The sequence below is a fragment of the Trifolium pratense genome, linkage group LG5 (assembly GCF_020283565.1).
Source record: "Trifolium pratense cultivar HEN17-A07 linkage group LG5, ARS_RC_1.1, whole genome shotgun sequence".
In the NCBI taxonomy this organism is placed as follows: domain Eukaryota; kingdom Viridiplantae; phylum Streptophyta; class Magnoliopsida; order Fabales; family Fabaceae; genus Trifolium; species Trifolium pratense.
The window spans coordinates 11,670,745-11,814,923 of record NC_060063.1 but is presented as its reverse complement, the minus strand read 5'-3'; the positions used below and the strand labels follow the sequence as shown (position 1 = coordinate 11,814,923).

Below are 144,179 nucleotides of genomic sequence, written 5' to 3'. Positions count from 1 at the left end.
CACTATTTTTCTGTTTTTAGTTTTTACAAAGGAAAAGGTAAAAATTTATTTGAGTATATATTTTAGGGTTTTTTTTTTTAAAAAAAATCATGTCATTCTAGTACGTCAACATGTCTAATTTTAGGTTGTTTTTAGGTGAACTAAAATTGTAATGCCGACACTCTTCAAAAGTAAAAGTTTATGATCTTTTTATTGTTACAACTAAGATAGTGACATAATCTATGTCATCTGACAGAAATAATATAAAACAGATGTGCCTCAAAACTAAACTCGTTCATTTTTCATTCTTTCAGTCAAATTGACTTTGACATCGATCAAGTCACCGTCTTAGTCGGAAGAATAAGAAAGACCATTAACTTTCTACTTTTAAAAATCATACACAATGAAGCCTATGAAATCAATTCCATCAATCAGAGCTCAACCATACACAATCATAATGCAGTGACAAAATGTATACCTTCAAAACAGTTTATTCATTTCATAGCACACAAAAATAACAGCCATACATTAATGTATTATTACCCTACTGTGCAAAAATGTTCCAAAAATATATACTCTATAGTATATAGTTACTATTTAACTTTTTCCCTTAACTCAGCTACTGGTACATAAATAATAGATGGCTCATTCAAATAAACTTCATCTGAACCCTTTGATCTGGAATTTTGAACTTGACTTAATTTTTGCTTCAATCTATCTAGTTTCATCTTTACTTTGCTGAGTCTTTCGAATTCTATCTCGGCTGCCTCAGAGTTTCCTTCGAATGCAAAACCTACCTTCTTTTTCCTTTCTTTCAACAGTTTCATCAAGCTAACATCTTCGTTGAAATCATCATTGACCTCCATTGATTCCTGAAAATAAAACGTTAAAGTGTCACGATTCAAATAAAACATCATCACCATTGTTCCCGCTCTATTCACGAAATGTCGGCAAATTTTAATGTCTGATTTCTATACATGTAGTCGTCTTTTTATACAAATAAATCTCCAACCAACCAAAGTACTAACTTCTCTAACAACTCTTAACCTATGAAGCACAGACACAGACAGTACACTGGACACTGATAATAATTTAAGAAAACCACATAATTCATTGTAATTATAAGTGTCGGTGTCATGTTGGTATCAGACACCGCATGTGTCCGACACCGCGACACTCCTAATCCTAGGAGTGTCCGTGCATCATGACTCTTAACTACTCTAATTCTCCTTTATTCTATATCCTTACATATCCCGAAACCGAAAGGTTATAAACTATTAGGTTAAAAAACGTTAATAGTCTTTATACATTTCTATTTCTAATAGAAGGGTGCAACAAATTATCAATAAAGCTTTCAATAATGTATTCCACCTCTCGAGCCAGTTCTACGGTGGATCTGTACTTAAAAATCGTCTGAAAAACCAATGATGGTTGATGTCAATAGAAGTTACAGTCCTCCGTTATAACGTTTGAGACGGTGACTTGATCATTGTCGGTTTGGCAAAATTAAAGAGGATTGTAAGTTTCTACTTCTCGAGGACGCAATGTGTTTTCGACAATTATCAGATACCGGTCCATGGTGATCCACCTATCAAAAGGTGGTCCACCGTAGAACTTGCGCACCTCTCATATCAACTGCAAGAAATATTCTCGTTTCTATGGAAAAGTTTATGCAGAAATGTTCGTTTACACAGAATATGACATTTGGATTAGAAAAGCACCTTGTTGCCATTTTCACTCAAGGGTGGAGGTATTTCGGGTCGCTTTCGCTTTTTCTTCAAGGGACTGCTGGATGCCTTTGTTTTCTCTTTGTCAGTGACATTTTCAATCTTCTTCTGAGAATGAACCACGGTAATTTTTGAGACTTCCGGTTTCAAAATCTCATCTTTCTGCACATGTTGTGACGTAGAATCCTTTGAGGTCTTAGAAGCGAGACTTTGAGGCTGTTCTTCTCCTTCTCGATGCTGAACAAAACCCACTTATGTCAGAGTTTATTGCAAATTCCAAGAACAAAACAATTTATAAATTTCTGACGTAAAAATACACCTTATTATAATAGGATTTAAAACTAGCATAAGTTTGCATCTAATTAAACAACTCGTACAAATGGTTACTATTTGAATAATAACTTAGAGATATTGTGAAAAAGATCAAAACAAACAATATTAGTAAAGGAGAGAACAAAAGTATAGCGCCGAAGCTTACCTTTCTCATTTTAAGTGCCATGTAACGTGCATTTTTGAACCATTTGTTAACCTGCATTTTCAAAATGTTAATAAAAGGAAGTTTGAACAGAAAAAGAACTGTTTGATTCGAATAAAGTGCAAAAAGCAATGCAAAAAACTCCGTGGAGATGGATGCAATAAAACTTGCAGTGAAATATACAAATGCTTACTAAATGGTGATGCAGTTTCATACGAAAAATTCAGATTAAAATAGTAACAAAATATGATTCAAAATTGTACCTTTGCAGCATCAATTCCCAATTCTTGCGAAAGGGCATCCTTCACAGATTTTGGAGGAAGCTCATTCTCTGCAAAAACCTGGCGAAGCTTCTGGAACATTTCATAATGGGACACGAATTAGAGCGCATATATAACTATTTATATATTATATTTTATTTTTTTTCAGTTGAAACTTCGAGAGATAACAAGAAAGAGAGTAGCTATCAATTAATACCTGAACTGCATCATGTGGAAGCCTGAAACAAGGTCTTTTTATGCCTGAAGAATCCCCTCTTATTCTATCTTTCTTCTCTTTATTCGGATGTTTATTTTCACTTTCATGCAGAGTCATAAGAGTATTAACTGCATCAGATTCCTTTTCTCTTCGCCGTCTTTTTCCAGGACCCCAATCTTCGTCTTCACTCACTTGTTCATATGGAAGAGCATCCTTCCCAAACATTTCCTGAAAAGATAGGAACTCAAATGAAACTTTGGCTCTATTTGGATTGATTTATTTGATCTTATCTACTGACACAAGTACTTGTGATACTGTTTGAGGGAACTTATAGAAATAGCTTATGACATGTCCATAAGCCGTTTTCAGCTTATTTTCACAAGCACTCCAGATAGGTTATGAAAACAGCTAATATCTTATAAGCATGTAAGAAAACATTTTGAATTTATTTTACCTTTTGTTATACAAATAGCTTATAGCTTATACATAAGCACTTATGCTATAAGCGCTCAATTAAACTATTTATCCAAACATAACTTTATTTACATGGTCATAATAACTATACTTCATATGTGGTTTTTTAGTACTATACAAGTGAATTCCATGCTACCGCTAAAGTTGTCAATTTTAGATGATATACTCACATCATAAAGCTGCTTGTAGTCAACAGCTCTTCGCTGCCTACGGCCGCATGCTATTTCCCCGGATTCATCAGAATCTACGTGGCCGTTAACAGAATAATATTCAAGGTTGATGCCTTCATCTAACAGAGAACATTCTCCATTTAAAGACCACATACTGCCAGAACTACTTGAATCATCAGATGCATTTTCATCATTTCCTTCTGTGTTGATGCCGTCGTGGCTGTCTTCTTTCCCCTCTGGATTATAGTCATCGTCTTCAGGATCATCTGACGGCCATTCTTCTTCTTGATTTAGTAATGCATCATCTCCGTCAGGAATAGCAGCCTCTTCCTTGAATACATCCTTCATTTTTACGAGAAAAAAGTCATTTGTTATTTTTGGACCAATTGAAGGATAAAAGCCATTTTTTATAAATAGATAAAAACCTGCCAAGTACTGTCTAAGGAGAAACGAGTCCCGAGATGCGCATTTGTTGCCTCTAGTATTTCTATCTTACATTCACAAAACTTGCAAAACCAGCCTTGGTCTCCAGGAGGAACTGGAATTTATAAATAAACAATATATGTTTTCATATGAAAAGCCGACACATTAAAGGTTGACAAGTTGAGAGAGAAGAATGAATCAGAACTCACTGTTTTCAGTATCCAAAGGAGGATCAAGACATCTCTGGTGAAACGCACGATTACATGTGCCATCACAGAGTATAATATCATTATCTGGAAAAGCTTCGTTCATCTTGCAATTTGCACAGAATATCTAAAAGAGGTGAAAAAACAGAAAATTAGTTGAGGTTTCAACACGGTGAACCATCTCGTAAAAAATACATAATATTCAATGATAAGGTGCGAAAACGTTATTATGACAAGTGTTGAACAGAAAATAACAATGCAGAGAAGCATTATAGTTTCAATACTTGCTCACATGTTCATGAGAAACAGATCCATCCTTAGCAATGACAGAACCTTCAATGCTACCAACTGAACTAAGAGAATCCAGCTGGCGAATGGCATCACGGATACTAAGCTTGCATTTTAAAATCTGCTTCTTTGCTCTTTGTAGCTCCATTTCTGGCCTAATCTTCTCTCGACTGTGACATGAATTTCGGTATAAACAAAATAGATTAATGATCAGTTACAGACAATCTTTCAAGAGAATGTTTTGACTTTTGAGTTCTAAACTTGCATATTGTTTATCGAATATGTGAAAAAATATAAAAATCCGAATTTTGTATCCTCGTACCTTTGACCTTTCCAACCTTCTCCGGAGTAAGCATCAATAAGGTTCTGCTCTTGCTTCATTCTGATTAAGAGATTCCTTGTTCTTCTTTGGAGGCGTGAAGTATCATCAAGATCTACATTTTGTTTTTGTTTTTTCTTCTTTCTCCTTCTCTTACGTTTTTGAATATTTGCCTCCTCATCAACATGTTTCTCACGTTTCCTAGGATTATTAAGAGAAATTTGTCCTCCTTGTATTTTTGTTGACGGCTGCACCGGTGAAGAATTCCGATCAGTTTTATGAAGATTTTTTCTAATAATCAATCTTTTATTTGAAGAATCGTTCTTCTTGTTTGGTGCCTTGTTAGAAGAATCATTAGTAGCTGTCCTCTCTGGCGCATTTGTGCAGCCACTGAGTTTATGAGATTTTGATTTCAGTTTGTGTTTCTTCTCTTGGAGTTTTGTGCTACTTTTTTTGAGTCGCGGCGAATCTACCTTCAACTCAATATGTTCCTTTGAGTTATTGGATTTTGTAGATCCTTTGTTATTTAACTTCTCAATATCCGGCATATTAATCTATTTACGTATCACCCCTGAAACAAGCATAATAGTAACACAGTGATCAAGATATACCGTTCAAAAAGATTTATAATGTGCACATTTTAACAATTCTTAATAGTAAAAAAACATGAACAACACAATGAAATAAATCATTGATACTTCAATATATAAGTAGTTCTTTGACTTATGGATCAATGATAGAAAATAATAAGATAATGGAAAAGATAATCGTAAGTGAATTCGCACAATTTTTTTTTCAAATGAAAGTATAATTGAGGAAGGGGGTAACCTAAGCATCATAATTTTTAATTCAAAATTGAGACGAAATTCCCATGCAGAAAGCCAAGACCAACACATTTAACCAAATTACGAGAAAAAATAATCAATAATAAACGAAAAATGTTAAAATTCTTAAGTAACAATTGATAACATTGTCATTAACTTGAATACCAGACTAAAATGTTCATGTGCTATAATCTCATATGCAATCAGTGTGTATCGAGCTTACTTGGAAGGAAAAAAAACGCTAAAGATTATCTACAGCTGAATTTGTACCATAAAGTTCTGTAAGTCTATCTCTACTATTTCATCAAATGCAGATCCACTAAATTGAAAGGAAGTAATGAAGAATCATATAGAACGGTGGCAAAACTAAGTTCAATCACGTATTTGAAGTGTGATTTGAAGACTCGCTTTCTCTTACTTGTGCTATTTAATATGCACATATATGAATTTATACATGATTTTCATGAATTTTTTGTATAATCTTATATGATTCTACATTTTACGAATATACACTCCCTTTCCAATATTGTGTAAAATCTCGATTCTAACTACCATGGTGATGGTAATTAGTGACTACGACTCGATCTATAATCCCCCAAGAAATCAAGAAACAATCATAAATATCATAAAAAAATTTACAATTCTAACATGTTTAGATCAAAGAAGAATATATCAAACACATACATATAATCCCAAATGCCACATCACTAAGAACACATAAGAATCACTTCACTAATTTAGTGGAGAACAAAACTTCAAAAGACTAGAAAAACACAACATAAGTTTCATCAATCTATTCCACAACAATGATTCAATTTCAAAATCAAGAACTAACATGATTAAAAAAAACAACTAATTACTATAACAAATTGATAAAAACAATGATAAAAAACAAAAACATTCATAATTCATGTCCCAAACGACCTTGACTTTGATAAGCCCCGCACACAAGGATTAAAACCAAAACAAAACAAACCCACATGAGTTTAACACCAATGAAAGAAAACTAACCTGAAATTGAAGAGAAAATATGGTTAAAGATCTGAACTTTGAATAGTTGTGAACTAGTATAAAATGAAGAAAAAAGCTATATTTATATACAAGCTTAGAACTTTATGAATGAATAAGTAACCCTTTTGATTGAACGATTTGAAATTGAAATTGGGTCTTAGATTCCCAATGTTGATGATAAATGTATATTTTTCTCGAAACACAACAATCTTTAAGGTTCTTGTTATGTTTCTTCTTCTTGTTCTTCTTTTTTTACTGTTCTCTATTAGTCTTTTTTTCTTGTGTGAAATCGAAAAGTGTTTGTTACCTTTGTTTTGTTTTTGTATTGCCCCCCTTCTGATTTAAGTAAAAATTGCAACTTTACCACAAAATTAAACAATTTTGCTATTTGAGGTTACTCAATTTCTTGCTGAATCTTATGTTGTTGGTTGTGTTGTCTGTTGGAGATTGCAATATTTTTCTCTAATTATGATATAATTACTCAACTAAGATAAGTATTAAGAAGGTTTATTTTGCAAGATAAAAAATGTTGATTGAGGGTATAGTAGTGACCAAATTTATTTTGGGAAAAAATATTTGAAGTTTTCTTTTGCTCCAAATATTTGTGGTTGTTTAGATGTAGAGAATATTTGAGGGTATAGTAGTGATTTACTAAAAGTAAAAAGAGAAGGGAAAATATAATTTAAATATTTGATATGACATGGAATATATGTAGCACAATGTAGAATCTCTTCTTTCTTTTTTATTTTTTTGGTAAGGAAGCTAACAAGAAAAGGATAAAAGAAAAATTATTCACGAAGAAATAAGGTTTCCATTGCATCGTTTCTGATGAGATCACGAACGCCTTCTGGGTGGAAAAGCATGAGTCAAGAAGTCGACATGTGAGAGGCTCCAAGTTTAGCGAAGAAATCTGCATATTGATTCCCCTCTCTATGTGTGTGATGAAGAGAAACATTGATTTGAGAGAGCACCTCATTTATATCTTGGATCAACACAGTATGAATATGATATTTAACTTGAGGACTTTTGATGAGGTTGACACAGTGTAAAGAGTCAGAGTAACAAACAAGCTCATCAATACTCATATATTTGGCCAGCAGGAGGCCCTCGTAGATAGCATACAGTTCAGCGAGCAAAATGTTAGATGATCTGGAATGAAGCCTGAGAAGCCTGCAAGATAGTGGCCAAAGGTGTTTCTAATAATGCCATCAAATCCAGATCGAACGGGAGAATCGAGGCAACTTTCATCCACATTAAGAATGACACAAGAATAATTATTATTGTTCCACTTAATATATCTGTCAACTAGCCCGACGTTAGAAGCAGGGGAGAAGCAGTTTTTGAAGGTTTCGACCATAATAGGATAGATCAAGTTAATTACCTCATTTCATTATTTAACAAATGGGAAAAAAACATAAAAATATATTTTGGTTTATGCTACTAATTCGAATTTTATGAGCTTGTTTATAGATTTATTCTTTTTAGTTTTAAAACATGAATATCGTTATTTTTTAGTAGAAAAAAAATCATAAAAAATATAATTACCAACATACAATTTCACTTAGCTGTAAACAATTTTATCAGTTTGTCTCCAAATAAAAGTGATCCTAAAACCAATCTGATGAAATAAAAATCCCTACAATGTTTCACAATACTCCCAAACTCATATCATTATTTATTATGTTGTTTTCTGAATTTTCTTATAATATTAAATTTATTTTAAAATACATATTTGTCTCTTTAAACCTAATAATTTTTTTATAAGACTCTAAAAGAAATGTCAGACGGAGTCGATTATATTTAAAATAGATTTTAAATAAGCGTATGATTCAGTGGAATGAGACTTTTGGACTTTTTGATGTGTAGAATAAATTTTCCTTATCTTTGGAGGCAGTGGATGCATCAACTTCAGCATCGATCTTGATTAATGAGAGTCTTACCGATATCTAGTTCTTCTTTTTTATTCTTGATTGTGGCAAAGAGGTATAATTTCTTTTCCTGTTAGAAGTTATTATCTTTTTGTCATTGTACATATTTATATGATTAGCTTTAGAAGTTTTTTTAATTTTCCATTTTTCTATTTTCGTGTTTTTGTTTCTCGTGTCTTTCTATTGTTAAGGCAACATGTTAAAAGAATAATCCGTCGGATGTGCATACACATTTATGCCATGGTTTTGAAGATGCGATGAAATGGTACAAAAAAAATCTTACTACTCATATACATAGTATGGGTGCTAGTGCTAAGTTTGAACAACTTGCTATGGAATATTTGAATAAAACCAGTAGAACAAATTTAAGCTAAAATCTATCTAATAGGCAGCAACAAGAGGATATAAGCAAATTTTACCTCACCCTTCTACATTAGAAGGGTATATATAGTCCACAGTGCGGAGTCAAGCCCATTAATGTGAGGCCGAATCTAACGTTCTCAACATACCGTCAAAATAATGGCTAAAAAGTCATGATTGACTGTAAATGTTCATTATTCTGATGTCAGCCTGGCCGTTGGATAGAAAAGCGTGGTCGTTGGACATGAAAGCTCGGCCTTGGGCCAACATGTTGTTGGGCCGAGCTCGATGCCTAAGTGGACCGAGCTCGACTTTAAGTTGGGCTTCGGCCCAGTCCAAAAAACTTAGTTTTCTTGATAGGTCTCTTGTTCACCCAAAGGGAAGAATTGATGATATCTTGAGTTTGAAACCGATGATGATGATATATCCCTAATCCCTATTTTATAAGGAAGACCTTTCCTTGCCACAAAGAGAACCATTATTGACATGTACAAATGTGAGCCTACATAGTGAGAATGATTGATGAAGACATTACTTTCAACATATCAAAAGCTACGAATTTCCCAAATGAAGGTCTAGAGGAGTAATCAATGATCAAATTAGTACTCCAAATGAGATGAATCAATTACAAAATGAGGCTGCTGATTGAAATAGAATATAGATGTCATTTATATAGACAGAGAAATAAGTGCAATGTTTGCTTTGTTGTTTTCCTTCCAGCTAACAATTTTTATATCCGAAGCATTAGCAGATGAATCTAATAAATAAAAAAGAACATGAAATCTTAGTCTAAATATCAATAACCATTTGTCTCATAATTCACATGAGACAATAACATGCAAATTTGATGCATGAATTAAGTTAATAATCTCTGAACCAACTTAACAACCACATGAGATCGAGCACCCACACTTAAACCATTTTTTCTGTCTCCCCTTACCAATGATAGATAGGTTTACATTGGGTGGATACCAAATTTAGCAAATTTTTCCAAAACATAATCCCATACATATTTTCAGTTGTGTGAACCTATGAATCACTTACCCACTATAAGCAATAGAAAAATGCAAACCGGTTTGCATTCAGCAATATAAATAATAAAATGCAAACAAAACCGCAAACCAGTATGTAGTTAGTACCAAACCAGATATATAAAGCCATTATTTAAGTTATAGAGAAACAATTTGTCGTGTGTTCTCAGCAGAACAATACTATTTTAAAAAGAGAACAAGGGTTCAATAAAAGAAGGTCCACATGAGACTCCACCATAATCCCAATAGAAGAAGGGTTCGTGGGGGATCGTCATCAATCTAGTCCAGGACTCAACAACTCCATATGTTTTCATCAACCAAAAATCCCAATTAGTTTTGTTGGATGAAAAACACACACAAATACAGTCACTCCAAACACCAAGTCTAGCATTGCGAATTTCATCGCGATCATGTTCAGGTAGCAACACTTCTTTATAAGTCTCATTGACGAGATCAAAAGAAAGAAACACACCTTGGTTAGAACTAACACTAACACCACTTTTAACAATTACCCAATTTAAAGTACCACTGTCACTCACAAATTTTCCATCGAAACTAGTGGCAGAAGGGAAATTCTGAATAGTTGTCCAAGAATTAGTTCCACCAAAAGTATAAATCTGTCAATTTTCCAGAATCATAAGAAGCTACAAGCAGTTTGTACTTGTCATTAATATGATCATAGCCAAAGCCATGATATGGGACCAACATACGTTTATTACAAGAATCAAGGGTTGGGGATTTTTTGGATTTAAATCTAATAGAAGGGTTCCACAATTGAACATAACCTTCATCAAAATCAAACAAACATAGGAACTCATTGCATGATCCAAAAATAAAGAACCTATTTTCCATGCAGAACTCAATAGGTTTGATAGGATTTTCGAGCAATGGCTTCACAGGGAAAGACACTATTTTACGCGGCGAATCGAAAAAACGAGAAGAGAATATATGTTGGTATATGCTTGGGTTCACCATTAAGATATGAAGTTGTCTCTTTGCGAATTTGGGATCAGAGATTAGGGTTTTCCATGATTTGCAAATGCATTTGTACTCAAGAAGCGATCTCACTGGTAGCCTCAAGAGTATCCGAATTTTCTCCGGCAAGAACGGTGGTGGTTGTTGGAAGCACTTGGCGGTGCTGCTTTGGTAGTTGTCGCTCATTGAAACTGGGATTTAGATCCTCTCCAATTTTCTCTCATGTTTTCAACATCATGTTTATACATTGGACAAAACTTAGGTGCACTACCCTAAGTCATGTTTCTACTGTTCCAAATTAAAAATCTACAGGTCCAAAAGAAAACCACAGTTCGAATGCAAATATTAAGAAACCAAAGGCATTCGATTTTAGTTTGAAAAACATTGATGAAATCGTACAACTAAATGAGCAGTTGCAAGATGAAATCGTTAAATCACTAGGACCAAAGTGAACAAGTATGTTTTTCACACATTCAACAACATTAAAAGTACAAGAAATTTGAATGTATGTATCAAATAGAACTTATTTTAGACGATGAAATACATTGAAGCTGACAGTAACTCTCTGCCTTCATTTTTCAATTTTTAAAACAAAAAGATCGAGCAAACCAACCATCTCCAAACAAACAATCAGGATCCTGCCAACAAAAAAAAAAAAAAATGCACATCAACAACCAAATGATGAAACACAATTTGAAACAGCAAACATAAATAACATTAAGTAATTCCAGAGGGTATTTGAAACAGCAAAAATAAATAACATTAAGTAATTCCAAAAGGTTAAGAACTACTCCCTCTGTCCCAATTTGATCGACATTGTTGACTGTTTCACGCATGCCGATGCATAATATTTATTTTTGTTTATTGGTAGAAAAATAAGGTCAAAGCAATATGTGTGAATAGTACACAACAGTCAACTGTGTCAATCAGATTGAGACGGAGGGAGTAGTACAATTATTGTGCAATAACAATAGTCATGCTCATGGTAATGTTACATTAGTCATCATTGACCTAAAATATGTTTGCATAGAATGTCTTTTGAAAGAGTAGCATTACAAGTTTTAAAATCTACTCCATTGATTTTTTAATCAAATTTATAAATATACGACATCCAATCCACTGTAATGCAACCCCCTTCACATGGGAGATCCCAAGTCCTAGTGTGTTACTTATTCCTGACACCCTTTTGGAAAATATAGATACAAGAGTGCTAAATTGTTCTCAGAGCCCGATACTAATTATAACTTTTACCCGACTATCCAGACATGTCAAACAAAACAAAGGATATCTAATGTCAAATGATAGAACTACAGAAACATTAAGAACATGTAGATCATGCTTCCAATCCAACAAATAAATTAAATAATTTCATGCCTTCATCAGATCACAAAAAGATTCCAGTCAAAATGAGATCAGCAGAAAAACCAAAACCTTCATGTTTTCATTTCAAAAATTGAAACAGCCACATTCTTAGGATAAAACCTAAAGCTCAGCAGCAATGGAAGGAAAAACAAAAATTTTAATCAGATTGCCTTTAATTTCAGTGTATTTGCAGCTAGTTTTGAAATTGAGTCAGATGCATCAAAATTACTGTATCCAAGTTGGAAAGTTACAGCAATCAAGATAATGTGCTCAAACAGATTTGTGGCAGCAATACATAGATTCAAACTGCCAAATTAAAGAAATATAAACTAGGAGAAGCATCATGCCATTATGTAAATCAAGGTTTTTCATTTCTCCATGACTGCATTGCAACCACAATTGTGGCTACATCAGTGGTAAAACGCAATTTTGATTATTATATAGAATTCCACAAGATATTTCAATAACAGTGTGTTAATTAAAAAAAAAAACAAGCGCAAACAAAAAGCACCAGAAGTTTAACATCAAGAAGTTGAAAAGGATGGCTTGTCACAGATCAAGCATAAAAATAAAATTCTTATACAAACATAAAAATTGGTACCATTTAGCAATAGCATTAATCAATTCTAATCAGAAACCCGAACATACTAAATCACTTTTGGCTCTCCCAAAATTGAATACAAATAGATAAACTTTAGGGTATTTTTGGATTGGTAGTATAGGGTGGAATGGAGCCGAGTAGAACGAAATAGACTAGTTTTTATAAAATATAGATGTTATCACATTCCATTTCCATCCATCATATACTACCAACTGACATCAATCCAAACATACCCTAAAGATATATGAACAAGGAGAAGCATCTTGTCAATATCCCTGTGAAACCATGACATCAACGTCAATTTGACATAAGCAGTATTTCATTGCAATTTTTCACAACATCATGGATTGCGACTTTAAAATCTCACTCTGAATAACAAGAATTTCACAAGATTTTCAACGAAGGTTAATCAAAACACAAACAAAAATAAAAATCACCAGATTTCATTTATCTAAAATATGCTAGCCAACAATTTCAGTACTCAAAGAGTCACAGCCACAAACAAAACACGTTTCTAAATGCTTCATTCAAATCAAATTTCTCTTCAAAACACTAACACCATATATCAATCAATACCAAGCATCTTTAGCACACTAAGATCAAACAAAAATGAAATCACCATAGGATTAATTCAATAAATCAAATCACTATCAATAAAAAAAAAAATGCAATTTTTACCATAGGATTAATCCAATTCAATCAAATTGAATAGATCAAACCACAATTGGATTGAAATTAAATTAGAAAATAAAAATAGGGGCGTAAGAAAATAACCCTAACCTGAATCAATGATGAGATTCAGCATGCTCTTTATGAGCAAGATGACGACGCTCATTAGGAAGAGCAACAAGGTAAGAGAAGATCATACCACCATAACAGACATGGAGAAGAGGTTGAGGAGAACCAGTTTCGATGTACTTTTCAGCGTAATTATCCAAACCTCTTTTGATTGAATTCTTTATGTAATCGAATGAAAGCATTGGTTTCACATGTTCAGGAACCTCTGTTACCTTCTTTCCTTTGATTTCGTTGTAGAATCTTCTCAACGCCATTGTTGATTCGAGATTTCTTGATTCGAGAGAGATTGTGACTGAATAGATCAAACCCTAGAATTGAAATTCTCACGCTGTTTTTCGATTCATATATTTTTTTCACACGGGTGGTATGGTTGGTTGAAAATGGTTTATAGAATATTGGATTTTACTATAATACCCCCATTCATATGACCCGGCCCAAATAAGATGACCCACTTGCTCTTCACCTATGAAGCCCACGGATACGCAAGGTCGGTCCTGAGTTTTTGGAGGTCATATGCAAATATAAAAAGTGGCATTTTAACAAATAAAAATGTAATTTTTTTTTATTTTTCTACTTTTTTTTTTTACTAAATAAAAGGTATTCATTCATTCAAAATGATAAGAGTACATCGATGTAATACAAATTTAAAATCGCTAAAAACAAAAATGATGAATATGCGAACAAACTCACAACATCCGTGTTAATAGCATAAAATGGCATATTGCATAAGCCTACATATTTGACTATATTGAAGTTTCCGGAATATCCATACCTCCGGATCTGTAGCGTTGACGACACAAAAGTCATTGATTGGATCTGCACTGAATCAACCTTAATCCTTCAACCTTAAACAAATACTCTGCACTAAGACGAACAAAACAAAACAAAAGATGATGAAATCACAAAAACAAACAAAAGAAAATATATATATATATGGAAATCACACTTATTTAATTAAAATAGAAAGAAAAAATATTCGGAGGGGGTGATTTTAGGCCTAAATTGACCCTAAATCACCCCTCTCTAGTATATAATGTGATTTTTCTATAAACTATATGATTTAACCGCTTTTCTTGATTTATCTGATGCAATTTTTTTTAAAAAAAATATTATCCTTAATTTAAATTACAAATAGTACAAAAAAATAATCATCAATGTAATTAACGTAAAATGAGTCATAGTTTAATTAATAATAATAAAATATTTTCTAACTACTTAAAACGAGTCATTTTTTCTCTATAAAAAAAAATAAAAAAAGTTGCAGTTTGCTTTATAATATATTAATTTTTGCACCCCTAATTTACTAATACTACTACACTTAAAAAAAATTGAGGCCTTCATTTTTAGGAGGCCCGATGCCACAACACATGTTGCACATATGTCTGGGTCGGGCCTGCCGATACGTGACACGATACAGATACGATACGGCGATACGGCGATACGGCGATACGGGAAAATTTTCAAAATTCTCGATACGATACGGCCGCGATGTAACGACCCAATTTCCAAATTATTAATTTTTGTGTGTTAAAATATTTTATTAACGTAGAATTTTAATTCAGTTAATAACTTGAGTTATTTATCGAGTACTTTAGTTATTAAGCGAGTAGAGTGAGTTAACGTGTTATTGGGCCAAGCCAATTGGGCTTGAGGCCCAATGGGCCTTGTGAGCTTAGTGGGGGGCGCCATATGGCCATAAGAGGGAGAGAGAATTCATTATTCTCTTTTGTTCTTGTGAGTTCTAGAGAGAAGGGAGAGCTCAAGTGAAGCTAGGGCAAGAGGAAACTAGAGATTCGAGATCTTTTGTCGTGTTTTCTTCGAATCCAGGTATGAGAGTAGGTTCCATAATCGTGGGTGACCCGAGGAAGGGGAGAATGTCGATTTCTCCTCACCCGAACTTCCTCCACCCCATTTTCGTTTTAGCTTGGAATGGATTTTCTTAATGGAAATCGTTCCTAAGGTTCTTAATATGCTTAACATGCTTTAACATGATTAATGAACAGATTTAATGATTAAAAACGAGTTGTATGAAAGATTAAACTCAAGAACTTTGTGTTCTTGAGAGTTTTGATGAAGAAGTGTTCAATCTTTACTTTTTCGATGTTTATGATGTAGATCTATGAAATGAACTGTCCTTTTGTGTTTATCCATGTTTGTTATGCTTGAATACAAACTCATTTGGGATTTACAACATGAAAAATGGGATTTTTGGGTGATTGGAGTGGAAAAACGCAGGTTTTGAGCTTTCCTGTCAGGAAGCGCTCGCTAGGCCTTCGCTCAGCGAACGTGTGGCGAACAGCTCGCCACAGCTCGCTGCAGCTCGCCACGAGCAGGTAATCCACTGGTGTGGTTCGCTGAGGCTCGCTAAGCCTTCGCTAAGCGAACAGTTCGCTGATGTTCGCTACTGCTCGCTAAGAGTCAGTATTTCTCTGGTAGTGTTCGCTGATGCTCGCTACCCTTCGCTTAGCGAATAGTACTGGACTGCAACTTTTTGTTGATGATTGTAAGTGTAATTAGACACTTGTAACATGGTTTAATGGTATTCTTACATGATTGTTGATGCTTGTTGATACTTATAATGATTGTTAATCATGTATGATGTTGTAAATGAAGAATATTAAGGTTTTGTTAATCTTAATGATGACGTATGTTGGATAGTGTTCCACATAGTATATGACGAGCTTTATGCTATATAATTGTGAGTGAATTCATGAAAAACATATACATGCATTCATGAATTGTTGTTGTATATTGGATATTCCAATAAAGACGGATATCAGATTGTATTTATCCGATAAAGACGAATATTAGAGGTGAGATACTCTAATAAAGACGAAACGGTACCACATGCATTAGATATGTCTAAGGTGACATTGCATGAAGTTGAAGCATTAAAATGCATTAGGTTATGTGTACATTTATGTGATAAGTGATATGTGACACATGTTTGGCTAATTGTGATAATTGATAATTGATTGTTGAGTATTCGATTATATGTGTTTTTAAGAACTTATAATTGAATGATAGATGGTGATGAATATGTATAAATGTATGATATATGCATGAATATTGAAGAAGTGTTTAAGTACCCTTTTACTTGCACTTGTATTTTGATTATGTGATCTAACTCTCATGCTTTGTGTTATGTGCTGGACCGTTGGGGGTTCAGATTCTCAGGTTGAGGATCCCGATCAGAGTTAGAGGGCTTGCTCGTGCTTGTGATAGTGCGCTTTTTGGTGAGGAGTTTAGCGTAGACTACTCCTTAGATATATTTTGTATATCTTTTTGATTGGGTTGTATAGAATTGCTCTGATTAGGTATTTACCGTGTCGGGGTATTCGATTGAATTGTATTAAGCCGTGATGGCATATTTGACCTTGCTAATCCTTACTCTTTTGTTGTAAACATAATATCCTTGTTGTCGATATGACCTAGAGCCTAGGGATATTATGTGAACAATTTGGATGTTGTATGACATGCACTATGATAAATATTTGTTTTTAATCTTCGCTGTGCTAGCATGATTTTAATTACGCCGTGATTTTGTATTATAACATGTGACGCCTAGATTTTCTTAAGTGTTTGATTTATTTATATTCAATAAATTCGCGTTAAGGGGTTTGGGTGTTACAATAGTGGTATCAGAGCAAGGTCGGTTCATGTGGAACCAATTAGGATTAGTTGCCCATATATTCAACTTGTGTAGAGATAACATTGTTGATATTACCTTTCTAAGTCTGTTCTTGGATTGGTTGGTTGTTCAGGATCATGGCTGGAAGAGGTAATGGAAGGGGTCACAATCAGATGGCAGATGCGATAGCTACTTTGACCAACATCGTGGCTAGAGATCATCAACCTGGGAGGGAAGATGAGATGAGGTTGGAGCGGTTCATGAAGCATAATCCGAAGCTTTTCACTGGAGGCTATGCTCCGGAAGCTGCTGTCAAGTGGATAGAGGAAGTTGAGATTGTCTTTGAGGCTATGAGGTGTACCGAGGAGAGTAAGTTAACCTTGGGTACCTATGTACTTCGTGAGGAAGCTAACAAGTGGTGGAAGAATGCTAAGCTAAGAATGGGAGTTGGTGGTGTGGTAATCACTTGGGAGATGTTCAAGGGAGAGTTCTTGAGGAAGTACTTTCCGGCTGATATTAGGAACAAGAATGTGGTGGAGTTCTTGGAGCTCAAGCAAGGGAACATGTCTGTGGCGGAGTATTCCGTGAAGTTTGAAGAGCTATGTGCGTTTAGTCCACACTACAACACCGTGGAAGCTGAGAATGACAAGTGTGTCAAGTTTGAAAGTGGGTTGCGCCCGGACATCAAGCATCTTATTGGATTTTCTCAAATCCGAGACTTTGCGACTTTGGTGGACAAGTGTAGAATTTGTGATGATGATGGAAAGACCAAGACTAACTACTACAAGGCTATGAGTGACAAAAGAGGAAGAGGTCAAGACCGTGGGAAGCCCTATGGTGACAAGGGAAAGAAAGTTGCCGAAACTAGTGGTGGAAAGAAGAGAGGTAGCCGTCAATGCTATAGGTGTGGAGAAGTGGGCCATAAGTCTTATGAATGCCCAAGGAAAGGAGACAAGTGTTTCAATTGTGGAAAGTGGGGACATAGGTCCGATGTTTGTCAAGTGAAGGTGACTTGCTTCAATTGTGGTGAAGAAGGTCACAAGAGTCCTATGTGCAAGAAGCCGAAGAAGACTATATGGGTAAGGTGTTTGTTTTGAGTGGAGATGATGCGGATCAGGGGGATAATCTCATTAGAGGTACGTGTTTCATCTATAACACTCCTTTAATTGCGATTATTGATACGGGAGCAACACATTCTTTTATATCTGTTGATTGCATGAAGCGTCTTAGTATACCTGTGTCTGAAATGTCTGGTCGTATGGAAATAGAAACTCCTACTAATGGTTCTGTAACTACCCGTCTCGTATGTCGTGACTGTCCCGTAACAGTGTTTGGTAGACACTTTGGTATGGACCTAGTGTGTATCCAACTTAGTGGAATAGATGTGATCTTTGGTATGAACTGGTTAATATTTAATCGAGTCCATATCAATTGTTGCGAGAAGACCGTTGTGTTTCCAAAACCGGAGGAGAGTTTGCATTTGATGAGTAAGAAGGAAGTAGTAGAATCGTTGAAGGAACCTGTAGAGGTGTATGCGTTGTTTGCATCCTTGAAACTGGAAGGTGAAGTTAAGATGGAAGAGTTACCGGTTGTTTGTGAATTTCCCGATGTATTTCCGGATGATGTGTCAGATGTACCTCCGAAAAGAGAAGTAGAGTTTACGATTGATTTGGTACCTGGTACTAGTCCGATATCTATGGCACCGTATCGAATGTCAGCGTCAGAGTTGAATGAGTTGAAGAAGCAACTAGAGGAACTACTTGAGAAGAAGTTTATTCGACCTAGTGTATCGCCGTGGGGTGCACCTGTGTTGTTGGTTAAGAAGAAAGAAGGGAGTATGATGTTGTGTATTGACTACCGACAGTTGAACAAAGTGACGATCAAGAACAAGTATCCACTTCCGAGGATAGATGATTTAATGGATCAATTGGTTGGAGCTTGCGTGTTTAGTAAGATTGATTTGAGATCCGGATACCATCAGATTAGAGTGAAAACAGAAGATATACCAAAGACTGCTTTCAGGACGAGGTATGGTCATTACGAGTATTCAGTGATGCCTTTCGGTGTGACCAATGCACTTGGTGTTTTTATGGAGTACATGAATAGGATTTTTCATTCATTCTTGGATAAGTTTGTTGTAGTATTCATCGATGATATTTTAGTTTACTCGAAATCCGAAGAAGAACATAAGGAGCATTTGCGGATTGTTTTACAAGTTTTGAAAGAGAAGAAGTTGTATGCCAAATTGTCGAAGTGTGAATTTTGGTTGAAAGAAGTAAGTTTTCTTGGTCATGTGATTTCAAGTGGAGGAATAGCGGTTGACCCAGCGAAAGTGGATGCCGTCTTGCAATGGGGAACGCCGGAGTCTGTTTCTGAGATAAGAAGTTTTCTTGGATTGGCCGGTTATTATAGGAGATTCATTGAAGGATTTTCGAAGTTGGCTTTGCCTTTGACGCAGTTGACTCGGAAGGATCAAGCGTTTGTCTGGGATGTGAAGTGTGAAGAAAGTTTTCAAGAGCTTAAGAAGAGGTTGACTACCGCGCCTGTATTGATTCTACCGGATGCTAAAGAGTATTTCGTTGTGTATTGTGATGCTTCGAAGATGGGACTAGGAGGCGTGCTTATGCAAAAAGGTCAAGTTATAGCGTATGCGTCGAGACAACTGAAGGTTCATGAGAGGAACTATCCGACACACGATCTTGAGTTAGCCGCGGTTGTGTTTTCATTGAAGGTGTGGAGGCATTATTTGTATGGATCTAAGTTTGAAGTCTTTAGTGATCACAAGAGTTTGAAGTACCTATTCGATCAGAAGGAGTTGAATATGAGACAAAGAAGATGGCTCGAATTTTTGAAGGACTATGACTTTGATTTGAGTTATCACCCCGGAAAAGCTAATGTGCACATCTAGAAAACTCGCTTTTAGCGACTGATTTAGAGACCGATTTTCATCCAAATCGGTCTCTAAATCCAAATCCGTTGAGTAGGAAATCATTGCACATGTCATCACTTATGGTGAAAGAGTTGGAGTTGGTTGAAGAGTTCCGAGACTTGAGTCTAGTGTGTGAAGTGACTCCTAAGAGTGTGAAATTGGGAATGTTGAAGTTGACGAATCCTTTTCTAGAGAATATCAAAGAATGTCAAAAGACGGATAAGAAGTTAATGGAGAAGTTGGCACTAGTAGTTGAGGAAGGAAAAGAAGCTAATTTCAAAGTTGACGAGAATTGAGTTATAAGGTTTCATGGAAGAGTGTGCGTACCCGACGTACCCGAGATGAAGAAAATGATTCTTGTGAAGAAGGTCATAAGAGTGGAATGAGTATTCACCCGGGAGTAACCAAGATGTATCAAGATTTGAAGAAGTTGTTTTGGTGGCCAGGAATGAAGAGGCAAATTTCTGAGTATGTTTACGCTTGTATAGTTTGTCAGAAGTCGAAGATTGAACATCAGAAACCGTCTGGTTTGTTGCAACCCTTGTTTATACCGGAATGGAAGTGGGATAGTATTGCGATGGATTTTGTGGGAGGTTTACCCAAGACTACTAAAGGGTATGAAGTGATTTGGGTGGTAGTAGATCGTTTGACGAAGTGTGCGCATTTTATTGCCATTAAGAAAGGCACCTTGGTGCCTAAGTTGGCCGAGATCTATGTGGAGCAAATTATGAAGTTGCATGGTATTCCGTCGAGTATTGTTTCGGATCGAGATCCGAGGTTTACTTCGAGATTTTGGGAAAGTTTGCAAGAGGCTTTAGGGACTAAGTTGAGGTTGAGTTCGGCTTATCATCCTCAGACAGATGGTCAGTCGGAAAGGACGATACAATCTTTGGAAGATTTGTTGAGAGCTTGTGTTTTGGAGCAAGGAGTAAGTTGGAATTCGTGTTTGTCGTTGATCGAGTTCACGTACAACAATAGTTTTCATTCGAGTATTGGAATGACACCTTTTGAAGCTTTGTATGGGAGGAGGTGTAGAACACCGCTTTGTTGGTTTGAATCCGGAGAGAGTGTGATTCTTGGTCCGGAGATTAATTGTGCAAGAGACTACGGAAAAGATTAGAATGATTCAAGAGAAGATGAAAGCGTCTCAGAGTCGTCAAAAGAGTTATCATGACAAGAGGAGGAAAGACATTGAATTTCAAGAAGGTGATCATGTTTTCTTAAGAGTTACATCGACTACCGGAATCGGACGTGCTTTGAAGTCGAGGAAATTGACGTCGAAGTTTATTGGTCCTTATCAGATTCTGAAAAGAGTGGGGAAGGTGGCGTATAGGATTGATTTGCCGCCATCAATGGCGAATTTGCACGATGTGTTTCACGTGTCACAATTGAGGAAGTATGTTAGAGACCCGTCACATGTGATTGAATCAGATGATGTTCAAGTGAGGGATGATTTAACCGTCGAGACTATGCCGTTGAGAATTGAAGGAAGAGAAGTGAAAAAGTTAAGAAACAAAGATATCGCCTCGGTGAAGGTGGTATGGGGAGGACCCGCTGGTGAGAATGCGACTTGGGAATTGGAGAGCAAGATGATGAGTTCGTATCCAGAGTTATTTCCAGGTAATTTTCGAGGGCGAAAATTCTTTAAGGAGGGTAGAGTTGTAATGACCCAATTTTCAAATTATTAATTTTTGTGTGTTAAAATATTTTATTAACGTAGAATTTTAATTAAGTTAATAACTTGAGTTATTTATCGAGTACTTTAGTTATTAAGCGAGTAGAGTGAGTTAACGTGTTATTGGGCCAAGCCAATTGGGCTTGAGACCCAATGGGCCTTGTGAGCTTAGTGGGGGGCGCCATATGGCCATAAGAGGAAGAGAGAATTCATTATTCTCTTTTGTTCTTGTGAGTTCTAGAGAGAAGGGAGAGCTCAAGTGAAGCTAGGGCAAGAGGAAACTAGAGATTCGAGATCTTTCGTCGTGTTTTCTTCGAATCCAGGTATGAGAGTAGGTTCCATAATCGTGGGTGACCCGAGGAAGGGGAGAATGTCGATTTCTCCTCACCCGAACTTCCTCCACCCCATTTTTGTTTTAGCTTGGAATGGATTTTCTTAATGGAAATCGTTCCTAAGGTTCTTAATATGCTTAACATGCTTTAACATGATTAATGAACGGATTTAATGATTAAAAACGAGTTGTATGAAAGATTAAACTCAAGAACTTTGTGTTCTTGAGAGTTTTGATGAAGAAGTGTTCAATCTTTACTTTTTCGATGTTTATGATGTAGATCTATGAAATGAACTGTCCTTTTGTGTTTATCCATGTTTGTTATGCTTGAATACAAACTCATTTGGGATTTATAACATGAAAAATGGGATTTTTGGGTGATTGGAGTGGAAAAACGCAGGTTTTGAGCTTTCCTGTCAGGAGGCGCTCGCTAGGCCTTCGCTCAGCGAACGTGTGGCGAACAGCTCGCCACGAGCAGGTAATCCACTGGTGTGGTTCGCTGAGGCTCGTTAAGCCTTCGCTAAGCGAACAGTTCGCTGATGTTCGCTACTGCTCGCTAAGAGTCAGTATTTCTCTGGTAGTGTTCGCTGATGCTCGCTACCCTTTGCTTAGCGAATAGTACTGGACTGCAACTTTTTGTTGATGATTGTAAGTGTAATTAGACACTTGTAACATGGTTTAATGGTATTCTTACATGATTGTTGATGCTTGTTGATACTTATAATGATTGTTAATCATGTATGAAGTTGTAAATGAAGAATATTAAGGTTTTGTTAATCTTAATGATGACGTATGTTGGATAGTGTTTCACATAGTAAATGACGAGCTTTATGCTAAATAATTGTGAGTGAATTCATGAAAAACATATACATGCATTCATGAATTGTTGTTGTATATTGGATATTCCAATAAAGACGGATATCGGATTATATTTATCCGATAAAGACGAATATTAGAGGTGAGATACTCTAATAAAGACGAAACGGTACCACATGCATTAGATATGTCTAGGGTGACATTGCATGAAGTTGAAGCATTAGAATGCATTAGGTTATGTGTACATTTATGTGATAAGTGATATGTGACACATGTTTGGCTAATTGTGATAATTGATAATTGATTGTTGAGTATTCGATTATATGTGTTTTTAAGAACTTATAATTGAATGATAGATGTTGATGAATATGTATAAATGTATGATATATGCATGAATATTGAAGAAGTGTTTAAGTACCCTTTTACTTGTACTTGTATTTTGATTATGTTATCTAACTCTCATGCTTTGTGTTATGTGCTGGACCGTTGGGGGTTCAGATTCTCAGGTTGAGGATCCCGATCAGAGTTAGAGGGCTTGCTCGTGCTTGTGATAGTGCGCTTTTTGGTGAGGAGTTTAGCGTAGACTACTCCTTAGATATATTTTGTATATCTTTTTGATTGGGTTGTATAGAATTGCTCTGATTAGGTATTTACCGTGTCGGGGTATTCGATTGAATTGTATTAAGCCGTGATGGCATATTTGACCTTGCTAATCCTTACTCTTTTGTTGTAAACATAATATCCTTGTTGTCGATATGGCCTAGAGCCTAGGGATATTATGTGAACAATTTGGATATTGTATGACATGCACTATGATAAATATTTGTTTTTAATCTCCGCTGTGCTAGCATGATTTTAATTACGCCGTGATTTTGTATTATAACATGTGACGCCTAGATTTTCTTAAGTGTTTGATTTATTTATATTCAATAAATTCGCGTTAAGTGGTTTGGGTGTTACACGCGATACGTTATTTAATAGAACAATATGAAAACAATCCACAAATTCTATAGCTCAACTAGCAAAATTGTTGAAATTGCGAGTATCGGACGCTATGATCGGGATTCGAAAACCTCATACTATGAACACAAAATTAAGTTGCACATCAACATTCAAAAAAACCCCTTGATTGAACTACCATATATATTACCTTAATAAGCACCCGAAAATTATACCAAGCATAAGAAAGTCCACACCCATTTTACCTTCATCATCCCGCACAACACCACCACAACTAACTCCACCATTGATGATAATCATGTTATAGATACAAAATATTTATTATTTTGTAGTGACTAATCTTTGTTGCGATATATATTAATCACACAGGATAAGTCTTCTCTTTTAACCAAGTTTTTATCATATGCAAGAATCATAGATCAAATGCTGACCACTTAAAATACTCGAATCCTTATAACTCGACCCAACCACATATTGGTATGATGACATGTGATATCATAGTTAGTCTTCGTAATTCTATAAAAATTACAAAGTAATTTTACAATTACAAAGTAATTTTACAAAATCATCGTAATACCAAATCTACACTAAAAAAAAATATATCCATATTTAATGTAGGATTTCTTAAATAGAATTAGAGAGTGACGCATGGTTTCTTCCAAATAATAAAAATAAGCAAGTATACATTTGAGTCTCATTACCAAAGAAAACTTGATCACAATGTAATTTTAAAATCAAATCAATTGAATGATGAAATAAAAAAAGAAAAAGGAAATGATTATACTTTTATCTTGAATTTCAATAGTTATTGTCAAATTGAAATTCAATAAATTTTCAAATTATCCTTCTATCAAGGTGAAATCTAATAATAGGTATTTTGGTAAAAGTTTAGTTGCAAAAAAAACAGAATCCGCTATTTACTATTCTTAGAAATCAACCATTTGATTCTAAAGAACTATTCATAGGATGTAACCTGATTCTCTCATCAAAATTCATAAATTAGTTAAGCCTAACACAATGTGAAATTACCAAAATACCCTTTACATAGATAGAACAAAAAAACAAAGACACAATTGTTTCTTCTTTCTCTCTTTCCTTCATCAAAATCATCATAAAAACAATCACATTTTATGGGAACATTTACAAGCTTTAGAAAAGCCTATGGAGCTCTCAAGGACTCCACCAAGGTTGGCCTTGCCAAAGTCAATAGTGAATACAAGGTAATCTCATTTCCCCATTTTCACATATACATCTACATGAAAATATTGTTAAGGATTTAAATAAACGTCGGCGACCTTGATCTGAGTCGTGACATCATAGTTTAATTTCCTCATTTTTCACATATATACATATGCATGAAAATATTGTTAAGGTTTTAAATAAATATCTGCAACCACAATCTTGGTCATTGACATCATAACTTTTTATGTTACCACGATCACAATTGACATTTCAGTTGTATTTTACCACAATTCTTTGGCCGTGACCAATATTTAAAACAATGCATATATTTGTGTATGTATATGAATCTCTAGCTATTTTTTTTAAGGATTTCAATATCTTTTCATATATTTCCATCAATTTTTTTTTTCTTTTTTCATTTTTTTTTGAAGGAGTTGGATATTGCCATTGTGAAAGCTACCAATCATGTTGAATATCCTCCAAAGGAACGCCATGTTAGAAGTAAGTTGATATGATACCACATTATTCATTCTCAATTTCTTCTATGAATACAAATGATGCTATATATATATATATATATATATATATATATATATATATATATTTTATTTCATCATGAAATTTGTTTAACACAAGTTTTCATGCTATATAGATGTATAAGGTTGTAAATATAAAAACAATTTCCATATAATGATAAATTATAAGATTTAGATCATATTTGATTTTAATATATACAATGTGCCTTATGAATTGTTCATTGTTGCAGAAATTTTCTATGCAACATCAGCACACCAACCACGCGCGGACGTGGCATATTGCATTCATAAACTTTCCAAGAGACTTGCAAAGACACGAAGTTGGATAGTAAGAACTTATTAAATGAAATTAAGAACTCGATAATTTTAATGTCATGGCAGAAAATTTGATGTGTTTCAATATTTATGCCAAATATTTTGTTACATATGCTTCATTTTGTTCATTCGATTAAATTTTAGTCGTTGGATATTGATTATGGTTCAAATTTTCAATCCAACGAATGAGATTTCACCGGAGACTACAAAGGATACGAGCTAGTTACTCACCTAGTGTGAATCGTGCAAAACTAATCAAATATGACATGTTTATTAATCATCATATCGCCCTATATGATTTAGAGAGAGATATTATGCACAAATTTTGCTTAGAGATTGAATATTATTCACCCTATAACATTCATTTGTAACCGAATAATGAATCTATAGGTTGCTATAAAGACATTGATAGTGATTCATAGGACTTTGAGAGAAGGCGATCCTACTTTTCGAGAAGAGCTTGTGAACTACGCGCGCAGGGGACATATTCTCCAAATATCTAATTTCAAAGATGACTCAAGCCCTCAAGGTAAGTTCTTCGGAATATTCATTGCAACTATTTTACTTGTTCCATATTAACCGCTTGATTTCTTAATCGGTTGAATTTCATTGTGCAGCTTGGGATTGTTCTGCATGGGTTCGAACCTACGCACTATTTTTAGAAGAAAGACTCGAATGTTTTAGAGTCCTTAAATATGACATTGAATCCGAGCGTTTAGTAAAATCATCGCCAGCTGCAACTAAAGTTTGTGCTTTACCTTATTATATTTACATCCAAATTTTTCAAAAAATCGTGTTTAGAATATCGCTAACTTTCCGGTTTGACAGGCACATAGTAGAACTCGATCATTGGCTAATGACGATCTCTTGGAGCAACTACCTGCTTTGCAACAACTTTTATTTCGTCTTATTGCTTGTCAGGTATGAGCCAATCAAAACAACTTGAATTTGGTATGTGCAATTTAACATATCGCGCATAATCTCAAGAAATCGAAATTGTTATATTTTCGTGAATTTAAGGTAACATTTGATTTTCTTTTGGCATTTTGCAGCCAGAGGGATGTGCTTATACCAATTATCTAGTACAATATGCATTGGCTTTGGTATGCATATTTGTTAATCTTGTGTCTTATCATTACTTAATCTTGCGTTTAATTTTGTTAATATTTTTGTTACTCTTGGCAATGTTATTTAGGTATTGAAAGAAAGCTTCAAAATATATTGTGCACTCAATGATGGAATCATTAATCTTGTGGACATGGTAATGCTCTATTTTAGTTTAATTTTCTATTTTCTTAGTTTAGTTTAATTTTGAAATTGTACTTATGAAAATTGCAGTTTTTTGAAACTTCAAGACATGAAGCAGTGAAGGCTTTAAATGTATATAAACGAGCCGGCCAACAGGTTCGTAATGATGATTTTCCTTAAACAGAGGCTTTATTTGGATAAACAACTTTAATTTACAGTTTATAGCATAAGCACTTAACATGATAAAGGCTTTTTGTATAAGCTATTTATATAACAAAAGGTGAAATAAAGTTAAATTATTTTTGTATAAGTTATAAGCTATTTTCATGAGCTATTTTGGAAGGTTTTTGAAAATAAGTTGAAAACAGCTTCTGAAAATGTCATAAGTTGTTTTCATAAGTTATCGCAAATAGTCTTCCAAGTGCATCCAAACATGCTCATATTCTTATAGTTGTCCATTATGGATCGAATCTTTTTTCTCAATGAGATTCTCTTAAAGAATAATCCTTGAACTTATGATTTTTCTCTCTTATGCTATGTAGGCTGAAAATCTTGCCGAATTTTATGAATACTGCAAAGGCTTGGACCTTGCTAAGAATTTTCAGTTTCCAACCCTAAGACAGGTTCATTTGCTTCTTATGGTCCGTTTAATTTGCAATAGAATAAGTACACGACAAACCTTTAAGTTACTGGACAACTTTTTATCTTGTACCGTGTTTGATGGACAAATTTGTTTGAGGTTTTGTTTGGTCTTGTGGTCACTTTTCAAATCAAACTTCAAACATCTTTTTGTCATGTCTAGTACCTTCATTTTTTTGCGAATCAAACAGACTCTTAGCATATACTTCATGTGATACCATGATCCGAAGAAACTCATGAAGCTCTTTAATTCAATTAACAGCCACCTCCATCTTTTCTTGCCACAATGGAAGAATATATCAAAGAAGCACCTCAATCAGGATCTATGCATAAGAGATTGGTAAGAAAAAAAAGTGATAATCAAATCAATATTCTTGTACAATACTTGTGCATTATATTGCATTAGTACTCATGTTTGAATATGAACTTCAATGAATCAATATGTAACTTTTTGTAACATAGGAGTATGAGCAAAATGATGAATCTCCTGAGGAAGAACCGGAGCCAAAAGAACCCGAAGAGCCACAAGAAACCGAGAAACAAGAAGAGGAAGTCAAAGAGGAAGAAGAATCACCTGAGGAAGAAACACAGCCTAGCGAAGAAGAAGTTGAGCCTCCTCCACTTATATCAACTGACAACGGTACCGATGACTTGCTGGTATGTTTTATTATCGTCTTTATATGACTAACAGCGTGTTCACGATTGTGATGTTATCCTGACGGAATATATATTGGTCTATCCACTGTAGGGTCTGAGTGAAATAAATCCTAGAGCTATAGAGTTGGAGGAAAACAATGCCATGGCTCTTGCAATCATACCGCCCGGTGGTAAGGCCTAGAGTAACTGTCTGACATTGATCAAGGAATAAAAATTGTTTTAGTCATTAATACATTTTGTCTTGTAGATGCTGATAGTTTAAAATTGCAGACTGCATCACGTTGCAACCACTATATTGTGGTTGACACGGTGTTGGTGATCACATCATAATGCAATTGTAATGTTTTGAAAAACACGTAAAAAACCGCAACAAATTCATGCTGCAATGACCTCACACAATGTAGCATCTGCAATATTTTCTATCGCAACGATTGCAACTGAAATTTACAATTAATTACGGTATACTTATTGTTTGATACTTGATTTAATTCTAAGGTTTTGAAAATTTTATGTAGGAAATAATAATTCAAACAATCTTGCTTTGAGTAACATTGGTGGAACCACTGGTTGGGAACTCGCATTGGTTACGACACCAAGTAACCATACCAGTCAAGCACCGGATCGCAGAATGGTTTGTCTCTTTAATATACAAATTTCAATCACTTAATAAGATTTGATTCACGATTCAGAAAAAAGGTCTTCGACTTCACAATTTAAATCTTACAATGACATATTTTGACGACAATGTATCAGGCCGGCGGTTTTGACAAACTATTACTAGACAGCTTATACGAAGATGAAAGCGCGCGGAGACAACTTCAACTTCAAAATGCAGGCTATGGACATGAAGAAATAACTGTACAAAATCCATTTGATCATTATAATCAACATGATCCATTTGCAATGTCTAAGAACATAGCACCTCCAACAAATGTTCAATTGGCATTGTTGAATCAACAACAACAGCAACATCAAATGATGTTCCAACAACAACAAATGATGTATCCACAACAACAACAACAACAACAAAATTATAACATGGCTATGGTTCCTCATCAGCAACAACCTCATTCTCAACAATTGCAAATTATGGGAAATCATAATCCATTTGGTGATCCTTTACCTGTGGCTAGTTATCCTCATAACTCCTTGCCTCCACAAGGAAATTACAATTTAATGTAGAGTTTGTCTCTTTTTTCTTTTTGGAATTCTTTAATTCACTGTGGACTAGTGAATATACTATTTAATTTTTTTAGTTATCAATAATTTGTTTAGATAAAATATTATTTACCTAGATATATCCTACTCTTAGTATACATAGGTTAAATTTGAATTTTGTCTTAGATAAAGTATTCCCTGTTACAAACCATTGTTCTTTTGTACACTAGTCATATATAGTTTGGTGAAGGATGTTGAGAATTTGAATGAGTTTGAAGGGGAGGAATTAATCTATGGAATTTGTGCTATGATGACACAAAATCATAAAAATTTATTTGGAACTTCAGTGGAGTTGCAGTTGCTAATGCAGGATTTTACCGTGTTTGTAAAAATCTTTTGAGCTTCTGGTTTTTATAGTTATATTTACCGACGAATCTATCGGATATCGAGAGTGCAAATACAACTTATACGCAACACTGTCGTTATATTGGTGATGGTAAGACTAATAATGTTGATGTTTGGAAGGAGGATAAATGAATTGACCTGAATATTGGAAGGCCTGTGACATGGTGGATAACAATGGTGGTTGCAGAGTGAGTGATTTTGGTAGCTTGGTTCCTAGAGAAAGCTTAAAAAAGATCCTAGCTATTCTTGCTCCTCATTTGGATGATACAAGATTTTGGTCTAGCAACAAGATGGGTGAATTTAGTGTGACTAGTGCTTAAAACTTAATTTGTGATTTTATTAACTTCTTAGTGATAATAGGCCTTTGGAAGAAGCTTGGCAAGCTGCAAGCTGTGCTCTAAAATGGAGGGCAGGGTCTGTTTCATCACATTTACCATGTAGCCAATAGGAGTACAGACAAAATAGCAAACTTAACTTCTGGTCATATTGATTGCTTAAGGTTGCCGCCACAGCCAAACTCCCCACCTAACAATGTCTTCCGCCCGGATTGACCAACCGAAGTTGATCTTAGGTCCAAAAAGAGGGTAACGCCCCACCCCCCGATTCACGGAATAAGTAAAATAAGTTAAAAGTAGTGGTATTTCACTTTTGTTGTTTCCATCTCCCACTTATCCTACACATCTGTCATTTCACAAAGTCGGACTAGAGTCAAGCTCAACAGGGTCTTCTTTCCCCGCTGATTCCATCAATCCCGTTCCCTTGACTATTGTTTCACTGGATAGTAGACAGGGACAGTGGGAATCGTTAATCCATTCAGATAATATACCCTAATTTTGTTTTTGCAGGATTTGCTGTGGTTTCAGTATTAGTCCTTAACATAAAATTCAATTTTTGTGACGAAATCATAGTTTATGTTAAGAACCATACCAAAAGCACCTAAAAATGCACCTAAAGTTTATCCTAAAACCTCAAAAATTGCATTATTATCAATTAAATTAGCCCAAGTATCATTTTTTTTTTAATATATCTACTCAATCACTGTAATGTACCAAACCAGAGAAGTGTTTACTTAATTCACTTTTCCTCACATTTTTAAAAGAACCATCGTATGATCCATACACATAACATTCTGCAACTTTGACAAGAACACTCTATATCAGATTGGTATTATCTTAAGAGACAAAATAATCCTACTGAACAAGCATAGTTCAAATAACCCCATTTCGCACTTAATTACGTTAACCAAACATGTTTGCTTTCTGTATATCCTTTCAATGGAAAACTAACTCCTTAACACACATACACCCTATCTAAAAATAGTGCAAGTCAATCAATTGTAGGAACAAGTAACCAAAGAAATGTTTATTAGTAATAGATATATTTACAACATAATATATGTACTAAACTGAGGGTGTGCTTGCTAGTTCCGAGAAATACTCCAACAAGCTTTAACTTTATTAGTTCCATAAAATACATACATTTCACCCTACAATGATTCAACATAATAACAACATTGCAAATATTCAACATATACTGATTAAACAGATCAAAGTCGAGACCATGTAGAGTGAGAAGGTTAATTCCAGAACTATCACCAGTGCTTGCATCTGCAGAAATTTCCATTTGCTTGCATCGCCCTTCTCAAACTCCAAATAGCTTAGTTTTTTGTTTCCTCACTTTTTTTGGACTTCTCGTCGAGCTTAGGCTGCACCATGAAAATCCTACATAATTAGTGCTTAGGATGGTATTATATAGATGGACATGCAAATATGTACAATCATACTCAATATATAATGCAACAATCTGAACAGAAAAATCATATGATCACCAAAAACTATAGATCTCTTTCATTTTGAGTTGTAACCAGTTTCCAAAACAAAAAATTAGACATAATGAAATTTGAAATATGCTTGAAAACAGAAATATTGATAACACAATCTTGTTAACATTACATTTGACACAATGCAGTTGTTGACACTTTTTCAGTTTCTTATAGTATTGTATTTTATCTATCTTATATTTCCCAAGACATTCATGATAAAATAGGCACACTTTTATCTGCCATCAAACTTAGAATCATTTCACAGTAGTTTGGAAAAAGAAATACAATACAGCACCCTTTACTGCTAAGATTGATAACGTCAATAGAAAGACTTGTAAATTTACAGAAAGACTTGTAACGTCAATAGACACGTCTGCTAAGATTGATAACACATATTTCTGTTGTCCTATAATACAAAATTACTGTACTAGTAGTAACTAGTATTTCTGTGGATACATGAAGATAACCATATACAATTGTGTATAATGGGACTAGGATTGTTTTTTATAAGATTTAGCAAATGTGATCCAAGTTAGTAAATAAAAGCACCATTCACAAAATTGAGTAGTAAAATTAAATTGCAAAGAAAGGAGGACACAGTGACACATAATAGATTAGGAGCGTTTGGGTTGTTTTTGACCTGAGAATTTGTTCATAATTTAGGATTTTGAAATCTTTCCTTGTTTATGGATTTTATCTTTACATTTGTTTTTAACAAATTTAAATCTTATAAAGTTTATGTATCAAACTATGCTTTATCGGGAACTTCAACCTGCTAAGGATGTTTGTTACCTTCGGGTTATATAATCACAAGTAATACTCTTTAGGTGTTATATGCTACCGAAAGTATGGGAAGTTTCTTTTCCTTCAAAAAGTATCTAAAACCCATGTTAGATGAGCAATGCGACTCAAATAAGCGCTCAAGGTTTATTGGAGAAAGGGATTTGACTCCTCTAGAGTGAACTATCACTTTATACTTTAAAGGATAATATATTTGACTGTTGATGAGAAAATCAAAAGCTAATATTTTAGCATATCTAAAATTTAGTTCACTATAGAGGAACTGGATTCTTCTCCTGGTTACCATTAGTTTACATAGTAACTAAAAAAGGAGGGACATAGGGCCTGTTTATCCAAGCGGCTTAATTTACAACTTATAGCATAAGCGCTTGTGTATAACCTATTTTTATAACACAAGATAAAATAAAGATAAATTGTTTCCATATAAGCTATAAGCTGTTTTCATAAGCTATCTTGGAGAGCTTATGAAAATAAGCTGAAAACAGCTTATGAACATGTCATAAGCTGTTTTCATAGTTCTCCCAAACTGTATCACAAGTGCTTATGTCAGTAGAGTAGATAAGTTCAAATAAGTCAATTCAAACAGGCTCATAGCCTAAGCAATATAAGATGAAAGAATGAAGCATATACACATTTTAAAATTATCATCGTCATATTTTTCATGACATTTAATCTCGTCACTCCCCTTTAGTTATACATATATCCTTTCAAAAGCTAGCATTAAAATTAGTAAAAAAAAAAAAAAGGGAAGTTGTAAATAAAAAGTATAAAGATATGAGTTAGAAAATTAGTACACTCATAGGAAACTTGAAAATCTCCCTCATCATCCCCTTCTCTCTTAATTTTGATTTGAAACCCATTATCATTTCCTATGTTGCCCGTCAACAAACAATGATTTCAGCTAGTATAATGTCGTCAGCAAACAAAAGCACACACAAAAAATAAACTTCCAAGCTAAAGAATAAGCTGCCTCACCACAGCAACTGGGTGAGCTAAGTTATAGTTCACCCTTCTTCCTCTTCGGAAGAAGCTAAATTTTCTGGAAATGTGAAAACCTTCACTTTCACTGGCCCCTCCATCCCTTCTGGGAAATTCAACTCCACACCACTATCCCCACCATGAGCATTCCCTGAAGTCACAAAGACAAGCACACAAAACAGTTTGAGCTCAAAAATCATTATAGTGTATCACTCATTGTTTCATTTGCAGTGGCCATATGTCAAATAATTAGTCTTACAGTGAGCTAATCAGATCAACAATTTTATACACACGTTTTTTAAATAACAAATAATTGTATGCTAACAAGTGAAATAACTATTCCTCAACTGAAATTAGAGAGTACATACTGATCCATCCCATAACAAGTATACAATTTATAAAGGGAAAGGAGTATTATAGAACACAAATTGCATTATTTTCAGAATCAAGTTTCATGTTTTCCTCAGGAAAATGACACAACCATACCCTACAAGCTAATCAAAACTTAACCCTAAACTAATTGCAGTAATATTATGAGTATTTTCTATTTGAAAGGTTGTATCCAATTAGAGATAGAATTTGTTTGTTTATTTGTTGATGTCTTTTTAACCCAAAATAAAAAGTACAAATATTTTCACAGAATTAGACAGTATTCCTAAAAGTACAGTTTTTTAAGCTTTTCTGACAAACAGAAAGAGCAACCATATCCTGAAATCTTTTTCCTTTTCAAAGCTTAAAAACAACCTTATATTCTTGTTATAAAAAAGAGTTAGCAGTTACCACTTTTAGCAAAGAATTTTTCATCATAGAAGAAACATAATGCTTAACACCAAATAGCTTATGTTATGTCTCTGACAGAATCCACCTATTCCATCACCCTCCTAATTCAATCTTATTAATTCAAAAGAACAAATTAAACTCCACAACCTAAATAAATAAAAAACCATCAATTTAAACTTACAATTAATTTTCTAATCAATAACAACAACTAATCCTTATCTATATCATTAATCTATAGCCAAGCCATTAACTTTCTAAGAGGAAGTTAAAAAAAAATCAAAATTTCTAAAATCTCAAATCTTCATTCTTTTTACCTTAATTCCCCCACAAATCCCCAAACCCAATACCAAAAAAAAAAAACTTTTAAATTTCAATTAACTTAAAATTAAAGAAAATTTACCTCCACTCATAAAAAAATAAATCTTCATTCTTTTTACCCTAATTCCCCCACAAATGCCCAAATCCAATACAAAAAAAAATTAACTTAATTAACTTAAAATTAAAGCAAAATTCTGATGACCCATGAAACAATAAAGCAAAAAACAATAAAATTAATCCTCAAAAAAAAAATCTACCTTTTATGAAGTAATTGGAAGAAGGCCAACCACGAACAGAAGAAAAAGAAAGAGATTCATCATTAGAAAAAGGTAATTGATTTTCAGCATCAGTAATCTTATGAACCAAATGAACAACATTAGAAGGAGTAGGTCTAGGTGGAACCCAAAAAGAAGATCCAGGAACAAAAGGTAACCAATCAGGTGTTGATTTTTTAACCAAAATTCGATGGATCAATTCATCAAACAGCTTCAGTGTCATCTCATGTTCACCCTCCGTTGATAATGATGTTGTTGAAGATGTATCAATTTCGAATAATTGTCCTTTTGTGGCGGCGCGTGAGGATCTATGACGGAGGGTTATTGACATGTAATTGGGAATTAGGGTTCTGGATTTTGAGATGAAACTGGCCATTTGGGAATTGTTGTGGCCGGTTGGGTTGGGTTGGTTTGGTTTGGTGGTGGGAGAGAAAATGGTGAGAGAGATGGGAGAGAGAGGCTTTTTAGTGTGGAAAAAGGGATTTTTAGAGAGAGAGAGAGAGAGAGATGCGGAGAAAACTGTGGATTGGATTACGGTGTACGGATCAAAATAATTTACCTTTATATAATTAAGGTTAGAAACTAGGAAGCCCCGTAAAGGAAAAATATCGAACATGTTTGTGAATTGTGATATTTGTTTGTGATATTTTTATAAGTAATAGGATAGGACAAGTATCCGGTGGTTAAGGGTATCTTTGATTCAACGAAGGGGAGGGATCGTAATGAAAAGGAGGAAAAGCGAGCGAAGATATAAGATATTTTAAGAAAAATGTTAGGATACTAATTATGGTAAAATTACATTTTTTTTTGTTAAAAACGTTGGTATCATTACTTTAGTGGCTTCGTGTGTCATAAGTCGCCATGTGTGTCTCTAATGAGTTATAACTCTGTCAGGTAGAAATTATCGTGCGTTCTAATCCTATACTAAGACCTCATGTACTGAATTTAATTGTCTCATCTTGGCTCTAGCATACCGTCCTTCGTTCGGGATTACTAGCTTCGTTTCATATACGATATCCACTAGGTCATTAGATTTTATTTTAATGTGATCAATATTAAAATCTATAATCTATAATATGTAATAAGCCAGACATATTTCTCTTTCTCTCTCCTCTCCTCATTCAACCTCATTCCTCACATTTAATTGCACACTAATTATAGATTCCTCACGTTTATCTCTCCAATTCCTCACGTTTTTTTTTATTGATGCAATTACTGAATGATACAGCTATTAGTGTATATATATTAAAGTATATCCCGATTAAAGTATATATATTAAAGTACGTATATTACAATTAAATGATACAGCTATTATCATGATTACTTATTATCCTCACGTTTATCTCTCCAATTCCTCACGTTTTTTTTTTATTGATGCAATTACTGAATTTACTATTAAATGGTATTCTTAATAGTGCAATTCTTATTATTATTAAATGGGTCTCTCAAATCCGTCAAAAATGAGCGGGTATTACTATTTAACAGTGGATTTGTCCGATTACTCATTCCCCTATTCAATTTTGTCCATATCATGTTATCGTTTACTATTATTAAGGATCGCATCAATTTACCATTTAATAGTGGATTTGTCCATATCATGTTATCGTTTATTATTATTAAGGATCGCATCAATTTTTACTAATAATATTAATGATAGTTTTTGTATATAATGGTAATTAAATGCGTTTTATTTTGTATTTATTTTTTATTTCTCCCAAATAGTAGATGTGCTAACTAAAATAACACACGCATATATTTGGAAATTGTTGATCAAGTATGATTGTTGATCAAATATGATTACTGATTTACAATTCTTTCAAAACTGCATTAAAGAATTGGATTATACCAAATATAAATTATAGCAACATTCTATATTTATGTTCTACTATTATGTTCTATTATTATTATTATTTTTATTATTATTATTACCTTTTATGTTATTATTTTACAGCTATAAATAGTGAGTCTCCTATAAAGTTTTATTCAACAAATTAAATCATGCTCTGAAGCTCACTGCCTCAAGTTCTTTTTTTTTATATCACTGCCTCAACAAATTAAATCTTCTTCTTGCTTTTTTATTGTTTCTCATTTTAATTTATATATTGGCATGAATTTGCATTTTTTAAATTTCAAATATTTCTTTTTTTCAATTATCCTTTCTTTTGTTTCACCATTCTCTTATTCAAATTTTTATGCAGATTCAATAGCTTTTGGAAAGAAATATTTGATCATATATTAGAATCTTTCTTTAAAGGTTTGTAGTCTTTTCTGATCATCTTTATTCTTGATTGTTTTCTCTCTACCTATACTTCTTTTTTTTCGAATACCTATGTTGTTTTTTTTACATACATATGTGTTTATAGGTAATATACAGGTGTGTCTTGATCTCCTACGTACGAAATTTGAAAGGAAAGAGGAAGACAAGAACCATGCTTTCAGAAAAGTGGTGGTCCGAATCTTATTTAACCTTTTGAATAAATTTCTTGATTTTAGGTGTAATGAACAAATTGACAACCTATCAATTTGACATGTGAATTCGTTGACATCACACCTATAAAGGAAACATGTATGAGTATTTGAAGTAATGAATTAACGAAAATGTGCAAAAGTTTTGTTTACACCCGTCATTCTATGAGTCTTGAATGAACTACATCCAATATTTTGTGTAATGTAAAGATTGAAAATGTCTATACTATAATACTTTTTTATATGACTATACTATAATACTCTTTCTTTTTCTTTTTTTGATAAATAAGTTCACAATTTCATTTTGTTGGGAGGATTGGAATTATTTCAATAGTAATGACAAATATAAAACAATATTTAAATTACACATGTGCCCAAAGTTTTTTTTTTACTCAATGTGCCCAAAGTTAAATACACACTCTTAGTAAGTTTTTATTTTACATGGTTCTTAATAGTAATATATATATATATATATATATATATATATATATATATATATATATATATATATATATATATATATATATATAGGGGTTTTCTAACTTAGACCCTAGTTAGGTCTAAGTTAGCAAGGTGCACCTTTTGAGTTGGACAAAAATACCCTTTTTTTTTTTTGAAACAATAGAGCAACTGGGGCATGTATGTAATTTGCATCATAAAATAGCGCGCCCCCATGTCTTCTCGCGCCCCCCATGCAACAACAACAACTATTACATTTTTTAAATTTCTTCCAAATTTCGACCTCATTTTACGTGCGAATCGAATACCGATTTCAAAAACTAATACCGGAAACCTTTGTAAAATTGAAAAACGATCAAAATCCATATAAGGAACGTCGAGTTTCGTTGAGTATTGAGGGAGATCGAACCGGGTAAAAAAACCGGGTCGCACGACCCGTTTCTGCGTAAAACGGGTGGGAGGGACGATGAACAGTGCGCGTCGCCCACGCCCACTCTCACCGGCGGCGCGTGGGGGCGCGTGCGGCCTCAGGGAGGCTCTATTTTTTTTTATTTTTTCATAATAAAATAGTAGATAATATTCTGGAAATTTTGGTATATTGTATGAAATTTTTGGAGACCCGAAACTATTTTTAGTTAATTAAATGAGTAAAAAGGTAATTAAAAATATTATAATTCCATAAAAAATTTCCAAAATTTTATGTAAAGTACTATGAATTATTTAGAACCCTCTTGTGTACCTCACTCTCCCTAGTTCAAGTCATGAAATTATTTTCACAAATTCCGCTGATTATTTAAAACCATTTAACAAATAATAATAATAATTTCATAGATTTGTACTCTGAAACTAATTGTTTTTTTATTTGTTTCTAATAAAATATTAGATAATATTCTGGAACTTTTGGTATATTTTATGAAATTTTTTGAGACCTGAAACTATTTTTCGTTAATTAAATGAGATAAAACGGTAATTAAAAACTATTGTTTGCTTCTGAAACCATTTAGCTGGAAGAATGGTTTCAGAGAGTTATACCGTGAAACCATTCTAGCAGTAAAATGGTTTCAGAAGCAAACAATTAAAAATCAACTCCCCTGAAACCATTCTATCAGTGAAATGGTTTCAAAGTACAACGCTCTGAAACCATTGTACCAGCTAAATGGTTTCAGAATGGTTTCAGAAGCAAACAATTAAGAAATTACTCACTGAAACCATTCTACCAGTAAAATGGTTTCAGAGAGTTATACTGTGAAACCATTCTACCAGCTAAATGGTTTCACAGTATTATATAAAGATAATTAAAGGTAGTGAAAAATTGAGTTTTTTTTTTGTGTCCAAATCAAACGAACCAAGTCTCTATTTGTAGACAAAAAAAAATTATGAATTTTGGTATAAAAATAAAAAAATAAAAAATTAATTTACAAAGAAATAATTGAGTTTAAATTATTAAATGAAAAAAAAAAACACGCCAACCACCCAGCAGTTGACACGTGTCCTGCTTTTTTAAAATGAAATTTTCTCTCTCCAGGCGCAGATCTAGTGTGGTGCCCGCGCTGGCTTATCATGGAGATGGATGATCTGGACTGTCGGATTGATCCGACAGCCATGATGAGATCATCTCTTGGCCGTCTGATGGAAATCAACGGTCTGTAACGGTGGTCTTGCGGTAGGCGCGCGACACTGGATCAGCGCCAATATGTTTTTTTTTTTTTTTTTAAAAAAGAAAGGGTATTTTTGTCCAACTCAAAAGGTGCACCTTGCTAATTTAGACCCAACTGGGTCTAAATTAGCAGCCCCCATATATATATATATAAAGTTGCATATTTAAATTATATTTATATATTTTGTAAAAAAAATGTTTATATATTTGACAACAATCAAATATAAAACAATGTACCGTAAAAATATACAAAACAATGTGTCATAAGATTGTTTGACATTTGTAGTTTTGTACCCAAAATATTCATCAAACTATATGAAAAACTTTTAAAAAATAACGGATAATCTTTATTATAGCATATTAGCTAGTAAATGCTATTTCAAAATTGTTTGATTTTTTTTTTCGGTAATATATCAAAAATTTCTGAATATAGAATATTCTTTTATTATATAAACATTTCAATTCAATTATATTTATGTATGGTTTTAATTTAATTTAAAAATTCATATGGTAATCCATTCCTTCTTAATTTAAGGATTACATTTAATACATTAAGGGAAATGAAACCAAAATTATTTCCTTTAATAATATTTTAAACAATAAATTAAAATATATTAAGGAAAAGAATCCAAATAATTCCTTCAATAATTTTTTAGCAATAAAGGTAGTATTAACCAAAACAGTAAAGCAAATCTCATTTTTAGATTTAAAAGAAAACGTGTTACTACTTACCTGTTGCAATTAGTTGCCTTTTCACGGATACTTCTATTTTATTTAGAGCATCATACAAGAAAAACTGTTACTACTTACCTAAAACAATAAAGCAAATCCCTTTTTTAGATTTAAAAGAAAACGTGTTACCACTTTGGGTATCATATTTATGCAACTCATACATATTTTGCCCCAATGGTAATACCACTTTTTGAGTTTCATACATTAATAATAAGTGGTCTCTTCTATATTTATTTTTATATTTTGTCTAAATAAAAATTATTTAATTTAATAAATACGTAGATAAATAAATTAATAATTAAATATAATAAGAAATACATGGCAATAAATAAAAATGGTGAAAAATTCATAAATAGGATGAGAAATATATAATGAAAAATATAATAATTAATTTTTATTATTATACATATTAGGATCTATTTTATAGAAAACAAAAAAAAATATGACTTGAGAACAAAACAAATAAAAATTGTGTAATATATAGAATAATATGAAATATCATCAAATTAACATCCAACTACAAGAAGAAAAAAAAATCTTTTATGCACTATTGTTGAAGAAACGAAATTAAATGAAAACTTATGAAATGAAAATATTTAAAATATTTATTCCTTAAAATTAGCATCAATTACTAATCAATTTTAATCTCATCTCATTCATAAATAAAATTAAATATGTCTGATCACATGGTTGTACTACACAAAATTTTATTTAATATTATGATGCATCTCTAAAACCATCTTTCATATATCTATCTATATAAAGGTATATCAATCAATTAATTTTCTACAACAACCACCATTTTTACCATCTCATTGTTGTTATACTTTTTATCGTACTTTTTTATATGTATATTGTTTTACTCTTATATTTAATAATATTTTTCTAACACTTTTTATTCCTAATATTTTTATAGGGGGATCATGCTATTGGCAAATGTGATTATTTTTATTCCTAATAGATTTACTCTACCGAATAATTGAACAAAGAGTGAAATTGAGACCAATTTTGTAATTCAAATACATGTGAATTTTGAATATGATTATAAATTAAAAACACTTAATTATGTCCCATAATTTTGACTTGACTTCTCTTACCATAACTTTTTCAGTTGGGTAGAATTTCAGCATAGTATTAGTGCAGCCCGCGGGATATGATGTAAGCAAATTATATAATTAAATTTATGCAAAATCATAATTTACATAATTCGTTTGGGGCTTAAATATGCAAAAGGTCCATGTACTTACGGGTCATTTGAGTTTTAGTCTCTGTATTTTAAAAACCTTTCATTTTGTCACTTCACTTTCATTTTATTTTAAAAAAATAGTTCATAAGCCGACTTTTGTGCTAATATCAAGAACAAGTATCCAGATTTTAAATTCTATTTTTTTTATGTCGTCCTTGAGTCAAAGAGACCATTGGTGATTTGATTTCAACAATGATGTGATTTCTAAATCGGTGGAAGGTGTACTTTAGAAAGTGGAGTTTATGTCAAGAAATGTTTAAGATGTATTTCAACTCTTGCGCAACATTATGCTAGCAACATGTTATTACCCAAAGAGATGAATGAAATTCATGTGGATATGTTCTGGTGAATAACTGAGTGGAAATAAGAAGAAAAAAAATGTCAAGCTTTGGAAGGTACTGAAATATAACATATTTATTAGAAATCACCTCACTAATAAGATTGACATAGGAAAATGTCAAGCTTTGGAATGGAATTCACGTGGATATGTTCTTGGTGTTGTTGTGTTTGTATATTTTATTATTGGTGTTATAAGAAAATGGCATGTTGTTCTATTTGCTTTGTACATTGTGGTCAATCGGCTGAAGTTTCATATATGTGTCATTTTATTGCCTTTAGTTGTGACAATTCTTAATATCTTGCCTTTAGTTAACATTCTATATGTGTCATAAGCCATTCATATAGATTCCTTCAAAAAAAAAGTCATTCATATAAATGACAATAGCTCGAAGATTTTTACCCAAACTCCACTACCAAGACCAATGTTTAATCTTCCCACCGAATCAGTTTCATTTGATTTGTTTCATGATTTTAAGTTTTGCGTTATAATCACTATAACAAGCTTTATCTTGAATTTTATTTGTTTTGTAATATTATACTTATATTGAATATTAACATTCAATATTTGATGTAGAGTAATAAGTCAGAGTAGCAAACAAGTTCTTCAATAGCCAAGTTTTTGGCCAATGTAAGACCTCTATAAACAACATAAAGTTTCACAAGCATCATGTCAGACGACTCACAAATGAAGCCAGAAAAGTCTGATAAGTAAAAATATAAATTGTATCTGATAAGACCCTCATAACTAGCTCTAATCGGGGAACCTAAACAACTACCGTCAACGTTGAGGACCACACAAGAGAAGTTTTCATTGTTCCATTTGATGAACCTGTACTAACGTGATTAGAGGAGAAAAAAGATGTGAAAATCTCGACCAAGCTCCGGATGTTGAAGGATAGCTGATTTAAGGACAAGATTCATTGTTTAAATAAATTAAATTATGATATCTTCATATACACCAAACACCAGCCGAGAAGGAATTAGCTTGGGGACACATGAAGCCAACCTTGAGTCAATCATGTGGGTCAATTAAAAAGAAGAAAGTTCAGTCAATATTGAATTCAATGTGGTGCCAAAAGTTTCTAGAGAATGTATAGTTCTAAACACAATGAAGGAAAGTCGTTTCTTGGAGGTTACATCGAGTAAAAATAGAGGAAGTGTCCAACTTTCGATGATTGAGTAAGGATAAAGCAGGAACCGAATTATGACAGGCTAACCGTAAGAAAAAGATGATATTCGCGTGTAACTATTTTACTTTAAATAAAATGCAGAAAGGCAAAAGTTTAGAAATAAAAAAATGATATTCGAATGTAACTATTCTACTTTATTTTATGTGCGCAGCAAATTTGAATTGTGTAAAATTGTTTTTGTAATAAAAATAAATTTAAATGTATATTGGTCTTCATATTTTCATAAAAGTAAAATTTAGATCCCTTATTAAAAAAAATGATTTCTTGGGCTCTTTTTTTTCCAAAATTTTAGTCATTATTTAATTATTGGCATTTTAATTTTTGAAGTAGCAAAATTTGTTACACAGATTTTTAAAGACATAAAAATTTGGTATTTTATCATTTTTTGTGTTAGATAATTATGAAATTTGAAATATTAAAATCTTAATTTTTATAGTCACTTTTTAACCCGTGCTTGACACTGGTCCGGATACTAGTAAATATAAAACCGGACAATAAAAGAGTTTGCAATCAAAGCAATAGAATTTATACCCAAATTGTACAAAATACAAAACCAAGCATTCGTAAGGGAGTTCATCGACTCCACCTAACCTAGGAAAAATAAATTACAAAGACAGAAAGAAAAAAGAACCTTGTTGGTCTTGGAGTTCCTTGGCCTCCTTGTCTCCTCCTTAGAGTTCTCCTAACTCTAGAGTGAATATTCAATGTATCTAAATATTTTGGAATGAATAATAGTGGAGGAAGAAAGCTCTATTTATAGTTTTTCAACTGGGTTTGGACTTTTTCTGCACGTCCATCGTACCCATGGTGGCCACGATGGAGTGTAATTTTGCCTTATCGTGGCCACGATGGATCATATCGTGGTACGATGGAAGATTTCTTCAGGATTTTCTGCGTGCTTTTCAAGTCATCATCGTGGTACGATGAAATAGATTTCTTCAATTTAACCGCCTTCTCATCGCGCCACGCTGAGATTCACCGTGGGTACGATGGCTGCGCTGCTTTATTACATTTTTGCATTTTTTTAATGATTTTTCCACTTTTCTTGCTTCTGGGCCAATTAACTTCACTTTTCCAGGTATTTGCTTGCTTTTGAGCTTCAATTGCTATTAAAACTACCAAAATTACTACTAAAAATATCATATAGTTGACTGTCATAAGATGACAAAATTACACTGCAGGTCTTTTATCTTTTTTTTGTAACATTTTGGTCCTTTATATACTTTTTTTTGTAACATTTTGGTCATTTATCTTTTATTTGTAACACTTTGGTCCTTTGTCATTTTTATTTGTAGCACTTTAGTTCTTTTTTTTTTTAACACTTTAGTCCTTATCTTATTTATTTATAAAAAATAAAGGATCTAAATGTTACAAATAAAAAATAATAAAGGACCATAGTGTTAAAAAAAAAAAAGAAGACCAAAATGTTATAAAAAAAAAGATAATGGATCAAAGTATTACAAAAAAATAAGATAAAGGACATGGGCGTAATTTTGTCTATTAGGATTTTTAACTTTAATCACAATTGAAAAACATGATCTAGTGGTTAAAAAACTTTATTGTAAGCAAATGATACGGGTTCGATTCCAACTGTAGACAAATTAATTTTTTTTAATATAAAACCGCAATAAAAAAAAGAGACAAAATAATTAGGTTTATGGTTAGTTTATCGGAATAAACTTAGAATATAAGAGATAAGACAAACTTATATTATAAGAGATATCCAAAACAAGTTTTACCAAGAAGACAAGACAAGTGTTAGCAACAAAAAAATATAAAGAATTTTTGTTTGATAAGCAGTTAAATATGAAGATTAATTTCAGTCAAGTATAATTATGTTACACATATATAACAAAAATGTAATTTTTTTTTTCGTTGAACAAAAATGTAATTTTAACTAGAGACTTGTTAAAAATATTCATAAAAATTATCAAAAAAAAAATATTCATAAAATCATAAAACTATTTAAACGGAGACAATTTTGTGATTAACCTTAAAAAAATATATCTATTACAATATATAAAAATGATACCTTAGTTTGGGCTGGATTTTTCTTAATACCTATTTTACCCTCATTTACTTGGTTGGTTATCAAACTACATCCACCCAATGGTAACCGCAGCATACCACAAAGTTATGCTATTCAAATTAATCTATAACAATATATATCTATTACAATATATAAAAAGGATACCTTAGTTTGGGCTGAATTTTTCTTAATACCTATTTTACCCTCATTTACTTGGTTGGTTATCAAACTACATCCACCCAATGGTAACCGCAGCATACCACAAAGTTATGCTATTCAAATTAATCTATAACAATATATATAAAGGATAGGTGAGTTTGGGCTGGATTTTTTATATTGTCCAAATTACCCTTCAATTTAAATTCAAATTTTAAATTCAAATAACACAATGGTTCTTTCTTATTAAGGTCTTCCAACTATCACAATTCTTGCAGAAATTTAAATAAGGTACATTTTTTAATTGCAAAACTTTATCAATCTCTGATTTTTAATTTCATAACATAAGAGTTGTTTTTTTTTTACATAAGTTAGACACAGGCAGGCGCGGAACGCGCCTGTCTGGCCCGCTAGTAATAATATCTATACATCTATACATAATATAAAGAGGATACCTCATTTTGGTATGGACATTATTTATTACCATTTTACCCCTAGCAGTTTCATTTCTATTGGTTTAAATTCAAATAACCCACTTTCATACGGTTGCTTACTAATAAATCATGTACACCATTTATCTATTCAAACATGTTTCTCGGTTACACAATAAATCAACTTTGATGTTTTTTAATTTACGAATTTTCACATTGGATTCAACATCTCTCTATGAATTAATTTGTTGTTTTCCAAAACCTAAATATTAAAAAAAAAAAAATTATTATGAAAAAAATTAAGATTTATCGTTTACAAACGTTACCAGAATAAAAATATGTGAATAGATGGGCACGAGATATTTTGTCTGCATTTTTCATTGTGCTAACGTGTATATCTCAGTTAGTAATGCATGATAATCTGTGCAATGAGATGTCCGCAGTTTCACTTAATAGTTTTTTACATTTAATTCAACGTGACTTAATTTGTTATTTTCTAAAAGTCAACTATTCATAAAAAAAAATAGATGTATAAAAAATTTAGAATAATTTTCAATATAAATTAGCATAATAGAAACCGTGGATCACACAGGCGGGCACGGAACGTGCCCGTCTGGCCGCTAGTAATAATAAAAAGGATTTAGAAGATTAGTTACACTTCCACATGGATACAAACACATGGTCATGAATAATACGTGTCGTAAGATGATTGGTTACTACCACGAAACCAAGCAACAAAAACCATCGAACAATAAAACATGTATTCCAAAAAAAAACAATAGAACATGCTCAATCCAATGACAATGAGTTAAAGTTAAAGTTAAAGTTTTTCATTCAGCTTTGAATTAACAAAATCTTCAAATCTCACGAATTTTAAATTTCGCATTCGGAAAATCAAATCCCTAGAATCGAAATTGAGCAAACTACAAACAATGGCAGAAAATCCTCCTCAAACGGTGTCGTTTAGTTCACAACCTTCTTCTTCTTCCTCTTCGCAGAAATCGCCACAAGATCTACCTCAGGTTGGTTTTCACAATCTACTTCCGTTTCGCAGTTTGCACAATGCTTCGTTTAATTGCTTTAATACCGAAAGCACGATACCAATTTTGATTTTTATTGAACGAACTTAAAGTAGGGTTTATTATCGTATTGCTTTTTTTCTTTCCCCTTTTGAATTCTTGATTTTTAATATGATATTTATAGACAAAAAGCTCACAGAACACCAATTTAAGCGAAATAACAACCTAATTTAGCGTTTTCTGTGTTAAAAACCTAATTTAGCTCAAAATTATGCTTGACTAATTGCAGTTATGAAGCACAAACACGGACACTAACAGGTAGGCACCAATACTAATTTAAGAAAATGTCATAATCTTAAATGTCTGTGTTGTGAAGTGTCGGACACCGGGACATGCTTAATACGAGGAGTGTCCATGCTTCATAGGTTATACATAGGGTTTGTCGTGGTTACCGCCACATTGTGATGTTTGATATTACAGAGAATTGTGGTCAAAAGCAGTCTTAATTGTATTTGTGCACGGTTTCGGTAACATAAAATCTGTTATGTTGCGGCCAAGATTGCAGTGTTGTACCTTCATTTAAAATCCTGTGATATGCATTATGTGGTTGCTTTGTGAATGTTTGAATGGAAATGTGCTGAGAATTGTTTTTGTTGTTCTAAACTCATGTGTTTATTTAAATGATAGTCATGATTTCTTCTGTGTGTTGTAGTCTCAGGTCCCGACATTTTCCAATTTACCGGCATATCCGGGTGGATATTATCAAATATATCCTGGCATGCACCCTGCATTGATTCCAGGGTTGACTCCGCCACTAATTGAGGAACATGCGAACCGTGGAGCTGGCTTATATGCTGTTCCTGTTAATCCTTTTGATAGACATGTTACTGGACTTCCGTACAACACTCTGATTCCGTTGACTTACCGCACACCCACGTAAGTAGCTAATTATTTTATTACAATTATATTCTGTTGTTGTATGTGAAGCTTAGTGATAACACAATTTATAGGAATTTATACTCGATTTGATACTTAAGCATATTCTATATTACATTTGGAAATAAATTAATATATTTATACTTTCAGCAGTGCTACATGGCACGACTGAATTTTCGTCTTAGTACTAACATATATAATAGAGCATACTATTTTTTACTGTGTATATATATATATATATATATATATATATATATATATATATATATATAGAGTCAGGATCCGTTGACACCAACTAGTTTGACACCAAATGTTACACCTCTCAATAACGTTTTAACCGATATAAATTTTATAAAATCCACCGTTGGATTGAAAGTTTACATCATATAGATCATTTGTGTAAAATTTCAGAGAAATCCAAAATCATTTGATATGCTATTGAGACACATAAAGATTAACGACATTTAAAAAAATACAAAAACCGTTAATTTTGATGTATCTCAATAACATATCAAATGATTTTGGATTTATTTGAAATTTTACACAAATGATCTATATGATGTAAACTTTCAATCCAACGGTGGATTTTATAAAATTTATATCGGTTAAAACGTTATTGAGAGGTGTAACATTTGGTGTCAAACTAGTTGGTGTCAACGGATCCTGACTCATATATATATATATATATATAAATATAATAATACTGTAAATTATAGAAACCGCCATAGCTAAAATAATTAGTCTTTTTGGATATATGGTCTTTTTGGTTGGTATATATATAAAAATTGATTAAATATTTTTTTCACTACAAAATTATCAAATTTTGTTTTTAGTTCTTATAAAAAAATGGTGTATTTTGATCCTAAAAATTATTATACAAACAATTTTAGTTCCTATTGTTAAAATAGCCAATGCATATTTTTCAATGATTCTTTCGCAGGCATATTTAGAACATTATAAAGAGTTCCTAAAAAGAAAACTATTTGATTTCTAATTCGAAATTTTTGTCACTTTTGTCTCTATCTTTTGAAATTTAAAAAATTCAAGATTAATTCTTCTCATTTTATAACAATTAAATGGCTTAATTGCATATTTGGTCCCTTTATGTTTATTTTAAGTTTCAATTTCGTCGCTTATATTTAAAAAGTTTCAAGTTGGTCATTTTAGACAAATTTTTGTTTAAATCGTCAACATGGCTAATAGATTTGTGTACGCAGACAATTTAGGAGGGTACTATCTAAAAAATTTAGAAGAAATTAACTCAAAATTTAATGAAAAGTCAGAAGAAATTAACTCACAATTTAACAAAAATGACGAACTTATGTTGACATCAATAACATAAGGGACCAACTTGAAATTTTTTAAACATAAGAGGTCAAATTGAAACATAAAATAAACATAAATGACTAAATATGCAATTAAGCCAAATTAAATAAAAACATATTTAATCTAAAATAATATACAAACAACCGCTGGAAAAAAAAAAGTGTACAATCCAAAAAAAATACAACAACCGCTTAAAAATAAATTATGTACAAATGCTGTAAAAATATATGTAACCGCCTGTCGTGTGCTTGAGAGGACAACTTGTGTCTTGCTCTCAAGCATTTTCCTTATACTTTTCCATAAGCTTGTATTGTAACATGGGTATATTTTTTTAAAATATAACGTTCCATACTTTGTTTCCCTTTGGGTGAACTGTCAAGGGACTATTTGGTTTGAGAAATTGTTTCCAATTTTAATTACTTGTTTTCAGTTTTAATTATAAAAAAACCGCCATGTTGCTTTCACTTTATTTCCCGCATTCAAATATTCATAATTTTGGACAAAATAATGAAACAAGTTTGGAAACACGAAATAAGGTGTCAGTTTTGTTATAACAAAACTGACCAAGGTAAAATTATTTCTACAACTTACAATATCAACACTTATTTAATTATTTGGATTGTCAAAACTTAAAATAAAAATTTATAATTACATTATTTAATTCAGCGAGCAAGCTGTAACTTGTAGCAATGTGGCAAAGGAGTTTGCTGCACAGTAGTAGTTCTATTTCCTCAGAGTTAGGTTTGATGGTTCTCACTTGTCACACATAGATAATATTATGCATTCGAGTTAAATTGCAAAATGCATAAATAGGGTTTGCTCACAAGAGGACTTCTAAAGGGGGCATAAACCTTGGGTGTGTTCGATAGAGTGCTGTTTTAAGTTTTCCTGGACAGAGCTTTTAACAGACTAACAGATTGTAGTTTAATCTATCAGATTTGAACTTGGATTAAGCATTTAATCATTTAAGGAAAATTGGCCTTGGGGTTAAACCTTGGATGTTCTTATATGATCACATTAATTATAGTTGTACTACCACGTGCTTTTGAAGTTCTTGGTTGTCTCTTTGATGGCCAAGTCTAACATGCACAAGTGACTTGAGTGTTTCATGGTTCACAACATTTATTTACCATTGGATCAAGAAGTCCATCATATTCAATAGTGCACTCTCCACAGTTAATATTTTCCCATTTCCTTTCTTTTCCCACTGTTCGCCCTTGTTCTAAAGGGGGTCTGTTGTCAAACGAAAGTCCGACACTGCAGTGAGAGGAAGAAAGAAAGTTGCACATGGCATGATGAAGGTGCAGCGGAGTGGCACACAGCGGTGATGGGGCTCTAACTCTAACCCCCTTTTCCCTCTTATTTATTTTTTGTGTTTTCTTCTTCTTGCTCTCTTTTCACTCCAATTTTTTTTTTCCAGATCTGCTTACATTCTTTGTTTCTACTTTTTTGTGTTAATCTTGTTTCTCTTCTATCACATAATAGTTGCAAGTCATTTTTTTCAAATAACTTTGCTATTCGATCTACAATTTGGGTTTATTTCCCAATTGCAATTTTTATTTTCTTTACGGAAGATGAGATAAAGATGTGATAGTATGCTGAAAGCTAGGATGAATTGCACATGAAGAGAGAGATAATGGCTAGGGAAATGGGCTGTGGAAATTTTCCATGGCCATGCATGTGATCAAATCTTCAAGATTTTGAATGATTCCATTGTAGACGGAAAAAAAATCAATCTTGATAATTGGGATAAATAAATCTTGAAGTTTAAAATGATATCTTCTTCTTTTTTTTTTCTTGAATAATTTTTGTTTTTAATTCAACATTGTTGCATGTGTTCTGGAAAAATAAAGCGAGTGTTTTAGGGTACATGATGATAAAATTTTGTGATGTAATTTGATCCAACAATCCAAATAAGTATTGTACCATGCAAAACATGTGAAGGTCTTGCATGTTAGAAGAAGCCCTCTTTGATATATATTTTCTTTTCCACCACTATCATTCAGAGCTTGACTGAATGTTCAAATCATTTGCTACCAACCAGATCTCAACGAAAGAATAAAAAATGGAAATTTTAAACAATGCAATATTTTGGTGAAAATTTGACCAACATATTTATTTTTTTGGAACAATATGTTCATTAATATAATATTAATGCTTTCTTTAACTGAATGGCTATTTTAACAGTAGACCAAGCTCTGAAGCTGCTGCTGGTGGTGAAAATCAGGGGCAAGCAGGACAGCAACAGCATCCTCAGCAGCAACAGCCTGCACCTCAGAGACAAGTTGTTGTTAGGAGATTTCAAATTGCATTTCAAATCGATCTGCTACTTATGTTGAAACTGGCAGCTGTGATCTTTTTGTTCAATCAAGATGGATCGAGACAGCGGCTTGCTGTCCTTGTTGTATTTGCTGTTATTGTATATTTGTAAGTGTTCATCTGTTATTCTTTAAAAAGATGTTTCTGCTTTCTAGTTATGCTGTGTGTGACTGTTATGTTTTAGAACTCAAAGTCACGTCTATTCAATTTTTTATATACTCCATCAATGTCAGTGCCATGTAATATCACTGAACTAGATAATGATTAGACTGTGAATGTAAGCTGTAGTATTGATCAATTGAGATGTGTTCCAGATACCAAACTGGAGCTCTGACACCGATTATAAGATGGCTTTCACAAAATATGCAAAGAGCGGCAGCACCTCCTCGTCCACCAAGACCTGCAGCTAGGGCTGAAAATGTACCTCCAGCAAGGCCGGAGGCTGACAATGCTGCTCCAGCAGGTATGATGTGCTTACTATTTTATTCAAATGATTTTGCATTTGCTTCTTTCGGGAAACATTAGTAATGAAAGAGAGCACGATGCAAATGCAATATTGATGTAATTTGGCGAGTATGTTTCATGGAAGCATACACAAACTTCATGTTATCTATTCATTAATTTTCTTTTGGGATGGATTTCGTTTTCCCAATACATGAACTGGTTTCTCTATGGAAGGTACAATTTAAGTTTCAATCACTTACTGACATATGCTTTACCGTTGCTTGATATTAACTATTTGGCAGAGGGTCAACCTGAAGCTGCCGTTGGGAACCAGCCTGATAATGATGCAGACCGTGCAATTGAGAATGAGAACGAGAACATCCCAGAAGCTGCTGGTGGCAGAGGCAATGGTGGCAACCAGTGGTGGGGCATTGTAAAAGAAATCCAGATGATTGTTTTTGGATTTATCACTTCCCTACTCCCTGGGTTCCACAATCACATGGATTGACTTATGGCCTATAGCAGCATGCCAGAAAATAGCAGAGGGTTTTCCGAAATAAGATGTATAGCAACAGAAGTTTCAAGCGTCTTAATTAATACATAGTTAGGTGCAACTATAATTCAGTGAAAATCAAAAGTATGGTGATAATTTATAGGGTGCCATTGCCATTTTTGTATCATTACTTGGATTGTTGATAGAACTGTTTTTATGGCTTCCATGCCACAAGGAAGTGATTTGTACTTCAGAGGGGCAGTAGTTAATCCACCCCTGGTGTCTATTTATGATCGTCAGTGTTTGATAAGTTGTTTCTTTCCAATCCAAACTATACTATCTTTCAAAAAAATGTCTTTTCAGCTTCTGCCAAATTTCTTTAGTAATATAGTAATTGTTGGGATTAATTCATAAGCAAACTTTTGTCAAAAAAAAATAATTCATAAGCAACCTGAGTGAGTACCTTTAACTTGCATCATGAGAGGAATTGGATTTCTTGTAGTTACAACAGGACACTCTAATTGATTTCGGCTGTCCGATTTGCGATTGTCTTACTTTGTAAAATTGAATTTGAAATTTCAACTCTTTGTTCTCAAATTGACAGTTGAGATCCACTCATTACATTGTCAAACTGCGTAGAATTCCTACAACGGGGAATTCAGGTCCATTGTGAGATCTTTTATTCTTTTCTTTTTTGTATTATTGATATTGTTAAAAATTGCAAATTAAACTCCAATTGTTTCTTCCCCATTTATGAACTCCAATATTGGTTATTTCAATAATTTTTTTAATTATCTCATACAAACATTCTTGCTCTTACCACACTCCAATTCTCAGAATTTCTCCCCCATTTATGAACTCCAACATTGGTTGAGAAATATTGTGATAGGAGTAGAGTTAGTTTTTCTATGCTCTGTCTATGATTATCATAGACCCAGCATAGAAAAACTAACTTTGAAATTTCTTAGTTGGTGGTATTTGAAATTTCTTAAAATTAGCTTTGACAAAATATTTTATAAAATTTAATCGCTCTAAATTTTTTCTAAATTAATCATCTAAACAGTAAAATTTCTATTAAAGAATTTGAATTGTCCTTTAAATTTACCTTCAATAAAAAAAATTCCAAACACACCAACATATTTATGAAGTTGAAGGCTGAAACGGACATATGGCTGGCCGGTTGGTAATTTTTGTGGCTGAAATGTGATTCAAATTAGTTATATTTACTTTCAAGTCAATAAGCATTATTATATGAAATAATTGTTTATAATTTGACTACTAAAATGAGTTTTATGTTTTCTCACATTACTATGTCGAATACATGTACAAATAAATTTGTCTCTCATGAAATGAAAGTACTAGACAAGCTTCCATTTGATGGAACACACCACCTAATTTTATAGTTGTTGATTTCTTCAAGAATAGTAGGTTACCCTAATTATTGGTTCAAATAATATTTTTTGATTGGTTTGTTATATGTTCCTTTGCTCCCTTCTTTGTATTATTTTTTTTTTTATAATAATAAATTTATTACTGACTTCAAATTATTGGTGGTAGCTGAGATTCCAATGTAGTTAAAAAATTCAACTATACATTTTTATTTATAAAAACCTATGAAAAATAGATATAAATACATGCACCAAAACACGACACGAACATTGAAACGTTAATAAGATAAAAAATTTAAAAATGACATCAATGTAGTAATTGTCATTGGATCTCGAAGGTGCAAGGTGGCAAGGATAAGGTAGAATTTGGAATGATAAGATTGTGTGACGTGTATATACAAAGTGGAACTTGCAAGTGTGTTTCCACGTGAACTGTTAATTTATTCGAGCTACTTTTGTCACTCTAGTATTCACGCACCCTATTTTTATAGATTCTCTACTTAAGTAACAGATGTTAAAAAGTCAAAAAAATTTGAAAAAAATGTCATCAACTACTTAAGTACAGATAGTGTTTGAGTAACCGGGCTGCAAAAGTAACTCCCATGAAATTATAGCAACCAACCAATTTAAAATCAATAAAATTCCCAAATTATTTATGGAATTAAAAGTTCTTGATTACTTGACAAATTTCAAAAACTAAATTAACACACTAAACATGACTAATATGGTCGATTTTTTATTGCTACATTTTAGGAACAACTTTGTGTTGTGGTCAAAATACATATTGACAAAGAAGAATAGTCAGTTTATTTAATAAAATGGTAAGCATCAAATAATTTAATCTTTAGAATTAACAAAATTTAAAATGATCCTTCAAATTGAAAATTCTCAATTATACTACTTTTTTGGTCAGTCAATTAAAAAGTTTATTTAATTTCAACCAATACTAATTTGCATGTAAATAAGAGTCATTGATTATCATAATTTATTGATTTATGTAAATCCGGATGCATATATTTACATATTCATTCTCATTGAACATCTGCAAAACTCTGGTATGATACTAAGACTGCAGAAAAGGGACACATTTCTTTATTAGGCAAAAGAATTGTAATTACAAAAATGTATATACATGTCTAAACAAGATTCATCTCTCATCTCACATCTCAGACAAAAGATTGCTGATTTTCCGAAGCTCCTTGAGAGCTGTCATGGCAGTAATCTGCCCTTTTCCAACAAGAACATTCTTAGATAAATTATCCGATGAAGCTCCCTGGCCCCGATCCTGCTGGAAAACAGATTCAATCACCTGCACCACAAAAAACAATTGTTAAGATAAGTTTGAAACAGGGATAAACGATACTAGTTTTGAGATATATAGGATTTCATGTGAAACCAAAATCAAATTTGAAAATATATACTTTTAGTTCCTACCATTCCTACCGTTCTACTTTATCCCTAACGAAAAATCCAAATTTTCTTTTCAGTTCCAATATATTTAATAAAAATAGCGTGCTTTTAGTCATGAGACTACAAATAAACACATTTTTTTACAAGTGTTCAAATTATGCTATAGCATCGTTATAGCATAACAAGATTTGAACAAATTGCTATTCTTCTACTATACACTATTTAGTACAAAGTGTGTCAAATAGTGGCGCTATATCAAGGTAGCGTAGCGGAATTTGAATATACCGCTGCAATCCGCCATTCACAACACTGATTAAACAGACATAAACAATGAAAAAAATTTCTTTTAGGGACTTTAGTTGAAATATCATGATTTATAAAGACCAACACTTGTCATATCTTGCTAAACAACTTGTCATTGAAGACTGGTAGCGAGAAAGAACGTTACCTGAATATGGTCAAGCATAGACTGCCCAATGTTCTTCAAAGTTCCCATCATATTTTGGTCTGCAGAATCTCCTCTGGAACCAACAGAACTACAATGTCCATTAGCAGCAGGTGAGGCTGGTGGCGATGCCAATGAATTACTTTGATTACTAATACTGTTGGCAGACTTCGTCGCCTCGGCAGCACCACCTCCTACTTTCTCGGAGATAGCCTCAACGGTGTTCCGTCCAAATTTCCAAAACCACTGTAATTTATTCTGTTTTCTCTCTTTAGGTTGTGTGGCTGAATTTCCTTCACCGTCATTATTGCACCCTGATGTCTGAGGTAAGTTCTGAGAAGGATCAGGGATTGGCAATGGTAAGGGTGGATCACTGGGACTGGTATCTGAAGTTTCATTGGATTGATTATTTCCTTGATCATCATTATTGCTGACTGAGGTCGGAGGCACATTCACAGGTAGATCAGAGATCGGAAGGGGTGGATCAATAGGACTAGTTTCTAAAATTTCATTACATTCATCTAGGGATAAATAAGATGTAGCACTATTTTTTTCTGAGGCGATTTCATGATCATTGGCCTCATTAGGAGGACTAGTGGAGTCGGAATAGATAGACGAATCTTCCTCATGTCCAGAATTTCCACTTGGACATTTATCATCAGAATTGTTGTCGCTGTTACAGCCACTATCTTGTTGTTCTATTTCAACTGCTTCAGAAATATTATCCTGCTCGCTTAAGATTTCATCATGACGCTGCTCATGTTCTGTGTTTTCCTCAGCGCCAAGTGCTTTACGCAGATCTTCTAACAAACTGCGCCTAAACGATGGCTTAGATCCCCTTTGTCCGCTTAGAACCCTTGATGGAGGCGGGTCAGATTCCGTTCTTCGCAAACGTATTTTAATCTTTTCTGTCCATCCTTTCTTCCGAGTTGGAATCTGATTTTCTACAACATCTTTCTTACGTTCTTCGGCCTTTTGAGCAACTCTCCACTTTTCTTCCCAGTAGCTATCAGGTACGAAATTCAGAGGAGTTTTTGGAGACACAGATTCAGATGGAAGGACCGTGGATCTCGTAGACGTCATTTTACTTTGGTAATGAGACTCTACAAGCAAAAGCGATGAGGACGAAATATCAATACTTAAAGCAAGATCCTGCAAGGATTTAGCCTTCTCTAGTAGTTTTTCGATGGTAATGTTTTCGGGGAAGTTTAGTAGTCTTTGGAGACAGGTTGTAGGGTTTTCAGTTGCAAGTAGAGATGATCTTAAATAAAGTAACATTGCTACAGCAATAGCCGATATAAATGCTCCACGAGGTGATTGTAAGATCCTGAACCCGTAATCTATGTTGTCATCAGCACTATTTTCCACTTTGCTGTTATCTGATGCAAAGATCTCATCCCAAATGATTAATAGTCTGTCAAGTGAAAATTCTCGTCCAAATAAAACTCGCAACCATCGAAGATAAAAGTACTGCGGTTCAACTCCAAGGTCCAAAAGATGGCTATGAAGAGAAGAATCAGCAAGAGATAACAAATGATACAATGCCATAGAAGCTTCAATCACAGGAGGCAAGCCAGTATGGGAGCCAGCTACAGGAGAGGAAGAAAAGAAATCGGCCATTGCAACTGAACCATTGGCCCCCTTCATTAAAGCATCAAACATACAGTATGCGTCATGTTCCATGAATTTCTCTGATAACACGATGCCGAGTTCACCTTCAGCTCCATATGCATCACTTAGTAATACAATGGACTGAATCTCAGGTTCAAGTTCGTCAATACTATTGGCTTTCATTGCATTTCCGTGGGAGCCAATTTCATCCTCCGTCATGTCAGGAGATTTCCTAAAATCAAAGCTGTAAGTAAGATCATTCTCTTGACATAAAAGACCATCAAATTTGTCTGTAAAGTGATCCTCATAAAGCTTCCGAACTTCTGAGAGACGCTCCAAATCAACTTGGAGAACATAAAGTAGAGGAGCAAGTAATTCATGCATTCCTATAAGAGAATAAAAGCAATCCGTAAATATAAAGTAAACTATTTTCACGTCATATAACATGAAAGAAAAATTAGTTATTTGAAAGCACAGAAGCTAAACAAATTGAGTTTATACTTGATCATATCTAGGTTTCTCAAAAATTTAATCCCTTAATTTTCAGCTCTCTTTTCTATACTTTTTCCTTTTAAATAACAAATAAATCTGATCAACTAGGTGGTTATGAAAAATAAGTTAGCTATGTTATGTATTTGGTGTTGGAAGGAAAATTGCAACACCTTTAAATGAAAGCATAAACAAAATGGAGGAAAATTTAAAAGATTGATATATTGCTTGAAATTATTGCTTTGCTGAGAAATTTACCTTGTCTATAACCACATTCTGGGTTCTTGAGACACCATAGCAATAAAATGCGTCTCAACATGCCTTGGCATCCTGGTGTTTGGAAATAACTGCCATGTTCTGGGTATAAACGTGATAAATCCTGATCAACCAATCTCTCGAGCTCTGCATTGCGGAAAAAGCGACTCCATGTACTATCTGCGTATAAAGGTCATATTATATCAAATACAGATAAATTAAAAATTTTCATACTGGCACGAGGCAGAGAAGGCTATCTGATGGAAATATTCCACTTTTGTATCAACTTTGTTTTTACCGGAAATGGGGGAGAATATCAATGATTTACCTGGATTTTGTGAAAGTGGATTGTCCATTTCAAGATTCGATGAATTGGTTCCATTCTTTGGAACAGGTGGTTCAACAAGGAGGTGCCTTCTCAACCTGGCATACCTGACAAGACAAAAAAACAGTTTATGATTACTATACGCATAAGCAAGAAACACAATTAGCTTGCAAAGTGAAGTAATTGTTAGTGTACAACTCCGGTATCAAACAAAAAAACTCTTCTTCAAAGTACGAAGAAAACACTGAATTCATAAACTACACAAGCAATCTTCAATTCCAGAAGTTATTACAGCTTAATCTTCTTCCATTTTCTACCAATGAAATTTTATATGCCAATCTATAGTCTCAAAGGTAAATAATATTACTGCTTTTAACCAAATTAATGCAACCAAAAATACAAATTTTGAAAATTTTTTTGGAAGAAAATCATCATAATTTCCTGTGTTTCTGTATGATTTTATCTCATGATAACTCCACCATAAAAATCAAAGCTAAACTATATTCTAACAAAATCAGCATAGTATACTATATTATTATGAACTTATGCATACTTACAATTTGAGCCTGTTTGAATTAACTAATTAATTTTGAGCTTATAAAAATAGCTTGTGCAAATAAACAAACATTTATGTTAATTTCACAGGCGAAAATTGCATCTTTATAAGCTGTTTGTTCATAAACTATGTGACAAGCTTATAAAACTTATTTATAAGCTGTTTGTTCATAAACTATGTGACAAGCTTATAAAACTTATTTATTTGCATAAGTTGTTTCGTATAAGCTCAAAATTAAGCCAATCCAAACGGTATATCATGATTCATCCATCAACATAAGCATTGAATTTTAAGGAATCCAATTTAACAATATCTAAACCACTATTAAAAATTAACCAAAAAATAAATAAATAAAAAACACTGAAAAACTTGATTTTGAAGCTAATTTACCTTCTTCTACAATCAGCAGTAACTCGACGAAGATCATCAATGGAAGCTGCAGAAGAAGAAGGTAAAACCCCAAGATTTATACGCCACTGCAACCCTCTAAGATCACCAAATCTCCCTTTTTCCGGCTCCGATCTACGAGAAACAGAGTCCGAACTCAAAATTGGCGACAACAATGGATCCACAACAGCTCGATGCATGACCTTGAAGAAATTCCACGACGCAATTCCAGAAAAAACCAAACTTTACACAAGATAAGAAAACCAGCAGAAAATGCCCAAAATTGAGTTGAGCTCAATTGAAAAAGAAGCAAAACCCTAATTTACTTGAAATTTTTATCCTTTTCTTAAAAGGAAATAGAAGCTTATTAAATTGAGGTTTGAAAGTGAAAAATGAAGTGAATTGAGAAATTTCCAACAGAATTGAAGTGAGTTAATAATTTTGTTGTAGAGTAATTCAATTATGTGTTTATGTTGAGAGAGAGAAGTTTGTTTGTGTGTAAGAAGAGAGAAAGAGGAGAAAAAGAAGAAGGAAGATGGTGTGTAAAAGGTGGTGGTAATGAATAATGGTGATGATGATGTGTGTGTATATGTGGATTGCTTGCTTGACCTGTGGGAAGGTATGTTGAGTTGTCTTGTTCATGTAAAATTCCACATCATTTTGTGGTTTTGCTCATTGTTATCTTCTTTCTTACTTGTCATGAATATTCCATGGTATAAATTTTACCAAAAATACTTCCATACTACTAATACTTTTTTTTTTTAAAAAAAAACGATATTCATTCATTCAAATAGACAGAGTACATCGATCGAAATCATTACATATTCAAATTGACTAAAAACTAAAAAGAATGAATCTACGAACAAACTCATAATATCCGAGTTAATAGCATAAAACGACTCAATGTCTACATCCGAGTTAATAGCATAAAACGACTCAATGTCTACATCCGAGTTAATAATAAAAACCAAGTGTCCGGAATAATCATGCATCCGGATCTGCAACGTTAACGACTTTAAAATCATTGAATCTGCTCTGAATTTGGATTGAAACAAATCTGCAAATTTAAACAAAACAAACACTGTACAAAGACGGGACAAATACCGTACAAAGACGGGATAACAAACAACTCCACATTAAGGCGAGACAAACGAAGAAATCGCAAAGGAAAAACTCAAATGAAACCTAAAATTATGTGTAAATCAATAGGGGTGATTCCAGATCATAATTGATCCTATCCTAAATCTCTAATGGATGAACCAAGAAAAAAACAAAAGCAGAATTAAGGTTAGTAAGAGTATGGCCGGTGGCTGAGTGGAGAATTAGGGTTACTATAATACATTATTTCATCTAAAATATAAGTAAAAGTTAAGGTTTTTTTTTTGTTATCTTAGTTGGTAGGGACACCATATATATTAATATTATGATGGAGTCAGGGTTTGAATCCCGGACAGGTGAGACCTACTCAACCCCTATATAATTTTGAGGTATTTATCCATCAAAACAAATCACTTCAGAAGATTTGTATATGGGACCCACAAGTAACTTGTAATTAACTTTTATTTCACATGCATATGATTTGTTCTCATTTGTTGATAAATAAATATATCCTCAAATTATGAAGGGGTAATTTAGAAAAAACCAAACTATATCTTGATAATTTGGATAATTTGATGGTATTTACCCAGCGATCAATGAAAATGAGTCATATATGCATGTGAAATAAAAATTAGTTACAAGTTAATTTTGGGTATCACATGTAAATTTACTTATGTAGCTAGTTTTCATTGGTTATTGGGTAAATACCTCAAATTACCAAAGCATAGAGTAAGGCACCGTTTGACCCTACTTATTTTCTACTTTTCTACTTCTCCATAAAAGAAATAGAGAAGTAGAAAATTGTATTTGACCCTATTTTTTCTTAAAAGAATTAGAGAAATAAAGTAAAGAAGTAGAAAATAAGGAGAAGTTGGGTCAAACACAATTTTTTATTTGTTTACTACATTTAAGGAGAAGAAAAAAGTAGAAAATAAGTAGGATCAAACGAGACCTAAGTCTCATAAAAAATTAATTAAAAAAAAAAGGGTGTTTTGTCTAAATTTTCAATTATCGTACATCAACTTTTTTATTTATCAAATTATCTTATATTTAAAATGGAATATTTACCACCAAAAAGTTGAGTATAATGTGACGAACTAAAATATCGAGGGAGAGAAGTGTTTAAATTTAATGTTTTAAAAATGAGTAATCTTTGTTGAAAAATCTATATTGAATATATAAATGTGTTTTTCCTCTCGATTAAATTTTTTCATATATGAGTTAGAGATCAAATCATTGATCTTAATATTGTTTGGCTACTTCGTTATGTGATTGGTGAAAATTGATATATTTCGGGTCACCTCCTGGTCAATAATGGCTGCTTTATTTCTTGATTTTTTTCAAAAAATAAATATTGATAGCTAATTTGGTCACTTGTGTTGTGTATCTATCTAGTATTTGCTTCTAATTTCCAGCTGTTTCTTAGAAGAAAAAAAGGATAAATTTTATGTGACATATACTTTTTTGGAGAAAAAAATGCATGGATATTATATTGTTGGACAATATATAAACAACGTATAAAAATTGTTTTGGTCGGTTTGATATAATTTTTTATTTGCTTATTGATTTATTTATTCTAATTTATCTTGTGTTAATTATATAGTTTTAAAATGAGAAGAAATTTCAATCCAAAGAAATTCGTTATAAAAAAAAATTCCAGCAAAATAGAGTTTGTGAAAGATAAATAAAATCTAGCAATTTGATTTGATCTCTAACTCATACATTCGTTCTTTAGTAAAAAAAAAAACTCATATATTCGCTCTAGAATTTAACTAAAATTCTTCTAAAATAAATAATTTGGATATAATAATAATTTGGATTCTCTAAATTATTTTATTAGTTCATAAGTATATTTCAAAATAAATATAATTATTTATTTAAATATGTTCATATGAAATATGCTTTTAAACAGGCTAACAGGCCACATCAGACTTTCAAAAGGCCAGGCTCAGGCCTAATTTAAGCCTATGATAGGCCACAGGCCAGGCTCAGACCTTCGATTTTTTGACAGGCCAGGCTCAGGCTTGGCAAAGCCTAGCTCGGCCTAGCCTATTCCCACCTCTAATCGTCGTGGAAATTCCATTTTTCCTACAATTAGGCTCTTCCTTAGAGGAAGCAGAAATCATAAAATCTTATAAAAAGGTGAGATCAATTCATTCCATATTTTTTCCTTTTTTGAGGATAAATTTACATATTTAAATTATGTCTCAGATATAAGAATAAAGATTTGTTGACATCTCACAATTATTTATTATGTGTGTATTGCAACATCAGCGCTTTATGTGTCCATTATCAAAAAAATGGGATACATCAGTGTTTATGGATGACAAAATGAGTTAGGGGCAAACCTACAAAAAAAAATGAAAATAGGAAGGCAAAAATATTTAATTTTTAAATGGAGGGACCAAAATCATTGAACATATAAAATAGAGGACCAAAAGTGCAATTTACGTGAGCAAAATGCTTAACAACCTTATAGATCATATTAGAATAGTCCTCAAATTTATAATGATGAGTGATTAATTGAGAGTGAAAGTATTGGTTGAGAGATTTGTTGATGAAGCTTGTGATGATGTGGTTTCAAGTTACATAGTCTTCATATGATGGCTGGTCTTCTCGCTAGTGTTGAGTTGATGATGTGTTACTATTGTTCTTCTAGAGAATGAGTTTCTGACTTGTTGATCACTTGTTCCCAAAGAGGTGATCTTCTCAGGATTAGAAGACCCTAGATAGTTCAAGCTCCTTTGTTTAGGCTCATACTATCATGTTTCCTTTTGAAGCTACAATAACTGAATTTGAAGCCACCACGCATGCTCTTGTTCTCGCTATTGTAAATGATTTTGAGAGGGGTAGTCTTTGGGTGTGTTTGGTAACACAAATAAGTTAGCTTATAACTTATTATATGAGCTTATAAGCTTGTTTCAAAAAATTAGAGGTGTTTGGTAACAAGTTTTTTACTAGCTTATAGCTTTTTTTCAGATATTATTTCAACTAGCGTTTGAGCTTATAGCTTATAGCTTTTTACACTTTATTCCATTTTTACCCTTTAATTTAATAACTATTCACTTTAAAAAAGAAACTACCTATTATCAATTATGTCATTTTATATTTTTTAACCACTTTAAAAGCTAATTTTACCAAACATTTTAATTTTTTCAACTATCAGCTATAAGCTAACTTTTCATATTTTTAATTCAAAGGCAAGCCATTAAAACAGTTCATAACCTTACTAGAGCACCTCTATCTGAGTCTAACCCCATCACTCATTATTTACCACTTGTATTTTTTTCTATAATAATCGAAGAAATACAACTAGTTTCTTTTGCTTTAAAATAAAAATAATAAAAAAGAAAAAAGAGATCGAATAATTTCTAGAGGGACCATTATTTTGGCATGTGACAACTTTAAATTACGTGGCGGGTACGAGTCAATTTCTTCATGATCATTTTATTTAAAGTGAACAAAGAATTCACCATTATTTAACACATTTTTGACAATGATTGAAATTTAGAAAAGTAAACAGCACCTGCCACGAAGCAAGGGACAAAATACGGACATGCATATGACCTAACCTTACGTTTAATTAATGTTATCGTACAAAGAAAATTACATGTCACCAACTTCTCAATCTTAGACGTTCATTCATAATGCTGGTCTTGATCAACTATCAATCCAACGGCTGTTGTGGTTACTCTAAGATATATGGCGTCAAAGATAAAGCCTAATCATTATCATTATTTATAGGAAAATGCTAAACAATGCCCCGGGCTCTAGTTAAAGATATAAATATGGAAATTTCATCTGGTAAATTGTGCATTCAATGCTTTAATATGTAAAAAATTACTCTCTCTCATCATTAACTTTTTCATTTTTTTTAATATACTTAACTAGTGTCCCCGGGGCACTATTTAGCATGACCCATATATATATATATATATATATATGAACAAAAAGGCATATGTATTATCCCATAATTAAGGAACATTTTGGCCACCACCCACCTTCTTCAAACAAATTAAAATATATGCTTATTATTATATGATACTAGGTGGATTGGGTAGCTAACTTATTTGAGTTAAGGGTCACTCATTTGTCTATAGTATTATTTAACAACGATAAATTAATGTCAAATTTTGTCTTAATAATATAGTTACATTTAGTGTCTCACAAGCCTTGGATATAATTATATCAAACAAAAAAATCAAAGTGAATTAAATAAAAACACTGTAATATGGTTTTATTTATTTATTTTTTATAAGTAAATGTTAATTATTAGTACTAGCTAGCGGGCCAGGCAGGCGCGCTCCGCGTCTGTCTGTGTCTAACTTATGTCAAAAATAAAATATGTCTTATGTTATGGTGAGTTTGTTAATAAAATATTTTTGCTGCTAAAAAAAAAGATGTGCCTTATGTTATGGTGACTTTATTAATAAAAGATTTTTGTTGCCACTAAAAAAATCAAGGGTATTGTTGGTATTATGAAAATTTCACACCAAAACTCATGTATTCTCTTTATATATAGTATATAGTATAGAATATATATATTATTATAGGGGAGAGAGAAATGTTAGTAATCAGTAGAGGTGGGAATAAGCGAATGTGCTGGACGTATCCTTAGGTTAGGAGGGGAACCAGTATAAATCTTTTGTGTCCATTTTCTCTTTCCCTTCTCTCTTTTATTTTTCAGCATATTGTTATTATCTTCACCATAACTTTCAAGAAAAATAAAAGGAATCCAAAACATCTCTAAAATAACCAAAAAGTCTTAAAACCTAATTCACCCCCTCTTAGGTTGCACTCTTAAACTTACACTTTTTAGTTAAATAAACTTATAAAAAAGCATTGGTCTGCTCTATTTAAAAAAATAAGCTGGCCTGACCTAAGACTATGTAGGCTAGGCCATAGACCCCTGTAGGCCGGCCTGACCTATTTTCACCTCTAGTAATCAGGGATCTAATCTTGGATCTCCTTCTCAAAATAACGTCTTAGCCTTTTACCATTGAAGTACACCTTCAAGACATGAGTGTGAAGACCTACCTTTGTTAATAAGAGTTGACTTATACTCTGTAAATATGTGAAATGAGCGTGAAGACCTACCTTTATTAGTGTTTGTTGAATCTTAAGTCTTGATAAAACCCTACAAAAATACCAAATATAACTTTTCAATATTTCATAACTTTGTGTTAGTTTAATAGTAAAAACTTTACCAATTTAAATTAAAAATAGCTTTTCAGAATTCATAAACTAAACAAACGTTTTTTCAAGACTAAAGTTGAAGTAAACTATCAACAATTAATTTGTTCTAGTAGTAAGAACATTTCGCTCTTTAAGCAGGTAATAAATCATTTCATTTTTAACTCATGCGTATAGAAAATATTTAGTTGGAAGAAAAAAATTATTCTCATGTACTTCACAAATTTCTTAACGGAGATCAATTATTACTATAACGACAATGAAAACTTTGTATACTTACATCATCGTAAAAAATAAATAAAAAACTACAATCTTTGTCATTAAAAATTTCTAAGTGAGATTAATAATTTTAATAATGAATTATTAAACGGAATAATTTACCGTTCAATGTCACTCTTGAAGTAGTAACATATAATCTCTAACACACACACTCTTCGGTCATCACGGGGGCAGTCGGGGATCATCTACATTGGGCTCAAGAACAACTCTACAAGTGAGTTGGACACCACACTCTTACCCAAAATCTTAAGGTGTTAAGTTTATGAGTTTTCTCACTTATAAAGTGTTCAACCTCCATTTTTCTAAGCAATGTGAGACTTAATCACTCACACTTGCCACAACACACACATATATATATATATATATATATATATATTCCTTACAAAAATGTTACAAAGTTCAATTAATTGAAATGTTGAATACAAAAGAAAATATATATGGTGAATCCCCCATGAGAGTTTGCCAGCTATATGCAGTGGCCCTCTTTGTACCTCTCAGCATCTAATGGCCAATGCAAAGCCACAACAATTCATTGATTCATTTTTTGTAAGTATATATCCATCCAGTTCATATTTTAATAATTCATCATCCATCAATCAAATCAAATATAATACAAAAAGATGAATGAAGGAGGTGGAGCAGATCAATATCATATATAGTATTAAAAAAAAGAAAGGATGTGGAAAAAACCCATAAAAAAAAGAAAGGAGGTGGAAAAGAATATATGAAAAATACGAGCCACATGTGTATATAGTATGAAAAATTTGGCTGCATTAGAACATCTTTATCCCGATAAGTTAAATTGAGGTTTTTAACACTATTCATACGGGTCTTACTATATCACGTAAGATTAAACAACTCTTAAGGAATTCAGACATATTTTGCTACATTCACGAATTCTTATTTTAGGGTACTTAAAACTATTCATTAGGTCCCACAATACCTTATATATTTATATTATTTGTTTCTACCTAATTTCGATTAAAATTTAAATATTAATTATGATATAATTAATATTAAAATGAATATGCTATAAATAAAATTGAACCAAGTAAATTGTTTTAAAAAAAGAAACATTATATTATATATTTTAACAAGAAAGGAAATGAGTAAGAAGGAAATGATTAAAAAAGAAATGCCTCCTCAACAAATCAACCTTTTCCTTCAAATTACATAAAAAAAATTGTGTATAAAAAAATATCTGCATAAAAACAAAAAAAAATCTTCCTGAAATATAGTTGCATAAAAATAGAACTCCCCTTCCTAAAATATAATCTCAAGAAACAAAGACCCTAAAACCAATAAAATTTACATTTCACGCCATGTTGTATTCCATCACAACCATTTTCCTTATCCAACCATCAAACAAAATACACATTCTACCAATCTCCCCACAAACACCATTCCGACACCACCTCACACCATACTACATATCAACCCAACCATACCACCAGCAACAAACTCCCCCATAGCCACAACATCGCCCATGCCTGAAGCAATCCTTCAAGAGGTTCCATTGTCTCCAAGCACTTCATCAGGTAATGAATCTTCTCCCGAACCTTCCTCTTCACAAAATTCTATTGTTCTCACTAACCCACTTGCAGTTTCAAACTTAACAAATCGAATCATCACTAGATCTCAAAACAATATTTTCAAACCAAAAATATTCTTTTATGCATCACAACATCCTCTTCCTGAGAATTTAGAACCATCTAATGTTAGACAAACAATGCAGCATTCCTATTGGAGACAAGCCATATCAGCAGAATTCAATGCTCTAATTAAAAATGGCACATGGACTCTTGTCCCACCTCCGAAGCATCAGAACATTGTTGATTGCAAGTGGTCGTTTCGTATCAAACGCAATCCAGATGGCACCATAGCTCGTCATAAAGCAAGGTTGTTGCAAAAGGCTTCACACAATGTCCCGGGGTTGACTTCAAAGAAACCTTTGCACCAGTTGTCAGACCTCAAACCATCAAAATAATTCTCACAATTGCCTTGACAAAAGGGTGGCAGATGCACCAACTCGATGTCAACAATGCATTTCTTCAAGGGTCACTTAATGAAGATGTCTACATGGCACAACCTCCCGGTCTCAAAGACTCTCATCATCCAACTTATGTGTGCAAACTTCACAAAGCTATATACGGCCTAAGACAAGCACCTAGAGCTTGGCATAATGCTCTAAAAACCTTCATCACCTCCCATGGTTTCACTACAAGCCAGAGTGACCCTTCACTCTTCATTTATGCTTCGGGTACCATTCTTGCATATTTTCTAGTTTATGTTGATGATATCCTCTTAACCGGCAATGACGCGTCATTTCTCCATCACTTTATACAATCTCTCTCCGACCGGTTCTCTCTCAAACATATGGGAACACCACATTACTTCCTTGGCATTGAACTTGTTCCCTTAAGAACAGGCTTATTCCTATCTCAACATAAATTCATTAGAGATATCCTTGAGAAGTTTGATATGGATGCAGCCAAACCTACACATACTCCTCTATCCACATCAACAACACTCACACTTAATGATGGCACGACTGCTGCAGACTCTACCATCTATAGACAAATTATTGGAGCACTGCAGTACCTCAATCTCACAAGGCCTGACCTTTCCTTTGCTATCAACAAACTCTCTCAGTTCATGCATAAGCCTACCAGCCTCCATCTTCAACACTTAAAAAGGCTACTCGGATATCTCAAGGCTACACTTAACTTTGGAATTTTGCTAAGGAAAAGTACTACACTCAACCTTCAAGCATACACAGATGCTGGTTGGGGTGGCAATGTTGATGATCGCACTTCTACATCTGCATATCTAATATATCTTGGAGGCAACCCTGTGTCATGGCTCTCAAGGAAACAACGCACTGTTGCTAGGTCTTCCACTGAGGCTGAATATCGAGCAGTAGCCACCACAACAACGAAAATTATGTGGATATCAAAACTATTGTCTTAGCTGCATATACCATTATTGAAGCCACCATTTTTCCTTTGTGATAATGTTGGTGCCACATATCTATGCTCAAATCCAGTCCTTCACTCCAAAATGAAACACATATCCTTGGATTATCACTTTGTGCGTGAACAAGTACGCGATGGAAAACTACAAGTCTCTCATGTGTCTACCAAGGATCAAATTGCCGACCTACTCACCAAGCCATTACCACGAGCTAAATTTGAAGAACTAAGGTCCAAGATGCAAGTTCTGGATGGTAACTTCCTCTTGAGGGGACATATTGGAGAATAATATGAAATTAATATGAAAGTCAAACCTTATAAATATGCCAACACAATCATGTGTCACGTACAACTCATAGGATAATTAGTATAGCAAATCAAATCATGTAATTATAACAATGTAATTATGTTATATTATTTCTTTCCTTACTTATAGCATAACAGTCTCTATTAATAGAGATGATAGACTCCATTGTAATGCATTCAAAAATATATATCAAATCATTGTTCTTATAGGGCTTTGGAATGATTATAGAACAAATTTCTCAATTTAATCTCTATCGTAGATTTAAGTTGTTTAGAGATAGCTAAGAGACTAATGTTTTACTTTTCATCAAAAATAAAAGAATAAAAATCCATGTTTTGTGTTATGTTTTGTTTTAGGGTTAAATATGTTTTTAGTCCCTATACATCACAATCAGTGGAGGAGCCACAAACTAATTCAAGAAGTGCAAACTATGAAAATCTAATTAATAATTTTAATTATATATATATATATATATATATATATATATATATATATATATATATATATAAAAATTAGTCGGTTCAAATTTTTAATTTTTTTATGAGATTTGGACTAAATCAAACCGATGAAGAACATGTTAATTTGGTTAGATTCAACCAGATTGAAATTTATCAAAACACCGAGTATTATTTAAATAAAAGTATGACGGGAAAATTAAACAAAGTCAGCCCAAGTGCAATATAAGCGTTGTACTGAGCGGCTTCCCAGATTCTAATGGGCTCGCCCCATCATCAGGCTGGACGACCAAAATGGCTGAACCGGCCCATAACAGATAGAGCCTAGCCCTTATACCACTCTGCCACCAGGTCAATAGCTACGTGGGGGAGGGAATCGGTGAATCTCAACTTCCCCGGCCTATTATGGGGCACATGAGCCCCCCTTTTTCTAGGGCTTGGATCGCCTATATATAGGAGGTCTGAGATATCTCAAAGGATACACTCTAATAACATACTAGACTAAAGTCTAGCTTAGCACACCTGTTAATTAGGCATTCTCATAAAATAACCTTAGCTAACAAGTGTAAAGTAAAAATGTGAGAGGGTATTTGGTAGGTAAGGAACTTAATTCAACTCTTATGATTTCTATTTGTTTTTGGTAAAAAAGTGTATTCCCTTCTCATAGTCCTCAATATCTCTATTTAAATGGTGTTAGTGGGAACGGTGTAAGATGTTGTAGGGTGTTAAGTTAGTTATCATGGGCCAAACAGAGAAATACTGGAAGAGTGGGTTGAATAGGTGAATCGAACTAGTGCGTTAAGACATAATCATTCAAGTGATAATAATGACAAGTAAGATCGTCTTTATGGGGATTGAGATTCATTAGTAGTTAACTCGGAACTTAGATTGATTTCAAAGAATAAAAGGGAGGTTTTCCAAGTTAATTGGTGAGAAAGTTTATAATAACGACAAGCAATCAGGAATTTTTCGAACCCTATCTTTTTACCTATCTAGTAATTAAGGTTTTAACTAAAACAATTGTACTCCTATATTCACGACAATTTAGCAAAATAAATCATGTACAATCTTTTGACTCAGATACTGTTTATCTAATATAACACATTAATTTTTTTTGTCAAGTAGCTTAGTGGCTAAAAGTTTCACCTATAAGGTGGAAAGTGGGATGACTGGGGTTCGAACCGCGCCTCCTTCATATATAATGCAATGTCAAGCCAACTGAGTTAAGCTCACAGGACAACACATTAATCTCTTAGGTCTACTCATATTATCATAATAAACGAACACTAAATTATTAGTCATACTATATAATTCGATATCTCTATAGCGATTACTTTAGCAAACATTAATTTTAGATCTCATAGTAGTGAAATATTCTTTGAAATCAATTTAGTATTGACCAGATAAAGAAAAGCATTAAGTGCCACAAATTCTAGTTTAACTGACAGAAATGTCGAAATTGCTAATGTCGAACATCATACTTCACTTTATGTGTTTGAATTTTCAATGCCTTTGTCATTTCGTCTATCAACCAAGAAAAAAAAGCACGAAGTACAAGAATTAATGATAAAATATTTATTTCAATTGCATAAATTAAATATCAATGAACCACAAAGCTTATATAGTTTAAAAGAGATTCATCAACGCACAAATTTGTTATACATATATTATTGTTATGTTAATTAATTAGTTATTTTTAAAATATAAAATGGATAATATTATAATTGTTGTGCAAATCATTTTGGTTTTGGTGCCTGACGTCAAAGTCTATTAAAAAAATGCATTTGTGCTAAACGGAGGCTAACGTGGCAGCGTTTGATGTGGCAAGCAAGGATGATGTGTCAAAAATGATGCTCAATCATCCACTTAGAGGTAACAAATTCAAAAATGAAAATGCATATAGGGACCAAATCCAAATTAAACCCTTTTTTTTTTTTTTACCAAACCCAGAAACTCAATGTCATTGTTTCTCTTTTGCAAAAGCAACAAGATCACCATGCAAGGAGCTGGGATAGAGTAAGGAGCTGGGTTACAAGGAGTTGGGACAGGGAGCACACAAGTTATATCAATATTTAAAAACACATTATGTTTCTTTTGCCAAAAATTAATAGTTTACAAATCTAAAACATTTAATTTATTATAATTGTTTCAGTATTTGTTGAACCACAACCACAAAGCCAAATATTCAATATGGATGAGTGTAGAAAAGTCATTGTCCATTTTATTCTCAGTGATGAAAATGCATTTAGATCTGTAGGAAGTGAGGGGTTTAGGCAATTGGGTAGACTGTTACAACCACAATCAATTGTTCCTTCACGGAGGACGATTGCTAAGGATTGTTATAAACTTTATTTGACTGAAAAAGTGAAGCTCAACACCTTTTTCAAAACTAATTGCACTAGTGTAGCATTTGTTGAGGCAAAATGCAAAATCCCAATTTGATGTTTTAAAGATAACAAACATCTTAATTATATTTTAAATGTAATTCTGATCTCATTGTTATCTAACAAGTGCTCTTGAGTGTTTTAATTAGCCAGGAACAATTAAGTTTCTAATATCAATGATATTCATTATGTTTTGGCAAAAAGAGAAGCTTCAGGATCAGTCTGAGAATGATCTCTGGTTTAAATGCAACATTCTTCTCATGAACAAGAATAAATGCAAAAGCACTTATTTCATTAAGTCAACCATATACAAGACAAAGAAGCACTTTTATCTTGGCTTTAACTCACAAGATCACAACAGTTTATGAACAATTAAGGCAAGGAATAATTGGAAGAAAAGTGACTTTCCTCTTTGGCCATAGTTAAGGATCAAGCATGTGCAACATGATAAATTCTCAAGGCAACATCTCATCAGATGCATCAAGAGTGTTTAGACAATGATTACATAGACCAATAAGGATGAGACAACACATATTCAACTCTTAGTTGTCATGTACCTTCAATGTCATTATTTAATGAACATTCTCCAAGAGATTAATTCTTAATCAAGAAAGAAAGTACATGGAAAGGACAAGTGAATAATTACACAAGGACATCACAGCTGCCTTCTCTTCACATTACAGCTGGTCACAGTTTTGCATCATACTCTATTTGAAGATCAAGTGTAAAAATTCGCCTAGATTGGAGAACACTCTCAGAATGATGCTGAGAATGACTGTCCTTTGCTTTTGAAGTTGCAAGCTCATCTACAGCTGGCCAAAATGTGCTTAAATGGATTATAACGGACATACTTGGTGAGGAAGTAAAGAACAACTATCTACAGCCCATTGCAAGCTGTCAATTATGGCCCTTTTGTTTAAAAAGATGAAGAACAGCAGAGAGAACGTTCTGAGAAAGAACAGTCAGAACTTATCTACTCAACAAATCAGCATGAGCTGTCTATTTTGAAGCAACTAGCCGTTGGAAAACTTCCTTTGGGACCAAGGAACTGAAGACTCAAGGTTCAACTATAAAAGGAAGGCTTTGGCAACATTGAAGAGCAAGAGTTCAATTTTCAACAATCAATCTACTTGTCTTTGTGATACAAGTTTTCAAGCTCTTCTTTAAAGATCTCCTTCACTCCATATATTGTAATATCATACTAGGATCAGTATCCATTTTGAGTGAACAAAGAGAGATTTATTGTAAATAGCTTTTCAACTTAGTATGAGTGAGAAAGCTTTAGATCCAAACCATTATCAAAGTTGTAAAAGATTGGCTCAATTCAATACGTAACTATTGATTGAGTGACACCTCATAAAGTCTAGGAAGACTTAGGTAGATCAAGCAAGTGAAGCTTGGAAGATTGTGATCTTGGATTAGATCAAAGAAGTGTATCTTGAGATCGGTAGAATCTCTTAGTGGACAATCTCACAGGAGCGTGGGGACTGGAGTAGCCCATACTATTAAGGGGTGAACCGGGATAAAATTATTGTGTCTCTTCTCTCCCTTAAACTCATATTTATTTTGTGCAAACACAAACACACACAAATCACTTATTGTTTTGTTTGCAGCTCAGAGATTGTTTTAAGATCATTCTCCTAACTTATATTATTTATTCTGAGATCATTCTAACGTATGTTTTGATATCTAATTTTTAAAGGACAATTTTAAAGGTTCACAATTCAAACCCCCCTTTCTTGTGAAAAACTTTGCTACTTCAGCATTAACCACAGATCATTGGACATCAATTCAAAAACTTAGTTACTTGGTCATCACTGCCTTCTTCATTGACAATGAAGGGAATTATAAAAAACGAATCATTTGTTTCACTTTAATTCTAGATGACAAAGAGGACTCATTTGAGAGAAAAGTTCAAGAAGTTTTGAGGGAATGGGGAATAAGGAATGTGTCAAGGGTTGCATATGATGGCACATTTTGCACACGTGGTAGTGTTCTAAACACATACTGGAGTTCATTGAGTCCACGTATGGCAGAGGCTTTGATGTGTACTCAAAGTTGGCTTCAAAACATGTCATTTGGAGTTAGAACAAGCGGGGTGTCTCGGTCTGGTACTGCTGGTGAAGCACTTCCAGCAGCTGGACCTTCTATTTGATTCCCTTTTATGGTACACAATTCAATTTTTTGTCTATCTCTTATTTTATATACTTCGTTAATATATATAACTAATTTAATTTAATTACTTGTAGGGATGAATTTTTTTGATATTTTAGAGTCACATATGACTCAAACAACACATGCCACTCTTTTGAACCTCACATTTTGGAATGTAGCCTGCTTGTGAGCTTGGCTCCATGTGATTTTGAATGTTGATAAATGTTTGGCTGCCTAGTTAAATATGGTGAAGATTAGTGAATTGTAAGTTTTAGCATCAAATTTTAATTTCTTAAATGCTTACTACTTAAATTTTTTTTTTTTTGAATAGATTGATTGCATAGATAACTAATATAGATTGTTTCACTTTCACTTGTGCAGCAACAACATTCTTTTTCATGTGTTGAGCATCAGGTGCTTGCAGTGCTACTGCTTTTAAAGCATTGTAAAATCCATTTATTTATTAATTTGGATGACTAAGTAACAAGATATTATGAGGTTATGTTGATTATGTTTGGTTGTGTTGTTTAGCTGCGCATTGTACTTTAGCCAGCTTTATAACTATTATATATTATATATACGTATTTAGGCTGTGTAAAATTGTTGTGCCAGACTGCTTGATCTGGAAATTCATCACGTTGATGGTTTATGCCTTAATGGTTGTAATTTATGTTTAAACAGCTTATTACTTCTTTGTGTAAAGCCCCCTAGCCTTAGACCTAATATGACTTAATTATGACTTGTTTTGTATGTGTTGGGTTGACTTTGCTAATATGGTTATCATATAGATGAATGTGATATTTACTTTATGTTATGTTTATAATATAGGTTGTGAAATTGACCCACCTTCAAATTATTAGGAAATTAATCGCCTAGAGATGTTTGAATGGCTTAATTTTATGTGATGTGTGTTGTGGCTATTGGACAGCAAAAATTGTCCAATTTGAATTTGGTAGGAAAAATATGACAGTAAAATGTGTCAAATAAAATATGATCATATATTAGAAAAATGTTCATTTTGGTAGTACTGATCAAAATTGGATTGTTACAAAAAAAACTTGAAAATAGGCCCATTAAACAAAAATACCAATTAAACAAAGAAAATCAATTGGGCTGTAATTGGCCCAAACCGTATAAAACCATCCTTTTGACCCGTAACCCGCTTAAACCCACCCAGTCCAATCCGTCAATAGATTTTGGGTCGATATGGGCCAGAGGTTTCCACCCGCCGATTGGGCCGGTTTTAGATTTTGGGCCATACCGACCCAACCCGACCCATTGTCCACCCCTACATCGATGTTACCACAAGTCTTTGGTTCCAAACCCATAATAATGAGCTAATGAGTACATTCTCCTATGGTTTCGGTCATGTATTGCTCTCAAATCAGACTTTTTTTTTATATATGCAAAATGATCGAAATCCTTAATCAAAATCCACATATTTAGAGCGGATCATGGCTACCCGGATTCTCAGCAATCAAGCTTGGAAGAAAGGGAAAAAAAAACATAATTTATTCCTACAACAATGAAGTGAGAAGTAAATTTTAAATTGGGGCCCACACTTTAGGAAGAAAATAGTATTAGATTAGGGTTTGTAAGACGAGTTAGGATCCTCTTCATTTCCAATTCTTTTCATTTCCTCCATTATTATATAGTTTTGGGAATATAAATGCAAAAATGTGACATCAAGTGGGTCCAAATGTCATTTATACATCCCAAAATATTTAAAAACTTTGATAATGGAAGAAATGGAAAACATAAGAAATGGAGAGGATCTCAACTCTTGTAAGACTTAACAAATATTGGAAATAAGAGATTAAAAACCCAAAAAAAAAATTGTTGGAAATAAGATAAAAATCGGGTCACACTTTATGAGAAAAATATGATTAAATTAATTTTAGAAAAACTTGACAAAGATTGGAAAATAAGAGATTAATAGACTATAACTTTATAACAACTATCGCAAACTCTAACTTTGTTGCTTCACAAAAAAACTCAATCCAACAATTTATCGAGGTAAATTCGATGGCAAAAAAATTCAGAATATAAAAAACCTCAATCATTCGATAACACGGCTTCAATCCAATTGGGGAACCTCCATAATTGAAATGATGTCATTAAAATTAAACAAATTAAAAAGAAACATAATCAACCTACAAAAATAAACCAAAATTGACATGTTTATGCTTAATGCGTTGATGCTTCCGGATATAACCAAATAAAAAATGTGCAAAATATCAATGACATTAGTTTTAGAGTTACATTACCTTTATTTTCAAATAAAAATTGTGTCAATAGAATCAGTAGATGATATAATTGTTTATTGAAACACAAATTTCATGAAAATTGTGACATTTAGAGTGGTTTTGCATTAGTGTGTTAAATGTTAATGTTGTGTTTGTTTTGAGAGAAATAGAGGTGGGAGTTTGGGGAAAGAGAGCTTGGCGAGAAATGGCACATTTATCTCAATTGGAGGACTAGAGAAAGAGAGGCTAAAAACGTGAGTCCCACTTCTTTTCATTTTCTCTAGATTTGCAAAGAAAGGCAAGGCTAAACCATATTTTGTTGATTTTACCACATGTGCCTTTTTTAGATTAATTTTGATAAGAAATAACATAAGGGTACTTTTGTCCTTTTATAAATTAAACACATATCTTTCTTTTCAATTTCTCTTCAATTTTTCTTATACCAATGAACATAACAAATCTAATTTCTCTATTTCCCTTTCTCTTTCTCACGTTTCAAAATTTTAATCAAACTTTAGTAACCAAAAAGATAAAATTGAAAATTGGGGGCCTCTAAGCGGGATGAGAAATTTCCTATTCTATAAGTAATCATAAATAGAGATCAGCCAACAATATACATTAATTTTACTTATTGCTGCGGTAAGAAATTACATTAGTAACTTGTACCCACGATATATAATAAAAAGATTTTGGATTTGGCTTGAAGGAGACTGCTAAAATATTCAATCAACCTTTCAAGTACAAACAAACTGCTAAAACTGGATGCCTTAAATTAACTAAAGGTTCCTGAACAATTTTCAACCCCTCAAAAAAGGGGAAAATGAGAAAACAAAGAGAAATCTAATATCACAAAGATAAATTCGGGGGTTTGGATCCTCTCCAATTTTCCCTCATATTTTCTCTCCTTTTTCTTAATCTAAGGGTTGGTAAATTACAAAGAATAAAAATGAGAGAAAATCAAACCCAATCCTCATGCAATAAACAACAATGCGCTAAGCTACTTATCCGTGAAGATAAATGAATGGGATAAACTAACCTAAGGGATAAACTAACCTAAGGGATAAACCATTAAGGGATAACAAGTCAATCAAAATGTCGTTTTGATTTTCTACGCTTCCCTAGGAGTTTTAACATGTTGTCAGTAACATCAGGAGGAGATTTATCATCTTCATGTTGAGTATTGTCTGAGGTGTGAGTTAACCAAGCCAGTGCCTCTATGGCAGCATCCCTTTCTGCAAGCTGCTTATTTCTTTTAGGTTTGCCAACAAATTGCATTCCTTTAAACTCTACCAATGCCCTGAACTCATTTGTCTTGAGATGTCTTGTTTTGTATTTTGGTGGGGTGTGCCCTGCTCGCATCAAAAGTGTTTGCAGCAAGCTTTTGGGGTTTGTCCCATCTTTTGTGAATTTATTCTCGTCGTTAGAGGCCTTAGGCTTCCGGCTGTCACGACCAAATACAAATCTTCCTTCACACTGATCCCCTGAGACCAACTCTTGAACAGCAAGCATCAAGTACTTCCCTTCCTTGTGAATGTCAATGCCAGGATCTTCTAGCTGCATTAATATAAATCGACTATCATTCAAAATAAAATAAAACAACAGCTCCTACTGTACACAGTTAAAGGTAAACTCATGCAGGGTGCCTTTTATCGATAAGTAAACAAGGAATATCATTGCAAATGAAAATATCTGCTGACCTTCTTTTGGATAAGCTTATCTAGTTCATCCTTAAGCTTCAAATAGCAGTCAGCTAAATTAGGATCCAAAAAGAAGTCAACGTACCCATCTAACATTTTCAGATGCCCTGCCTAAACCCATCAGAGGGGGGAAAAAAAGGCATATTATTGATACTGAAATATAAGAAGCCTTATCTTTTTAGTGGAAGAAAAATATGTATTGACAAAGAAATCACCTGTATTCCATTACTTAGAGCGCCACCAAATAGGATAAGTATTGAATCAGATACACCTGTGGAATCACGGATGAAAACAGCATTTACCTTTACTTTCTCACCGAAAACCAACCATGGGTAAGGAATAGTCTGGTAACGTGAGTTCACTGAATTCTGGTCAAAATCAGAGAAACTAATAAATAGGACGAACAGGAACAATATGGAAGCAAAAGGAAATTATTCTCATAATATCAACACCCTCTTTTTGAAGATATAAAATTGTCCAATGGCTTTGCAGCTTTGGCACTCGACCAAACACCCAGTCATGGATAGATATCGTTCCTACCAGGTCGAGCATAGGACTACATACAATGCATATTGCAATAACAATTTCAGACTGCTTTTTTACTACGACGAGCAAACAAACAACACCCACTAGAGAAGGAAACTACAGAAGTTTGAAAATATTCTTTCAGGTATCATGACTTCTACCGTGAGCTCCAAGGATCAGTTACATCTTTGCTTAAGTCTTTATGGTGTCCTAGGATACATTCATCTCTAACAAGGTGGTACATATAATATATATGTTCCAACTAAATGAGTGCTACTGCTGACTATAATTAAGTGTTATTATTTCAATATATTATTTCCATTCATTCCCTAACATATTCCATAGTTTTGTCAGCAGATATAGATTAGACAGGATTACCAATACCTACACTTCATTCTCTTAACTCGAGGAATTGCTCATTTTACTCCCTTTGTATTTATATGCTGTATTATTTTCATGTAATAGACATAGTTCGGTATTCATTTTCAAATGAAATTTAGCTGCTCAACAATAATCTGAATTGCAAAATAGATATTTCATAAAATGTGAACCACATTAACACGGGATAGATGAAGTAACTCACTGAAGGTGATAGGAAAAATAAATTTTGGTTTGTCACTTACTGCATATAATAAAACCTGGCCATCGTCCATTGTCTTAAATGACATGGATGTCTCCCTATGCTGTACATTGAAAGAAATGAATAAGTAAATAAAACAATGAAGGCTCAACTAGTAAGATAAGCACATAGCTACTGAAATAAAATTATAAGAAAGAAATAGCTTACCACCACCGATGCTATGCCAGGAAAGAGTCCAGAACATATGACTGCACGGACAAGAGATTGATTATGGCTCAATTTGTTATTAATGCTTGAATCTGTATCTACCAAGCCAGCTTCTTTCAAGATGAAGCTGAACTGTTTTCGAAGTGAATGAATTGCCTGAAGAGTTTGGGCAGAAAGAAAATTTCTCCAGCAGTATTCATAAGCTGATCCTTCTCTTTCAGCATCTTTCCATCCTTCATATGCTCGAACAAGAGCCATATGATCACTGTAATCTTTAGCAGAAAATCTAGACTTTGCAGTCCCTGCTAACTGAACACAAAAGCAAAAGATAATTGGTTTTCTCTAACAGTACTGAACTTAAATATTTACCGGTACTCAAAAGGTGATTAAGTTCAAAGACTGGATACTCATCAATGGTGCACCATCAGACCAGATTATTGCCATTATAGAACACAGGAAGCACAGTATCAGATACCAGGATGAAAATGAAATTATATGTAGTACTAGTGTTCATACCTCCAAATTGGATATACACACTCAACAAAAGGAAGTAAACAAAATAAAAGTTACTAGACTGAAAATCCACATTTATTTCAATATCAGTAACAATTACACTTCCTAATACATTACATAGTGATGAGAAGATATTTTATTTTAAATTTTAGAAATCTTGAGACCTCACCATACACAATTGAAGTTTTAAAGTTAATGATGCCCCGCTATTACAATGATAACTATAAAGATGAGATTAGCCATTAAAAGGATTTTTCAATCACATTCAGAGCATTCTAATTTATATTATCATATGAAACATTTACCAAAAAGATAGTATAAAAATTTCCCGAAGAACAAGTTTGTATTTACACAAATTCGTATATACAAAGATTAGATTCAAATAGGCACCAAAAGGATGATCAGCTGACTTACTTCTCTCTTGTCTTGGGGCAAAAGGAAAGGATCCCTGACACTAAGGCCAGCAACTATTGTAAGAACAGGATCAAAGCACCGAAATATAGCTCCCATTATCAGCATTTTTCCCAGCTTGGGATCAACAGGAAGTATCGAGAGAAATTTCCCTGATTGACAGAAAATGAAAATAAATCAAGAAAACAACAAAAACCAACAAATAGCAATAGACTCATAACAACCAACTGAATAGGACAGAAAAACAGACTGACCAAGATTGGTAAGATTTTCTTTTTCATCTAATGCTCCAATCATCGTTAGAAAATCAATAGCATTTTGGACCTGTTCCATAAAATTGTGAAGATATGGTATATTTACAAAAAGCCTAACCAATGGTTAGGTAACCAATAATAAGGTCTCAAATATAAAATAAATTTGACAGTAAATACTACGTATACTCCTATCATTCCTAGGAAGAAAGTTCTCTATTCAAATGAGTTCTATAGGCAACTGTGGATTAATATATCCAAACTTCCGTGCAATGCTCTATTTACATTGTTCAAATTATTTCCAATTAATGAACATCTAATCTAACTACTCAAGCGGTTAATTAAACCACCTCAATCAAGGTATAAGGCATACCAAGAGAGGGAAAGAGAATACAATAGCTGGGCTCCTAGCCAAACAGCACAAAACAGGAAATAAGCTAGCAACTGCAAAGCTAAAAACGCAATGCAGTAGAAGAAAACTACAACAGAAAGAGCCTACACCAAACAGAGCCAGAAAACAAAACAACCCCCCTAAACTAACAGCCTGCCGCAACAGAAAACAAAAGAAGCAGCACAGCCGCAAAGGAAAAAACAACAGCCAACCCCCATTAACGATTAAAGCAATTCCCGGGGTCCCAACACTATTCATAAAACAGGCACGGGGAAATTTTTAGACGATCCACACTCCACTTCCAAGAAAGCACTTTAATAGACTCCAAAACTTCTGATTCATCCATAACTATATTATTAAAGATATAATTATTCCGCGCTTTCCAAATCGGCCAAATCACCGAGTGCCAAACCAGACTAAATCCTTTTCTACACTTTTTCGAATTCGCCGCATCAATGAAACAGTCAAAAAGAAGGAAAAGATTTGACGGCATAACAATAACCACGCCAAGCCACTTAAAAATCACATACCACACATCAAGGGCTACCTTACAATGGAGGAACAAATGAGTAGAAGATTCACCAACGCCCGGACACCACACACAATTGCCCCCACTGTTTTGAGGTAAAATTCCTCTAGTTAGAAGATTGTCTTTCGTAGGCACACGATCATGGAGGAGTTGCCAAGAGAAAACTATCACCTTCGAAAGGGCCGGACTATCCCAAATAGAGGAAAAAATCCTCGCTTTGTAAGGAGCAAGAACCGGACCAATCACTAACTCGTTTGAAATTGACTCATAAGCACTTTTAACCGAAAAAAGTCCATCCGAGTCGAAAGCCCACCGCCACTTATCCTCCTCAACAGAAAGTCTAACCGTTTCCAGCAAGGCCAATAATTGATTTAAAGTACCCTCCACCCACTGGAACAATCAGCGTCTCCGCTGGAACAATAAAGGCAAAGTTGAAACCATCTGGACCCGGACTTTTATTTCCATCACTCTCTCGAACCACCAAATGAATTTCTTCTAGCGAAAAAGGAGCCGTAAGATCTTGATTTTCCTCCAAAGATAATGAAGGGAAAGGAATCCCATCTAAGTTAGGACGAATCGTGGTGATCGACTTAAAATGATTCTCAAAATAATTCTCAACCGCTTCCCGAATTTGAGATGGGGACTCAATCCACCTATTGCCCTCTTTAAGGACAACAATCGAATTTTTTTATTTTGGTTACCATGATATAGGTACAAAGTTTCCCAACCGAATTGTTTCCATGCGCAGGATCCAGGAAGACATGTATATTTTATTACCAAGGAAGTCTTTATAATTAAGTCAATGACAGTGAATTTTTACCAAGGAAATCTTTGTAATTGAATTTTTACTACATAATTAGTTGTTCTTGACACTTTTGATGTATACATTTCTTGACATAAGATTGGCTTTTTTGTAGAACTTTTAATTGGAACAAATATACAATTGAAGAGCAATGATGCTTACGGTACGTGGCTCTGGTGCCTGCAAAGCTGATGATAGGAATTCTCCAATGCTCTCAACCTGCAAACTTTTTATTTGCAAGCAAAGAGAGTTCAAGGGTGTTCTCAAAAGTTCCGGAAGTTGATATTCAGAAAAGGCTTCATAAACACATTTAGGGTAAAGGTGGTAGCATTCTCCTGGCTGCACACGACCAGCTCTGCCTCTTCTCTGCAAACAAAGAAGCCAACATGAGAAAAGACAGTTACTTGCATGTTTAAATTTAAATAAAAATAAGAATGGTGTATCATGTATGAACATGCAGCATAAAATAGAAACAAAGGCAATTGAAGGCAACCTAAAATTTTCAAATTAAACAATTTCAGCATCCAACAATTCTAGAATACAAAAAAAAAAAAAAAAAAGACAAAGAAAAGAAGGAATACGGATGGAGAAAATCTTAGCTTTAAGTAAAAGCTTAAAAATCTAAAGACCACTTAAGAAAGAGGTATTAATTAAATGTTGTTTCCACTTAAAGCTTCAAGCCAATCTAAAGATGTCGCAAAAATAAATAACTTTCAGCTCAAGAACTTCAAAATCTGCTCTCAAACAATCAACTTTAAACAAGGTTAGCAACGATATTACCCCTGAAGACTCTTATTGTAAAGGTTCCTGCAAAAATTGGGGGAATCCAAATTTACAGGAAGCCTGCTGATGAAAAGGGAAGAAGTGGGTTGACCTCATATCACTAGAGGAGATAGACTGTAGTGCATCCAACTAACGGATTCATTTCAAACCAAAAATGAAAGAGAATACTGAAAAACACTAGATATCAAATACTCTAGGCCATTATATAACGTGAAAATGGATCAGAACAAGCATATGAACTTCTAGGACTCGTGAAACAAATGTCAGAAAAGAGTTGAGCATTTTTTATTCTTTTAGAGTTGAACAGAAAAAGAACTATACTTACAGTGCAAGAAATAGAAGAGAGGAGACAAAACAGGAAACATTTTCTCAGAAACCAAAAGACAACTGAAAAAGAAATTGTCACAAATAAGATAGGAAAGAGCTGAGCATATTTTATTCTTTTGGACAGAAAGAGAAATATAACAACATAGGAAGACAGAAGAAGAGAGAATAGGAAATCCCCTAAAAGAAACCACGAGAACAAAAGGGAATCATTTGCACAAGAATCTAAAAGACAACTGAAAAGAAAGTTGTCGCATATAACCTATTCCATTGATATATTTTAAACTTGATCAAAAAGGTGTCACCTTTTCCGGAATCTTAGCAGTCTAAGCCAAAGTTTCATTACCCTCAACTCTTTGTTAGGAATTTGACCAGCCAAATGTTGGAACTAACTACGTCAATCATTTTGCTACATACTGATGGAACGCCTCCATCTCAAATGTACACTGACTTATTTTCCTAGTATTGGTTGGCTTTTACAGTTGAATAGCTTTGCCTATTTTATGATGGAAGAAAATTTCACTAGGATAAAGAAAAGACGATTATAAAGAAAAGAAAAAAAGAATCAATTAAATAAAGGTTGTCAATTCCTCGAGATAATATAAAAGATAACCCCCCGCCCAACAATATTAGTACAGGAAGATTAGGATATGCATACTTGCCTGCCGTGCAGATGCTTGTGATATCCAAGAAGGTAGTAGACATGGTGTGTTATTCAAAGCATCATAAGTAGTCTCTTTTGCCTTTCCACAGTCTATGACAAAAACTATGTCATTGATCGTAATACTTGCCTCTGCCATATTTGTAGCAATTACTATTTTCCTTACATTTGGAGGTGGTTTATCAAAGATGAGTTTCTACAAAAAAAATATAACAGAAAAATAGTAAATGAGATTTATCTAAATACAGTAAGATAAATTCAAATTAAGTAACATGAGAAAAGATGTAATCATCAGTGCTCTAAGAAATTGAACATGAAAATAAGGTTCTACCGTCATTATAAAACCCAAGTCTTAGTAAGAGTAAAAATTTAACCATGGTAATGTCTAAGTAAGAGTAAAAATTTAACCATGGTATTATCTACCATCATTAACAACTTTTAGACAATGAAAATAAGCTTATTGAGAGAGATTTTTGTTTCTTATGTCAAAAAAAGAAAGAAAAAAGAGATGTGTTTTAATTCAGAGCAAAAGAATGAACAGAAGTAGAGGCAAAGCCATGATATATAGCAAGATTAGCTTTTGAACCCATGATATATGATAATGAGATACATACTCATTTATATTTTCTGTTTTATCCCTACTTCACCCTGCCTGCAATGGTGCCATCGATTTTCTTTCTAATAAAATCTTTATCTACCCAAAAAAATGAGATGTGACAAAGGTCCTGTTTGTTTTAGCTTTTTTAAAAAATTTATTTTAGTGTATCAATTTTTTTAACAGAATTGTTTAAAAAAGCTTCAAATGAGAAATTGGTTTAAATAGCTTCTCATAAAAAGTCACTTTAAGTATTTCATCATTTTGTTGCAAATTTTAGATAATAAAAATTCAAATTTCAAAAAATCTCTACCTTAAGGATAGCTTCTGATAAAAATCCTTTTTTGAGAGATATCTTTTTAAGAAAAACGTGCTTTTTATTAATTTAAAAACTCTAACATGAATATCTAAGTTACTGAATGTCAAAATTACTCTTTTAATTTATGACAAAACTCTTTTAATTTATAACAAATGAGTTTGAAATGACTTCTACTATTTCAGTAAGGTCTCATAAAATAAGTTTTAAAAATATAAAGCAAAAATCACTTTTTTAAAGTTAAAACAAACGGGCCCAATGGGACACCAACAAAGTTTAGTTGCATCACATATCTGTCAAACTATGACACATTAAAAATAGTATTTCATAAACATATACATATATATATATATATATATATATATATATATATATATATATATATATATATATATATATATATATATATATATATATATATATATATATATATATATAGACACACACACACACATATATAAATTAACTGAATAGTAAACAATTTTTTTAAAAATAAGCAAATCATATTCTTTAGTATTTAATTATATTATTCCTATCAAAATTTCAACTTCTTTTTTTTTATATGATTCATCCACTATGTCAATTTTAGAATTCTGCAATGAATGAAACCCTGGATTCTCTATGGAGAACACCAAGCAAAGGAGGAGGAAGTAGCAGTGAGATTTTTTGTGTCACGGAATAAGAAAATCCTATTAATAAGTGTCTTAAACTTTACCAACCAACAGATTATTTATTATTACATATACCAAAAGCATGCTAAATAAAAAAGGCAAATGCTAAATAGTGCCCCAGGGGCACTTGTTAAGAATTCAAATTTAGAAAGTTTTACATGGAAATAGCGTAGTCAATACAACAAAAGTTTATATTTTGATGTTTTCCATGCACAACTTTTATTTTATTTCTTCTTTTGGTTCCTTAACTAGTGCCCCGGGGGCACTGGTTAGCAAGACCCAATAAAAAATCATAAGTATTTTATATAATTCAGTAAAAATATAAATAAATAAACATAAATTGATCTAATTACATGACTTGTTTCAATGTGTTGCTGGCAAAAAGATGCAACAGGTTTATCGGAAAAACATATTACATGACGGATAAACAACAAAGGTTTTCAAGAAAATGACCAACCTGTTCAGAAGTTGCCATTGAACCATGGCATGTTTGAAGCAGAACCCTGTTCGGATCTCCTAAAAGAGGGTGTGCTTTAAGTTGATCTCTTAAACAACTTATATCCTCCCACCCAGTCATAAATACTAAGACGGCACCTGGTCGTTCCTTCCGACATATATGGCAGAGAACAGCCTCAATGAGATTAAATCCTATGCAGTCGGGAGCCCATGAAGATAATGAATCGCGTGTCTTGGGACTGTAGTTCTCAAAACTTGATTTAGAAAGAGCATCCTATTCAAAAGTAAGAAAGCAAAAAATTCTGTCAACATATATTGTACTTAAAATAATCCAATTTCTGTTTATAAGCGAAAATGTCTTTAAATATCATGTGAACTTTTAAGTAAATATTAAGACCAGACTTTTAATGCAGCTACATACGTCAACAAGAGCAGTGATCTGGTTTTTCCTCTTCCGTGGTGCAAGCTGCTTTTGTGTTTTCCACAATTTATCTTGACCATAATCATCAACTTGGTTGAAAGATGTCAACTTATATCCAGTAAATTCCAAAACATCTTCTAAAAAGTGAGCTCTTACAGGATAGGTGAAACCCTGGACAACAAATAAATGTATTTTGATGTGTTAGAAATGTGTGCCAAATCTCCTAAATTTTAGAATGGACAGATATTAAATTAAAATGGCACGTACTGAACAATTCGATAAAATTTGGGAAGTCAGTATTAAATATTTTACGATGAATTACAAATGACTTTGAATTGTGTGATACATACATCAACCAATGCACAAGGCATCAGTATCGCTGATACAAATCCCAAGTTTTAATTTATTCTCTATATTTTACTTTTCTTTCACCAATTACATCAGAGAAACTGAAATGTCAAAAAAGCTTAAATTGTTAAGTGAAAAGTATAAAATGCATCCTATTTCATGATTCTAATTTGTTGTTTTTCTGAAGTGTGTTACTGATTTGGATGTCCTATCTATCATTCTGTTTTCATTCTTTGTAACAGAGGCTTCACGAATTGTTGTTAAACTCACGAACCAACTACAAATTTACCCTTGTTTTCTTGTCACATTCCTACCAGAGAATTCATAACGGACAGCTCATGTAGAATCACTCTGCCAACTTGTGAAAAACAAAAGAATCAAGTGCATCTAAAATAGTTTGCAAACTGCAAAAAAAACTGGCTGGGTTGCGGTACCTAATTGAGGAAATAAACTTATTTCCTGCAGTTCACTTTGTTCAATACTTAAATGCCCTACATCACTGTCACTGCTGTGAAACCCTTGATCCTCCTTCGTCAGCATTCTTAATGTATAGGTGTTGAAGCATGTATATCTTATACGCATTTTATTAATGTGTTTCTGAATCATATGATGTATTCGTGAATCACATTTCAAAAATTGAACAAGTGCTTCCTAATATGATCCACAATTTGACAACTATGTTGCTAGCTGTTTGGGGTTGGGGCCTTAGAAAGCTAAGCCAAAAGACACTAATCTCTACATTAAGAATGGAATATTGAAAATAACTATATGGCAGCACACATCCAATCACTGCCCTACCTTTCCACCACAAACTGATACACATACAATAGTTTAAGTTTGGACCCCAAAACAATTTCAATTTCAATATGAATGAATGAACATAGAATTGCTTTTAACAACTAACAGTTAGAATAATTGAAGTTCAGTTATCAACACAAATAAATGCTCAACTAAAACTAGAGGGCCAACTTACCGGGATATGAAATGTCGGTGCACCTCCAAAATAATTTGAAAAAAGTTCAGCATTCAAAGTGGCACTCATCAATACCAATCTTAAATCACGACGACGTGGAAGAAGATCCTTCAACACAATCAGTAAGAAGTCTAAGAAGAACAAAAACCAATTATGTAAAGAATAAGTCTACTTTAGGATTACACAATGAACAAACTGGTGTTAGTAGAGAATATATACCTTCATTCATGCCTCGCTCGTGAATTTCATCCACAAACACATGGGTTATACCACTCAGGTTTCGATCACTCAGCAACCTTCGGAGTAATATACCACTAGTACAAAATAGCAGATGGGTATTTTTCCCTCTCATTCCTTCTAACCGAACTTTGAAACCAACCTATCAAAAAACCTCTGTTGTGGTATATAGCAGGAAGAACAAAGATATTCCCAATTTTAAAATCTCATTGAAAAGCAAAAAAATACAACTTATGAGTATTTTATTTTTTTGTTGAATAATAATACTTGTATCATGTTTTCTGCACAACTACATTTGTTTGTGTTTTGGTCCATTTCAAGAAAATACGGACTTACTGTTTCACCCAGAGACTCTCCTCTCTCTGCTGACACTCTCTCAGACACTGCCATAGCAGATATCCTTCGAGGCTGTGTGCAAATAATACTGCAAAATGCCCCGCGGCCGGACTCTATCTCTGACTCTAATATATACTGAGGAAGTTGAGTAGTTTTACCACATCCAGTCTCTCCGGATATAACTATAACCTAGATAATTATTCAAAGAGATACAGTATCAATTATGAAAGCATAACCCAAACTATGTTCATGACATTCAATTAAGTCATAATGCAAATCCACAAACACAGATAACATGTTGGATCCGGATATCACAATAAAAATAAACTAGGCACTTTGGAAGTAGTTAAATGACAGTAAGATTCAATGAAAGGAAATATCATACTTATAGAAGAATGTGAAACTGTTAACTTGCTGCTCGTCACAAGGCTTCTTATCATGGGGAAAAATTATATTGAGTAAGTGCATCCATGAATTTTAAGTCAAATGAAAATACCAACTAAAGAATGAGTAAAGAAAAAAGAATTTGAAATCAAATTGTTTTTTTATATGTGCAACATGAGAAGATAATAATACATGCTCAAATAGAAAACAGAAATTGAAAACATGGTCTAATTTTGGCATGGAATGTCATTGCAATTTCTCCACAGGGTGTAGTATTTTAAGTGTTAGTCCAGCAACTTCATCTGAATTTTTCCTTCTTCTTGGGTGCAGGTGTTCCTTTCTATTTGGAAGTAAAAAAACACTAGCAATCATACCTGATTACGTGCTATAGCTTGAAGTAAACCTTCCTTCTCCCTAAATGCTGGTAGAGACTTCCGGAATTCCAGCATCTTCTTGCCTTCAGGTGATTCCTATGTATAAAAGTAAAATATATAAAAAAGCCAGAAAAAGTGAATATTATTTTAATAAGTTTCTACCTTTTAAAATAGAATTACAATGGCAGTTCCTCTTGTAAAATAATTAGTCGGTATTGTTTTAAATATCATCCATGAATATCAGTTCAGATAGAGACCCAAATTCAAAAGAAATAGAAAATGTATTATCGATGATTGAAATAAAAAGAACAATTACAGAGAATGATCCCTATAATCCCAGAGCAAAAGATCCTAAGAGAACAGATATTTATCTCTCTGCCTAAATTCTAAGATCTGTAACTGAATAATTCTGAAAGATCTACAACAGCCAGCAGTTTCCCTTTTATTCACACACAATACATAACTAACTTAATAACTACTTATTAAATATTAATTTACACAACTGCCATAACTGCTATTATAAAATATAATATTTATTTAATTTAATAATAATAATAGTCTAACGGTGGATTCTAAGGTGAGGGAGCAACTAAGTCCCTCACCGGTGTACCACACCATTTCACCATTGGATTAAATGGTCCATTCTTTCATTGCCACACCAGATTTATAGCCTTCTTTTATAGTAAAAATAAATAAATAAATAATTAAATAAATAAAATCTTATATCTCCTTCAGGTAAGACTACAAATTCTTTTTCGCCACCCAGATCTCTCTCTCTGTCGCTGCACCAGAATCTTGTTACCCCTCAAATTGCACTTTAATTTGATAGTCAAATAGCCACCAATGAGACTTCATGGTGAAAGATAAGAATTTGGGTTCATCTTCCACATGAAAAGCCATTAACAACACTCTGACTTCCATTCTTTATATCGGACCATGTCTTTAATTATAATTAGGGTTCTTTTATCTATATAAAATTGAATTCCTTGCTTTATTAACATAATTTGTTTGAAAAAAAAAAATGGAAGACCAAAATTCTCCCTAAAGTAACGCTTTCCCTGGATTTGGATTGGAAATAGAAAAAACAATGAACACAACTGAGGAAAAGATTTGGTATTGATTTTTTTTTTTTTTATAAGCAAAGATTTGGTATTGATGGTTGTATGTTGAAAAGGGTGAGAGAAGGTTCAACATTCTTTCTATTTCGTAAATTTGTTTTTCCTTGTTTTAATAATTCTCCGGTTAGAGTCGCATCGCTGGTAGATGTTTTAGAGGGTGGGAGATGGTGGTTGAGAACCACCATGTGGGTTTAGTGTTCGGGGAGAAGCCGACGAACAAGGAGATTGGAGTTAGACTGATTAATAATCATGCGTGACAATGAAAAGTGTTATCATATAACCTAATTTAATCTAACGATAAACTTTAATGGTACACCGGTGAGGGACTTAGTTGCTCCCTCACCTTAGAATCCACCTAGTCTAACAAGTTCACTTCAAAATATTAGTGGGTAACAAACAGACACAGAATAAGAGGTACATAAAGGCTACACATTGGAACATATAGAAACCAAGTCAAATGTACTCATATACGTAATATCAGAGTTGCTACTTGCTAGGCATACAAACTTTTTCCCCGACAATAATACAAGCCTCTGTGTGCTTCCGTACACCACCCTTTTTGCACTATTGCCTTTAGGATGTTTGATGACTTGAATAAATTTTATATTCTTATCAAAAACAAATTTATCAGTGTTTAGTGCAAATTTGCAGACAAATCGTGCATATACAATGAGGTTTTAAAAACGTATTAGCGATCTAAATTATTCTTTGCCTTCACACAACCTTGCAATAGGTGCTCTCAACGAGGAACGATAGTAGTATAAATAACCAATTTTATTGTGTCAAAAGAAAAGGAATATTGTTATTTTCCATACACGACAAAAATAAGACTAAAAATTACATGCAATAAAAGGGACTGAACAACGAAAAACATAACTGTGTTTTGCAATTAGTTAACCCAAAAAAATTGGAACTAGCTGAGAGAGGGAATCTATAACAATGAGATAAATTATATTCTCGTTTTAACATACAACTCGGATATGAAATTGCAAAAGAAATGTTTACAGCAATAAATGCAACCATCATAGTCTTCTTATCGTGACTTGCTAATTCCAGAATTTAATATAAAATGAGATATTCAACAACAAAAATCAAGAAATCAAACAAGAAAAACAAACCTGCCAAGATCTTTGCATATTACGCATCCTCAAACTCCTCTTCTGGAGCACCTTTTCCATAACAGATTCATCCACAAAAGAATTGGCATTTTCATCCATGTCTATATCTTTAACCTGATTTTTGGAATTCACATTATCCAGAGAGTCAATTGTCTTTTCGGAATTTAGTTGTAGTCTATCAAGATACTCCTGCACCAAACCTTCCACCCTCCGTTGCAAACTAAGTGGAATCACCACCTGCGATAATAGAATAGACAAGCATTATTTGTCTAGGATGACAACAATCTCAGTATTAGATTATTAGTTGAAATGTTGAACCCCACGAGTGCAACCCAAGCTCTTACCTCTCTTTGTGGACGTTTGTCATCCAAATCTGGTCGGTAGTTAGGAAGAGGCACCTTGCTTGCAACAACTACTTTTCCAAACACCTCACTGTGCATTAAGATAGATGACAAATACCAAGCGATAATTGATGAGAACCAACAAGGATTCATTTAAAAGGTTGAAGTAATCATTAAAGACGATCAAAATTGAGATTAGACATTGCTTTCTTATTCCATTATATGGCATACAAAAAAAAGTAGTATCTTTTATTTACCTGTAAAGTCCCATTCTTTTGGCAAGGTTAGCGATTTGTTCATAGTCTCTCCTATCTCTTTTGTCTCTTGATACAATCTCTTGATCCTTTTCGTTCCGTAACAACATACTGAGTTTCCATTTCCACTCATCCACATTGGCGACCGTAGACGATGCCTACAATAACCATTACATTTACTTAAAACTAACTGAAATCACAAATAATAATAATAGCCTTTATGACAAAACTGATAACAAATTTCAGAAGCTAATTACCAATATTGAACTTAACTCAATAAATAAAACATATACATTTCTAGCAAAACCTAATATTAAAAATTGAATTACGAAAGGGGAAAAACCTGGTGATTCTCAAAATCACAATCATATTCATCATCAGAGAACTGTTCGATATTGTAATATCCAGAAAAGAAGCGAGGCGAGGAGAATAAGAGTGAGCGTGAAGTTGAAGCGAGAAAGCGATAGTTATGGTGGCGAAGTTGAAGAGACTTGGCACGTGCTATGAGGAAAGACGCTGCGGATTTAGGATTATGCATTGTTGTGAAGTGTGAGGTTCAGGCATCGCGGTGGTGATGATGCTTTGTTTTCGTCAATGGAAGAATGCTAAGATTTGTTGTTTTGCTTTCGTCAATGGAAAAATGGGAATGAACGATACTGCAATTAGGGTTCTTCGGGTGCGTTTTTTCGGATTGCGGGTTAACAGTGCGGTTGGCTACGGGTAAATAAAATCTCTACACAACTAAATTCGTTTATAAAGGAAAAATTATGAGAGAGAGAGAGGTAGAGAGAGAAAGAACTCCGCTGCATCTAGGGCAAGCCTAGGGCGGCCGTCACGGTCACCGCCTTCACCGAAAGCGAGGCAGAAAAGGGGTGGGGCTTCAGCCGATAGTGGAGAATGGACCTAGGTGAGACGGCGACGTAGGAAAGCGCTGCGACAAGATGAAGAGGGATTTGACAGACACAGACAGAACAGAGGATGCAAAAACTTTGAGTACTCAAAATCTGGACGGGATTTCTCAATCGAACGATATCACGATCCTAAATTCCTTGCGAATGATCACAATCGATTAGGAAGAAGTAGATCACGTTACAATAGAGGGACGGACGCAATTCACAGATCAGGCAAGAGGAATTACGCGCGATCTTCATCCAATCTTCATCGTTCAGACTCTGTTTCTGGAAAAGCACGGCGACGGCTTGATTTGAACGGCGAGCTAGCGGTGGCTAGGGAGGAAGGCAGCGATGGACGGAAGGAGGAAGAAAGAATAGAGCGTGCGATGGAGATCGGAAGAGATGGCCGGAAGAAGGAGGAAGGCCGCGATCGCACAGGCTCTGTTCTTGGTGGTGCAGGTCGAAGCAAAATTGGGTGGATGGAGGAAGAAGGAAGAGAGGTCGTTGTTAATGGTGAGGTGCAAGGAAACGTAAGCTGTGATATGAGTACTAGTGATGGTGCTGCGAAGGAAAATGCTCGGACTGGTGTTGGAAGTAATAAGTTAAATGGAGGTGATGTGAATTTGGATGTTAGTCAGAGGAAAGGAGATACAGTGCCTGTAGTGCCGTTTGAGAATGAAAATGGCGGTGGTGTTTCGGGATCCACTCTTAAACGGTACGTTTCCTTTTACTTTACAAATTTCCCAGCACAAATGTCGAATTTTTATGTGAGAAAGGGTTTTGAAGTATGTGGTGTGCTGGAGGATGTGTTCGTCGCGAAAAAAAGAAATAAATATGGTCAACCATATGGATTTGTCAAATTTTCCAATGTTAAAAATGTGTCAAAATTGATGAATGCCCTCAACAATGTATGGTTCGGTTACTTTCGAGTCAAGGCTAGTGTAGCCATGTTTGATCGTAATGCTTCTGATTTGGGAAGGAACCTGGAGAGATATAAAGACGGACTGGATAAAGGTGTCAAAGTGCAGGCGCCAAAAGCAGGGAAGCAAAGCTCGATGAGGCGTGCTGCACCCACAGGAAGTGTTAACGGCTTGAAGACGCCGAGACAAAATTCTAACTGTGCTGGTGTGTTAGATTCAAGGGCGGAAAAGGAAGGTAGTGATCCCCCGGAAGGAGTGCAGGTGGGGGACATAGTTATTAAGTTAGGGGTTAGGAAGGAGGATTTAGTCCAAAAGGCTAATACAACAAAGGTGGTAGCGAGGACTTCGTACAAGTTTAAACAGCCAGTTGACGCTGTTAAGGAGCGTCAAGTTTTACTGCGAAGTTATCATACTAAACCTGACGATTCTAAGTGGGCTATCAATGGGGTAGTGGCTACAATTTCCAACGGAGAGGCGATTCCTGTGGTTCAGAACAGGATAATGGATGCGGGCTTTAATGATCTGGTTCTCATTCCAATGGGTGCCGATAAGGTTTTTGTTCGTAGCTTAGATAATACCGACGCTAAGTCCACGATCAACAATGCTAAAAATTTCTTCAAACTTGTTTTCTCGAGTTGGACAACTTGGGATAAGGAGAATTCACCCTATCGGAGAGGGGCCTGGGTGCGTTTGTATGGCGTTCCTCTTCATGCTTGGAACGAGCAATTTTTTCAGTTATGCGTTTTTGAATGTGGAGGGTTTCTTCGCACGGATTCTTGTTCCGCAGAAAAGAATCGACTTGACTTCGCGCGGGTTCTGATCGCTACACCCGAACTTGACATAATCAAAAGATGTGTGACCGTCTTGGTAGATGGTACTCAAGTAGAGATTAAGATCGTGGAGGAGTGGGGGTATGCTATGGGAGAGGATGCTTGTCTCTTTGAGGAGGAGAGTGAGGCAGTATCATCCTGTGGCGAGGGTCAAGAGGACCCGGAGGTTCTTCACAATGTTGACGTACTAGTTAACCAACTCAAGGAAGGACTGGCGGAGGAGGATTTTAATGATTTTCAAGGTAAGCAGGGTGAAGAGTCTTTAGATAAGCTTGAAGCTAATCCAGGGACCAAGGGAGTAGGGACCAATTCAGGTTTAAGGTTGGATTCTCAGGCAGTGCGAGGAACTCAAGCTGGTAAGGCGAAGATGCATTCCCCTTCGGGGAAATCTTTGGATCATCCTTCTTTTCGGCCCCTTCTGAGTAAACGTACTAGTTCTTGCCCTCCGGAGGTGAGGCGTTCCGTTTTGTCAGGGCCTTGGAGTTTGGAGTGGCTACAGGATCAGAATTACGGGGATGCGGGAGTGATTTTTTCAGCAAGTAAGAAAAGTAGAAAGGAGAGTCCTCACGGATCGAGCCTCAAGCGAAAAGTGGGTCAGGACCCGAGGAGGCGGAAAGCAGGAGGTGTGCTTCGTCATCCAGTCTATAGCCTCAAAAAAGTGGCAAGGCTGCCAAGCAAGGATCGCGGTGAGGTGTTAAAGGCTTTAAAGAAGAAGGTTCGTCGGCGCAGGGGAGGAGATGGGCTTAATCGCTCCTGCTCTATGAGCTGTCATGCTACCTCTGGAGATTCAGTTTCGTCGGGTTCAGTAAACAACGATTGGATGAATTGGGTGGCTGTTCATGGTAATGATCAGATGGCGGTGGATGATGTGTGGGGAATTGAGAAAGCTATCGGGGTCAAATTCAAAGGAGACAATGTGAATATGTTCAATATTCTTTCGAGGGCGAGTAAGGGCAAGAGAGCGGTTTCAGGGATGAAGGCCGAGGCGGTGGGGTCAAGGAAGGATAATGGGTGCTAGTAGTGTGTCTTTTTCTTGTTGGAAAGGGGGGCGAGAGTTTCTTATGAAGATTATTTCTTGGAATATTAGAGGGCTAGGAGGCCCTGAGAAGAGGAAGGAAGTGCGTCAGATGGTGGGGGAGTTGAAACCTTTCATTCTGTGTATTCAAGAAACGAAGTTGCAAAATTGTGATACTTTTCTTAGCTCAACTCTTTGGGGTAGCTCTTCGCACGGTTTTTCTTATCGACCATCGGCTGGGGCATCCAGAGGGCTTTTAACCTTGTGGGATTCTTCTGAGGTGGAGGTGTGGTCGACTGAGAGCCGAGAGCATGTGTTGTGGTGTCATGGTCGATTCTCGAAGACAGGGGAAGAATTTTATATGGCAAATGTTTATGCGCCCTGTGATGATGGGGCTAAGCAAGGACTGTGGGAATCTCTTTCGGCGCGGCTCCTCTTGCTGGCAGGGAAGAGGGTGTGTGTGTGTGGGGACTTTAATGCGGTCAAACACATTGATGAAAGACGATCGGTTAGGGGTGGAAATCGGTCCTCAGATCATATCCCTTTTAATCAGTTTATTGAAGATAACATGTTGATTGATCTTCCCCTAATTGGACGTAAGTTTACCTGGTTCAAAGGGGATGGTCACTCGATGAGCCGTCTTGATAGGTTTCTTCTTTCCGAGGAGTGGTGTTTGAATTGGCCTAACTGTAAGCAAATGGCCAAAATGAGAGGGTTGTCTGATCATTGTCCTCTGGTCTTGTCTGCGAATGAGGAACACTGGGGGCCAAGTCCGTCACGGATGCTTAAGTGTTGGAAGGATATACCTGGGTATAAATTGTTTGTCAGAGATAAGTGGCTTTAAAAGATTGGCATAAGACTCATGCTCAAAATCTTCCTAGCCGTATAGATAATTTGAAGATCAGGCTTTCAGCTCTTGACGAGAAGGGGGGGAAGATGATCTTTCTGAGGAGGAACTTGTTGAGCTTCATGGGGTCTCGAATGACATTCACTCGCTTTCTAGGTTGCATGCTAGCATTAGCTAACAACAATCTCGTTCGCTGTGGCTCAAGGAAGGGGACGCTAATTCTAAGTATTTTCATTCAGTTTTAGCGAGCCGTCGTAGAAGGAATTCTTTGGCAGTTATTCAGGTAGACGGGGTTACGGTGGAGGGTGTTAATCCTATTAGGCAGGCAGTGTTTTCGCATTTTGAGTCTCACTTTCAGGCTCCTATTGTGGATAGACCTGGGATTGACGACCTTCAGTTCAAGAGGTTAAATCTGGTGGAGATTGGTGGCTTAACCAAACCTTTTTCGGAGACTGAGGTGAAGCAAGCGGTGTGGGATTGCGATAGTTATAAAAGCCCAGGTCCTGATGGTATTAATTTCAGCTTTATTAAAGATTTCTGGGTTGAGCTTCGAGGCGACGTGATGCGCTTTATTTCTGATTTCCATCGGAATGGCAGGTTGACGAAAGGTATCAACTCGACCTTCATTGCTCTGATTCCAAAAACGGATAGTCCTCAGAGGCTGAGTGATTTTCGCCCTATTTCGCTTGTCGGAAGCCTCTATAAAATATTGGCGAAGGTTTTAGCTAATAGGTTGCGTCAAGTGATTGGTAGTGTTATTTCTGAGTCCCAGATTGCGTTTGTGAAGAACAGACAAATTCTTGATGGTATTCTCATTGCTAATGAGGTGGTGGACGAGGCGCGGAAATCTAAAAAGGATCTTTTGTTGTTCAAGGTTGACTTTGAGAAAGCTTATGACTCGGTAGATTGGGGATATCTTGATGCCGTTATGGGGAGAATGGCATTTCCGTCTTTGTGGAGGAAGTGGATTAGAGAGTGTGTTTGTACGGCTACGGCTTCGGTACTTGTTAATGGCAGTCCGACTGATGAATTCCCTCTTAGGCGAGGGCTTAGGCAGGGTGATCCGCTCTCTCCTTTCCTTTTTCTTCTAGCGGCTGAGGGCCTTAATGTGCTTATGGAGGCTATGGTGGCTCGTAATTTGTTTACGGGTTATAGTATTAGTGGACAGGGGTCGGTCTCGGTGTCGCACCTTCAATTTGCTGATGATACTCTCTTAATGGGGATAAAAAGCTGGGCAAATGTTCGGGCTTTGAGGGCTGTTTTAGTGCTTTTTGAGACTATGTCTGGATTGAAGGTTAATTTTAATAAAAGTATGTTGGTTGGCGTTAATATCTCTGAGTCCTTGTTATGCGAAGCTGCGTCTACTCTGTGTTGTAAGGTGGGAAAGATTCCTTTCCTTTATATGGGTCTTCAGATTGGGGGTGATCCGCGTCGTTTGGTGTTTTGGGAACCGATGTTGACTCGTTTAAAGAACAGATTGTCTGGGTGGAAGAGTCGCTTTTTGTCTTTTGGTGGTCGTCTGGTTCTGTTAAAATCTGTCTTGACCTCTTTACCTGTCTACGCCCTTTCTTTCTTCAAAGCTCCCTCAGGTATAATTTCCTCTATTGAATCTCTTTTCATTAAATTTTTTTGGGGGGGGGGGGGTGTGAGGATTCTAGGAAAATCTCTTGGGTTAGTTGGAAATCTGTTTGTTTGCGTAAGGAGTATGGAGGCTTGGGGGTTAGACAGTTGCGTGAGTTCAATATAGCGTTGTTGGGCAAGTGGTGCTGGAGGATGCTGGTGGATAGAGAGGGACTGTGGTTTAGAGTGCTGGTAGCTAGGTATGGGCTTGAGGGAGGTAGTTTACGAGCGGGTGGTCAGAGAGGATCGGTGTGGTGGAGGGAGCTAGTGCGTATTCGGGAGGGTGTTGGTGAGCCAGGAGGCAGTTGGTTTAGTGAGCATGTTTCGAGGAGGGTGGGGGATGGGTCGGATACTCTTTTTTGGACTGATCCATGGTTGGATGGGATTTCGTTGAGGGAGCGGTTTGGGCGCCTTTTTGAGTTGGCTGTGACCAAATCTCACTCGGTCGCAGAGATGTTTACTTTAGGTTGAAGGGCATATGGGGGGGCGTGGGAGTGGCGGAGGCGGTTGTGGGCGTGGAAGGAGGAGATGTTGGGGGAGTGTCATACTTTACTTCTTGACATTTCTTTGCAGGATCAGGTTATTGACAGGTGGCACTGGAGGCTTGATCCAGACTCAGGTTATACGGTCGGGGGAGTTTATCAGCTTCTGACGTCTCAGGAATCAGTTACTTTGGAAGATGCTGACAAACTTATATGGCACTCTCAGGTTCCCTTGAAGGTTTCCATCTTTGCGTGGCGTTTATTGCGGGACAGGTTGCCCACGAGAGCTAACCTGGTTTCTCGTGGCGTTTTGTCTCCCACGGCTGCCACTTGTGTTTTTGGATGTGGAGCAGCTGAGTCGGCCCATCATTTATTCCTCTCCTGTAGTATTGCTGGATCGCTTTGGGATTTAGTTCGTGCATGGATTGGCATTTCCTTGGTGGACTCCACGTCTCTGCGTGATCATTTTGTTCAGTTTACGGCCTCGTCAGGTGGATCTCGAGCGCGACGGTCCTTTCTGCAGCTTGTTTGGCTCGCTTGTGTTTGGGTGTTATGGACAGAGAGAAACCATCGGTTGTTCAAAGGCTCAACGGGCACACCTCATATTTTATTGGACAAGATCAAGCTTTTCTCTTTTAGGTGGTTGAAGACGACGAACATCACGTTAGCTTTAAACTACCATAGCTGGTGGTCTAGTCCATTGTTGTGTTTGGGCCTTGTATGATTTTATTTTTGTAACTCTCTGACTCTCTTGTAATTATTTAGTCTACCTCGGTACGTCTTGTGCAGGGGAGGCTGTTTATGTTAATATATATCATTTTGGCTTCTTCAAAAAAAAAAAAATCTCTACACCATCACACCTCTTACAGAACCATGCGTTGACACCGACAACTGTTATCGAGTCTTCTCCATCTAATCTAATTTAACTAGTAATAAATGAAATTATAAGTTACTGATTATTTATTTTAAGTTAGATTTTGATAAGTTGACATTAGAAAATAAATGAAATTATATAAAATATGAATATTTAAAAGAGTTTAATTGTTGTGCACTGTCGGTGTAATTTTTTTTTAGGGTAAATGATCATTTACCCCCCTGCAAAAAAAGTAAATTTTCGTTTACCCCCTGCACAGATTTTTTTTCTGTTTACCCCCTTGCAAAAAATAGATTCCCTCATTTCGCCCCTGGGTGTACAGCAGGACAAGTGACTATGCAAACCTGTTGACGTGACTTGTACATGTGGAAAAAATCATTTATATTTATTTTTTAAATTCCACGTCAGATAATATTTTTTAAAAAAATAAAAAATATTTTTTTCCTACAAAATAAAAAAAAATTCTGTTTTGTTTCCCCAAAATTTTTTTAAAAAATTCCTACAAAAAAAATTAATTTTTTTGTCATACAAATGATTTTAAAAAAATTTCCTCCCAAAATAAAAAAAAAAAGAATTTTCTTATTTTGCTCCCAAAATAAAGATTTACTCCGAAATAAAGTTTATTTCCGAAATAAAAATTTTAAAGATTTATTTTCAAACTTTTTGAATTAAAAAAAACATAATCTTTATTTTTTAAAAACAAAACTTTATTTGTTGTTATTCTCTTTGAATTAAAAAAAATAGAAAAAGATTTTCAAAAAAAATATAAAATAGAAAAACAAGTTTTATTGGTGTTTTCTTCTTCTATCAAAACCATTTGTCCTAAAACTAGAAAAATATAAAGAAGCAGAAGACAATAATGAAGTAGAAGATGATTTCGGCGACTGAAGAAGACGACGACGAATACAATCATGACGGTGGAAGCAAACGATTACGGCGAAGATTCTGTTTTTTTTAATTCAAAAAGATTTGAAAATAAATCTTTATTTTTGGAGTAAAATAAGAAAATTCGTTTTTTATTTTATTTTAGGAAAAAAATACTCAATAATTTTGTATGAAAAAAAATGTTATTTCTAGGAAATGTTTTTTAAAATTTTGAAAAAAAAAATTCGTTTTCTAAATTTTGTAGGAAAAATAATTTTAATTTTAATTTTTTTTAAAAAATATTATTTGACGTGGAATTTAAAAATAAATATAAATGATTTTTTTCCATGTGTACAAGCCACGTCAGCAAATTTGCACAGTCACTTGTCCTGCTGTACACCCAGGGGGCGAAATGAGAGAATCTATTTTTTGCAGGGGGTAAACAGAAAAAAAAAATCTGTGCAGGGGGTAAACGAAAATTTCCTTACTTTGCAGCAGTGTTTTAAAAACCGGACCGGACCGGCCGGTCGGACCGGTCAGACCGTAAACCGGAAGGTCACCGAGTTGGTTCGCTAACTGGACCGGCCATGTAATCGAACCGACGTGAACCGGACAAAACCGGACAAAACCGGAAAAACCGGTGAACCGGCGGTTTTCAAACCCGGCCGGTTTAAATGCATGATTTCAAAAAAAAAAAAAACTAAGAACCCAAACCGTTTTGCAGTCAAAACATGAAGAATAAATTAAATAGAAACTGAACGAAGAAGTGAAGATTTTAGATTTGGAAGAATTTTTCAGTTTTCTAAGAACAAGAACAATATATGAAACTGAACAAATTTATAAGAAATTAAATAGAAACAAAGGAAGTGAAGATTGAAAGTGTAACATAGATTTAATCTTGCAATTTTAGAGTCAATTTTTTTTTTATTTCATGATGATCTTATTACTTCTCATAAGTATTAATGATGTATGTCATGGAAATAGAAGAGTAAAAATAGAGAAAGAAGAAGTGAGATAGAAAGGTGAAGTGAGATCTGATGGAGCAGCAGAAGAATGAGTGGGTAGGCGGCTGGAAGAAAGAAAAGAAGATTAGGGTTCAGTTCAATTAGTGGTCTTATTTTAAGAGATGGTCATTGGGTACTTTAGGCCCATATATTATTTTTGAAACATAACTCATATATAATAATAGTAAGATGTTTTCTCTCCCCACCTCCCATTAATCTTTTATACCCCAATATTTTAATTTTGCCCTTGCAGAAAAATTCAGTTCGCAGAAACTGAATTTTTACTAGTGCAAATTCAGAGTAAATTTCGGGTTTTAAAAACCGAAATTTATTTTCAAGACAAAAAAAAATCAAAAACTTGCTTAACTTTCTTACACCATCTATATTTTTATTAAAATATATTAGAAAATAGAAATAGACCTTATTAAAAAAATTATTTGAATTTGTATTTTGTACTATTTTGTTATATGTGTGATGATTGATTATGTTTAGAATTTGTATTTAAAGAATAAATTTGTGAAATTATGATATTCTAAAATTTTCAAAATTTTTTAGTTGTCATGATTTTTTTTGAGACGAGTCATCCGGTTTAATACCTATATAATTTGGTTAAAGAGACCGGTTCATTCCACCGATTTAATCCGGTTTTATCCGGTTTGTCATGCGGTTCGACCAGTAGCTTAGTGGTTCGACCAATGAACCAGTGACCCAGTACCCTCCCCGGTTCGATGACCGGTCCTGTTTTTAAAACACTGCTTTGCAGGGAGGTAAATGATCATTTACCCTTTTTTTTACACATACATCCAATGACGCGTTGCCACATCATTTATTGAATGTGACATATCATGTATTTTTAATTATCACGCATGATGTGTTGGTATATTATTGGACGCATGTGCAAAATAACTTTACACCGACGGTGCATATAATATAAATTAAATTCTATTTAAAATATGATTATTTAATCTAACTAGTAATATGATTATTTAAAATATGAATGAATAACAAAAAAGTATTGTAAGATATCAATACGAATTACGTCATGGACACAAATCAATGTCAATATAAAGTAAAAATACAAATCATTCATTTGGTTACATAATATGGAATTAGGTATGAAATGAAAGTTACATTCGCACAACATTGTTGATCAACATATAATTAGACATGATTAAATTACAACTTAGACTTCAAGAAACATATGAAAGTTGAATTGATTTACAACTTATAGTTGTATAATTATTGAACAATTGAAATGAAAAATTCGAACTGGTAACTTCTAGATTTAGGTAGTACACATAAAAAAGCATTTTGAAATTAAGTTATAATCTTGAAAACTTGACTGACATTTGGATCAAATCATTTGAATTGAATTTGAATCCTATCTTCTAATTTGATACCGTTGTCAAAGCAAAAGTTTTTCCACCCAGCAACAATTTTGACAATTTCCGTAGCATTTTCTGGATACTTCAAGTGTAATTTTGAGCTGTTTTGTCGTGGGACTTCCAGGATGATGTTTTTAAAGTTGAAATCACGAACATACCTCGACAATTCATTTGGTAAAGTCTAAAAAAGTAAAGTATTAGATTGAATGTGATTGAAAAAAATAAAAATAAAAAATTGATAAACAAATTAAAATCTAAAATAAGTAGAAAAGAGTATAGTAAAACTAACAATTTGTGTTGTGGTGCAATGGTTGAAATCAGTAAGACTGAATTCAAAGGTATGTGTATCTGGAACTTTGTAATCCTTGTATCCAAATGAAGTAAATGTGACATTGTAAATATTAGGTGCATTTTCAGGTTGATCATGTGTATTGTTCACAGAGTTTTCATCCATTCTTTCATAGTAATCCAGACCATTATGGGCGATGAAAGCAGCAAAGTCTGCATCGATTTCTTCGTGATTCTGACTTTGCAAAAGAAAGACAAGTTGTTGGAAAATCGAGAGTAGGGGTGTCAAAAAAATCCATTTATCCATTATTCATCCAATCTATTTACTAATGGATCCATCCGATCCATCCATAAGTAAAAACAATAATCCATTTACTAATAATTGAAAACAGGTTTATAAAAAAAAAAAACAAAACTGATTTTTAATATAAGAAAACAGGTTTTTTAAAAAATTTAAAACAAAATAATAATTGAAATATTATATTTATTATTAAATTAAAATAAAAAAGAGAGGTGGAAGGAGGTGGCCGGCCGCCGGAGCACCACCATCGACTGCCGCGTCGGTCACCGGTGTTCCGCCGAACGCCGTCGTGGGATTGCCGGAAAATCTGCACCCGCCGCCGTGGGCCGCCCGCGCCGGCGCCGGAGGTCCGACGTTGACCTGGCTGTTTATTTTAATTTTTTTTACGCAACAAATTTTACTAGCTTAATAGAAAAAAATTGACAATTTTTCTTTACTCCAATGTAAAAAATGAAAATAACAAACTTGAAAGAAAATTGATCCACATTTTTTTTCTTTCCTTCGGATTTTTCCAAGGATTTTGGTTTTCAACTAATACCTTTGTCAATTCGAGAGAGAGAACTGATAAATGTGATTTCTGTATTTGTATCACAATTGTCAAAATAATTGTTTTGAAACAGATTAAAGAGAGAAAGAGAGCACGAAGTTCATGCCATGAACCACATTAGAAAGAATGGTTCCTGGGTTTAAGCTTCTGCACAACTCATCTCTTATAGTATTTGTTTTTTCTACCTAACAATCTTCACTCTACCCCAACAACTGAATTTTAAATGACAAATATGCCCTCATATATAATGTAAAACTGAAAAGAAAAAAAAAATCATTCTCTACCCTACTCAAAGAAAGTGTTCCGGTGTGAGTTTGCCAAAATTGAGCGGTAAGTATATTTTACATACCAGTCCACTTTTTTGAAGTGTGCCGGTTCGATTTTACCGATACACTTTTCAAGTATGCCGGTATGAATATTTATACCGGTACACTCAACGAAAGTGTATCGGTATGCTTTCGACAGTTTAGTTTAATTTACATACCAGAACACTTTTTTCAAAGTGTACCGGTTCACTGTGATTTTTTTAATTTTGTTTTTCTCAGTGGTGCGCACTAGAGGAACAGACGACAGAATTAGGCATAACAGAGGACGTGCGGAGTCTCGACAGCATCAGGGGGAGCCGGAACACGATGAGCCTTTGCCGGCAGTGGTTGAGCAGCAGGTTGTGCAGCAAGGCTGGCCTGGAGGGCCGATCGATACGAGTCTTCTGACTCGATACGAGCAGCATGTTGCTCGTTATGTATGGTTTGGTCAGGTAATCAATTGTTTGTTTTATTATTATTTGTTAAGTTATATTGATCAAATTATTTTTAATTTGTATTGTTTACACTCTCGTTGCAACCGTTAAATCCTTATTTTGCATACAAATTAGGTGTTGAAATATTATTATAGTTCATTTTCAATGTCTTATGGTATGCATCCAATTATCCGGTCTAATTTATTATTCACAATGTATTTTTTAAAATATATGTAGGAATGTGTCGTGGGTGACAAAATTGAGTTAAGGATAGCATCTTTAGGAAGAAAGGTAGTTGAGAGGGTTCTTGATCACCATCCTGAAATTATTCAAGGGTGGTTGAATATTTCGGGGTTGTGCTGGCTTGAGCGGATTAGCTTGAAACTCACCAATCCGCAGCTTCTATCGGCATTTGTTGAGAGGTGGCACCCTGAAAAACATTGTCATTTCACATGTCGTTCGGCGAAATGACTATTACTTTAGACGATGTGGCATGTCTTTTGCATCTGCCTGTTAGGGGTCACTTTTATACTCCTGTATCAGTTACTCAGGAACAAACTGCGGGACTTGCAGTGGAGTTGTTAGATGAGGAATATGAGTTTGCATTGCGAGAGACTACAACGCAGAGGGGTGGTTATTTTTCCCAACAGTGGCTATATGAAAGTTATTAGAGGAATGCTAATTTGTACAGGAGATTTGACTGTGCTGTCAGGGCGTGGATGTTGATGTTGGTTGGATGTATCATTCTGACGGACAAGAGTTACACACGTGTGGATGCAAAATGGCTAGTTATGTTTAGAGATTTGTCTGCATGCCATACATTTTCATGGGCTAGTGCTGCATTGGTTTGTTTGTACGATAACTTGAACGATGCATCCTTGTTTACTACAAAGACCCTTGCAGGGTGATCACCGTCGTTTTGTGATCAAAATATTTTTAAAATAACAGTAGTACAAGGTAGTAACCTTGGTCGTTTCGCAAGGACTCGCAATCAGTTTAACAATGTTAGAATCAATTTAAAGGTTGCAAATCGGGGGTTTTCGGTTTTGAAAACAGTAACAACGATAACGAATTTAATCAATGTGAAAGTAATCAATCCATTGGTTTGAGGCAACTTCGTTTATTATCTATCACAGGTTCTCGAAAATATTCATTCAAGGGTTTATGCTTCGGTTGATCATAAAACTAATTAAACAAGCGAAAATTAGTATTATACGGAATTCAATTGATTAAGCATCATATATATCCAATTAACTATGACAGTGATCAAGCGTCACGAAAACAGAGTTAATATCCTAGCAAATTCCAATCAACCCTATTTCTAAGCGCGATAGTTTGTATCAATTTCTATTCAAATCAATTTTAACAAGCGGAAAATCAATTCGAACAATCTCAACAATACAAATTCGAAATAGAATAATTAAGCATCAATCTAAACGAAATAAGAGATATGAAAGTGATACACAACAGCATAAACATTCAAACGAATTTGCAATTGTAAACCGAACCTCAAGAATTCATAAACGGAGTTCCTTACACCAATGGATCGATAAAGATTTTTAGTTCTCCATAGTCAATGACGGTTGCTAGGGTTTTTCTAATTTCGTGAATACTGAATGATCCCTGACTCTGTCACAAATTCGTTTTTATACATCGAGAAAAATGGGCCACAAAACAATTGGGCCGAAAAATAAAGGATGTGCTGAAATAATTAAATTTTGGCAAGTCTGGGACATTGATGAGTAAATATGACTCCTTTACGCTCTGAATTGGCTTTGGACATCAACAAGAAAGTTGTAGCTCTTTGTCTTATCTTTCCAATGCAACTGACCGCGCCTTAATCCGATATTTCTAGCTCAAGTTATAGTCTGCGCAATGAGAATGTGTCAAATTACTATTTATTACGAAAATAAATAGCAAAACTAGACTCTAAACACAAGACATGATAAAAACATTAAAATAGCGGGAGAAGTCATAAAATTGCCATAGCACAGAGTGATTAAAAAGTGCACTAAAATGCACTGATCAAATTCCCCCACACTTAAGCTTTTGCTCTCCGTGCAAAACTCACAACGAAAAACTTAAAAATAAATTTTTTTAGAAATCACAAGCAGTCAACATATTCCAAGTTTCAAGCTTCAAACCTTGGGTTAAGATTCAAAGATTGGCACAATTCTTATCTATCAACTTTCAATAATAATCTTGCGTGTGTGTGTACTGTCTCCCACTGTCAACCACAGTAATGTCAAAATCCCTCTCTAAAACTACCATTCTAAATGCTAAGTTGTCATTCTTTTCCTATAATTTTGGATTTAACCAGAATTTCAGTCTAGGGGGCTATTTCCTTTCAAGAGATCCAAAGCTTTTCAATTTCAACTCAGGGACAACTACTTTCAAGCTTTATTATTGTTTATTATTATTATTATTTATTGTTTTTAAGCTTTAGGTATTACTCCACCTTTTCACTTGACGGGATCTTACTTGAGGCTAGAGGCTAGAGCCACGAGTCTTTGCTTTTGAAATGATTTGCAAATATTTTACAGTAATGAACTACTAACAATTTACAAAATCAAATATTTATCAATAAATTTTCTCCAAGGAATTTGTTTGTCAAGCTAAGAAGTTAGTTTATAGCTTTTGTCTTATAAATTATAACTTATAAGTTAAAAGACCTGTTTGATAACAATTTTTTCAGAATGAGTTTATAACTTCTTTTACTGATTTTTAATTTATTTTTCAGAAATTATTTCAAGTAGCTTCTGAGCTTATAACTTAGAGTTTACCATTTTTTCTTCCGCTTTTACCCTTATTATTTTAACTAAAATTCACTATTACTCTTTCAATTTTATTTTAATTTAAAATAAACTAGTATATTTTAATTGTAGCTTGCTACTATACGAACGAAAAATACTAACAACGATAATGTTTTTTTTTTTACCATAACAATGTTAATGTTACATAGACTACTCACGTAAAAAAAAATGTTGTAGACTACTGCTTTCAATTTTAAGATTAAATAAATAATAAAACCCAAATTAGATCAAAACAAGTCTAATATTTATGGAAAGCCATAATGAAAAAAAAATCATGTCCATTTTTATTTGAATATATTGTTTTTAGAAATTATGAAAATTGACATGAAAATAAATTTAAATAAAATTTCAACAAACAAAAATTAATTTAATAATAATATAATATATAAAAGATATATTTAACTAACAAATTTAAATTACTTTTTTTAATGGCACAAATTTAAATTACTAAATTCTAAATATCTTAAATATAAATTTTATTACAAATTAAGAATGTCGGTTTATGTCATTTTACATCTATCAGCTAGTTGAACTGTTAATTTTACCAAACACTTTCATTTCAATTAAGGAGGATGTCCAGATACTAGAAGATCCAAGTCCGATTATTGCGTCTATCTTAGAGAAAATTAAATTTCTGGGTCTGCAAAAAGACAACTAACTTTATTTTATTCTAGTGTTGAAGCATAGTATTGTGATGTTGCTAATGTTGTTTCTGAGTTGTATTGGCTTCAAAAAAATTTATTAGAACTCCAAATCACGATAACGAAAGCTATTTTAGTCTATTGTGGCAATGTTAGTGCTATCGACTTATCATTCAATTATATTCAACACCAACACACAAAACACATTGAGATGAATATTCACTTTGTGCGTGAAAAAGTTGCTAGAGGTTAAGTACGTGTTCTACATATCCATTCTCGTTATCAGATAGCTGACATTCATAAAGGGCCATCCGCTATATGTATTTTATGATTTTAGAGATAGTATCTTAGCATTCTTCAACCTTCAATTTCGACTACGGGGTGTGGGGTGTATTAAAATATAAAATATTGATAGTTTCATAATTAATATTTTCTATATTTAGTTACACATTTATGTACTTTGAATAGTTATTATGTTGATGAGTCAACGATGACTCAACACCCTTGTAATATATACCCTTAGTGTAATGAAAAGGAATACCACAATTATATTATATATTTAGGCGAGGAACAACGTGATATAAGACAAAAGTATTATAAGACACCGTCTGAAAATATAACCTTTTTTTTTGTTATTAACCCTCTAGTTCCCATGGAAAGTGGATCCCAATAATCCAGAGTTCGACCGCGAGATTAGGAAAGCATGGGCAAGAGTCGTTCCCACCAGGAATCAAACTTGGGTTCTCCCAAACAATTTATCCTAGAGGGAGCTCATTAACCACTTGAGCCTAATGTCTTGGTTGAAAAAAAAAAAAGTTTTGTTACGCTGCTGGGACTCTCTTCCATAGAGACTAGTTTTTATTTCCTTTCTCCTGTAGCTTTTCTTTTGTTTCCTTTTCTTTTTTCTTTAGCCCTCTGTACCAAAAAAATAATAATCGTTGAACTTAAAATTGTTGTAAACAAAGGGGATTGCTTTCTCATTGATTATTCCAATCATACAAGCTCTCTATATATAGAGAGATACACATACACAAGCCTAACAAACTTGGCCCAATGTCAAGGCAAGCCCACTAGCGCGCGCCACTAAGGCCTGCTATACAATGCCTTGGCCTGCTATACAAATGCCTTGGCTTGCAAGCTATGTGACTCTAACAAACACTCCCCTAAACTGAACATCCCATACAGTTTACATCAAACAAAAAATGCAAAAGACAATACTAAACAAACTGAAAAACCACAGGACTTAAGCCAAACTGTGAACATCACAAAGTCCAAGGCTTTCTCTGAATCTGCAAAATGACTCAAGCTTCAAAGCCTTGGTCATAATGTCTGCTATCTGATCTTGAGTGCTGCAATGAATGAGCTTCACCACTCCATCCTTGGTCAAGTCTCTCAGAAAATAGAACCTCACATCAATGTGTTTAGATCTGCCATGTAAAACTGGATTCATAGAAAGCTTGATGGAGGAGCTATTGTCACAATATATAACAGTACAACCTTGCTGTTGATTCAATTGCTCAAGAATTCTTCTTAGCCAAATTCCTTGACAGGCACAAGCAGTGGCTGCCACAAATTCTGCTTCAGTAGTTGACAATGTAACAATAGCTTGCTTTTTTGATGACCATGATATAGGGCTTGAGCCAAGCATAAAGACATACCCAGATGTACTTTTCCTATCATCAAAGTCTCCTGCATAATCACTATCAGACCATCCCTGTAACTTCAAATCATCACCTCTTTTGTACAAAATGTCAAGACTCAGTGTCCCTTTCAGATATCTCATCACTCTTTTTGCAGCCATCAAATGAGCTTCCTTAGGCTTTTCCATGTATCTTGCAATTAAGCAGACTGAGAAAGTGAGGTCAGGCCTGGTAGCTAACAAATACATCAGACAACCAATGATCTGCCTGTAGTTTGTAGCATCAACAATAGATCCATCTTGATCCCTAGTCAACTTGTTACCAGGCACTATAGGGCTGTTCACACTATTACATTGTGCCATGTTAAACCTCATCAAAAGATCTCTTGCATACTTTTGCTGATAGATGAAAATTCCATGATCAGTTTGCATGACTTCCACTCCAAGAAAAAACCTCATCTTTCCTAAGTCTGTCATAAAGAACTTTCTTTCCATAGAATATTTAAATTCTTCAAACATTAGGGCACTACTCCCAGTGTAAATCAAGTCATCTACATATATGCTCACAATTAGCATATTTCCCTTTCCATCAAATTTCATAAACAATGTATGTTCATGAGGACATTTCTCAAACTTTTCTTCTGCAAAATAGGATTCTATCTTGCTGTACCAAGCCCTTGGTGCTTGTTTAAGACCATACAATGCCTTTTTAAGTTTATACACCTTACCATCTTGCTTATCATAACCTGGAGGTTGATCAACAAACACATTTTCAACTAACTCTCCATGCAAAAAGGCACTTTTCACATCAAGTTGGTACACAGGCCAACCTTTTGAAGCTGCAACAGCAAGTATTGTTCTAATAGTATCCCATCTAGCAACAGGAGCAAATACCTCATTAAAGTCAATTCCATATTGCTGAGTATACCCTTTGGCCACTAACCTGGCTTTAAGCTTCTCAACCTCTCCATGTTCATTATACTTTGTCTTGTAGACCCATTTCACACCAATTTTCTTAACTCCTTTTGGAAGATCTACCAGCTCCCAAGTATTGTTTTTCTCAATGGACTCAATTTCTTGATCCAAAGCTTGTTTCCAGCCCTCAACTTTAGCTGCTTCATCATAAGAAATTGGATCTTCATTATTGCAAAAAACAGCTAAATTCTGCAATTCCTCTTGACTGTTTAAATCTGTGACATAGTCTCTAGTCCAACCAGGTGGCTTTCTGGTTCTTCGAGGTAATGAAGTCTCATCTGCTTCAGTACTACTATTGGCATCATGACCATCATGATCATTCTCCTCATCAGCATGATTTCCATTGTTCACTGAACTAGTTGGCTCATCTTCTCCAACCATTGGTTCAGTTACTTCAAGATCAATGCTTTGATAGTCTTCTACTATCTTTCTTTTGTTCTTATCTTCCCAATTCCATCCTTGATTCTCATCAAACACAACATCTCTACTGATGATAATCTTTTTCTGAATGGGATCATAGAGTTTATAGGCTTTTGACTCTTCACTCACACCCAAAAGAACACACTTGATTCCTTTTGCATCTAATTTCTTTCTTTTAACATCAGGTACATGCACATACCCTATACAACCAAACACTCTAAAGAATGAAACAGAAGGTTTTGTACCTCTCCAAGCTTGCTCAGGTGTCATGTTCTTCACAGACAAGGTAGGACTTCTGTTGATCACATAAGTAGCCCAAACTACTGCTTCTGGCCAAAACCTCTTAGGGACATTTCTTCCATTCAACATACTCCTGACTACATTCATTAATGTCCTATTCTTCCTCTCAGATACACCATTCTGTTGAGGAGTATAGGCTGCAGTCAATTGCCTTTTTATGCCATACTCACTGCAAAAATCATTAAAAGTATCAGAAAGGAATTCTCCACCTCTATCTGTTCTAAGACACTTAATTGACTGATTTGACTCATTTTCAACTAATGCCTTGAACCTTTTAAACACAGCAAGAGCACTTGATTTCTCTTTTAAAGGATAGGTCCATGTTTTCCTGCTGTAATCATCTGTAAAGGTAATGAAGTATCTACAACCTCCATTAGATGTGGGTGTGATGGGACCACATATATCTGAATGAATCAATTCAAGCTTTTCAGTGGCTCTCCATGATGATGTTTTAGGGATTGAATCCCTGTGTTGCTTGCTGATTACACAATCACTGCACAATTCTTGACTTTCTTGCAGCAGGGGCAATCCATTGACCATATCCTTCTTTGCAAGTGTGTGTAGACCTTTGAAACTCAAATGGTCATACCTGTGATGCCAAAGAGAACCCTCACTCTCATGAGTTGTCTTTAAGCAGCTTGGAGTGATAACTGGACAAAGTAGAATGTACATTCTATTGACTGTCATGGGAGTTGACACAATCAGGCCTCTTTCTTCATGAAATATCTTGCAAGTATCTTTGTTAAAAACAATTGTGAGATTCTTTTGTTGTAGCTGCCCTATGCTTAAGAAATTGTTTCTCAGATTTGGTAAATAGTATACATCAGTGATGACACTAATTTTGCCTTGCAAGCTTATCTTCACATTTCCCTTACCCATTACAGACATTGTGGAATTATCACCAAGCTTAACAGTCTCACGAAATGTATCATCATAGTCAAATAACCATTCTTTGGTGCCAATCATATGATTGCTACAGCCAGAGTCTAAAAACCAAACCTGATTAGTGTTGACATGTGATTGATCTTGAGCCATCATTAACATTTCTTCATGCTCATCAAATTCAGCAAAATTTGCATTTTCCTCCCAAGTTGGACACTCATTCTGATAGTGGCCAAGCTTATGACATCTATAGCATTCTACAAATTCTTTTGAGGTATTTGCAGCTGATCTACCACCTCTCCCACGCCCTCTTGAGCTGGTACGACCCCTACCCCTAGAATTTGCAGATCCTCTTCCAAGATTGGAATTAGACACCTTCAGAGCTTGCTCTTCCTCTTTTACTTTGTGAATCTTCATTCTTCCCTCATGAACAAGTAAACTACTCTGGAGTTCATCTATGGACATGGTGGTCACATCATGTGATTCCTCAATTGAGCATACAACATACTTAAATTTGGAAGTCATTGTTCGCAAGATTTTCTCAACAATGTTGCCATCAGTCAATCTTTCACCATGTGATGTCATTTTGTTGGCAATAGCAAGAGTTCTTGCAAAGAAATCTGTGACAGATTCATCTTCTTTCATGCAAAGAATTTCAAAATCACGCCTCAATGATTGCAATTGAGCACGTTTCACCTTATTAGAACCTTGATACTTTCTTCTCATAGATTCCCAAATGTCTCTAGAAGTGCCTCGTACAAGAATGGTTTCAAGGATGGAGCGATCAATAGATTGAAAGAGGTAGTTCTTTACCTTCAGATCTTTCAGTTTACTTTCCTCAGCAGCTTTGATTTGATCTTGTGTAGCATTTGCAGGAGCTACCACAACTCCATTCTCAATCAAACTCCAATATTCTTTCGAACGCAGTAGATTTTCCATCAATTCAGCCCAATGATCATAGAATCCGTCGAATTTAGGAATGGAAGGAGGCATAAACGAAGGGTGATCCGCCATGGATGAAGCTTAGAGAGCAAGAAACGAAGAAAGAATGAGGAAGAAGAGTAACAGAAAACGGTTGCACCGTTGTAACAAACTCTAACAAACTTTCTAACAAACAAGTCTTAGTGAAAGGCTCGTTGATACCAATTGTTGTAAACAAAGGGGATTGCTTTCTCATTGATTATTCCAATCATACAAGCTCTCTATATATAGAGAGATACACATACACAAGCCTAACAAACTTGGCCCAATGTCAAGGCAAGCCCACTAGCGCGCGCGCCACTAAGGCCTGCTATACAATGCCTTGGCCTGCTATACAAATGCCTTGGCTTGCAAGCTATGTGACTCTAACAAAAATCAATGAAAATATGTCTTTTGACATTTAACTAATTAGATAAAATTTAGATACCGATACTTTTTAGATAAAATTTAATGTTGATTCAGAGGGGAAATGTATCCCAGCAACACAAACGGCAATGCAACATGCCACTCTGCAACAACCCACTCTATCACAAGTTGTGCTCGATGATATAGAGAAAAATAGAAATTTTTGGGCAGATGCAGCTGTTGAGAAATCTTTCACTACATATATCTAACAAAAACTAAGAAACATCAACAACGCCTTGCAAAAATCGTTGGGAATTATCACACTTGTTCAAAGGGTTCACCTCATCCTTATTCCTTATGAAGATCTTTTTAAACTTTTGCGGGATTGACACTTCTTATTTTGATTTTATCCGTTGCCTCAATTTCTTCGATGTTTCAAGTAGGGAAAATTGTGCTTTTCTCACACGCTGCTTTCTCTCTCGCATATGTTTCTCTAGTTCCAATCAAGCGATAAAAGCTATATAACGAAAAAAGTTTACAAAAAAATCTTTTTGCATAAGTAAATATATAACCTACTGAAAAGTGGACTAATCCAACCAATCTTGCTTGCACAATGGAAAGAGCCACTGATTTATCTCTCCATCGAATCAAATTTGCCAAAGGTGTGCGTTCATGAGCCCATGCTAAAGTTTCAATCAATTCTTGCCAATATCCGCGCCATGAGATTAAGAACATAAATCTAGTAGCCCAAACAAGATATCATAACTTTTTTTTTTGTTGACAAAGTCAATCATAAAAATATATTGAATATTATGAATTTGGACATAATTTATTTTTTTATTATATTATATTTTAAATAATCAAAACATGTTGACTGTAATATGTACATACTAATTATTAAATTTTAAAATTAGTAATTGTTATTTTTTAGTCAAAAGAAAATTAGTAATAGTTATTTTATACTATTTTTATAATTATTTTTTAAAATCACCATAAATTGTTATTATAAATAAAGCATGATATTATCTCTAGTTTCAATCATCAAATTGTGTTCGATTGTGAATATGGATGCCCCAAAAAAATTTACCGTCAAATTTGCAATCTTATTCATTTGTATTATCATTGCATCAGGTTATAAATCATGCTCTAACTTTAATCTCTTTCAAATGTTAGCTCATGAATGGATCAATAATTAATAATTAATTTATCATTGAGTTTTATATATTTTGACAAAATATTTTATATTATCCTCAAATATTTTTATCCTAAATATGATATTTTTTAATAATGACAATAGTGAAATGTTTGTGTATATGTAGATATGTGCATGAAGTCCGATGCAAGAGGAGGTAGCCCTGTCTCTGCATGTCAAAATGATGATTATTGTGAATTTCTTCATCCAAAAGCAGGTTGCAAATGCATTGATGCGGTGTGTAAGTGTCCTGGAGATCTCCCCAAAATCAACCAAAACCACTTTATTAGAACTTAAGTTTAAGTTAAGTACTTAGACAATGTGATTTTCCTACAAATATCACAAAGATTAAAGGTCCTTTATCATTACTATTGTTTTAGTGTTAAATAAAATTGAGTTAAGGGAACGTATCTCATTGTTTTGTTTAATATTATCTAGTGTGAAATAAAATTGAAGATTTTATTTAATTAACAACTTCCCCAATCCCCGCTATTATAAAAAAAAAAAAAAAAACTTCCCCGCTAACTACTTGTTTTTGTTGAAAAAGAATTCTCCTTCATCTCTCCCGTTGTTGATGGGTTGGTATGCAATCATGTGGGTGCAATGGCGATCACGGAATGAAAGAATTTTTTAGTCTAAGATTAGAGATCCGGATGATATTTTTGAAAAGATACAACAAGTTTCTTGTAAATGACTTTTATCAAAAAAGGTCAATACACCTTGTTTATATTATGAATTGTGTGTTCTCCCTTTGGATTGTATATTGCGTTAGAGGTATCGGGGTGGGGTTTAATGTTGTAAAATTATTAGTATTTTTTTTGTATTTATTGGGTCGAGTACCACATGTAATCCTTCAATTGTAGGTTAAGTACCTCTTGTCCAAATTCCAATTATTAATATATATCATTATTTTTTGCCGTTCAAAAAAAATGATTTTCAATTTTTCAAATTTTTTTTTATGGAGATGATCTATGTAATATAAACTTTCAATCTAACGGTGAATTCTGTAAAATTCGTATTCGTTATAATAATATTAATCACTTGTGAAGGTGGTCCACCGTAGCATTAGCCGGTTAATAATATATAGTTAATATACGGAGAAAACTATAGAAAAAGGTTATATTTGGTATTTTACCCAGCTCCTTCATGTCCAAGTGCTAAGGGGAATTTATTCTGCAAATTAATTTGTATAGAAATCCATTAGCAAAAGTCAAAGCAAACTAAAAAATAACTTATGTCGTTCTTAATTATAAGCAAATACTCATTTTTTAATTTTACTGAATAACTGATGTATCTGGTTTATATACATACATATATATATATATATATATATATATATATATATATATATATATATATATGAAACGGTGTATTTGATTTATATTAAAGACCAGGTACATCGACTATTCAATAAATCTAAAAAAGAATATTTGTTTATAAACAAGGCCAGAGGAGTATATGTTTTAGGTTTTGATCAAAAGGAAAGACATAGGATTGAAAGGAGTAAAATTAACAAACATGTGGAAATCCTTGAATGCTTGAGATATCTGTGTGGCAGAGAGACTAGCACAAAACATCTTAACTCTAACTTCTGTTTCCTTTGGTGGATCTACTTGTATCTCTTCCACTGTCACTGCTTTTCCTGCACCCCAACATATTGCAGCTACAATATTCAAATATACATGTCTATGTTAGTGAAAGCATGTAATATAGATTATGATAAATAACAGTGACATTTAAGTAAAAATCATGGTGATACCTTTGCATGTAATAATTAACCTATGAGGTGCTTGGCATATTGAAGATTAAATGCAAAGATAATATGGCTTTTGGGAACAAAGAGAATAGTAGGTGCTGCTGTAATTGACAATGGATATAGGGAAGACAATTTGACCCATACCCAGAGGGTACCCGTAAAAATTACCCACAACGGGTAGGGTAAAAACCCGCATTTTGGGTACGGGCACGGGTATGGGTAATTACCCGCAAAAATGAACGGGTATGGGTGCGGATATGGGTACCTTAGTATCCACCCCGCTCCATTCCTGCATAATATATATTTATTTATTTTATTTATATTATTATATTATAATATATGTAAATCAATTTAAAACAATACAACTCTACTAAACTATTGCATATTTTTAATAAAAATGTTTATTTATAACATAATATAAAAATAATGTAAATATTTAACATAAATATTAACTTTAACATAAAATTAGTAATAATTTTGTTTATAATTTTCATTAGTCAATATTAAAATCTTTGAAATTTTTTTAATTCTATTAAAATTATATGATATTTTATAATTGATCAATTTATTTTTAGTAAAAATACAGGTAACGGGTACAGGTATGGGTACCTAGGTACCCATAGGGTATGGGGACGGGGGCAAAAGTTGTTACCCACGCGGGTATGGCGACGGGTACGAGTATTTTTTCAATCCGCGGGTATGGGGATGGGTGCTATAGTACCCTACCCATACCCTACCCACTGTCATCCCTAAATGGATAAGCTATCTATATTATATATAAATAAAATACAAATTTTGTGTGAATTTTTTCCTTACAAATTTTGCCCTTTGTATAAATTATTTATATAAAATTCAATATTTTTTTATTTGATTATATAATTGAATTTTTCAGATATCTATATTAAAAGATAATAAATCTTGGTTAAACATTTTTTCTTCCAATTTTACCTTTTACATGAATTTTTTATTTAAAAAATAGTACGTATATAAATTCAGTCAACTTTGAGTAATAAAAAATAGTCAACACTGCAAATAAAGTAAAAAATAAATAAATTCAGCCGATGAACTCAATTGTTGGACGTTATTTTATACTCCCTTCGTTCCTTTTTAAGTGTTCGTTTGAGACCCGTGCGCACTATTCATATAATCTATTTTGATCTTAATTTTTAATTAATATATAAAAATAAATATTAGCATATAGATAAGATTAAAATTAAGACAAGATTAATTAAGATTAGGATTAAGATAAGATTAAGACAAAATTAAGATTATGATAAGATTAAGATATTGAGCATATTTGGCATTTAATTTCTTAAAAATATATATAAAAATTATTATCAATAAAACATGGAATTACTTACACTACTACAATTTAACCTTTTAGTAGTAACTAGTTTAAAGACTCGTGCATTCGCACGGGTACATTGAATTTTATTCAATATATAAGTTTGTTATTATATTAAGGTAGAAAAAGTTGTTTAAAATTAAATAATTAAAAAAATATTATATAATATTGTTAAAATAAGTGGAATTACATTATTGTGTTTTTTCTTGTAAATTTGTTTATTCAATTTTTTATGTTTCAGTGATAAATAATAGTTCGGTGTATATTTTTAATAAAAAATTATAAATTTTATTAGGAATATTTAGGGTAGTTTAGTAAGTTTGATATTAATTAACTTTATTATATTATGAGTTAGGATCCGTTGACACCAGGTGTCAAACTTTAATTTGACACCAAATCTCAACCGTCTATTTCTTTTAATCAAAGGCTAATAATAGTTTCCTATATTAACTCATGTGTGTATCTATTTAGGAGATTCCTTATTTTTAGTTGCATAAAAATTTGATTTGTTATTTTACCAAAAAAAATTTGATAAGCGTTCTACCAAAAAAAAAAATTTTTTTTTTCTACAAAAAAAAATTGATTTGCTGTTCTACAAAAATAAATTGTTGTTATCCCCATCATTACTATTCTCCTTGCGTTTTCATTCTCCTTTGCTTAACTGTCAATGTCAATTGCAAACTATGCACATAAACAACCTACTACCAAACTCAATTTAATTAAAATTGTTTTCTATACTAAAACCGATAAAATTGAATTTTTATACCCATATATACCATGATTGATGATTCATATATGTATTTGCTTTCAATGATTTATAACCTATATGTCCAATAGATTCATAAACTCAATTCATACACCATGAGAATGAAAACGTAAAGGGGAATAGTAATGTTTGGGGTGATTGAATAACAATAAATCAATTTGTTTTCTAGAGCAACAAAATATTATTATTATTATTTTATTTGAACAAATTTTTTTTTGTAGAACAACAAATCAAATTTTTATGCAATCTAAAAATAATGAATCTCCTAAATAGATACACACATGAGTTAATATAGGAAACTATTATTAGCCTTTGATTAAAAGAAATAGACGGTTGAGATTTGGTGTCAAATTAAAGTTTGACACCTGGTGTCAACGGATCCTAACTCTTATTATATTATTATTAGTGGTTAGTAGTAAATTTGATAGTAATATTGTTTATGTTTTTTTTTTGATGAAAAATATTGTTTATGTTTTTTTTTATAGAGTATATTTTTTCTATATTATTTGTATAATTTTTTTTATTGACTAAATTTTTTATAATGTTTTTTTTTCTATTTTTTTGACTGGAGATTGTTCTGTTTTGTTTCTAAGTAATAGATTGTTCTGTTCTGTATTAGTACCTTGGGAGCTAAGTAATAGATGGAAGAATTGTCTCAGAATCACTAGAAACATGAATTTTGTGGTCTACCATGTGTATAGGGAGGGGTAACCGATGTGCAGATGGTTTGGCAAACATTGATCTTACTATTGATAGGTTTACTATATGGAATGAGCTTCCTCGGCAGATTAGTGGTTTTTTTGTTGATAATAGATTGGGTAAGCCTAGTTTCAGGCTTATCCGTGTGTAAGGAGGTTTTGATCTAGTCCCTCTCATTCTTTTGTATTTCTCTCTTTTTTGTGATATATATATATATTGAGGAAGTAGCACTTTGCTACTCCTCTTTTGGGAAAAAAAAAGTTTCTATTTATAATTTCTTTTGTTCCTATTTTTAAGCCTATCATTCTTTTTGTATTTATCCTATTTTTTTCACCTAGTACTTATCTTATTTAAATTTTCAATGAACCATTATTATAGGTAATAAATTCTGGTTAAATCCGAATATAACAAGGAAGCAATAAATTTCCTATCGTAATAAAAAAGGAACAAACTTTTTTTTTTTAAAAAAAAACAAACCTTTAGTTTTTCAAATATATATAAAAAAATATATTGAAAAAGATAACGATAATTGACAAATGGTATAATTGACAAATCGTATTTAAAACACAAACTGGACAGTTCATTAGAAACACTAAATATGATAGAACTACATACTTTTAAGAAAACGGAGGGAGTATTTTTTTTATTAATATTTTTAGTGAAATTACAATTAAGGATACAAAACGTGCAACACGGTTAAAAATAATAAGATAAATTAGGAACTTTGGTGATAATCGATTTTAATATATTAATAGTAGATATTTAACCGGAAAAATGTAACTAATGCTCTTAACTAACAATAAGTTAGTAACGTTTAGAATGTGTTACTCCCTAAAATAGGCCCTTTACGCAATCAAGTGATTTGATAATGCATTTATTTTTAATTAGTAACGTTTATTTCATTTAGTAAATTTTTTAAAACGTTACTAAATCATATACACTATATATTGTAGTGTTATTTCTAATAGTTTATCTATCTATACATACAAGTTTATACCTCAAGTTCTCTTCAATTTGTGAATATGAATTCCCCAAAAATTTCTGCTGCCAGATTAGCAATCTTATTCATTTTTGTTATTGTTGCATCAGGTCATAAATCTTGCTTTAGTCTTTTTTTTCTCCCTCACAAAATCATGCTTTATTTTTAACCTCTTCCAAATTTTTGCTCATGAATGCATCAATGAACGAAATACTACCTCTATGAATTTTATTTTGAAAAAATATTTTATATTACATCTTCAAATATTTTTACCCTAAATTAAATATCATCTTGTTTGTGTATGTAGATATGTGCATGAAGTCTGATGCAAGAGGAGGTGGCCCTGTCGCTGCATGTTCAAATGATGCTTATTGTGATTTTCTTCATCCAAAAGGAGGTTGCAAATGCGTTGCTGCTGTGTGTCAATGTCCTCGAGATCTCCCCAAAATCAACGAAGAAAAGCACTTTATTAGAACTTGATTTAAGTACTTACTTAGACTTAATTTTCCTACAAATGTCACAAAGATTAGTGATAAAGGTCCTTTATCACTACTATTGGTTTAGTGTGAAATAAAATTGAGTTAAGGAATGCATCTCATTGTTTTGTCCAATGTTATGTAGTGTGAAATAAAATTGAAGATTTTATTTATTTAACTTGTTAAAAGATCCGTATATTCGTACGATTCTATTGACTTTTATTCGATATTTAAGTTTGTCATTATATTAGTTTAAAAATTTATTGAGAATAAAATATTTAAAAATTTGATATATAATATTATTAAAATATAAGTAAAACTATTATGTTATTTCTTGTAAAATTTATTAAATGAATAAATTATCAATGACAAATATTTATCCAATTTTTGATGTCTTAGTAACAAATAATATCCCATGTATATCCTTTAATAAAAAAAAATTAGAAATTTGATTAGGAATATTTAGGGTAATTTGGTAAATTTGATAGTAAATATTTTTTTTAATAACTTATATTATTTCTTTAAAAAAAGATAGATTTATTTTTTAATATTTTTTAGTGAAATTTTTTTGTCTATAGATTTTGTTCACGTCTATAATCTATTTTATTCCTATTTTTAAGCATATCATCTTTTTATTGTATTTATCTTAAATTCTTTCTATATTTTTATATATATATTTTTTAGTGAAATTACAATGAAAGATACAAAACTTGGAACGTGGTTAAAACTACTAAGGATATATTAGTAAATTGGATAGTAATCGATTTTATTATATATTAGTAGTGGGCTACTTCCCTATGTACTATTGTCAAAAAAAAAAGTTTCCTATTTAATTGGTTGATTTTTACACATAGTTTAGTTTTATAATGAATTTATAAAAATAGATAAATATACGACGAATTTCATCTTTTATTTTGAGATTCTCATACCAACAAAATTAATGTGATGATCCATGTATGCATGTTTTTTTTCCTGCGGTCTACTAGGTTGAGTGTATTTAAATTAAAATTGGAAAACGGTCCATAAAACTAATATTAGCGTACAAAACTATTTTTCTGTCAATTGTTTCTGAAAATTACTTGAATATTATGAAATTTTGAATTTCTTTTTAAGCATCGAACTTTTTTTTTTTAAGAAAACACCAAACTAAACCATATATGAAAATTTATTATTTCATTTACGACATGATAGACATACATATGACCTTTGTGTTCTTTTTTTCGCCATAAATTCTCTCCACCTAAGATAATTTTATACTATACTCAAAGCATTGTCGATTGACACTAAATGCAGGTTCATCTAGTAGGTAATATTTTAAACATTAATTCGTCATATTTTGCAATTGAAATCTAGATTATTAGGTCTTCCTTCATCTAAAAACTAAAGGATTAACAAAAAAAATTATGCCAACTCTACCTCTTAATAATTTGGGAGTATTTATTCATCAATTAATGATAACAAGTCACATAAGTAGATTTACATGTGATATCCACGGCTAATTTGTAACAAACTTTTATTTCACGTGTATATGGTATATTCTTATTGATTGTGGATAAATACCTTAAATTATGTAGGGGATACTTAAAAAAAAACGAAAGATTATGTACGGTGTGACGCATCATCAACTAAGTTTTCACATAAGGTATAAGCATCTCACTTGCCACATCATAACATAAACCCTCAAAATTTATTGGTGGGAAAAAGTCGATTGCATAGAAAACTGTTAACCAATTCCCATGAGCATATCTCATTTGCTTTGAACATTGCATATAAAATGCAAGGATAAGGTTCGAACGCCTATACTTCCATTATTTTACCTTAAAAAGTGAAACTCTGGCCACTAGACTACTCAGAAAAAAAATAAAACCGTTGACCAAAATTATGAGATAACAATGAGGAACCAAAATTGTAAATGATATAGTACAATATTGAAAGACTAAAGTTATATTTAATTCAAAATATCTTACAAATTTCTATATAAAAAAAAATTGTACATATGTAATATTCTTTAAAAGCTTTACTAGTTTAAAGACATGTGCATTCGCACGAGTCTATCGATTTTTATTTGATATCTAAGTTTTCTATTATATTAAGGTAGAAAATTCATTTAGAATTAAATATTTAAAAATTTATTATATAATATAGTTAAAATATAAGTGGAATTATCGTGTTTTTTCTTGTAAATTTATTTATTCAATTTTTTATGTTTAACAGTTTCAGTGATAAATAATGGTCTAGTGTATAATTTTAATAAAAAATTATAAATTTTATTAGGAATACAGAGGGTAATTTAGTAAGTTTGATATTATTTAACCCTTTTGTTATTAGTGGTTAGTAGTAAACTTGATAGTAATATTGTTTATATTTATTTTCTTTTTCCGATGAAAAATATTGTTTATATTAATTTTTTTTATAAAGTATTATTTTTTTATTAATTATTTCTATATTCTTATTTTTATGCGGTTTCTTCTTATTTTTTCTATAATTTTTTTTATTGACTAAACTTTCTATAATGTTTTAATTGTTTTTTTCCTATTTTTATGCGTATAGATTGTTCTGTTTTGTTTCTATCTATAATTTATTTTGTTCATATTTTAAAGCATATCATCTTGTTTTTTGTATTTATCTTATATTTTTTCTATAAAAGATGAGTGGGGGGTGGTGTACAAGCGAACTATCACAAAGAAAAAAATTAAATAAAATAAAAAAGAGACAGAATACATAAAAAATTCCATAAAAAAATAGTCTCTTAAAAAAAATAGTGATAGAATAAGGACCACACAGACACATTCGGTCCTCAAAAGAAAAAAAATTTCTCTTGTACTTCATCAAAAGGTACTACAGGTAACAGGTTGCACCTAAATAAGGACAAGTAGTCGTACTTAACTCCAATATTTTAGCCTACATTCCCCAAAAAATATCTTACCTTTACCTAAGCCACATTACAACCTATAAAGACCTCTAATAATGCGTATCTGTTCGAAATTTGATTGGTTGCTTAGAGACGTTGCAAGCCTATGGTAAAATGGCAAGTCTCATGTCGATTGAGAGATACCCTTTCAAATTGAGCGAAAATGTGAGAAGAGAGAAAAAAGTTGAACATGGACTCTTGTGGACATCTTTTGTACTTGTTATATTGACTTCTCTTGGACCAAATGCTGATTGAGCATGATCGCTGCAATAAAGATAGGTGGTACCATTGTCGTCAAATGTAAAAGTTGTGAATTGCCTGTCATCTAAGTTATCTGTTGTTTCACTGACGATTTTGTTTGGCAGGCATGTTACTCGAGGACGAGCAACAATTTAAGTGTGGGGTTGTGATGACAGTCAATTATATGATGTTTTTAGAAGTAATTTAGGTAGTTTTAATAGCAGTTGAAGCCCAAAAGCAAGCAAATACCTGGAAAAGTGAAGTTATTTGGCCTAGAAGCAAGAAAAGTTGAAAAGGCAGCAAAAAAGGGCAAAACACATAATAAAACAGCGCAACCATCGTACCCACGATGAATCCCAGCGTGGCGCGATGAGAAGGCGGTTAATTTGAAGAAAATCTGCAACAAATTTTTTCCATCGTACCACGATGACTTGTCATCGTGGCACGATGAGGACCTAAAAAGAACGTAAAAAATTCTGAGAAGATCTTCCATCATACCACGATATGATCCATCGTGGCCATGATGAGGCGAAAATACAGTGGCCACGATGGGTGCGATGGACGCGCATAAAAGTCCAGAACCCAGCTGAAAAATTATAAATAGAGTATTCCTCCTTCACTATTATTATTCATCCCAAGAAATTCCAAAATATTCAGTACTTTGAATATTCACCAAGAGTTAGGAGAACTCTAAGGAGGAGGCAATGAGGCCAAAGAACTCCAAGGCCAATAAAGTTCTTTTCTTTCTGTCTTTGTAATTTATTTTTCCTAGGTTAGGTTGAGTCGAGGAACTCTCTTACGAATGCTTGGTTTTTTATAATTTGGGTATATATTCAATTGTTTCTATTTTCAAACTCTTTTTATCCTCTGGTTTTATATTTATTTTAATACTGATCACATTAGAATAAAATCTAAGGACCTAGTGGAAATCACATAGGAAACGAAGCTAGTAATCCCGAACGAAGGACGGTGTGCTATGTCTAAGATGAGACCATTAAATTCAGTATATGAGATCTTAGTATAGGATTAGAACGAATGATAATTTCTACCTGAGGCAGAGTTAGGACTAGTTAGAGGCACACATGACAGCTTGTGACACATAGAGCTACTAAGGTAATGATACCAACGTTTGTAACATAAAAGTGGAACCTGAGGCGATGATACTTAAACAGAGTAAGGGTAACCACTAACCAGGCTCTGAACAGTTTGTAATAGAAATAAGGAACGATTGTTTCTGAACCTATTTTTAATAGCCTAATTCCTGATAGAGTGAAACAAGGGAATAACCACCAAACATGAGTAAGTGAGGATCCAACCACACTTAACCACCCCACGTGGACACACACGCGCCATTTATTTTCTGTCATTTAATTTCTGTCTTTAATTTCCTGTCATTTACTATTACCCGCAAAGATACCTTTCAAACAAACAAAGCGAAGGCAACTATCCATATTTCTAAGTGAAATTAGTTATTTTGGCACAATCCCTGTGGAGAACGATAAACTTATCACTTTATTACTTGGTAGTGATTCTGTACACTTGCAGAACCACCGTCAATGTTATTTAATAAAAAATTATCCTAGTCTCTACCAAAAAAAAAATTATCCTAGTTTTTTTTTGACAAAGTCCATCATATAAATAAAATAAATAAATTCAAAAGCTTATAGTTTAACATTAAAAATTTGAAAATAATTTATTTTTTATTATATTATATTTTGAATAATTAAAAGATGTTGACCGTAAATTATGTACTTACTATTTATTAAATTTGTAAAATTAGAAAAAAATTATATATTTTTTGGTCAAAAGAAAAATTTATTTTATTCTATATTTTATAAACACTTTTCCAAATTATTATATAAAAATTATTTTTATAAATAGAGCATGGTAGTATCTCTAGCTAGTTGATTCCGTACAAATACAAGTTCAAACCTCTGTTCAATTGTGAATATGGAGCTCTCAAAAAATTCTGCTGTCAAATTTGCAATCTTATTAATTTTTGTTATCATGGCATTAGGTCATAAATCATGTTTTACTCTTAATACCTTCCAATATTTAGCTCATGAATGCATCACATTTGAATTTTATTTTGACAAAGCATTTTATTTTATGATAAAAAATATTTCTTACCCTAAATATATATGATATTGTTTTTAATGATGATCATGTGATGTTTGTGTGTGCATGTAGATATGTGCAAGAAATCAGATGCAAGTTTGGGTTCCGTTACATCTCTCCGATCAGATCATCATGTTATCTCTCTTCGTTGTGAAACTAACGATGATTGTCAACGCCGTACTCCAAATCGTGGTTGCAGATGTATTCAAAATAAATGTATATGTCCAGGAGATCCCCCAAAATCAACCAGCAATACTAAGACTTTATTAGCACCTAAGTTAAGTACTTAGACTTTGTCAACAAAACAAAAAGAGTTAAGTACAATGTAATATTACTATAAATAATACAAAGATTATTAATAAAGGTAATATTATTTATAAATCTTACTTGACCCTAACTGCGATCGGCAAGTAGAACCAAAGTTACCAAGCAAATTGCAACCATAACTGCAACCGGCAGATTAAACCACTACTATAAAGTTTTTGACTCAAGAACAAAGAAAAAGTTCTCAACAAAATAGAAAAATCTCAATTTGATTAATCTCCAAACTCTGATTCGATAAGTACATGAGAATTTGGGCTTCATCTAATTTATGTTTTCAAGTTAGGCTCAAAGCATCTCCCCCTGCCCCCCCCCCCCCAAAAAAAAACTTTTCTCACTCATAAAACTTCGGAAAACGTTTACCGATTTTTTTTTTTCGGTGTAAATTTTAGTTGAAATTACACTAAAATTCTTCAGTTAACGTTTCCCGAAGTTTTTTGCTTCACTTTAAAATTCGCTTTGAACCTCATTTAGTGTTGGGCGGCCGAGTGTGTTGTTCATTATTTCTACCATTAGTGATAATTATTGTTGAGTTTTACTTTTCATGCCCCCCAAATCTCACACGCACGCATTCTTGATATTTCAAATTTATCCCTCGCTACTTAGAATTCGAATGTAAATAGCAAAAATTGGGAGAAAAAGAGTTCGTTTTCTAGAAATCAAACTGCAAACCTTATAAAAATCGAATTTTTTTGTCGTTTTCACCCTTCTCTCATCTCCCATGAAATAATTTTGATTGAAACACAGTTCGCAAGTTAAAGTCCGAACCCTCCATTAACCCCAAGAAAATATTTCGAATGGAACACTGTATGAGCGAGTTATTAAAAAAAAAAATTCAATTTGTAGAATTATACGGTGTGTGTCTGTGATTGATCGATACTGTCATAACCGCTCTAGTGGCCAATTAAAATATGGTATTGGACGGTGGTTAAATTTGTATAAGGTTCAATTGTTAAACTTCAAATTGAACGCACTTTAAATAGCGAACCGTGTTTAAGTTCGCACTCTAGATAGTGAATTGTGTTTAAGTTCGCACTCTAAATAGCGAGTCACGATATTTTTTACTCCAACCCAACTTCTGCGCCCTTGAATGAAAAATTATGACAAAACGAGTTTATTTTCTAGAATGCAATTTTTTTTTTTCATAATTTTTTATATTCAGGAGGCGCAAACATTAAGTTTGAATAAAAAAAATTGTCACTCACAGTGAGAACGAAGTTGGCATTATAGAAAACGGTAACGTTAATTCGATAATTTCAAGGTTAATACACCCAGTCACCCACTACACTTTGTTTTTAACAGGCCCATTTATTTAATGAAATAAAAAAAAAAAACTATTTTGTTTTAATATTCTAAAACCTGAAACAATAAATCCCAAAACCTCTAAGCCGCGCTTTCCCCTTTTCTCAGAAACAAGTCGGAGTCACAACTCATCTCGCCGGAAAAACGCCGCCGGAGTTTGTTATCCACCGCTAGAAACACCGTGAACAAAGGTAACACTTGTTAATTCAATTTTCCATCGAGTTTTCATACGTAACTGAATTTGAAAACTAAACCCTAGATTAATTAATTCTCACAAATTTCTCTATATTATAGTGTATCATAATGGAAAACTCTGAACCACAATCAAAGAAAAAATCAAAAAGCAAAAGCAAAAGCAAAAGCAAAAGCAAAAGCAAAAGAAAAATGGATACTGAACTAGTTTTTGAACCGGTTGTTCATGAACCGGTTAAGGCTAAGGTTGAAGTTGTCCCCACGGATCCAAACAAAATGGCTCCTTTTGTTGGTTATTTTCCGTCTGGATTTGATCCGGAAAAGCAGCCGGGTTCGACAAGTATTCAAGCTTATACAAATAAGATTATGTCTAAGAGGACTGAGCTTGTTGTAAGTCCTGCTGGTTGTTCGGTTGAATTTGTCGGATCGAGTTATGAGGGTGAGGTCACGGCTGCAAAAGGGGCGTCGTTGTATGCCCTTGGTGTTTTTGATAAGGAAACTCAGACACTTAAGGTTATGCACATTAGTGCTAATAAGGTAAATTGTTGAACAAAAAAGTTGTGTTTGATGTTTTGGAATTTTTTTGTGTGTTGTTTTGATTTGGTTGCGTTGTGTAGATATTTAGATTGGAACCGAAAGTTAGAGGTTTGGAATATAAGGAGCCGCCTCCGTCTCCGATTGAGGAAGAGTTGAGTACGGAAGACTGGAGAGAGAAACACCATAAGCTTGATGCTGCTCTCGCAACAAAGAAGCAAATTGAGAAGGTATATTTTGATTCCTGTTTAACCCTTATTTTCTAGCTGTGTTAATAGGTAATAATTACATGACAAAATCCTTATTTTAGTGTGATTTTTGTTTTGAAAATTTAGCGAGTGACGCATGAATCTCAGCTTAGAGGTGAAAAATAAGAGAATATTCAAATACCACAAGTTTATGGTTGAATTTTTTATTTGGTTGGATTAGGAAAACAACACACTTTAAATTTCAAAATCATTGGGCTTCACTTTCAATACTGTCAACCGATTGTTTATTTTAAGATTCGACTTGCCCATTTTGATCACAACCAAATATATCCTTTGTAGGATAAGATTCTACTTTGTATGATCTGATTGTTGATCGTTAGAAAGGGAAAATATTGTGGTCTTAATTCTTATTTTAATTCGTTTGTTGGCGATGTTTGTTATCTTGGATACATTTTTGTTAGCTAAAGAATTGCAAGGATTAATTTGTCTATATCTCGAGTCCATGTGGGATCTCAACATTCAGAATAAGTTCTGCTGTTGAGCTTGTTTTGTTTTAAGTTGCAATTAGAATTTATAAACATGTTCATGCAGTGAAGCAAAGGCTTAATACATCAGCTGGATACAGTCCAAGTTGTTTTAGGACTATAACCATGTTTTTTATAACAATATACTTTGCATTCTTAAGGTGAATTCTAGTTCTGCTGAATCCTATTTACACTTAGAAGTCCCAACTTATATTTCCGCCAAAACCATTCTCATGCAAAACATTGAAAGGTACTTCAAAGGTGTATGACATTGACATTAGATGATACTTAACTTTCTACTTGAAATCAGAAGAAATAAACCATGAAACTCCCAAATTCTTGTAAGTTGTCAATATTATTGTCAATATCAATGTCATAAATTTCCACGAGACAGATATCAAAGGAAAATATTTGGTTTGAATAATCACTATATGAAGACATAGGTGTAAGTTCTATAATAAAATTATTGAAATGGAATATTTACAGGTTTTTTAAAACAGGAAATTTAGTGATGAAAAATATAGCAACAATATTCACAGTGAGCAGTTTTTTAAGTTTCCACATTTCCACCATGTCCTCTTCCCTGTAGTTCCTCTGTTGAATGTTTGTGTGTGTGTTGAACGGATTGCATTTTAAGGATCCGTTAACTTGCCTTAGTTATCATCAACATGATTTCATTTGGAGCATGCTGAGTTCTGCTCTGTATCATGGATTAATTAATGGAATATCATTGTGTCTCTCCATGGGGTTTTGCATAGATGCTAGCTCGTAGTTTGGGGCCCATCTTGTGAGTAGTGATTCTAGTTTCTAGTCCATGAAATCCCGCTTTTTCTATATTTTTGTAAATCATTTAAGATGCTTTTTCCATAGTTTGTATATATTGTCTTTAAATGATGAACCCGATGAAAGGTACTGAATTGCCCATTTTATATTTTGTCCAGTATTTTATTTTATTATTATGAAATTTTATTACTTTACCTAATTTTTAATGGCCTTTTAGGTAGTATTTATAGGTGAGGTTATCACGGTTGAATTTAAGTGATCAAGTCTTCTATTAATTATCATTCAACAAGCTATATCTGATTTTTATTGGAATTGTTTTAAAACTAATATTGGAATTTTTATTCTTCTGCAGAGACAAAAGTTCGCTGAAATCAGACAAGATGAAGAACAACCTGAAGCTCAAAAGAATCTGGATGAGAAAATGAAAAATGTTGAAGTAAAAGAAATTGCTATTGCAAGTACAGAAGCTCATGTTACTCGCCAGATACCACCATATAATGCTTCTGCAACTACACCTCAGGAGGCTTATGTATTGGACCAAATCATCCTTACAGGAGAATGGAATTACCTTCAAGACATTTACTATGGTTTGCAGAAGGGAGCAGACTTCAGTGGTTACCCAACTTTTATTTGCAACAGGATAGACAGATTAAATAAGATAGAGGTATTTATACAGATATAAATTTTTTGCTTAAAACATAACTTTGGATTTCCTAATTATTGGTCATTGGATCTGTTAAAAAGTTTTGCTTTGCCAGTAATATTATACTTGTTTATATTATTATGTAAGGGTAAGAAATGTTTAAACCCCTGCTCACTCAATAATTATAAAAATATATTTTATCATGAGCATATCTTGAAGTTGGCCAATTAATTTAACTGATTAGCCCAATGCTGTTGTAGTAGTTTCTGGACCTTATACTAATTTCCATACTAGATTTCTTTTTTCCAATACTTTGAAAGTAAAGGAAGCTAGGACACTTCAAAATGGCAACTAAAATGGCTACTATAACTATGCCTTGTCATTTTTGTATGATACATGCATTCATGTCCGAGAGTTCATGGATACTACCGTACAAATATTGTGTGCCTTTTGCAATTTTATAAATAACCTTCATGCCAATACCGATGAGAATACCGCAATGATTTTAATGAATGCTGACATTTTACCGTGGTTAAAATGATTTTTGTAAACTTTAAAGCAATGACTCTCATTTAAGATTTGTGTGTTATATTCATTTTGTGTTGTGTCTGATTTGTTTTTTAATTTGGTATCATGTTGTCGTGGATCTTACTCATCTCACTCATTTGATGAAAAAATGAACAACTAGTATTTCAAAATGTATTTTAAAACCGTTCAATCTTCAATCAACGGTCCATATACCTTGACTGTTGGGTTTTTTTACAGTTGGTAATCCTGGTTTATGCTTTGCAGGATAAAGTTCTCTGAGATTTGTTTTTTCCTATTTACAGGACGAGAATGAAAAGCTGAAGCTTTCTTGCATACTCTCATTCATCAATCATCTTCTCAAGTTCAAAGATCAGCACTCCATGGATGGTGTTTCCTCTTCAAAGAATCATAAAATTCCTCACATTCTAAAGAATAGATTTAATGAAATGTTTGCTGCTAACACTGAATCAAGAAGGCTGCCACCTGGAAAGATTAATCTTCTCAATTCATATATTGCAGTGCTCACACTTTTCTCTGACGAATTCCAGACTGACTACACCGATATATCAAAGGATCTGAGGATGCATATAACGGAGGTGAGAAAAATCTATGCGCATTTGGGTTGCAAATTTATAAGAATGAATAGATTTTTCTGTGCCACTCTTTTTGTCCCTCTTAAATTTCCTGAGTTAAGGTCTAAGAAGAGGCCGAGAAAGAATTGATCACTTTTGAGACTGTTTTTGTTACTACTGTTAGTCACTTTGATGCAGTGATGTCAAATTTTGCTATCCAACCCTAGGAGGTATTGGATACTTTAGCTTCTTTATTTGATCTGAGAACAGTTGAACTATGTGCTGCTTTGTGTTTTGATCATCTTTAAAGTTATCAATACACTAATTATAGTTTGTTTTATAAATTAATTAGTTAAAAGTTGATTTTCACAAATCAATTAGTAAAAAGAGAAAATGTGTATTTTATTAGTAGTGTGTTTCTTAAATATTTTCTAAATGAATTATTTACTGTGTAAATCACACATGACACAAATTGATGTGATGCATCTTCACCTTTCATGAATTGCTCAAAATTCTTTTACTCTACTGTATAGCAAGCAACCTGCACCTAGGATGTTGTTAGCAACACCCTACATTTGAACAACTACACTCTACATATCTATAAAATGTCTCTTATCACTTAAAACTACCTTCGCCCACTTTCAGAAATGTGTTTTGCAAAATAATTTATGAAACAGAAAATGTGCAATAATAACTATGACAAATAAATGCTGATAAATGTCTTAACAACACAAATGGTTTAGTTTGATTGACAAGGGATTTAGACACTTTATAGTAACGACGAGGAGTTCAAACTCAACCTTTATCTTCAGTTTTCATAGATGCACCTAAAAATGGCTTGGAAAGGGATTAAAGTGGTTTGAAGATACTTATTTTATATTCAAACAAGCACATCCAGGATATGTGACAAATTATTTTGCTACTCAAATTTCATGGGTCATAGTAATAGTGTGTACCTTGTGAAAAAAATGTAATCCTATAATTTTTTGTTTTTTTTTTTTAATGGAAATTTTGGAGTGGGGAGATTTTCATTATGATTTGCTTTTTTGTGTATGTGGTTATAATATGGGAGGATTTCGATTGATAGTGGAGAACAACATTAAATGATAGAAACTAACCTATAATAAGTGATTAAATGATAGAAACTAACCGCGGTTTGATCCCCGCAACTGCGATCGGAGGGGGCTGGAACCACTTGATGCCAAAACTGACCCCGAACCAGATTGTGGTGAAAAACAAAAACAAAAATGAAATCTTTAACATTTCTGTTTTTACTTTACAAAGATTCTTTCAACTAGAATAATTAAATTCAGAGCCCACCAAACAGTTAGGTGGATTGTTTATCCCAAATCTCAAAAGTATAGACAAAGGTGAAAAGGTATATAAATTTTGAAAATATTAACCAGTGTCCCGGACACCAAGCATATTAATATTGGAATTTTGTCTTAAAATTTGTGTATCCAATATCTTTGATCTTACCTGTTGATCAGAGAAGGTTGTAGGCAAGCAACCGTCGTAGAGCAAGCGAATAGTCCACCGGAGGGGGATTTGTACATGCAGGCGCTCTGATGCTTAAGCCAGTAAAGGGCACAAGAGATACAAGTTTAAGCATAAGGTTTTGAATAAGAATTGAATACTTGACCCTCCCGTAGAGGAGGGTATTTATGGAGCCCCCAGCGCTGGGCCAAAGATCCTCTTAACGAGCTGTGTTGAGCAACCAATTAAGTGTGACCGACAGGATTTCTCCTTGGATGGAGGGAGAGGCATTTATTTTGCCCTCATTTTGTCTTGAGTTGTTTTGCGTGTAGGAGAGAACGGATAGGCTCAGTTGGAGATGTGTCCTCTTGTAGCGGAGCACATGGTAATCATGTTGTGCCAATGTGGCCGAGGAGGCCATGTCTTGTGCTGACGTAGATGAGGATGCCATTTTATTGGGTTGTCCTTTTGCAGTCCGAGCATGAGTGAATTTGGGCCAGCTATAGGCCCAGCCCAGAACAACCGTAAAAGTGTAAAAAATTATCTTACTAACATAAATTTTATATTTTATTTCATTTTTTGGCATGCTTAACAAATATCACAGAGACACTATTTAGCATGACCATATAAATTTAGGTGAGACTTCTGTAAACTTTGTTTGGAGTTTGAAGAGAAGGGGACGACTTGAAAGGAGGAAAGTAGAGAAAATAATAGATAAATCCTTTATATTATTTGAGAGAGTATTTTTATAGATAATAAAATAAATAAATATTTATGATTAATATTTTTTAGTTTTAAGAATATTATAACAATGTAAAGTAAATTTGAAGAATTCATATAAAATTTCTACAGACTCTCCAAAATCCCCTTCAATATAGTTTTTGAGTTACCAAACTAAGAGGTTTTATGCTAGACAAAAAATAAATCCTCTGAACTTCTCTTCTCCCAAACTCCTTTATTCCTTCTACTTTTTTTTTTCTTTTCAAAACTCTTAACTCTCTCCCCTCCAAATTTATAAACAAAGCCTAAGTGAAAAGTTTAGTTTTAAAAGTAAAATGAGTAATATCATTCGTTGATAAACAAATTAATAAATTAACAGTTGATATTATATGCACATGCATAACAAATTACGATACAAATTGGCTTCTATTAAAAAACACACACGCAGTTACACACGATTTTGTATCGCAACCATTAATTAAAGATCATATAGTTTATATTATATAGGTCAAAAATTGGATTCCCACCTTTAACAAAACTCACAAAAACTAACAATATTAATTATTAATAACTTTAATTTGGGATGTGTCCTACAAGTGGGAACGGATCCTCTCCCGTGTAATTTTTACCGGAGGAATTAATGTGTAGATCATAGCTTTTCATTCCCTTTTTTATATAACATGGTGCAACAACAAGTAACTTGTGGTTGGGATTTAACCGAACCCATTTTACAATGGAGAGAATTCTCTCCCCCAACAATTATACTAGATAATCTAAATACAACAAAAACAAATTATGAGACAATATAAACTTTTGATTATTATACTAATTACTCACTTTGCATTAGTCAAATTCATAATATTTGAAGTAGGACACTTTAGATTATGAGACTAAGTGAATTGCACCGTCAAGTTAATTAGAAGAATTCATCAAAATTCAATAGTAATTAACCAAAATCATGTCTCAAAAAGATCCTTGAAGATAGTAAAAAAAGACAATATATAGGATTACATAATGTGATTATTATACCCTTAACTGGTACCAAAAGGTATAGCCCTCATTTGTCATATTTAACAACCACCGTTATGTCCTATTATAAAGATGAATGAATGTGATTATGTTTATTATGTGAGTGCATGTCATATTCAAAAAGTTCATAAAAAGATTGGGTCCTATTACACATGGGTAACTATAAAGTGTTATAAAAGGTCAAAAACACGTATCAATCAATAATAGTGATTGCACATTGTAGCTAGTTTCCAAAAAAAAAAAGCTAGTTTCCAATTTTGCATTTAATTTGTTAATCATGTTATTCATAATGCTATAAATTTTAATCATTCATAGTAATAGTAGTTTTCTCTGTTAGAGATATCATCATTATAATTTAAAGTGGCTAAAAAGCATAAAGGTTTTTTCGTCCTTTTATTTCCATACCTCACACTCTTTTTGGACATTTGTATAATATCCAATATCTTCTTGGAAAGAAAATAATCGAGTAAAACAAAATAGATAGACAAGATAGTAGGGTAAAAGATGAGATATCAGTTCTAGCCTTCTAGGGCCATGACATATATTAAGATAGTTATGGGTCGTTTTGGGTTAGCTAAATTTTGTGTAACCTGACGTTAAAATTTAAATATTATTAATATATTATCAACAATTAATTGATTCAAATAGTAAGAATTTTGATCTTCTTGAGTATGTGGTCAGAGATTTGATTCATGACTTATGCGGTTGGGAAGTAAGAATCCACCTTGTATGCCCTAAAATTTTCCGATAGAGATTAGTTATCACCAACGATAATATAAATATATATTCATTAAAAGAATAATGTTGACAAAGCACTCAGCAACACAAAAAATTTAACCATCTTTTTATTTGTTAAAATTTATATTGTCCCCACCAAATTACATGCGACCTACATGATTTATCATCTGATAGACATAATAAGAAGACAAAATTGTAAAATATTAAAATTTAGAGATCGACATATAATATGAAATTAGAACACACTTACTTGACAATCATGATTAACTTTATCATCGTTATTGGAAGCGTCAATATCAAAAACATTGATATATTAGACCAAGGTCTTCCTCTGCATGATCACATACTCCCTATGTAGCATGGGTACTCCTAAAATGGTGAAGTACCCGTACCGGGTACATATCAGTACCAGATACTCCATGGTACTCGTATGGTACGCACCGATTTCATACCCATTTTTATTTGGTTGATTTATGATGATGAATACAGAAAAAACATATTGATTGTTGAAAATTCTCTTAAAATATTATAATTTTTTATTATATTTCAATTATCTCTCATTTTTTATGAAAATAGTTGAGACGGTAGACAAAAAAAATTAAATCTTCAAAGCATGATGATAATAATTCACTTAAAAATAATTTTTCTAATATTTTATACTAACGTACCCGTACCTTAAATTTTCTAAAAATATCGTACCGCGTACCAATACCGGTACCAGATACCGGTACCGTACCTAGGCAACATAGCATACTCCGGGATTTGTGGATCTCAATGGGGCAAATCACAAACGAGCATATATTCTCAATGTATTGTTAGCGTGACGTGATGACAAAGAGAATCTAACCTATCTATTTATAAGATAACAATCCTAGTCATATTACCTATCATGTACACTACACTATAGGTTGAAGTGTTCATTTATATCTATATATATAATTCCTAGATAGTTCTCCTAACCCTAATCCAATTAAACCAATCAAATTGTTTCATTTAGCCATGTCATCCATTTAAATCCAATTAAATTACTATACAATGCCACATCATTTCTACTTATATTATTATTATTATTATTATTATTATTATTATTATTATTATTATTATTATTATTATTGTCATCTCTATACTTTTCATATTCTGCATTTATATACTTATGACTTTTTAATATACACTCACTCAAGCTTTTACTTAGCCTTTAATTTTTTTGGCGAATATAATAACTTTTGCATACTATATTATAATAAGGAGAATATAAACATACATTATTATCAAAAAAAAAAAGAATATAAAAATACACATTAATTAACTTTGTAACTCCCGGTAATATATTTTTCATCTCTTAAGTCACCATTCAATTTTCATCCATTGGAGTCTTCTACCAATATTTTAATATATAGGTTACAATTGTTTTAATTTGTATCCTATTCATATTTTCCTAACGTTATGAATGTTAGAAACAAATATTTTCGTCCCCTGATGCTCAATCATGTGCTTAAAAAGATTACCATTTATTTTTTCGGTTGAATGTGAGAATATATTTTTTCATGTCTTATATGTGCAATTTCTCTTTCCATTATCTTGCCTCTTCATATTTTGTACATCAAGTATAAATACTTATGTTATTTTCTAAAACCATGATTTGTTGTAGTTATTTTATTTTTTACAAAAATTAACTTTTTTGCATAACAAATAAAATTAAGAGAATTTGACATTTTTTGTTTGTTGCACATCATACATTCAACTTTTGTGTTGCACATCATTTATAGGTTTAGTTAAGTGCTACTGTATATGTGTATTCATATTCTATTATGATACAAATTAAATAATATATACTTTATTTTTAATTGAATTATGTAATATTTGTTTTACTTTCGTTTACTTTACTTTTTTATTTGTTCATTTTTTTTAATGATATACTTATTTTTATAATTTTTGATTTTAGGCTTTGGGTCATCATCTCTTACTCAAAAGAACTGAACTGTGAGGTTGATGCTCTTCACACATATCCCTTTGGAATATTTTTAAAAGGTATGTACCCTTTGAGTCAAAAAAAAAAAGAAGGTATGTACCCTTTAATTTTATTTGTTTTATTTGAGTTTTTCTAATTCTGTCACTATTTATATGTCAATTGTGTGACTTAGATTTTGCCACATCTCTTTTCATCCGATCCTTTGTGTGTTTTGAAATAGATTTATATGTTGTGCGGAGATATATCCTATTACTCCTATATATATATATATATATATATATATATATATATATATATATATATATATATATTTTAGATAGTTATTCTGTTACCCATGTAAAGTAAACCATAATCCTTAAACCAATAATATTTTTTCATTTAACCACATCAGGTCACTTACAATGCACGTCTCTTCTCCTTAGAAAGTAAATCTTTTGAATATCGGATTCTCTATTTTATTATTATTTTGAAAATATTTAATGTTTCAGTTTTATGCAATTGTAAAATAAAAACAATCGCATCACATCCGTGCATCGCACGGGTAAGGGTCTAGTTTAATAATTAATGTGAAATTGTCAAAGATGGAGTAGAAAGATAATTTTATTTGATTTTTACTCTTATTTCTATTCCACCTTTTTCAAGAGTATATAAATGAATTATTGTGAGAGTAGTTACAAAAATTTCTAATGCTCAGAGAAAAGATATGCCTTTCGGTTGATTTGGTGCTTTCGGTTACAAACAGTTGAATTTGGGGTTGTCTTGTTGGGGTAATTTGAGGTAATAAAACGTGTTTGGTTAGAAATCGCGTTTCTAAAACATAAAAAAAGTTAAGAAGTTGGAGGTCCAATGTTCAAATTAGAAAAACTAACATAACATTGTAATATACTAACAATATCCTTAATATATCTTTTATATTATAAGCTTGTATACACAAGCAAACTCTAAACCCTAATTTGTTTTCCCTGTTTTCCCTCCATTTTATCTTGCAATTTTTATTAAAAAATAATACAATTTTGTTTTGAATAGGATTCGAACCCGCAACCCGTCAATGCAAGACAATATTTCCAACCAATATGGCATGTATACCAATTGTGATTAAAATTATGTGCAATAATTGATAAGCACCATCAATTTTAAAAGTATATCGTATCAAAATTATTGTTGACTATATTATTCATCACAAAATATTTTTATGTCTTTCCTGATCAATATTATTTTTTCTACCGGATCATAAATTTAGAGAATAATTATCATGTGAGATTTGAAAAGTTATTATCACGTGTAATTTAGAAAGTTATTATCAAACTCAATTCTGCTAAATCAATTTTTTTTTTGCAATACAACCAACACAACCATAGTCATGTCACTAATCACATTCATTATTTTGATTTTAACATTTGCAGATTTAATATTAACAGATGATCAATTGATACAATATGCACTAGCAGACCAATTGTGATTTAAATTATGTCCATAAAGTGTTAAGCTCCATCAACTTTCATAGGAAGGATTTCATACGACAATTAAGCACCACCAATTTTTATTGCACAATTTAAACAATTAAAAACTGATAATCTCTTATATTATAAGCTTGCTAACATAAGCTAACCTTAAACCAAATTTTTTCCCCTCTCATTTTCTCTTTCTTTTTATTGTAGTTTTATATTAAAAAAATACAGATTTGTCATCGAACCTGCATCCCTTACTTACAATAAAACCTTTCAACCGCTAAAACATGTGCTTCAATTATGAAAGAATTTAGGAATCCTAATATGTTAACCCTATTTTCAATAAATTTGAACGGCAGAATTAATCACAATTTTTATTTATTTATGAATGTCTACTTAAGTTTATGTTCTTGATTATGTCATTAATTTTTTTTTAACCTTTAATTATCATCAATTTTTTAACCTTTAGTTATCAGCAATTTTTTTTAATAAGTAAACAAAACGATGGGGTTCCAGAATTATTTAAAAAATATATAAAATATAAAATAAGCACATAAACAAATATAGAATAATTAGTCCATGAAATTCCCTATACTACTCTTATTGAAAACGCTCTTAGAATTTTGTATTTTATTTTTTATTGTTACATATTACACCTAATTAGACTCATGCACCGCATGGGTCAAAGATCTAGTTAAGGCAGAAAACACATTAGCGCCTAAGTTTGATACTAATCCCGCCTAAACTCTTTTCTCTCCCACCCAATTAATCCATTAATTAATTCCCCAACTAATTCGTTGCTACAGTTTTTTTGTTTTTGTTTTTTTTAATTAATTCTATATTGCATGCCACAGTCAGTGCTAACTTATTCAATACTACGTATTAATATTGAAGGTGTGAAAACACAAGAAGGGGGGGTTGAATTGTGTTTTAGATAAGTTAAAACTTTTTGGCTTAACTACACATTTGGTCCCTTACGTTTATTTTAGGTTTCAATTTGGTCCCTTACATTTAAAAAATATCAATTTGGTCCCTTACGTTTATTTTAGGTTTCAAGTTAGTCCTTTCCGTCAATTTTGTCACATGTGGCAGTCAATTTGCATATGTGGACAGACACGTGGCACTTGTGCACGCTGACACGTGTACTGTTCAAACGGTGTTAATGACAAAACTAACGGAAAGGACTAACTTGAAACCTAAAATAAACGTAAGGGACCAAATTAATACTTTTTAAACGTAAGGGACCAAATTGAAACCTAAAATAAATGTAAGGGACCAAATGTGTAGTTAAGCCAAACTTTTTCTAAGTTTCAACTCAAATATGTTAGCAGCGGATAAAACAAGCCAACACAATAAAAGAGACCAGAGGAAGAGAAAGTACACAACAGATTTATACTGGTTCCTCTCACAAAACGAGAGTAGTCCAGTCCCCTTGCACTTCCAAGGGATTTCACTATAATCACACAAGATTACAAATGCTCAAGCACACAGCAAGAGAGTTCTACACAATGCTCAAGCACACAACAAGAGACTTCTCGAACTTAAGAAAGTAAATAAAGTTTGTTGAGATAATACAATACACTTAAAGAACCTTAATAATAAAATACAATGAGTACTAAAAAGACTTCAAAGTATTTTGAGTAAGATTAAGATTCAAGGTTCAGAGGATGAGTGTTTGTATTGACAGATTGAGTATACAAAGGAGCGTGCACATGTAGATTCTTATCTTCAAAGATGAAGTGAGAATATATATAGTCCAATAGAACGCTTCATGTGAATTATGACCGTTGTGTAAGGATCATTTACCCAGTTAACGTTATCTTTGCAGTCTGGGATGAAAGCAACGTTTGCAGACTAAAGTGGTAGTGAAATTTCTCTACTTTGTCACGGCAGAAGGTGTTTATACCAAACAGAGAAACTTTCACAGTTTGACTTCTAAGCTTCACAAGAATGGAATAAGGTTAAATAGCTTGATTGTCCATTTGAATTACTCAAACCAATCTTGAGAAAGGTCCTTGTAACTTGGCTCCAACGTTCTCTGATTTAGGCTGACATGAAAATGACTTCTCAATGCACAGAGTTCACGAACATCTTCTGAAGTCTTTTTGCTTCTGAATAACTGTAGCTTTCAGAGGCAGAATGTTTCAGAACCAAAAGACCTTGCTTCTGAGTCTGTTTCAGAACATGTTTGACAACTTCTGAACTTAGGTCATCAGAGTTTACTTATAACGGTCCTGCACACTAGTTTTAAAAAATTAGTACTACCAATTGTTTCTTTAATACTTATTGTTATCATAAAAACTTTATAGATTTAAAACTTGGGGCTTTAGAACCAATTTTGTTCCAACAAGTATATGCCTAGAAGACTGTAGAAATTGTTTCCCTTCCCTACGTCCTTCTTCTTCAGTACTGGGAAATTTAAAACTTCTACCACTTCTTTTTCTTCTCTATATTCATTTGGCTCTTTAAAAATATCTATTTTTAATCCTAAAACAATTACAATTTTTAATTTTTCAGTCCTTTAAATAAAAATTAATTATAATTTTGATTCTCTTATTTTCATTTATTTATAAGAATGTTTTTTTTTTAAAATAAAATAAAATTAAAACCACTCCGTTTTGACGATTAACATATTTTAAATTACGTGATTGAATTTTGTGGATGAATAAAAATTGGTTGACAAAAATTGCGACCAAAATTGTAATTAAGTCACTTAACTTTTAGTCTCTATTTATATTTTATAGGGACTATTTTGAAAGACTAAAATTATTCACTTTTTGTAAGACGATTTTAAAATAGGAACTATTCTTACCAACTGCAATATTTTTGTTTTTGACAAATCCAACCGCAATATTATGGAGGACTAAAATTGCCATTAAAATTTAATAGAGACATGAATTTGAAACAACTTTTGGGCCATAAGGGACAGTCGGAGGATCATCTACATTGGGTTCAGGGTAGCGATATTAATGAGTTGCACACCACATCTTAACCCAAAATCTTAAGACTTATAAGGTTTATGGGTCATCTCACTTATAAAGTGTTCAACCCCCACTTTTCTAAGCAATGTTAAACTTATTCACCGTACAGTTGTCACAACAATCTCCCTCTCAAGTGTGAGTTATTCAACCCCCCCCCCCCCCCCCCCCCCCCCCAAAGCGAAAGCTCTTTCATCCAAACAATTGCATCTTCGTTGGCCCAAAATATCTTAATTAGTCATCCAAAATATCGAACCGAATCACGAATAATTTTTTAAGAGAAACTATTTAAACCAATTTCATATATAAAAAAATTGTTAAAATTATTTTAACAAATATTCTAAAACAAACATATCTAATATATGTTCTTCACATACAACTAGGGGTGGGCAAAAAAAACCAAAAACCAAACCGAACTTCCAAACTAGACCGAACCAAACCAAAAAAAATTGAATCATAACAAACAGTTTTAAAACTGAACTGAAACAATTTGGTTCGGTTCATGATTATCAGTTTGGTTAGGTTCGATTTGGTTTAATGATTCAGTTATTTTTAGTCAAAAATTAGTTATGGTTTGGTTTAAAATCATAAAACTGAACCACTTTAACAGATCGGTTTGGTTCAGTTCAAAAGACAAACAGTTCAGTTCGGTTCAATTACTATGAATTTTGAAAACAATTTGGTTCAATTCGGTTCGGTATTCTTCCAAAACCGAACAATGCCCATCCCTACATACAACTTCCTATATCTTTTTGCCCACATGCCCTTCATAATTTTACTTCTACATATCTAAAATATTATTATTTTACTTCATTTGTCATCCATATACTATCTCCACTTTTTAATATAAGAAAAAATTAACTTTTAGATTCATAGAATAATTGATGTATTTGAACTAAAAAATAAACCAAATACATTCAACATTCTATGAATCTAGAAAACAAACTCACTTTTATACTCCCTCCTGTCCTATATATAAGAGAAGTTTTGCTTTTTAGGTTCATTGTAAAATGAATGTATCTAGACTAAAATATAATCTAAATACATTCATTTTACAATGAACCTAAAAAGCAAAACTTCTCTTATATATAGGACCGGAGGGAGTATTAAGGATTAGAGGGAGTATATCCGTGCATCGCACGGGCAAAAGGACTAGTGCTTATATAAAAAAAATCAACAATGACAAAGTGGTAAGGGTATTGGTTCCCTTAAGCATGTGGTCAGGGGTTCGATTTCTGACTCATGTGTATGGAAAAATTTTCGGTTGGGAGGGGAGAACTCACCTTGTGTGCACCATAAGTTTCCTGTTGGAGATTAGTCATCGCTAACGGTGATAGAAATTTGGTATTAATATCATGGTAACCCAAAGAAAAGAAAACTATATTTTTTAACACAAATAGTGGGTTTCAAGTGTGAGTGGTTAAGTCTCATATCGACTATGTATGAGAAGAATGTTGGATTTATAAGAGAGGTGACCCATTAACCTAATGCCTTAAGATTTTGGGTGGAGATGTGGTGTCTCCCTCTCTTTGAGATCTTGGAGCATTGACTCATTGTTTCTCCCGAGCTCCCCCGGACTCCCCATCAAGTGGTATCAGAGCCGTGGTTCAACTTGGTGGGGGAGCAGGAGGGGATCCTGATATTGGATCAACTATAGAATGTGGGAGCTCACACTTGGGGGAGAATATTGAATTTCAAGTGTGAGTGCAGTGGCGACTCTATGATTGTTAGAGAATCTGGACAAATTTTTGGAGGGAATTTTATCAACCCAAATTTCGAATATAGAAATATTTAAACCCAGTTTTTCAATATTTAATTTTGGAAGGAATTTTAAAACAAGAAACAACAAGCAAGAGTATAGCCATGTTTCCAATATAATTAAGGCTCAACTAAATAAGAGGTTACAATCAAAACTGAATCCATATCGACGTATATAATTATATTAAACTACTTATTTATACAATCAAAACAGCTTATTTATATAATCACTTAACAATCAAAACAGCTTAACAAATTTTAAAATTCAAAACAACATCAAGTCATCAAACAAAGATTCTAGATTGAGAAGGTTTTAGGTTGTTAAAAATTAGAATTAATTGCATATTTGGTCTCTTATGTTTATTTTAGGTTTCAATTTGGTCCCTTATCTTTTAAAAGTTTCAAGTTGGTCCTTTTCCTCAAATTTTAGTTTAAATCGTCGACTTTTCTAATGAATTTGCGTATGTAGACCACTTAGGAGAGTACTATGTGAAGGTTTTAGAAAAATTAACTCAAAATTTAACAAAAAGTTAGAAAAAATTAACTCAAAATTTAACGAAAACGACCAACTTATGTTGAGATCAATAACATAAGGAACCAACTTGAAACTTTTAAAAGATAAAAGACCAAATTGAAACCTAAAATAAATATAAGAGACTAAATATGTCTCGT

The 144,179-nt window shown here is 33.2% G+C and overlaps 10 protein-coding genes across 12 annotated transcripts; 4 read left to right on the top strand and 6 right to left on the bottom strand.

Moving 5' to 3' along the window:
* Positions 1–456: 456 nt before the first annotated feature.
* On the bottom strand, positions 457–6,807 carry LOC123884840 (pathogenesis-related homeodomain protein). Its single transcript, XM_045934074.1, has 11 exons — positions 6,374–6,807; positions 4,542–5,109; positions 4,224–4,389; positions 3,935–4,058; positions 3,728–3,840; positions 3,303–3,644; positions 2,659–2,886; positions 2,445–2,534; positions 2,185–2,235; positions 1,701–1,943; positions 457–851 (listed from the first exon to the last, which is right to left on the bottom strand). Exons 2-11 carry the CDS (start codon positions 5,084–5,086, stop codon positions 573–575), a joined length of 2,181 nt encoding a protein of 726 aa, XP_045790030.1. The 5' UTR covers positions 5,087–5,109; positions 6,374–6,807; the 3' UTR covers positions 457–572.
* Positions 6,808–9,329: 2,522 nt separating this feature from the next.
* Positions 9,330–10,853, bottom strand: LOC123886050. The gene is made up of 4 exons (XM_045935388.1): positions 10,665–10,853; positions 10,403–10,477; positions 10,057–10,309; positions 9,330–9,418 (listed from the first exon to the last, which is right to left on the bottom strand). The coding sequence occupies exons 1-4, from the start codon at positions 10,851–10,853 to the stop codon at positions 9,330–9,332; spliced, it is 606 nt and encodes a 201-aa protein (XP_045791344.1).
* Positions 10,854–11,116: 263 nt separating this feature from the next.
* Positions 11,117–13,800, bottom strand: LOC123887026. The gene is made up of 2 exons (XM_045936301.1): positions 13,411–13,800; positions 11,117–11,305 (listed from the first exon to the last, which is right to left on the bottom strand). The coding sequence occupies exon 1, from the start codon at positions 13,680–13,682 to the stop codon at positions 13,416–13,418; it is 267 nt and encodes an 88-aa protein (XP_045792257.1). The 5' UTR covers positions 13,683–13,800; the 3' UTR covers positions 11,117–11,305; positions 13,411–13,415.
* A 10,583-nt stretch (positions 13,801–24,383) lies between these two features.
* LOC123885041 (putative clathrin assembly protein At5g57200) lies at positions 24,384–29,766 on the top strand. The gene is made up of 15 exons (XM_045934263.1): positions 24,384–24,990; positions 25,384–25,453; positions 25,719–25,816; positions 26,194–26,332; positions 26,421–26,548; positions 26,632–26,724; positions 26,856–26,906; positions 26,999–27,064; positions 27,142–27,207; positions 27,594–27,674; positions 27,953–28,030; positions 28,153–28,347; positions 28,439–28,517; positions 28,863–28,978; positions 29,101–29,766. Exons 1-15 carry the CDS (start codon positions 24,901–24,903, stop codon positions 29,527–29,529), a joined length of 1,779 nt encoding a protein of 592 aa, XP_045790219.1. The 5' UTR covers positions 24,384–24,900; the 3' UTR covers positions 29,530–29,766.
* Positions 29,767–31,257: 1,491 nt separating this feature from the next.
* LOC123885212 lies at positions 31,258–35,506 on the bottom strand. 2 transcript variants are annotated; one of them, XM_045934485.1, is made up of 3 exons: positions 34,867–35,506; positions 33,509–33,662; positions 31,258–31,631 (listed from the first exon to the last, which is right to left on the bottom strand). In XM_045934485.1, the coding sequence occupies exons 1-2, from the start codon at positions 35,498–35,500 to the stop codon at positions 33,538–33,540; spliced, it is 759 nt and encodes a 252-aa protein (XP_045790441.1). In that variant the 5' UTR covers positions 35,501–35,506; the 3' UTR covers positions 31,258–31,631; positions 33,509–33,537. The 2 variants fall into 2 exon arrangements, with proteins under 2 accessions (XP_045790441.1, XP_045790440.1); XM_045934484.1 differs by having other exon boundaries at positions 31,258–31,615; positions 34,867–35,501.
* Positions 35,507–46,353: 10,847 nt separating this feature from the next.
* On the top strand, positions 46,354–52,451 carry LOC123884031. The gene is made up of 5 exons (XM_045933027.1): positions 46,354–46,611; positions 47,321–47,544; positions 51,058–51,297; positions 51,504–51,652; positions 51,936–52,451. The coding sequence occupies exons 1-5, from the start codon at positions 46,522–46,524 to the stop codon at positions 52,139–52,141; spliced, it is 909 nt and encodes a 302-aa protein (XP_045788983.1). The 5' UTR covers positions 46,354–46,521; the 3' UTR covers positions 52,142–52,451.
* A 2,133-nt stretch (positions 52,452–54,584) lies between these two features.
* On the bottom strand, positions 54,585–59,709 carry LOC123884029. Its single transcript, XM_045933026.1, has 5 exons — positions 58,996–59,709; positions 58,053–58,156; positions 57,728–57,904; positions 55,373–57,366; positions 54,585–54,823 (listed from the first exon to the last, which is right to left on the bottom strand). The coding sequence occupies exons 1-5, from the start codon at positions 59,190–59,192 to the stop codon at positions 54,674–54,676; spliced, it is 2,622 nt and encodes an 873-aa protein (XP_045788982.1). The 5' UTR covers positions 59,193–59,709; the 3' UTR covers positions 54,585–54,673.
* Positions 59,710–76,803: 17,094 nt separating this feature from the next.
* Positions 76,804–93,395, bottom strand: LOC123884028 (DExH-box ATP-dependent RNA helicase DExH3-like). Of its 2 annotated transcripts, none has more exons than XM_045933025.1 (19): positions 92,040–93,395; positions 91,700–91,854; positions 91,446–91,533; positions 91,102–91,338; positions 88,866–88,961; positions 88,108–88,296; positions 87,754–87,913; positions 87,535–87,665; positions 86,214–86,384; positions 85,794–86,066; positions 83,756–83,950; positions 82,149–82,352; positions 80,268–80,337; positions 80,017–80,165; positions 79,090–79,398; positions 78,926–78,985; positions 77,993–78,145; positions 77,778–77,888; positions 76,804–77,634 (listed from the first exon to the last, which is right to left on the bottom strand). In XM_045933025.1, the coding sequence occupies exons 1-19, from the start codon at positions 92,232–92,234 to the stop codon at positions 77,164–77,166; spliced, it is 3,417 nt and encodes a 1,138-aa protein (XP_045788981.1). In that variant the 5' UTR covers positions 92,235–93,395; the 3' UTR covers positions 76,804–77,163. The 2 variants fall into 2 exon arrangements, 1 of the variants encoding a protein (XP_045788981.1); XR_006800616.1 differs by having other exon boundaries at positions 77,600–77,634; positions 77,778–77,884; positions 92,040–93,334.
* Positions 93,396–95,400: 2,005 nt separating this feature from the next.
* Positions 95,401–104,776, top strand: LOC123886049. The gene is made up of 6 exons (XM_045935386.1): positions 95,401–96,177; positions 96,407–97,723; positions 97,903–98,247; positions 98,395–98,794; positions 104,112–104,323; positions 104,543–104,776. The coding sequence occupies exons 1-6, from the start codon at positions 95,401–95,403 to the stop codon at positions 104,774–104,776; spliced, it is 3,285 nt and encodes a 1,094-aa protein (XP_045791342.1).
* Positions 104,777–127,385: 22,609 nt separating this feature from the next.
* On the top strand, positions 127,386–131,735 carry LOC123884027. Its single transcript, XM_045933024.1, has 5 exons — positions 127,386–127,597; positions 127,701–128,135; positions 128,216–128,362; positions 130,001–130,312; positions 131,122–131,735. Exons 2-5 carry the CDS (start codon positions 127,710–127,712, stop codon positions 131,539–131,541), a joined length of 1,305 nt encoding a protein of 434 aa, XP_045788980.1. The 5' UTR covers positions 127,386–127,597; positions 127,701–127,709; the 3' UTR covers positions 131,542–131,735.
* Positions 131,736–144,179: the final 12,444 nt, after the last annotated feature.

Coding starts and splice junctions, on each gene's coding strand:
- LOC123884840 (XM_045934074.1), bottom strand. CDS start 5,086: ATGCCGGATATTGAGAAGTTAAATAACAAAGGATCTACAAAATCCAAT. Junction 3,645..3,727: donor CCTTAGACAGTACTTGGCAG/GTTTTTATCTAT, acceptor GTAAAAATGAAG/GATGTATTCAAGGAAGAGGC. Junction 1,944..2,184: donor TGGCACTTAAAATGAGAAAG/GTAAGCTTCGGC, acceptor GGTTTTGTTCAG/CATCGAGAAGGAGAAGAACA.
- LOC123886050 (XM_045935388.1), bottom strand. CDS start 10,853: ATGAGCGACAACTACCAAAGCAGCACCGCCAAGTGCTTCCAACAACCA. Junction 10,478..10,664: donor GACAACTTCATATCTTAATG/GTGAACCCAAGC, acceptor ATTTTGATGAAG/GTTATGTTCAATTGTGGAAC. Junction 9,419..10,056: donor ACTTGGTGTTTGGAGTGACT/GTATTTGTGTGT, acceptor TTTATTTATTAG/ATTCATCTGCTAATGCTTCG.
- LOC123887026 (XM_045936301.1), bottom strand. CDS start 13,682: ATGGCGTTGAGAAGATTCTACAACGAAATCAAAGGAAAGAAGGTAACA.
- LOC123885041 (XM_045934263.1), top strand. CDS start 24,901: ATGGGAACATTTACAAGCTTTAGAAAAGCCTATGGAGCTCTCAAGGAC. Junction 28,348..28,438: donor ACGGTACCGATGACTTGCTG/GTATGTTTTATT, acceptor TATCCACTGTAG/GGTCTGAGTGAAATAAATCC. Junction 28,979..29,100: donor AAGCACCGGATCGCAGAATG/GTTTGTCTCTTT, acceptor ACAATGTATCAG/GCCGGCGGTTTTGACAAACT.
- LOC123885212 (XM_045934485.1), bottom strand. CDS start 35,500: ATGTTCGATATTTTTCCTTTACGGGGCTTCCTAGTTTCTAACCTTAAT. Junction 33,663..34,866: donor TTCCAATTACTTCATAAAAG/GTAGATTTTTTT, acceptor TTGTGACTTCAG/GGAATGCTCATGGTGGGGAT.
- LOC123884031 (XM_045933027.1), top strand. CDS start 46,522: ATGGCAGAAAATCCTCCTCAAACGGTGTCGTTTAGTTCACAACCTTCT. Junction 47,545..51,057: donor TTGACTTACCGCACACCCAC/GTAAGTAGCTAA, acceptor CTATTTTAACAG/TAGACCAAGCTCTGAAGCTG. Junction 51,298..51,503: donor TTTGCTGTTATTGTATATTT/GTAAGTGTTCAT, acceptor GATGTGTTCCAG/ATACCAAACTGGAGCTCTGA.
- LOC123884029 (XM_045933026.1), bottom strand. CDS start 59,192: ATGCATCGAGCTGTTGTGGATCCATTGTTGTCGCCAATTTTGAGTTCG. Junction 58,157..58,995: donor ACTGCTGATTGTAGAAGAAG/GTAAATTAGCTT, acceptor TTGTCTTGTCAG/GTATGCCAGGTTGAGAAGGC. Junction 57,367..57,727: donor AGAATGTGGTTATAGACAAG/GTAAATTTCTCA, acceptor ATTCTCTTATAG/GAATGCATGAATTACTTGCT.
- LOC123884028 (XM_045933025.1), bottom strand. CDS start 92,234: ATGCATAATCCTAAATCCGCAGCGTCTTTCCTCATAGCACGTGCCAAG. Junction 91,534..91,699: donor AAAAGAATGGGACTTTACAG/GTAAATAAAAGA, acceptor CTTAATGCACAG/TGAGGTGTTTGGAAAAGTAG. Junction 78,986..79,089: donor CTGGCATAGCATCGGTGGTG/GTAAGCTATTTC, acceptor TTCAATGTACAG/CATAGGGAGACATCCATGTC.
- LOC123886049 (XM_045935386.1), top strand. CDS start 95,401: ATGAAGATTATTTCTTGGAATATTAGAGGGCTAGGAGGCCCTGAGAAG. Junction 96,178..96,406: donor TACCTGGGTATAAATTGTTT/GTCAGAGATAAG, acceptor CTGTGGCTCAAG/GAAGGGGACGCTAATTCTAA. Junction 98,795..104,111: donor TCAGTTTACGGCCTCGTCAG/GTGGATCTCGAG, acceptor TGTTTTTCTCAG/TGGTGCGCACTAGAGGAACA.
- LOC123884027 (XM_045933024.1), top strand. CDS start 127,710: ATGGAAAACTCTGAACCACAATCAAAGAAAAAATCAAAAAGCAAAAGC. Junction 128,136..128,215: donor TGCACATTAGTGCTAATAAG/GTAAATTGTTGA, acceptor TGCGTTGTGTAG/ATATTTAGATTGGAACCGAA. Junction 130,313..131,121: donor ACAGATTAAATAAGATAGAG/GTATTTATACAG, acceptor TCCTATTTACAG/GACGAGAATGAAAAGCTGAA.